Raw genomic sequence first — 144,179 nt, forward strand, 5'->3', positions numbered from 1 at the left:
TGATCCTAAAACTGGGTCTGCACAGGTATCTGATAAATGACCTTTTGATGTCAGAGGGCTGAAAAGTCCACCCTTAAATCAGGCTAAGCACGTCCATTTTTGAGTATGTATCCTATGAAGAAGCATGTAACGCAGATACACCTGCCCAGAATGCTTGTTACCTCACATTTTCCCTACCTCCAATCTCCTTTCCCCACACCTAAGACCACCTTGCTTCTTTATCCCATCAATATCTCAAGCCCCTTGCCTTCAGGGAGGTGGATCTGAGACTTGTTCTCCTATCTCTTCTCTTGGCTGCCTTTTGAATAAACCCTTTTTCTGCTACAAACCTTGGCATCTCAGCATTTGGCTTGCTACAAGTTGGGCAAGTAAGCCTGGTTTGGTAACAAATTCTGGGTATACATGATGCCATTTCTTTTAACTAGGCCTTTGGGTTTTGTGTAGCCAAACTATACCTAAGAGAGATATGCCTGTCGTTGGAAATTGTGGGGTGTTTCACAGTGTAACTTGTTGCACAGAAATTTCCTTGAGGCTGGTGGGAGACTTAGCATCAAAGCAACCTATTCCATAACCAACTTATCCTATCATGGAAGTCTTCTTGAGGTGGCAAGTACTGTAACAGTTTTTAAATGCTCAACCCATACCCACCAATGTTTTAGGTTTTCTGGCTTCCAAGATCCCCGTTAGCAGTAGCTCTTACTGGACCCAGTCCAGTTTTTAAATCAACTCAGTATGATCCCAGCTGGTAACCAACAACAATTCTCATGGATCTTTGGACTGGGGAAAAGGATTAAACTAGCAAAGGAGCCCCATACTGAGAGCCCCCAACCCCCCCACAAGGGCTGTGAGCCTGCAAGTCGAGGCCACCACTGCCCAAAGCCCACGCAGGCTGAGGTCAAGCACAGAAACCCTTGGACTCTAAAACTCACATAATTTCCAAAATCCTTCTGTTACCTCAAAATTCTTAACGAAATGTACCATGACTCCATTGGGGGCCTGTTGTTTTTAACGGGGCTGTAACATAACTGCTTGAGCCAGAGTTTAACGGGCACCAGGAGCATCCCCTGGAAGCCAGCATGTGGACAGTAGGTATAATTAGAGAGGGCTCCTAAGAGGAAGATGACTTTGGAGGTGTGGGTCACCCAAAAATTGAAGGCCAAATTGTTTAGGGGCCCCTTCCCAACAGATGATTTCCTGCAAGAGACAATCTTGAATATTATTATTTCAATTTTATTTTATTTTTATTACAAAAGGTAGCTTATCCTTTAAGAAGTATACTCAAGCCCTCCCCAAATTCTTTTGAAAATATTTAATGTGAGAAAATTAAATCAAGTAGAACTTAAATAATGACATTTTTATAAGATCTAGCACCAATTAAAAATATGAGTTATTAAGAGAAGAATGGAATATTGAATAGCCAAAGTCCATCCACCCTGACATTCTGATAGGGTCAGTCATTCATCCATTCTTGCACTGAACAGTTACTGAGTGACTATTAAGCGCTAGGTATTATAGACAGTGAGTGAGTGGAATACTGTTGTTACCTATGTACGTTTTCAATAATTTCAGAATGTGTTTGGATAAGCAAGGCCTAAGCATCTGGGGCACAAATACTTTAAGGCATATGAATGAGACTACTGGCTTAGGGCCTTATCTGCACTCTGCATCCTTGGAAAGCTCACTTGAGAGGTCAGAATGTGGCTAATACCATCCCCATTCTTCTACTACACCATTTTGTTTGAAGATTAGTCACCTTAATCACTACTATGAAGTCCCACAATTTAAATACCAGGCAATTACAGCATATGATGTTTTGACCCTGACGAACCTTGTAAATACCCGAAATATACAGAAGATTTATCTTCATGGCAGGCCTGCGTCTAATATTTATGGGACCAGAGGTAAGAGTACGAAATGGAAGTCAGTGTACCTTGTGCAACTATTTTAATACTGTGCAAAACTTTCAGTGTTGGAACCACAAATTGGAGCACTAAAGCAAGGAAAATCTCTGCTAGACACTATTTTCTTATGCAAAAAAAATACTTTGTTATGCAAGAATTTACTGCACTCAAGCTGAGAGGAAGGCTTCATAAGTTAACTAAGTTGTCTTCTCTCTTATCTAAGCACTTCTGCTCAGATTCTGCCTGAATTCCAAAGCAGTCTATTTCTAATACGGACAGCTATAGCAGCCACAAATTTTCACTGCATTTGGGATTCCACCTTTTGTTTTGAAGGTATAGGCAAGAGATAAATGTTTCCTCGGAGCCTGAATAGTGTTGGTCATGGGAGAGGGTATTGATAAGTTATGCGTCAAGTGTTCAGCATCTGTAGCAAGGCACTCATGAGTTTTTAAATAAATTAATGTGTGTATTTGTGATCTGTAAGGTCCTTTAAAGCATGGGGTGCAGGATAGGGGCCTCTCCTGCCCAGGTCTACGTGCAGTAGTGCTTAGTGATGCTGGGAATTTAATGCCAAGCTCATCGGCCGGGTGATCTAGATGGTTGTATTTTTCTTAGAATTTCTACAGCATCAAGAAAGATAATGCTGGGGCTTCCCTGGTGGCGCAGTGGTTAAGAATCCGCCTGCCAATGCAGGGAACATGGGTTCGAGTTCTGGTCGGGGAAGATCCCACGTGCTGCTGAACAACTAAGCCCGTGCGCCACAACTACTGAGCCTGTGCTCTAGAGCCCATGTGCCACAACTACTGAAGCCGGCTCACCTAGAGCCTGTGCTCCGCAAAAAAAAGAAGCCACCACGAGAAGTCTGCGCCCCACAAGGAAGAGTAGCCCCCGCTCACCACAACTAGAGAGAGCCCACACGCAGCAACGAAGACCCAACGCAGCCAAAAATAAATAAAAAGAAAAAACCCCAAAAGACAATGCTAGACTAATGGCTTAGACAATTGTAGAAAATTTCTAAGTTTGACTTACCCCAAAACTAGTGTAAATGATAGCATTATGAAGACTTTTTAAAGAAAGGAAAAAGCAGACATATACCAAAAAGAGGGTAATACTGTGAACCACGTTTCCATTGCCTAGCTCCTAGAATGACCAACTCATGGTCAATCTTGTTTCATTTTTACCCCTACCCATTCCTCCTCCCTCAATGACTCATTTTAAAGCAAATCCTAGATGTCGTATTATTACAGCCTATATATTCCTAAAAGATATTCTTAAAAAGATATAATCACAATACCATTATCCAATGATTCCTATTAAACAAACACTTTACAGCTTCATCCATGTGAAAGGCACTGTCTGGTTTTTACTTTTGAGGATGGAAATAATCTGCCATGAAGAAACAGTGGTATAGTGTTCACCGCGTTTGAAGTCACAAGACCCGAGGAGGTGTGATGTGCATGGACAGTTAAAGCTACACTAAATCTATTTGTCGGGCTTGGCTTCAAGAACTGCATATTTTGGACCTAGTTGATCTGGTTTAATTTTTGCCCCTTAACCTCTGGAAAGTAAGGCGTGGGAAGGGGATTTAGTGTCTCTGTTATGCCGAGGCGTGTTTGAACTTGTTTCTTTTTCCAAAATGTACAAGTTGCTAGGAGAACCATGGATTTATATGAACAAGTCCTGCAAGAGACTTTACAACAACAAAAAAAAGGCAAAACTGGCTGAGTTAGGGAAATTCGTTGGTTTCGGGTCACGTTCCTGCTGTCGGCAGTCCCGGCTGGTTTGCTCCGGGCGTGCTAGAGGTCAGCGGCCTCGGCCGAGGACTTGGTGCTTGGGTCTCGCGCAGCTCCCAGGGCTCTCAGGCGACAGGGCGTTTCCTCCTTTTCCGGCCTCGGAAAGTTTTGTTTTGGTTCTTAATTCCCTATCAAGGAAAGGCACCCTGTTGACCATTTCTCAGCGTCTCCTCCTGTTGGCCAGAGGCCAAGTTTCCCCCATTCCAGCTTGCACCGACTTGGGAACCTTCGAGATACTCGAAAGCTTAGGAAGCGAGTCCTGAGAGGAGGAAGAGAGAGGGCAGCCTGGCTGTGGGTTCCACTGTTCCTGGCCGGCCCCTCTCTTCGCTCCGTCCCTGAGCCAGTACCCATCGCACCGCGAAGGGCGCGAACAGTCTCCCGGGTGACTGCTCCGGTACCAGATTCTCCACCGTTCCCAAGAAAATACTCTTTCTCAGACGTGCCCGGGCTGGAGCGGGAAGGAGCGGACTAAGACCCGGCAACGGGGCCCGAGGCGCATGCGCAAGCCAGCCTAGGCGTTTGAGTGTTCGCTCCGCAGCGGCGGCCGCTAGGTGGCGCATGCGTCCTGGAGGGTGCGGGCCGGCCTCCGGGAAGAAGGCGGCGGCGGCGGCGGCGGCGGCGGCAGCGGCGGTAGCCGCGGCGGCGAAAGGCGGGGGCGCCGTGGGGGCCGGGCCAGTGTTTACGGAGCGGCGGGAGGGCGCGGACGCGGGACCCAGCGCGGCGGCGGCAGGATGGTCATGGCGCATTTCGTTGAGAATTTTTGGGTAAGAGAAGGATTTTGGACATTGTGTGGGTTTCGGAGTCCGAGGGTTTCTGCGCCTGACCTCGGCCTGCGTGCGCTTCGGGCGGCGGCGGCGGCGGCGGCGGCGGCGGCTCCACGGGCAGGGCCGGCGTCCTCCGACCGCCGCCTGCTGCGTCCCGCCTGGATGAAACCCGTCGGGCGATTCGCTGGCTTGCCGCCCTAGCGGGGGGCGGGGGCTGTCAGCTCGGCCCCTCAGCCCGCGGTGGGGACGCCGAGGGGCCGCCCGCCGCCCGCGCTGGGACAAAGCGCCGGATGGGGCGGGAGACGGCACCCGGCCCCGCCGGAGACTCCGGGCGCCGGGCGCGCTCCGCGGCTCGGACGCGGACGACGGGCCCGCGGCGCGGCCGCCCCCAGCTGCGTGCTGCCGGCGAGCGCGGGCTGGAGCCGGGCGGAGGGGCTCCCCTCATTCCCGCTTCGCAGGCCCCCATCTTAGCCCTTTGGCCCCCCACCATTTCCCCACAAATTCCCGGGCGGGCTTGGGCTGGATCAGCACTTCCTCTCGGCCTCGCAGCTCGGCTCGTTGGTCTGCGCCCAGGACTTTGCCTCTGGGCCTGTTCACAAAGCGTATAAAAGTTGAATTTAATGGAACTGGATTCCTTGGGCTTAAATGCGCCGATACGTCTCCCTCTTCCCCGTTCTCCTTCCCCTTCCTCATTCTTTCCACACCCTCCTTTTAACTCGGTATTAGCGTTAGGTGGTTCTCTGAGAATGAGTTCCCAGTCTCCCTGTGGAGTGTTTTTCTGCAGTTATTGTTTGCTGTAATGGGAAGCACAGTTCAGCCATGTACAGGAAAGTAGTATGTGTACTCAGGTATCTCAGGAATCCCATTTTATGGCTTGACAGTTGCGAGTGCCACAATTCCATTTTAGTTAAGACGTAGAAATATTTAAAGTGGTACTCTTAAAGTGAATAAGGTATGTCTTAAGTTCTTAATTTCTGAGTGTTTCAAGCATGGTCTTGCTTAGTAATGAAATCAGTTCATAGTTATTTGTTTTGAATGTACCTTGTTTTCCACAATCGACATAAATACTAGACGTTAGGGTGTTTTTTTTTTTGTTTTTTGTTTTTTGTTTTTTTTTGCGGTACGCGGGCCTCTCACTGTTGTGGCCTCTCCCGTTGCGGAGCACAGGCTCCGGACGCGCAGGCTCAGCGGCCATGGCGCACGGGCCCAGCCGCTCTGCGGCATGTGGGATCTTCCCGGACCGGGGCACGAACCCGCGTCCCCTGCATCGGCAGGCGGACTCTCAACCACTGCGCCACCAGGGAAGCCCTTTTTTTCCTTTTTTAAAAAAACAGATTTATTGAGGTACAATTCACCTGCCGTATAATAGACCCATTTAAGTTAACAATTCAAGGATTTTTCGTCTGTTCATAGAATTCTGCAAATGTCACTACTCTTTTAGAACAATTTCATCATCTCAGGAAGAATACCAGTGTTCATTAGCAGTCACTCTACATTTCCTTTTTGCCTCAGTCCTAGGCAACTAATCTATAGATTTCTGCCTATGTAGATTTGTCTGTTCTGGACATAATCATATAAATGGGTTCATACATGTGGTCCTTTGTGACTGGCTTCTTTCACTTAGCATGTTCCCAAGGTTCATCCAGGGTGTAGCATGCAGTACTTATTTCCATTTTATGGCCAAATAGTGTTCTATTGCATTGTGTGGTCGTGTGGGTGTCTCTCTCTCTCTCTATCTGTCTATCTCACATTGTATTTATCCATACATCAGTGGTAGACATTTGGCTGGTTGTGCTTTTTGGCTATTATGAATAATGCTGCTATGAACATTTCCGTACAAGTTTTTCTGTGGATATATGTCTTAAATTCTTCTGGGAATGGAATTGCTGGGTCATGTGGTAACTCTCTGTTGAACGTTTTGAGGAAGGGCCAAACATTTTCCAAAGTGGTTGCACCATTTTACAATCCCACTAGCAATGTCTGAGGTTTCCAGTTTTTCCACGTGCTGGACAACACTTGTTGTTATCTTTTTTATTGTAGTGGTTGGGTGTGAAGTAATATCTCATTGTGGTTTTGATTTACAATACATGATTTTATAAGTATTTTCTCCCATTCTATGGGTTGTCTTTTTCACTCTTTTGATGGTATTCTTTGAAGCACAGAAGTTTTTAATTTTGATGAAGTCCAATTTGTCTAATTTTTCTGTTATCACGTATGCTTTTGTTGTCATGTCTAAGAAGTCTTTCCTAACCCAGGATTACAAAGGTTTACTTCTATGGATTTTATATGTAGTTTTAGTTCTTACATTTAGGCTTATGATCCATTTGAAGTTAATTTTTGTGTACGGTGCTGGAAGAGGTACAGCTTCATTTTTTGCATGTGGGTCTAGTTGTCCCAGCACTATTTGTTGAAAAGGCTCTTCTTTTTCCATTGGATAGTCTTGGCACTCTTTTCAAAAATCAGTTGACGATAGACGTATGAGTTTATTTCCGGATTTTCATTGGTATCCCATCATCTGTCCTTATGCTAATACCACACTTTCGATTACTGTAGCTTTGTAGTAAGTTTGGAGTGGGGAAGTGCAAGTGCTCCAACTTCGTTCTTCTTTTTCAGAGATTATTTTGACTCTCCTGGGTCCCTTGATTTTCCATATGGATTTTAGATTTAGCCTATTGATTTTAGACTTCAGGTTTTACAATGGCAATTTGTAAAACCTCTATAAGGATTACTTAAAATTTGGCGTTGTTATAATGTTTTGTATTTTTTAAATTAATTAATTTATGGCTGTGTTAGGTCTTAGTTGCTGCACGCGGGCTTTCTCTAGTTGCGTGGGGGCTACTCTTTGTTGCAGTGCGCAGGCTCTAGGCTTCAGTAGTTGTGGCACGTGGGCTCCGTAGTTGTGGCTCACAGGCTCTAGGGCGCAGGCTCAGTAGTTGTGGCACACGAGCTTAGTTGCTCCGTGGCACGTGGGATCTTCCAGGACCAGGGCTTGAACCCATGTCGCCTGCATTGGCAGGTGGATTCTTAACCACTGCACCACCAGGGAAGTCCTGTTTTGTATTTTTGGATGCATGAATGTGTTTTTGAAGTTTGCTAACTTAATTCAAAATTGCATATTAACATTTTAAGGTTATCTTTTGTGTTCATTGAGTTTTGAACATAGCCTTTTTTTATGTTTTGGCTATTTTATGAATAATGCTTTATGAACATTTTTTGCAGGTTTTTGTGTGCCCTTTGTTTTCCCTCTTAGTAGAGGCATGGAAATAAATTTGGTTATCTGAAATCTAGAGAGAATCCCAAGTCTAGTTTGTGTTTTAGTGTTTGCCTTCACTTCCAATATTGAGTACAAATAGTTAAAATATACTGCATTTTATTTTACTTCCTGGTTGGGGGTGAAAGCTCTAAATTGGATCTTAAAAAGCTCCAAAGGAGGGCTAAATGAATTAGGAAACCCTGGGAACTAAATAACTTATCAGAATTTGTTAGCTATCTATTTAAGACAACTTAAAAATTTACCTATTTCTGAATCATTTATAAAAAATTTCTTAAAATAGAGAATTTGTAATATTAATTTCACTTTTCTCCCCTAATGTTTAAAGTGGCACTGTCAAAACAAAATAAAACTTGTCAAAGTGAGGTAAGGGGAACCTTTAAAGTTTTAGGTTTCTAACCAAACAAGCTGTTAATTGTTTTTTTCCCTACATATAAAAAGACAGATTTTCTTGTTGTGGCATTTTGTTAGAGGAAAATTTGAATCATTCAAACTCTCTTCAAGTTCTTTTGAAAGCAGCACATCCTGCCTATTTCTTTATAGTTTTTCTTAAAATAAAACTATATGCTACATTACAAATTCCTTTACCTAATATGATACTTTGAAGAATAAAAATATCCCAAACTTCCTACACAGCAGGTGTTTTGTTGCTGATAAGTCAGTTTTTGCCACAAAGTATAGTGTCACAAAGATAATCAAGTTGAAAATGTTTTTCTTTCTATTAAAATTGGACAGCAAAAATAATGTTGATGACAGAAATCCACAGTTACCTTTAATATATAAAAACAGTCCTTCAAAAGATTATTTAACTTCAAAAAGGTATTGACAAATATTGCACTGAAGAAGTTTCTCCATCTGCTGCTTCTTAAAGAGTCAAGTACTAGTTTATAATACTCTTGATTATATATGTCAGTCTTACAGTATAGTGATTAAAATGGCTTTATATATTTTTATATAAGTCCAAATTATTTAATTCAAGAGTTAAAAAGTTTTTTTTAAGGAATGGATTTCATAGCGATAATTACTTAAGGGGAAAAAACAAGAGAGCACAGCATACCTGATTTAAACACCTTATAAACTTCACTTTACATAGTAATCCCAATCTATATAAGATATAAAGTATTTCCCCAAAGACACCAGGTATTCTTTAGCATACATCACATTGTAATGAAGTGACATTTTTAGTTAGGTGACTTTTTCCAAAGATCTCCATTCAGCACATCAAGAAAGAATGAATAACAATTATCTTTGGTATTTTTGTTCTGAATTTTTCCTTATTTCTTAAAAAAATTTTTTTTTCCTGATTAACCAGTACAGAAGTCTCTTACCATTTATCTATTGATTTCACTGGTATTGTCATGCTTTACTTTTAAATAAATTCTGAGCACTAGGTTATACAGTTCTCTTTTGGTATCCTTGGGAGATTGGTTCCAGGACCAATACCAAAATCTACATGATGCCCAAGTCCCTTATGTAAGAGGCATAATACTGTATATCCAAAATTTGATCTGTCATTACATAGATAAACTGGGAGGATTAAAATGTTTTTAAAAATCTGGAGTTGCTATTAATAGGACTTTGGAATGCAAAATGTTATTATATTTTTGCTTGGTTATTTAGTCAAAATTTAGTATCCTACATGAGAGACTAACAGCGCCCCCCCCCACATATTCTTTGGGGTTATTTATCCATATGAAAATTTTAAAATATACATCTTTAAAAAATTAGTTGAGGCGACCATAGAAACCCAGAATATAGACTTTTTATTACTTGAAATTTCCAAATATTGTAGTTTGGGGTACCTGCTTAGGATCTGATCCCATCAGATAATATACTGAAAATTTTAAAGTGTGTAGGTTTGTATATTTACATATATACAGTAATTAACAAATTTGCAAAATTTACGTGGTTTAGTATTTAAAAGGTACAAAAGGGAATGTAGTATAAAATCTCCCTTTTATCCACCCACCAAGATCTCTGAAAAGGTAATCACTGTTACCAATTTCTTATGTAGCTTTCCAGAAGTAACCTCTGTATATACAAGCAAATAACATACATGTTAAAATGTGTTATTGTATAACTGTTAGCCAGTTAGCCATGCCCAAACTATTTTCAACTGCAATAAGCTATGAAAATTCAAACTACAGATTCATCTAACTTGGTTCAAATAGACTTGACAGGTAGATATTATAAAACTATAGTATTTTATTTAATTTACTTTTATTATTTTAAAATTTTATTTTTGGCTGCGTTGGGTCTTCATTGCTGCGTGCAGGCTTTCTCTAGTTGTGGAGAGCGGGGGCTACTATTCGTTGCGGCGCGCAGGCTTCTCATTGTGGTGGCTTCTCTTGTTGCGGAGCACGGGCTCCAGGCACGCGGGCTTCAGTAGTTGTGGCTCGTGGGCTCAGTAGTTGTGGTTCGCAAGCTCTAGAGCGCAGGCTCAGTAGATGTGGCACACGGGCTTCGTTGCTCCGCGGCATATGGGATCTTCCCAGACCAGGGCTTGAACCTGTGTCCCCTGCATTGACAGGTGGATTCTTAACCACTGCGCCACCAGGGAAGCCCCAAATTATAGTATTTTAGATGGAACTAAATATTATTGTCAGGCCGTTAGGTTTTTTTGGGGGGGGGCGGTGGAAGGGTGTTTTTGTTTGTTTGTTTTTGCCTTAATCATTGAAATTGAGAAATTGATGCTGATTTAGTGTGCATAAGTTTAATTTAGGGGAAGGATTTTAGAGGACTGATATGGAGTGATAAAAATTTGCTGTCTGGGTTCTTTTCCAGCCCTACAGACTAAATCCTAAAGGTTCAAATCCTTTCAGAACTACTGAAATTATTTTGGCAAACGCATGGGAGAAGAGTATGCTTTGTGTCATCCTGCACTTTTGATTACCATAAGCCCTTTGGAAATACATATTTTATACACACATACACACATATATTTTGGAAGTAATTTTTTGAGTCTTGGGATATCTCCTGAGATTATCCACATCTTGATTTTATAATTCTCGAACAATTAACAGAAGCACCCTAAGAAGTCTGTATATAAATATAATGGCATGGAGACATACAGAAAAAGGAATAAAGGCTTGGCTTTCAATTTATCTAGTGTGGAAAAATGAAAAGATATTTGAATTGGAAGAATTTTAGTAGGAATCTGGTCCAGAGAGATAAGCAAAAATTGGTCAGATGTGAGGGAAAACGAAAGCAAAACAGTAATGGAGACCTGTAATTACAGTTGACCCTTGAACAATGTGAGGGTTAGGGGTGCTGACCCCTGTGCAGTTGAAGATCAGAGTATAACTTATAGTTATTACAGTTGGCCCTTCCTATCCATGGTTCCCCCGTAACCACGATTCCACATCCGCGGATTCAAGTAGTACTGTAGTATTTACTGTTTAAAAAAATCCACATGTAAGTGGACCTGCGCAGTTCAAACCTATGTTGCTCAAGGGTCAGCTAGCTGTCTTTCTACTGGTAAAGAGGCTAGAGAATGTTGCTGGAATGGCCAGAGACAGAGAGGATTAAATTGGGAAGTGATTAGTGAACTGTGTGCTGAAGTTGAGGTACACAATTCCCTCATTTCCATCATGCACATGCTCCTTAGTGGAATTGCAGGAGTAAAATTATGGAAGATACGACAAGCATGTTTGCTTGACTTTAGGGAAAAGATAGGAAGGTATAATGTAAGTAAAGCAAATTGGTGGTGCTGGGGCCGTAAATAAGAAGTGTTAGTTTTTAGTTGGTTGAAATAACAGCCAGTGAAGATGTTTTTCTTTTTTATTTATAACTTATTATGTAATAGTTAAAACACATAAGAAAATAAAAATTACCTAAAGCCTTTTACTCTGTCCTCTAAGATTTTCTTTGGAAATATAAAATTCAAAACAGGTTCTACTATATAGTTCTGTATCTTGGTAATTTCAAATGATATTAACATCAAAGCATTTTTCTCATGTGATTAAGTATTCTTTGAAAATATTTTCAGTATAGGTTTCATGGAATGGATAAGATGTAATTTTTTTATAGCATTCCCCTTTTGGACATTTAGGTTACTTGCAGTTTTTGTTTTTTTCCATTTATGAATTATGAGGACTGGAGATTTTTTTGAGTGTTGTTTTTTTTTTAAACGGCTACAAATGCTTGGCTTTTTATTTATTTATTTATTTATTTATGTCTGTGTTGGGTCTTAATTTCCGCGCGAGGGCTTTCTCTAGTTGTGGCAAGCGGGGGCCACTCCTCATCGCGGTGCGCGGGCCTCTCACCATCGCGGCCTCTCCCGTTGCGGAGCACAGGCTCCAGACGCGCAGGCTCAGCAGTTGTGGCTCACGGGCCCAGTTGCCCCGCAGCATGTGGGATCCTCCCAGACCAGGGCTCGAACCCGTGTCCCCTGCATTAGCAGGCAGACTCTCAACCACTGCGCCACCAGGGAAGCCCAGGACTGGAGATTTAAGTGTTAACATGAACAGAATGTCAGATTAATAAAGTAGCCTTGTGTGTCTTTCCAAGCATAGATTGAAAAGTTTTTGAGAAAGCTGAAATTGTTTTATTTTTCATTTTGAAAGTAATGAAAACTACATTTATTTACAGAATATTACAGAAAATTTGCAAGATAAAAGAATTAAAAAATTAGCTCAAAACTATTTGCTTCTGCTATTTTTGTTGTGTCTATATGGTATCTTTTTTTTTTTTTTTTGCAGTACGTGGGCCTCTCACCGCTGTGGCCTCTCCCATTGCGGAGCACAGGCTCCGGAAGCGCAGGCTCAGCGGCCATGGCCCACGGGCCCAGCCGCTCCACGGCATGTGGGATCTTCCCGCACCGGGGCACGAACCCGTGTCCCCTGCATCGGCAGGCGGACTCTCAACCACTGCGCCACCAGGGAAGCCCTATATGGTATCTTTTTAGATGGCTTGAAGGGTTTAACTAATTGGAAGAGCTGAGTTGTAATTTAAAAGATTAGGGAGGAGTATTTGAGGGGTGAGAAAATGATTTTTTTTAAGTAATAAGATTTGTTTCCTTCACTCAGTCAACAGATGTGTTTGAGGAACTTTTGTTCTGACTTATGAGCAATGTTCAGTCTATGTTTTTTTTTTTTTTTTTTTTTTTTTTTTTTTCTTTTTGCGGTATGCGGGCCTCTCACTGTTGTGGCCTCTCCCGTTGCGGAGCACAGGCTCCGGATGCGCAGGCCCAGCGGCCATGGCTCACGGGCCCAGCCGCTCCGCGGCATATGGGATCCTCCCAGACCGGGGCACGAACCCGTGTCCCCTGCATCGGCAGGCGGACTCTCAACCACTGCGCCACCAGGGAGGCCCCAGTCTATGTTTTAATCACTGTTTTCTGCTTTAGCAATATCTTGCCAAGAGCTCTGAAGAATAGTTTTAGTGATCTTGTGTGAAAATTTTAATACATAAATAGAACATTGATTAGAAGAGATTATAACTTGTGGTTGAATGTCCTGTTTGCCTGTAGAAAAACTGTGTGCATGTATTTTATTCTTTTCTTCCTAGCAGTTTTCAAGGTAGAAATAGACCTGGAGGGCTGTCATTGCATATTTGTTGAATTCCTATCAAAAATGTCTAGAAGATTCTTCACTAGAGGGGCCATTCTTCAAAGCAAAAAAATATCTCCAGAATTAGTTAAATGTTTCATCATGTTTTTCAGAGAAGGCAGGATAAAGTGAGATTACATCAAACACACATTAATGGTATATTTTACAGCGACTTGTCCAAGGTTACCTAATAAATGTTAGTAAGAGCTAGAGTAAAAGGAAAATGTAGAGAGGTAGGAAATGATGATATTTATTTATTTATGTTTGAGGCAGTTTAGAGTTGAGAGGAAGCTTAGGCATGTTACTGCTGTTCACATGATAGTACCTCCTGACCCTTCTTTTCACCTTCCAAAAAAATTTTTTTTTGATTAAAAAGGAAACGAGGTAAAATTAACGTTTTAATGAATAGCCTGATTATACAGTGTACACACTTAATCTTTTGCCTATTTTTCTAGTTCTCGGACTTATCAAAAGTGAAGAATTTCCATGTTTTTAATTTTAGTGTTGGATTTACTGTTGCCCTTAAAAGTTCTTTGAAGGAGAAGTTTCAAAGCCTTAATTAAAATCTATGGGATTTATAGCTTTGTGCTTTTACACTATTACTTTCCGTGACTCTCTAAAACCCAGATATGTTTAACAGTTCCATTTTCATTAAAATAGGAATTTCATAGCATTGTTAATAGAGGAGTGCATTTTTTTCTTCAAGTGGAAATATTTTGTATTTTGATTGTATTTTATGTCTATTAAAATTTTTTTAAAGTATAAAGTTATAAGATCAACCAGAAAAAGATGTTTTGAGTTACCAAAATAGATTTGATGACTTAAACTTTTTAACTTGAAATTTCAAGGGTATCTCACTTGTAGACTCTGTATTAGACCAGAAAAAAATCTGTACATTATTAGTGACTTGGTGACCTTACTTATAACTTAGTTATCTTTTCAGATAAATTTCACTTTAATTGATAATTTAGATGCAAAACAATATGCATAACATGATCTCATTTTCATATTAAGCAGTAACATTTCTATATGTATGCAAAAAGGAATCTAGACTGATATACATCAAAATGTTAATTGCAGTCATCTTACTTCAATTAGAGTATTTAGGGGACACAATAGGTACTAAGTTTGTGTTCTCTTAAAGGACCTGTATGATTCTGTATTTCCATCTTTAAAGGATGATAAGCTTTTTTTTCCCACTTTATATTAGGAATTATTAAAAAGATTTTTACACCTGTTTATATTGGGTTATAACAGGATTTTATTTAGCTCAAGTCACCTTCGGGAAACTTTCTATGGAAATGCTACCTCTTTGCAAAGTGCATTGAGATTGGCAGAGAAAAGATCCTGTCTTGGCGTAAACCTTCATTGTAATTGTCCTCCTTGGGTCAGCAATGGTGTTAATAGCTGTTTTTGTCAGTTAGTACTGAAAATTTCCCTGCTAGAATTTATTGATTAAAAAGGATAAAGTATTATTTATTTAACTTTTTTGACAACTTTATTGAAATATATTTTGTGAACCATACAGTTCATCATTTAAAGTGTATAGTTTAGTGGTTTTGGTAATGTTCACAGATACGTGCAAACCATCATCACAGTCTTAAATTACCTCAAAAATTTTCATTACCTCAAAAAGAAATCCCGTACCTTTTATCACCCCATGTCTCACCTTCACCCCACCTCAAGCAATACAGTAATCTACTTTCTGTTTCTATAGATTTCTCTATTCTGGACTTGAATAGGAGGGGAATCATATAGTATGTGGTCTTTTGTGACTGGCTTCTTTCTCTTAGCGTAATGTTTTCAGGCTTCATCAATATTATAGCATGTATCAATATTTCATTTTTTTTCTTTTTTATAAATTTATTTTATTTTATTTTTGGCTGCGTTGGTTCTTCATTGCTGCGCGCGGGCTTTCTCTAGTTGCGGTGAGCAGGGGCTACTCTTCGTTGTGGTGCGCTGGCTTCTCATTGCGGTGGTTTCTCTTGTTGCGGAGCACGGGCTCTAGGCACGCGGGCTTCAGTAGTTGTGGCACACGGGCTCTAGAGCGCAGTCTCAGTAGTTGTGGCGCATAGGCTTAGTTGCTCCGTGGCATGTGAGATCTTCCTGGACCAGGCTCAAACCCAAATGTTTCATTTCTTTTATGGCTGAATAAATTCCAGTGCATGGGTATATCACATTGCTTATCCATGTGTTAGTTGATGGACATTTGGGTTGTTTTCACCTTTATTATGAGTAATGCTGCTATAAACATTAGTGTACTGATATTTTTGTGGACATACGTAATTTCTTACATGTTGATTAATGAATAAGCTAGCTGAAAATAAGCTCATCACTGATGAGTAAATACTTACTCTTAAAAATCTAGCTATTCAGGTTTAGATTTCTTTTTGGTGTTCTAAAATTGATTGCAGTGATGGTGGCACAAGTCTGTAAATATACTAACATTTTTTGCATTGTACGCTTTACATGGCCAAATTATTTGGTGTGTGAATTATATCTCAATAAAATTGTTATTAAAAAGAATAAAAATTTGATCAGAAGAAGAAAAAATATTGGCCATTGATAATCAAGATTTTATATCAATTGTAGTGTACTTGGGAGAAAATCGCATTTTACAGCTGCTTGTCAGTATAGCTTTTAGCTCTGTTACTCCTGTATTAAGGACTTGACCTGTTTATTATTTTTTTATTAGAAAGTTAACCTATGCTCATTATTCCATTTTCCAGAAATAATTTGCTGTTAATAGTTTGCTGTATATGCCTTCAGATTCTGTTTGTATGCATATATGCAACCTGTTATTTTTTCAATGGAAATGAAATTTTATGTATACTGTTTCATACCATGCTTTAAAACAAAATTTATTGAAGCACATTTTACATATCATAAAATCTACCCAATTTAAGTGTACAATTCGTTGATTTTTAGTAACTTTACTGAGTGGTGTAGCCATCATTAATTTTAGAACATGATCATCCTCCCAATAATTAGATCCCTCATGCCCATTGACAGTTAATGCTCTTTTCTACCCTCAGCTCTAGGTGGCCACTAATCCACTTTCTTTCTCTATAGATGTGCCTATTCTGAATATTTCATATAAATGGAATCATACAATATACGGTCTCTTGTGTCTGGCTTCTTTCATTTAGTAAAGTTTTTATGAGGTTAATCCATAAAGTCATATGTGTCAGTGTTTTTTCCTGTTTATTGCTGATTTGTATTCCATTGTGTGGATCTACCTCATTTTGTTTCTCCATTCATCAGTTTGGGACATTTAGTTTGCTCCCAACATTAGGTTATTTTTGGCTTTTATGAATAATTACAACTTCCTTTTTTTCTCACTGACATTATGTATATCTGGGCAGATTTAAGAAATTAATACTTTAAAATGTACTGCAATTAAAAAACACTTTATGTATTTCATTGTAGGGTATACTATCATTTGTTTAACCAGTAATGTTAATGGATTTTTTTTTTTTTTGCGGTATGCGGGCCTCTCACTGTTGTGGCCTCTTCCGTTGCGGAGCACAGGCTCTGGACGTGCAGGCTCAGCGGCCATGGCTCACGGGCCCAGCCGCTCCGCGGCATGTGGGATCATCCCGTATCGGGGCACGAACCCGTGTACCCCGCATCGGCAGGCGGACTCTCAACCACTGCGCCACCAGGGAAGCCCCTAATGGATGTTTTTGAGTTCTCTTTTCTCACAGTTATAAACAGTACTGCAGTGCATATTTTTCCACATTTATCTTTGTATGTGTGTTTTTGTGGTATAGATTTCTAAAAGTGGAATTGCTGGATTTAAGGGCGTGCACATTTACAGTTTTAGTAAAATATTGAAGACCAGAAAACATCTTTAGCTGTAATTCTTTTTGATATTAAAACTCTGTCGTCAACTTACTTGTACATTTGTGGATTTTAGTTAGCCAAGAAAAAGCAAGTTCTACTTGCTTGAGTTAACAGAATATGTTAAGAAAAAAAAATTTTTGTATCGAAAATGATAAACTTGTGGTTACCAAAGGGGAAAGGTGTGTGTGTGGGGGGATAACTTAGGAGGTTGGGATTAACATACACACACTACTGTATATAAAATAGATAATCAACAGGGACCTACTGTATAGCCCAGAGAACTCTACTCAGTATTCTCTAATAATCTATACGGGAAAAGAATCTGAAAAAGAATGGTATAGGTATATGTATAACTGAACCACTTTTCTTTACACCTGAAATGAACACAACATTGTAAATCAACTATACCCCAATATAAAATAAAAATTGAATTTAAAAAAATGATAGGAACATATCCACTTCAAGGTCTAGCGTGATAAAATGGGTATGTAATTCAGAAATATTTCCTGTTATTTTACTTGTCTTTGAATTAGACTAAAAACATTGATGGCTATTAAAAAATTAATAGAACCTACATGGGGGTACTTTTAGTTAAAAAAACTGGGTAATCTCAAATGGTGACAGAAATATGAGTTACGATTGCCAGTTTCAAGAGTGGTCTTCCCCATTTCCCCAGAAGTTCCAGTTTTTTTTCAGGTGAAGACACTGAAGCCAAATAGGTCTAGATCTGAGCTCCAATGCTCTTGTCTCCTACTGTATTTTTTCACATATGTGTAGATATGTGTATATTTAATACACTGTCATCTCTTATCAAAAGCTGTAAAGTAAGTTTTTGACAAGGTGACAATATGCCTGGGTTCTTGGTTGGTACTTGACTTTGAAGTTTTTTCTTTTTAAAGATACATGTATATTTGTGTGAGACTGTGTGTGTGTGTGTGTATGTGGAGAGAGAGAGAGAGCCATTTGAAGTATTACAATTTTTGTTTAGTTTGTGCCAGAGAAAAAGTTAATGATCAGTAAATGTTTGTGTTAATAGATTTATGAGATTAAGAAAACTGCCTACAATCAGGCTTATTACATTTTTTAGAACTCAGTAAATGAATGAATACCCAAATAAGAAGAAATGACACATGGATTTGTAATCATGCAGCGTGTTTATGTGTAGTCGTTAGTGCCTCTTGAAGCAGACCTTTTCAGCTTCACATCCTCATTGGTATTTTTCCTTCTCTTTCCGAGTGAAGACCTGAGGGATGGAATAGCTAGTACTGTTTCCTAAGATATATTATATTACTGTTACTGTAATAATATTATTATATTGAATGGTAAAGAAATTAATAAATCTCATTTCCTCTATTGGTAATTTCACGTAATATGCTATTTGCATATCTGAACTTCCCAAATAAAGAGCTTACTTTTTGAGACCTTCTTAATAAGAACCTAGATTTCTGAATGTAATTTAACCTTTGTTTTTTGGCTGTGGTTGCACGGCTTGTGGGATCTTAGTTCCCCAACCAGGGATCCAGCCTGGGCCCCTGGCAGTGGAAACGTGGAGTCCTAACCACTGAACCACCAGGGAATTCCCCCCCACACACTTTTTTTGTTAACCTTTCCTTGACTGGTTAATGTTTACAGTACTGTAACAGTGGAACAAAATGCTCAGGACCTTATTGCCCCAGTTACTAGATGATCTCCAAGTTTTCTTGTTTTCTTTAAAAAAAGAGAGATGGTAAATATTATTTCTTCTAATAGTCTGTGTGCTTGTGTGAATAGTCCTTCAGTACCAGCTCATTTCTAATTTGAATATGCATGATGAATATGCATAATACACATTGGGAACCCAGGTAACCTGACTTGTTAGAGTTATGTGCAAATGAAAACTGGTAGTTGTCAGGGGAGAACTTTGGGGACTGAGAGCTCCAGACTTTGGATTTTATAGTTTTAGATTTCAGATTTGTTTTTTTCAGGGTTCACGACTATGTTATGGGAGTTGGTGGATAGTTTATCTGTAGTTTCTTTATTATATTCAAGTAATGGAATAGATCCCTTGGAGGATTCAGGCCCTTGATTATTTTGTCTATAAATTTACTAATCTGCATGATGATGTTAGTTTTGCTTGCTATAGACTAGTGTTAATGGTTATTTCAGAGAATATTATTTTGACTGGAATAAATTTGCATGAAAAACCCAGAGAAAGTAAAAAACTAAAGTTAGATCACAGATTTTTTCTTTATTTTAAACATGAAAAATTGTAGAAGCCAAATGGATGTGTTTAGATTTATAGGAGACTATAGTTTTATTTTATATTCTTTTTTTTTTTTTTTAATTTATTTTTAGCTGTGTTGGGTCTTCGTTGCTGCATGTGGGCTTTCTCTAGTTGCGGCGAGCGGGGGCTACTCTTTGTTGCGGTGCACGGGCTTCTCATTGCAGTGGCTTCTCTCCTTGTGGAGCACGGGCTCTAGGCGCGCAGGCTTCAGTAGCTGTGGTGTGCAGGCTCAGTAGTTGTGGCTCACGGGCTCTAGAGCACAGGCTCAGTAGTTGTGGCACACGAGCTTAGTTGCTCCATGGCATGTGGGATCTTCCCGGAACCGGGATCGAACCCGTGTCCCTTGCATTGGCAGGCAGATTCTCAACCACTGCGCCGCCAGGGAAGCCCCATTTTATATTCTTGATAAATGGAAATGGATGTTCAAAATGCTAGGGATATTATTTGTATTATCTTATTACAAATATGATGTTTTAATTCATTGTATGTATAACAGTCTAATTACTTGCTATATTAGTTGACAGGTTTATTAGGGATCACTTCAACTTAGCGGGAAGTTCCTATAATATGTTTCCTGTTTTTGGTGGACTGTGGAAAATTAAGTTTCAGTTTGCATAACACTTGCTTACGGCATTGCTTCCTATTTCCAACAAATATATTCAATTCTTCATTATTGTCATTGAAGAAAAATAAAAACTGCTAACTGCAAAAAGAGTTATTGAGCTTAGTTTCTAAATAGTCTTTCATTTCACCTATAAAATTGATATTTCTGATGTTTTCTTTGTTATGACTTGCTAATTTAGCTTTATATTGGATTAAATGGCATTAGGATTTTCTAGGGTTGTGTAGTAGTCTAGTTCTGTTAATTTCCCATTAGTTGAGGACTAGCCAATGACTGTTATTGCTCTTTTATTAAAATTTTATCTCCTTTCTCACATCTCAAGTTGTTTAAGTTTATTGAGAGACTTAGATTAGTGATTATAAAGTGTTTTGTGGTATTTAGTGCTTATGTTATTAGTAAATTCTGTCTTGACTCAGAAGTCAGGATTCGGTTATTTTAAAGTACAGACTCTGAGTTAAATAATCAGGAATCCCTCAATGCAGGTTAAAGGAATTGACATGGGATTTGGTAATGTATTTTAAAAGGTCCGTGTTTATCTTTCCTAAATTATGTTGCATTTATTTATTAAAATTTCATTAATATATCTTTATGAGTGATTATAGAGTGTGTATGTGTGTGTATATGTGTATATAATATATTGTAAACTGTATCAAAGCATATAGTATTCCTTTGATACAGTTTAAAGTTATACAGTTAGAGCAACAATGGTTAAATTAAGGAAAAACAGCTCATTTGAGCATTAGAATTGCATGGTAGTTATTCTTAAGTCATTTTGATCTCTTTGTTAAACTAAAAATCTTTTTAAATTTTAGGGGGAAAAAAATAGTGGCTTTGATGTCCTTTACCATAATATGAAATATGGACAGATATCGACAAAAGAACTAGCAGATTTTGTAAGAGAAAGGTATGTATTTTTTAATAAGTCATTTAACAATTCATTATCAAGATAAATTTCAGAATATAAATAATGGAGAAAATTTTAGTTGGATTTAGATAAAAGTAATCAGTTACACTTTTAAAAAGTACACTATAGTTATACTTTAAAGTAGTGGTTCTCTGTCATCTACACACTGAGGGCTAAATAGTGGCTGTCAGTGGCATTGATAAACTCCTGATTTGCAAATCACTGCTTGAAAATATTATCTATATATTTTTCATTGAATAGGCTAGCAAGGTGATACAGTAGAAAAACTGAGGAATTTTGTAGGATAAGATATTACCATTTCTCTAAACAAATATGTCACTAAACAAACATTAAAATAATTTGAAAAGACTTTTCTGAACTTGTAGTTTAATTATGTATTATTATAACTTTTATTTTTAAAAAGTCCTAAGTATATGTTTTTAAATTGTGCAAATTTAGAAACATAATTTTTTATTACTCTTAGAATATAATAGTCAATTAACAACTATTAAAATCAGTATAACTTTTTTTGCATTTTATTTTTTTTATACAGCAGGTTCTTATTAGTTATTATTTTATATATATTAGTGTATATATGTCAGTCCTAATCTCCCAATTCATCCCACCACCACCACCCCGCTTTCCCCCCTTGGTGTCCATACGTTTGTTCTCTACATCTGTGTCTCTATTTCTGCCTTGCAAAGCAGTTCATCTGTACAGTTTTTTCTAGATTCCACATACATGCATTAATATATGATAAAATCAGTATAATTTGATTTGATTAAGGCTATTTTGTGGCTGGACCCACTTGGTAATTTTTATGTGAACACATTTAAAATCTTTACCTTGCTAATATAGGGATACTTTGCCTTTCGATACAATACTTCATTCATTTATTCTTGCAATATATATCCCATGTCTGCTTTGTGCTAGGCACTTGTCTGGATTTTGGGGATAAAGAGGCAGCTTCTGCTTCATGGAGTTTGTCAACTGGTAGGAATTGGGGAACAAACTACTCCATGTTAGACAAATCCTCTTTGACTTCCATCTTTCTACTGGAGTTAAAAGGGGGACCATAAAGCCCTAAGTGTTATGGATAAAGTTGTCCCTCACTGGCTCATTTTTCATTACTGGAAAGAGTAAAAGGAGAGACTCTAGAACTCTGCATCTCCTGGCACAGCACATCCCCTAGCTTCCTTCTCCCCCAATACTTACATCACTACTATAATTATCTACGTTGAGACCAACAGAGCAGTGGTAATTATGCTTTTTCGCCCTATTTATGTCAGTTAAGAAGTCCAGGACTCCTGGGTCATCCCTTCTTTGCTCAGAATCTGACCCCTTAATGATTCTGTGGGCAGTGAGACAACACCTCCTTTCACTCCCCCTTCCCTACTTTATTTTTCTTCATAGCACTTAACAACCACCAGATATAAGTGATATTTTACTTATTTTTTTGTCTGTCTGTTTCTCCCCACTAGACTATAAACCCCACAAGGTCAGGGATTTTCTTTTTTTTGTCTTTTTTGCTTATTGTTCATTTTCCTGCACTTAGGATAGAGCTCGGCCCTCAGTAGGCCCTCAGTAAAGATTTTTTGATAGAATGAATTTCTAACATCACTGTCCTGATCCAAGCTATCATTATTGTTGCCTGGACTGCAGCAGTAGCACCTAACTGGCCTATCTCCATTCATTCTTGTTCTCCTGCAACTTATTCTCTGTACTGTAATTGGAGTGGTTTTTTTTTTTCAAACTACAGATCAGTTTGTTACTCCTCCTTGTTTAAACCATTTCAGAGGTTTCCTATTGCTCTTAAGACAGAACTGTGTGGTCTGACCCCAAATTGCCTTTCAAGCTTTAGCTCACACTAGACTCCTCTTTATTCAGACTCCTTTTTCCTCTCCAGAGACATTGGCTATTTTATTGACAGGCTTTTTTTCAGTCCAGATTTTGTACATGCTCAGTCCTTGTTTGTACATGCTGACCTTAAGAGGTCAGCAGTGTGCTCACTTCTCCAGGGATGCCTTTCCTAATCTCTCTGACTAGGTCAAAGTCACTTATTGTAATCTCTCTCAACATCATATATCTCTTTGTAGTATTTATAAAATGTTGTAATTACTCATTTTTATTTGTTATTGTTTCTGTTCCTTATAGGGGAACAGTATACAATATTCTGTTGTATCCAGTGCCTAGCACAGAGCCTGGCACAATTGGATACTCATATTTCTTGAAGGAGTGAATGATAAAGAAAGGAAGAAAAGACAGACATAAACATATGCTATGCACTAAGGACTTTGCATACATTATGTCATTAAACTGTCAAAACTCTTAAGTCCTGTTTTATAGATAAGAAAATTGGGACCCAGAAAGGTTAAATAACTTCTTAACTTAGTCATTCAGACTTTCTTTCTCTCATATCCTCATCCTCTCCTCCCCACTTCCATGCTCCCTTCATTTCTCCTCCCTTTCTCCTTTGCTCCTTTCTTTCTTCCCTCCCTACAGCTTTATTGAGGTGTAATTGACACACAATATGCTGCACATATTTAAAGTGTACAATTTCATACATTTTGACATATGCATGCACTCATGACCATCACCACAATCAAGATAGTGAACATATTCATCTCTCCTTTGTAATTCCTTCCTTCTGTCCGCCCCCATCCATAAGCAACTACTTATCTGCTTTTGACACTTAGGTTAGTCTGCATTTTCTAGAATTTTATGTAAATGGAATCATATAGGATATACTTGGTTGTCCAGTGCTTTCAATCAGTATAATTATTTTGAGATTGGTCCATGTTGTTGCATGTATCAGTAATTCATTCTTTTTTGTTATTGAGTAATATTCCATTTATGGATATATTGTAATTTATTTATCTGTTGAAGGAAGTTAGTTGTACCTATCTTTTGAACTTTGTAATGAGTGTATCAATTTAATCATAGAGTAGATATTTTTTCTGACTCCTGTTACTCAGCACTTTTGTGAGATTCGTGTTGAATTTAGTATAATTTATTTACAATGCTATTTAATATTAAATTATGTAAATTTACTAAATGTATTTATCTACTACTGTTGACAGACATTTGGGATGTTACCAGTTTTTTACTGTTAACAAGTAATACTACTTTGAATATTCTTGCACACGTGTCTCAGTATACACATATTTAGATTAGTGATTTACCCTGGAGTAGAATTGCCAGGTCTTAGAGCATGTGTATGTTCAACTCTAGTAGTTAATGCCAAAGAATTTTCCAAGGTGGTTGTACCAATTTACACCAACAGCAGCCTTGTTGGAGAGTTCCAGTTGCTGCATGTCCTCAGCAACACTTGGTTTTGTCTGTCCTTTAATTTGAGCCATTCTGATAAGTAGTACTCTCTCATTGTGGGTTTTTTTTTTTTTTTTTTTTTTAATTTGCGGTACGCAGGCCTCTCACTGCTGTGGCCTCCCCCGCTGCGGAGCACAGGCTCCGGACGCGCAGGCTCAGCGGCCATGGTGCACGGGCCCAGCCGCTCCGCGGCATGTGGGATCCTCCCGGACCGGGACACGAACCCGTGTCCCCTGCATCGGCAGGCGGACTCTCAACCACTGCGCCACCAGGGAAGCCCTCTCATTGTGGTTTTAATTTGTGTTTCCCTGATGAATAATGAGATTGAACATCCTTTCATATGTTTATTGGCCATTTGCATCTTTTCTTTGATGAAGCATCTCTTCATCTTTTGCCTATTTTTCTGGTTTTTTTCTTCCTTTAAAAAAATAAATTGAAGGAATTCTTTATATATTCTAGATAAGAGCAGTTTGTCAGTTATGTGTTACAAATTTATGTAAATGCGTTTGAGTTTTATATGTCGTCCAGCAGCCTGGTGATTCTTGTTTATTCTGGTAATTTTATTTATCTGTACATTCTTTTGGATTTTCTGTGTGTGCAATCATCTTGTGAAAATGACAGTTTTATCTCTCTCTTTTTAATACCTTTTTATGCCTTTTATTTCTTTTTCTTATTGCCCTGGCAAATACCTCCAGTGTAATGCTGAATAGAAATGGTGATGATAGGCATTCTTATCTTGTTCCCAGTCTCACATTTCACTCTTAAATATTTATTCTGGTTTTTCCCCTGCTATTTATCAGATTATGGAAATTCTACATACTATTTTGGTAAGGCTTTTGTTTTCCTTTCTAAAAAAATCATGAATGGATGTTTTCTTTCTTTTTTGTTAGTCTGAATTACGTTGAATTTTGAATGTTAAACTAACTTCCCTTTCCTGGTATAAACCAAACTTTGTGGAGATGTATTATTGATTTTATACATTAGTAGAACAGTTTGCTACTATTTTATTTCTTATGTTTGCATCTGTATTTATCAGTGAGATTGGCCTGAAAATTTCCTTTCTCTAAATATCCTTCTTACATTTTACTAATCAAGGTTTGTTGGCTTCATTAAAAGGGGTTGGAGAGTATACCCTATTTTTGTATTCTCTGGAAAAATTTGTGGGAGATTAAAGTTTCTTCCTTATGTGTTTTATAGAATTTGCTGTTAAATCCATCTGGGCTTGAAACTGTCTTTGTAGGAAGGTTTTATATCACATATTTAATTTTTTAAATAGTTACAGGACTATTCAGATATTGCAGCTCTTCTGAGTTTTCCTATCTCATGTAAATTTTCAAATTTATTGGCAAAAAGTTATTCTTAATATTCTTCAATGAACTTTTTTTGTTTGTTTGTTTGTTTTTTGCGGTACACGGGCCTCTCACTGTTGTGGCCTCTCCCACTGCAGAGCACAGCCTCCGGACGCGCAGGCTCAGCGGCCATGGCTCACGGGCCTAGCTGCTCTGCAGCATGTGGGATCTTCCCGGACCGGGGCACGAACCTGTGTCCCCTGCATCGGCAGGCGGATTGTCAACCACTGTGCCACCAGGGAAGCCCTTCAATGAACTTTTTAAAATGTCTACAGGATCTGTACTGATATCCCACTTTTTTCCCCTGATGTTGGTTATTTGTGCCTTCTCCCTTTTTTCATGATCAGTCTCATTTGATGTTTGTTGTTTTTAATAGTGTGTACAAAGAACCAATTATGGACTTTGTCTCTTTTTATATATTTATATTCTGTTTCATTAACTTCTTTATTTCCTTCCACTTTATGTTCAGTTTTCTGTTCTTTAAATTTTGGGGGATGGATGCTTAACTTAATGATTTGCAACTTTTTTTCTTTTCTGACATATTCATTTAAGTCTATAGATTTCTCTCAAGCATAGCTCTTGTTCTACTTCACTAGTTTTGAGAAATAGGATTTTCATTATACTTTGTTAAAATTTTTAAAGTTTCATTGTGTTTTCTTTCTTGCCTCTGTGGGTTATTTAGAAGTGCATTTCTTTTTTTTTTTTTTTTTTTTTTTTTTTTAAAGAAGATGTTGGGGGTAGGAGTTTTTATTAATTAATTTATTTATTTTTGCTGTGTTGCGTCTTCATTTCTGTGCGAGGGCTTTCTCTAGTTGTGGCAAGCGGGGGCCACTCTTCATCACGGTGCGCGGGCCTCTCACTATCGCGGCCTCTTGTTGCGGAGCACAGGCTCCAGACGCGCAGGCTCAGTAGTCGTGGCTCACGGGCCCAGTCGCTCCGCGGCATGTGGGATCCTCCCAGACCAGGGCTCGAACCCGTGTCCCCTGCATTAGCAGGCAGATTCTCAACCACTGCGCCACCAGGGAAGCCCAGAAGTGCATTTCTTAATTTCCAAATATGTGTTGATTTTTAGAGGTATATTCTTCCTGTTGATTTCAAGCTTAATTGCATTGTGATTAGAGAACATACCTGTATGATTTCAGTGTTTTGAAATTTGTTGACACTTTGTTTATGAACCAGGGTAGAGTCAGTTTACTAACTATCTCTATGTACCTGAAAATATTTTGTATCTGTTGGGTATTGAGTTCTATATGTATTTATTATGGTAAGTTTGTGAATTCTGTTGTTTAATTCTAATATATCCTCACTGGTTTTTGTTTTTTAATCCTGCTCATTTTATCAGTTCCTGAAAGAGCTGTTCTGAAAATCTTTCATATTGATTGTGAATGTTCATCCATGTAGTTCTGCCAATTTTTGCTTTATATATCTGGGGCCATGTTAGTAGATGGATAGAAATTTAGAACTATGACATCTTCAGGTGATTTGAACTTTTTTTTTTCATTCATTATGCAGTGTCCTTTTATGTCTCTAGCAGTGTTTTTGCCTTGAAGTCTTCTTTGTTGTTATTAAAGTGTCATCTGTTTGCTTTTGGTTAGTATTTGCATAGTGTTTGCATTTTTTTCCTTAGCTGTGTTCTTGTGGTGTAGATACGTTTCTCTCTTGTTTTTAAAGCCATTTTCACAATCTTTATTCTTTAATTGGAGCATTTAGTCCTTTACATACAGTATATTTGCAGATATATTTGGCTTCAACTTTGTGGTGTCAGAGGTTGTCAAACTTTTTGTGTAAAGGCTTTGTGTGTGGTCTGGTCTCTGTTGCAACTATTCAGCTCTGTTCTTTTAGTACAAAAGCAGCTGTAACCAACATGTAAATAAATGAGCATGGATGTATTCTAATCTTTATTTATGAAGACAAACAATTGGCTAGATTTGCTGATGGTGCTGCAGTTTGCTAACCCCTTTAGTATTTTTTTTTCTATTTATCCTACTTGTTTTATATTTTGTCCTCCTCTTTCTTGCCTTTTGGCCTTAAAAAGTTTTTTTTTATTCTATTAATTTTTTTTCTTCTATCACCTTAGAAGTAATAGCCTCATTCTTTTAGTGGTTATCCTAGAGATTATAACATATTTCCTTGATGTATTAATTTCTAATAATAATTGGTACTTTTATCATCTTCCTGAAGATGCAGGAACCTGAGAACACTACCACCTCCTGACTTACATGCTTTATATGCCATTTGTGTGTGTGTGTTTAACTTTTTACTCTGGAAATTAAAAGTTTTCTATTTTTAAAACACTTTTTATTGTGGAAATATACACTTATATGCCATTTTTGTTGTGTGTTTCTTTAGCTTTTTATTTGAAAAATTTCAAACTTAGCCAAAAAAATAGAGAAGGTATTACAAACCACTAAGTAATGAACTATAATATGGTTTCAACAGTTTTTAGTATTTTGACAGTCTTGTTTGAAACAGTTCCCTGACATCAAATTATTGCATCCATAGATACTTATGTATGTGTTTCTTTTTTTTTTTTTTTTTTAATGTGCAGCTTGATCCTATGGACAGGTCTGTAGGCCAGATAATTTTTTTTTTTTTCTTTTTTGGCTGTGTTGGGTCTTCATTGCTGCACACAGGCTTTCTCCAGTTGCGGCAAGTGGGAGCTACTCTTCATTGCAGTGCGTGGGCTTCTCTTGTTGCAGAGCACGGACTCTAGGTGCACGGGCTTCAGTAGTTGCAGTGCGTGGACTCAGTAGTTGTGGCTCGGCTCTAGACCACAGGCTCAGTAGTTGTGGCGCACGGGCTTCGTTGCTCCGCGGCCTGTGGGATCCTCCTGGACCAGGGATCGAACCTGTGTACCCTGCATTGGCAGGTGGATTCTTAACCACTGCGCCACCAGGGAAGTCCCTATGTATGTATTTCTAACAGCTAATGACTTAGAAGACAGTAATATTACCCATCTACTAAAATTAATGGTAATTAAAAAATTTTTAATATCTAGAACCTAGTTGATCTTTTTAAAATTAATTAATTTTTTTTGGCTGTGTTGGATGTTCATTGCTCTGCATGGGCTCTCTCTAGTTGTGGTGAGCAGGGGCTACTCTTTGTTGCAGTGTGCAGCCTTCTCATTGCAGTGGCTTCTCTTGTTGTGGAGCACATGCTCTAGGTACACGGGCTTCAGTGGCACGCAGGCTCAGTGGTTGTGGCTTGTGGGCTCTAGAGCGCAGGCTCAGTAGTTGTGGTGCAAGGGCTTAGTTGCTCCGCAGCATGTTGAATCTTCTCGGAGCAGGGATCAAACCCACGTCCCCTGCACTGGCAGGCGGATTCTTAACCACTGTGCCACCAGGCAAGTCCCTATATAGTCATTTTTTAGATTTATTAAAATTACTTACTTTTTCTCTGATATTTTGTCCTGGATCATTTTTCTTCTCTTTAAAAAACATCTTTTAATATTCCTTAATGTGGATTTTCTGGTGATGAATTCTCAATTTTTGTTAGTTTGATCATATCTTTATCTTTATTTTTAAAACTTTTTATTATGGACACTTTCAAACATATATAAAACGTACTCAGAAGTTAGGAACTTAATATAATGAACTTCCACGTTGCAATCACTGAGCTTCAACATTGTCAAATCATGGCCAGGCTTGTTTCGTCTATTCCATACCACTACTCTTTTTTTTTTTAATCATTTTTAAAAAAATTTATTTATTTTTGGCTGCATTGGGTCTTCGTTGCCGCTCACGGGCTTTCTCTAGTTACGGCAAGCGGGGGCTACTCTTCATTGCAGTGCGCAGGCTTCTCATTGCAGTGGCTTCTCTTGTTGCGGAGCATGGGCTCTAGGTGCGCAGGCTTCAGCAGTTGGCGGCGCGTGGGCTCAGTAGCTGTGGCTCGCAGGCTCTAGAGCGCAGGCTGGTAGTTGTGGCGCACAGGCTTAGTTTCTCCGTGGCTTGTGGGATCTTCCCGAACCAGGGCTCAAACCCGTGTCCCCTGCATCGGCAGGCGGATTCTTAACCACTGCGCCACCAGGGAAGTCCCATACCACTACTCTTGAATTGTTATAAAGTGGATCTCAGATTCAGAAACATTGCATTTCATCCATTAGCATTTCATTTGTGTCTGTGAAAGATAAGGGCTGTTTAAAAAACATAACTACAGTATGTTACCTTATCTAAAAATGTAGTATTAATTCCTAATATCACCAGATATCCAGTCAGTGCTCTCTTTTTCTCGATTGCCATATACACACAACGATACACATAATTGATTTCCTGTAATCAAGATCCCAGCAAGAGTTATACATTATGTTTGATTGATGTGATTTTTGAGCCTCTTAATCTGTAGTTCTCCTCACTCCTTCCTTACTTTTTTTTTTTGTTTAAGAAACCAAATTATTTGTTCTATAGAGGGTCCCAAATCCTGGAATATGCTAATTGCATATTCATTGTTTTATTTAACATTTTCCTTTACTCCTATATTTCTTATATATTTGAATGTAGCAACTAGATCAAATTCAGTTCAATATTTTGACAAGAATACTTCATCGGCGGTGGTGTGTACTTCCATCAGAGGCGTATAATATCTGGTTATATCTCTTTTGTGATGTTAGCCATTGATGCTCATCACTTAGATCTGTTATTTTATTAGGGGTTTACTTTCATTTATATTTTTGCTGGGTATGGAATACTAGTTGGTAGGTTTTTTTTTAAGTCATTTTTTTGGAGCAGTTTTAGGTTTACAACAAAATTGAGAGGAAGGTACAGAGATTTTCCATATGTCCCCTGCCCCCAGACATGCATAGCCTCCCCCATTATCAACATTACTCACCAGAATGGTACCTTTTTTTTTTTTAACCAAGGATGAACCTGCAATGATACATCCTAATCACCCAAAATCCATCGTTTACCTTGGGGTTCACTCTTGGTGTTATACATTGTATGGGTTGGTCAAACGTATGATGACATATATCCATCATTATAATATTTTGCAGAGTATTTTCACTGCCCTGGAATCGCCTGTGCTCTGTTTTAATGTCTCCATAGTTTTGCCTTTTCCAGAATGTCATATGTAGTTGACTCTTAAATAGCACAGGGGTTAGGGGTGCCAACCCTCTGTGCAGTCGAATATCTGTATATAACTTTACAGTGGGCATTTCATATCTGCAGTTCTATATCCGTGGATTCAACCAACTGTGGACCATTTAGTACTATAGTATGTATTTGTTGAAAAAAAATCTGTGTATAAGTGGACCCGCACAGTTCAAACCCATGTTATTCAAAGGTCAGCCGTAGTTGGAATCATACAGTGTGTAATAGCATTTTCAGGTTGGCTTTTTTCACTTAGTAATATGCTGAATAATATTCTATTGTCTGGATATGAATTATTTATCCATCATCTATCCATTCATCTACTGAAGGACATCTTGGTTGCTTTTGAGTTTTGGCAGTTATGAATAAAGCTATAAACATACTTGTGCGTGTTTTTGTGTGAACGTAAGTTTTCAACTCCTCTGAGTATATAGGAAAGAACACAATTCCTAGATTGTAGGGTACGAATAAGTTTAGTTTTGTAAGAAACTGCCAAACTGTCTTCCAAAGTGGCTGTATCACTTTGCATTCTCACCAGTAATGAATGAGAATTTCTGTTGCTCCACTCCTTGCTGGTATTTGGTGTTGTCAGTGTTCCAGACTTCGGCCATTCTAATAGGTATGTAGTGGTATCTGGTTTTAATTTACATTTCCCTGATGACATATGATGTGGAGCATCTTTTCATATGCTTATCTGTCATCTGTATATCGATTTTGGCGAGGTGTCAGAGTTTTTGGCCCATTTTAAAATCAGGTTGTTTGTTTTCTTATTGTTGAGTTTTAAGAGTTCTGTGTATATTTGGGATAACATTTCTTTTTCTCTTTTGTCTTTTGCAAATAATTTCTCCCAGTCTGTGGCTTGTCCTCTTATTTTCTTGACATCATCTTTCACAGAGCAGAAGTTTTTAATTTTAATGAAGTCCAGCTTATCAATGAGTTCTTTCATAGGTCATGTCTATAGTGTTCTATGTAAAAAGACATCACCATACCCAAGGTCATCTAAGTTTTCTCCCTATGTTATTTTCTAGGAGTTTTATAGTTTTGCATTTTACTAGATTAAAAAACAATTCTTTGAAGACCATTGCATTATCTACTGTTGAGACGTTAGCTATCAGGCTAATTATTGTTCCTTTGAAGGTAACGTTTGATGGTGGGAAAAGTTTAGCTGCTTTTAAGATTTTCCTTTTGTCTTTGACTTTCAGCAGTTTTACTATGATGTGACTAGATGTACATACCTTTTTATTTATCCTCTTAGGGTTTGTTGGGCTATTTGAACCTGTCGTTTGATATCTGTGGTCAGTTTTGGAAAATTCTCTGTCATTATCTCTGCAAATATATATTTCTTCTGACCCATTCTTACTTTCTTTACACATATGTTAGACCTTTTTGTTGTCCTTTGTCTTTTATTTCTCTTCTCTGTTTTCCATTCTTTTGTTTCACTGAGCTTTTTTTCTTTTTTTAATTAATTTTTATTGGAATATAGTTGATTTACCATGTTCTGTTAGTTTATGTTTCACTGAGCTTTAATCCAGAGTACATCTTCTCACCTCTCTCTAGTTTATGTCTCACTACAGTGTATTGAATCTACAGTTAAACTGCATCCATTGAGATACTAATTTTGGTTATTGTATTTTTCAGGTATAGAATTTATATCTTTTTCAAATTTGCTGTGCTTTCCCCCACTTTTGAAAAATGATTTCTAGCTCTCTAGTGAAATTCTTGATTTAATTGACTGGCTCCTTGAACATAATGCATAAACTCATAAAGTCTAAGCTTTATAATCTTAGCGTGTGGAACATTGTTAAATTTGCTTCCTCTGGTGGTTCATCTTGTCTTGTTTCCTTATGTACCTGGGGGTTGTATGAATGTATATAAGACAACCATGCAGGATCCAATATCAGTTTGAAAATATAATATTTACAGTCCCTTTGAGAGCTTGCCTACTTACGGTTCATCCTTAACTCCTTATATCGTTACTCTTTGAGTCTCAGTTTAAAGGGTATGGGATTTTCCATGCTTCCCACCTCTGGCAAGTGTGAAGCTAGTTTTGTCTCCCTTACCTTGTGAGGCTTTGCTCCGCTTCTCAGGATCAGCTGCCGCTTGTAGATGCCCCAAGGGGAAAGCTGCCCTACCTCTCTGTCTCTCTTCTCTGGATAGCCTTCTCTTGGGTCTTGGCCTGCTGATTCTTAACTGCCTCTTTAGTTCTCTGATGCCTTTTAGGCACACCCACCACCTCTCCAGCTTTTTCTCGTTTTCTCATTGGAAGGTTTTGGGATCAATTTACTAGTACTGGAAATGAACCATTTTTTCTTTGCTGTTAAAGTTATTCATTGAGATACTATTTCTGTATTAACTTTCTAAAAAGTGTCAAAGTACTACCCTTGTAATATAGTATATTAAAAAGACACACGAAAGTTTAAAGGAGCAGAAAAAAATCACAGTGCCCTCAGTGAGAGGCAGTTACTGTTAATAGTTGCTTTTTGTTAAAGCGCTAGCTTTTGTGGGGCTGGGGAAGAGTCTGGAGATAAGCTTAGTTTGGATATTCTGAGCTTGAGATGATTAAGATGTCTAGCTAGAGTTATGCTTGAGGCATTTAGTTATTAAACAGATGATTTGCTTCAAGAGCAGGGTGGAGATCTGGATTTGTTGATCTCAGAATGTTAGTTGAAGCTATCAAAGTAACTGGAAGGCAGTGGTGGTTGTAGACTGTTTCTTTGTTAAGGGTAGCACAGATTGAGAAGGGACAGGGTAATTATGGGAGAGGTAAGATAGAACTTAATTTTTGTAGTGTTGTGAAGGCCAAGACAACGTCATATTTTTCATTTGTAAGTTATGTGCCTCTAGGAAAATTTTTTCTATTCTATATTTAATGGTTTAATTTTTTTAGCCTAAAATTCTGTATGCTGAATTGAATAACAGTTATATAAAGCACAGTATCCTAGTGTGAAATACTTGTTAGTGTTTTAGATCTAATCGCAGACTAGATTAAGTACTGAAGTTCAGGATCTCAGACTTGCTAATAATTCATACTTAGTTTTTTTTTTTTCATACTTAGTTTTGTGCAAATGACTGTCCTCAATCTCTTGTTCCATTAAATGTGCATAATAATGAATTCACAATGTTAAAGAATAATAAAACTATATTAACTACACCAAGGAAATATTAAACACAAATGACTTTCATACTGAATCAGTTTGTATATAGAGAGAATGCAAGAAACAGTACTTTTGTACATCCTGTTCCGATAACCATTGATACTAAAGGTAAGAAGAGGAGTGACTTCACTAAAGGTTTTTTGGTGGTATATCAATACATTATTTTAGTTCTATACCAGACTAGTTCTTTAAGTAGATGTGCACAAAGGACATTTAAAGATAAGCCAGAAATTCATGACCACATACCTACTTATTTTTAACATATATTTTGAGTTATCTTTTTGTTTCTACAGTTGTGACTGTATTTTAATAATTTTGCTATGTGTTTGGTCATTAAACAAGAGCTATTATAATATGGAAATTTGATTTAACAGAGCTACAATAGAAGAGGCGTACTCCAGGTCAATGACAAAACTAGCAAAATCTGCAAGCAATTATTCACAACTTGGGTGAGTTAATTTCTTTGAAGAACTCTTTCAATGTTGATTTAGGCAAGTTTATGAGAATAGTAGGTTCCCGTTAAGGATAAAATAGTTCATAAATATAATAATATATAATGTGTTTATTCAAAATGCGTCTGTATGTGAATATATTCTCGACTTGATAGAAAGTATAATTGAATTTACTGAATCAGTTAACACAAAGAAAATGAAACTTACTTTTTTCCCTTTATTAAACTATACAATACAACTTCATTCTTCCTTCTTTTTTCCATATCTCTCCTCATTTTTCTGGCAGCCTCCTGTTTCTAACTCCTCCATGTAGATGCGCCTCTTCGAAAACATAATTTCTTCTTTATTGACCACAGTAGAAGGGCCAGAAAGTAACTGGAATAACAGAAGCTAGCTTTAACCAATTGACCATGGGTTGTTTTTTTTTAACAAATAATTTATTTTTCTTTCATATACTCATTCTTTTAGGTTTCCAGTATGATATTGTAGAAATATTTATTATTTTTAAAAACTTTTTATTGGAATAGAGTTGATTTACAATGTTATATTAGTTTCAAGTGTACAGCAAAGTGAGTCAGTTATACATATACAAATATCCACTCTTTTTTTAGATTCTTTTCCCAAGTATGCCATTACAGAGTATTGAGTAGAGTTCCCTGTGCTATACAATAGGTTCTTATTAGTTATCTATTTTAGATATACTAGTATGTATACGTCGATCCCAATCTCCCAGTTCTCCCCCTCTAACCCCATCCCCTGGTAACCATAAGTTTGTTTTCTACATCTGTGACTCTACTTCTGTTTTTTTGTTTTTTTTAAGATTCTTTTCCCATGTAGGCCGTTACAAAGTAGTGAGTAGAGTTCCCTGTGCTATTCAGCAGGCTATTGTTAGTTATCTGTTTTATATATAGTCGAGTGTATATGTCAGCCCCAGTCTCCCAATTTATCCCTCCCCCCCATCCCTTGGGAACCGTAAGTTTGTTTTCTACATCTGTGACCCCATTTCTGTTTTGTAAATAAGTTCATTTTTACCCCCCCTTTTTTTTTAGATTTCACATATAAGCAATATCATATGATATTTGTCTTTCTGTGTCTGACTTACTTCACTCAGTATGAGGCCATAGTTTTAATATAGGAAATTCTTATTTTTAGTTACCAGGTGGGAGGTAGAAAAAAACATGTGTTTTCTAATAAAGTTACTGAAAATATTTCTGTCTTTGGAATATGTGCCTTTCATGAATAATAGGTGATATTTTATTTTTTGTGTTAGTGTTGTTACTTAAGATTATAAAGATTTTAAATATTAATGTTTTTGTTTACTGATGCATATTTAGGCAAGAATTAAATTTTATCTTTCTGTATTTAGTTGCGTTTAAACATATTTTGGATTGGTCAATTTCCTTTCTTAGTGCTCATTGTACATTAACTTGTATTACCTGACCAGAAAAAAGTTGTGTATGTCAAACTTTAAAAAATGGAATGATACTTGAAATTCCTTAAAGAAACCTGTATTTAAAGAAATCTTATGTTGAACCTCCTTTCAGTGTAAATAATCCTTGGGTAAAGTAAAGGGACACTCTCATCTTACCTGTTTTGTAAAGTCTAGACTATCATGTATCAGGTTTACCTGAAGTGATGTACATGTATTTTGGTGCTGTAGTGAGTGGATAGTTTTCAGGTGTCCTTTTTTCTCTCAAAATTTTCCATCTAACTGCTTGCCACATTTAGTGCTGATTAGATTTAAAAGTGTGAGGTAAAGATCTAATCAGAACAGTCCTATTTAAGTATTTTAATTATTCTCTTTGAACTTTTTGTTATTGCTTAAAATGATTGTTGTCAGTTAGCTTTCCTACTGGGTAGGAAATGCAGTAATTGGCACAGAGTACATATTAGGATAAGTAATTTCTTTCCCTACCCTCTTGCATTAGTGATCATTGTTGCTATTTGTTTTTGTTTTATCATAGAGCAAAGCAAGTGCTGTTGAAAATCTCTGAGGAAGTACCTGAGGAAAGCATAGGATAAAATTTTTCTTATATCATTCCCTACTGACCAAATTAGTTTAAACTAACCTTTGACATCCTAAGTATTATTCAAAATATTATAATGTAGTAACTCTTGGAAGTACTTGAACCTGTTGAAAATATTAAATTCTCAATGTTGAGAAGAAGTGGTAGGAAAGTATGTCATACGTCCTATGCCAAGTGTAGTAGAAAAGGGACTCTCTTAGTGTTTGTTGAAGTACATGGGTAAAATCTGAAACAAAGTTTCAGATAACAGTTTTAAAATAATTCTTAAATAAATTTTAATCATGAAGGCACTTAAAAAATCATGTGCAAATTTGACTTCTGCATGTTTAAATTCAGAGGAGCTTTTATTTTCTTAATTTTATTTATTTGTGTTTTTTTGGCCGCACTGCAGGCACGAGGGATCTTAGTTCCCCGACCAGGGATCAAACCTGTGACCCTGCATTGGAAGCACGGAGTCCTAACCACTGGACTGCCAGGGAATTTGCAGGAGCTTTTATTTTTGATGAAGCATTTTAAATGGAGCACTGAAGAGTCTAAAATTTAGATTTGATAATAAGTTAGTTTTAAACAGTAGACAGTGATTAGAAAGGCTTCTGATACAAATCTAAATAACCAGATCAACTCAGAAAATGACACGTTATAATTAAGGGAGGGTCATGGCCAGACCTGTGATATGAGTTAACTCATTTCTCTGTATCTGAGGTATAAAAATATTTTAAGTAATTAACCAAGGATTAAAAAAAAATCAAGGTCAGGCTGTCAGTCGTTTAATTTGTGATTTAATTTAATCTCATCTTTTGACTAATTAAAATTACTGAATATAACATTATTTCCATTGGTTCTATTTTGGAGCCTTAAACTTTTTTTTCCTGTTAGTAAATTATTCCCATGTTTTCTTTGCTTTAGAACATTTGCACCAGTGTGGGATGTGTTCAAAACATCTACAGAGAAATTAGCAAATTGTCACTTGGATCTTGTTAGAAAATTACAAGAATTAATAAAAGAAGTTCAGAAGTATGGAGAAGAACAAGTAAAATCGCATAAAAAGGTATCAGTTTTGTTAAAGGATTGATTGATCAGATATTGAATGCTTTGTAGTTCTGCATTTTGATGAATCATTTCATACCAAACAGACTAAAGAAGAAGTTGCAGGAACTCTGGAAGCTGTTCAAACCATTCAGAGCATAACTCAGGCCCTCCAGAAATCCAAGGAAAATTACAATGCCAAATGTGTAGAACAGGAACGTTTGAAAAAGGAAGGAGCTACACAAAGAGAAATAGAAAAGGTAATTGTAATAAAAATAATACCTCTGTGGTTTCAAAGCATTTTCAAATACAAGACTGCATTTAATCTTTAAACACTCAAGAATGATCTCATATTAAAGATGAAGTCACTGTGCCTCTGAGTGTTAGTGATTCACCTAAGTGAAACAGAAGTAGGTTTACAAAATAAGTTGTATATGGTAGATAAATTAGCAAATACATAAAAAGGAATGATTTCTTTATATCGGTGACACATTTGCAGGATATTTTTATAAGATAATTGATGAGATGCTGCTTGGTGTAAGATTTAATAATGAGGTAAAAAATTTTTTGAAGCAAGACTTTGGTAGATATAGCAAGGCAATAGTTACTTGAGATAAACTTTAAATATATGTTGTGGGTGATTTATTGCTGACTTTGAGCCCATGTATGTAGTATTGTGGTAAACCACAACCCTTTCCCCCACTCTCATTTTGATTGAAAGTAAATTTTTTTCCCCTTTCAAAACAGTTTAACCATCCACTTGTTTGATGTGGTATATATCATTTAGGAATCAGCCATAGGGAGTGATAATTTTGAAAGCTTTGTAGAATATTTGAAATAGCCAGTAAAAAAAACCTGTAATTATGTTGCAATTATAATAATTATAAAAGTGCATATACATGGGCAAAAACTAGAAGAGCATCTGGAAAAATCAAAACAGTCGATGGAATTTGGGGTAATATGTTTCCTTTAGTGTTTTGTGCAATAAATAAAAATTGGGAGGGGGTAAAAAATGAGGCACAGTAAGTTCATGATTTTAAAACGCTCTTCATTCCAGGCATAGCAGTTAAGAATAAAATATAAAAAGGGAAAATAAAGCAAAATCACATGCTCCAAAAAGAAGAATATTTTCTTCATAATGAACCAGAAATGGAACAGAAACTCAAAAGGGCATGTAGAGATTGATTATGCAGGGTTGTTGGACCCAAAGTCCTAAGTTAGGCAGTGGAATTTAACTCTTGTGTGGTAAAGGGGACTAAATATTCCCCACTTGAGATGAAGCCCAAGGAGCCCCACTCACTTGGTGAAACTATAAGTAGTGAAAAAAGACTGTTGAGCTGCTGAAGGGCTAAAGCATTATTGGAAGTTGGGGCTTAAGGATGCAGTTCTGACTGGCAGTCAGGCCAAGGAACCAGTTCATGACTGTTTCGATCATATCCCCTATATTCTTCCAGGGAATTAATTAAAAGCTACCTTTATAAGACTGATACTAAATTGGGGCCTTGGAGGGCTGGCAGGAGATAACCTGAAACTGCTAAATGGGGATGGGTGAGCATAAATGATAAAATATAACACAATTCTAGGAGGTGGTGTTTACCTTGTATTCCATAGAGTTTTCCAGCATCACTGGTGGAGGGAGAGAGAGAAGAGAGAGGGGAAAAAACAAGAAACCTCCCACCTGAAATGAACAAAATAACATCTTAAGAAATCTAATATAGCTAATATAGCTTTCCCTGCTATACAACAGTAGAGTGTTCCTATGAAACCTTTCATAAGCCAAAATGGCGTAAGCAGAGAAGCAAGTACCTTAGAACACATCTTGCTAATGCACGCACAAAATAAATTGAGATAAAGCACAGATGCTTACAGACACAGTTCAAAGCTTTGGAGACCGATGCTGAGTGTAGATCGTGGGAAGGAGCTTGGTGGTGCCACTCTCACTGCTTCTCAGGGTGTGCGCTGCCTCTGTAATGACTCCTGCAAAACAAACGCTGAATGCTATTTTTCTTTTCACCTGTTTTTGTAAAAGTGAAAATCCTCTTTGAATGTTTTTCAGTTCGTGATAACAGGAACTAATATAATTCTTTTGTAAAAGCAAAGTAAACAAACTTGTAAGACAAACTTTTGAAAAGCAGGGGATACCTCTGCTAAGACAGATGGCAATAAATTTAACAATTAGAATAAGAATTCACTCCACATAAAATTTAGATTTATAAAATAGATGATCAGAAATGTTCGTGTATGTTGAGGATGTTCAGATATGCAAATGAATATAAATTTATATTAAAGAAATTAAGCGAGATAATGAAATAAGATCTAGTAGATGGGAAAACAGCTAACTAGAAAATTTGGCAATGAAATATGTGGTTATTGAAATTTTAAAAAAAGTAACAGAGGAGACAAACGTTAGAGCTAATATAGTGAAAGATTGAATTTGGGCACTCACCCATAACATAGTACAGAGAATAAAGGTTACCAACATTCATCTGATATGGATTTCAGAAGAAAAAAAAATGGAGAGGATGGTAGACAGGTAATATTTGAAGAGTTAACAGATCAGAATATTTCAGAATTAAAAAAACTCAAGAGTTCTTAGATCAAAAGTACATTCTGGTATTAAGCAGGTTAAATAAAGATAAATTCAGAACGAGCCACCAGAGAAAAAGAGAATATTAAAAGCTACCGGTTATATCTTTTTCCTCACATCTCTGAAATCAGAGTGCATCGTCAAATGATAGTATCATATAATCACTGTTGGCATGGTGGCATTTGTGGTGTAGTTTCACTGCCTCTGTGAACTTGGTTGTTATATACCTGGTGGCATGATTGGACAACTGCAACACGTTGATGTTTCAATTAACACACCACTTTAAGAGCATTGAGGAAGGATTAATTCTGACTGTTGTCTGAAAACCTTTTGTTGAGACCTGGTAAGATCAAGAAAATGTGAGCACCAATGTTTGGAAGAAAACCTGGAGATGATAGTGGAACACTTTTAAGAAATGCTCTGTCAGTAATGCTTTTGGTGACATTGAAGATAACACTATGTGGGGAAAAAAACAGACCTCAGCAGTCCCTGAATTGGAAGTAACTGAGAAGGGTCAGAACCTGACTGTGAAAAAAGATTCAGGAATATCTCGAAAGTTCATTTTGCTTTCTTTTTAATTCTGTATCACACAAGAGTAAAAATCTACTTCTAAGTAAGTCTAGAAGAGCTCTTTTAATAAATCTAAAATAAAAATTTTAAGTGATAAGAAAGGATTATTTCATGGTTTGACAGTATTTTTCTGTTTTAGTGGTACACAAGATAATGGTGTGTGTTACAATTAATGGTATATTAGAATTAGTAGTAGTCAAGCATGAACATTAAGCATAACTACTGAGAGAATAGAAGTATAGTCTAAATCTTCTAAATCAGCAAAAAGAAAAGAAGAGGAAGGGGTGCTTTTTTTTAATTGTTCTGCTCAGAGGTGATATCTTTGCTTGTGATACTAGATGTGTTAATGGGTCTCTGATTTATATATATTCAAATCCAAGCCTAAGTAAATTTATTTTGGCCTGTAATAAATAAGCTCTTTATTAACATGAATGTAGATTTTTTTAAGACATAGATCTTTGAACTGTTTTTCCTTTGGTGAACTTGAAAACATAAACACTTATTGGCTATTATGACATAGTATGCTTCTCATCTTCATTCACAAACCCTTATTTTTATAAAGCACCATTCAGAAGTTACTCATATTTGTGGACTATGACAAAGTACTTATTTTATATGTATATATTTAATTCATAGGAGTTTACTATAAAAATTCTAGACACTTAAACAGAAATATTTCTGGTAGTACATCAGTAAAGTTATTTATAATGCTAAGGAAATGAATAAAATATAGGATTTATTTCATTATCAGTAGGTAATCTATTAAGGCCAATCTTTTGTTTATGAGAAGAAATGTAGCTATTGCTTTTAAAGCATAAGTTGCTATGCTCCAACATCCCTTTTAATAATCACTTTACAAAAGTGGTCAAGTTTGTTCCTACTGGGACATTTAGTTTCAATGAGTCTACCCTAAGAATTTACAGTTTTACTAAGCAAAGATACTATTTAGAAAGTCATTTTGACTTAACTGAGTGTTGCTGTATAGTCATTTCCTATGAGAGATGTTTCTTGCTTTCAAAAAATATATATATTCCCAATAAGATTACATTCTTTTTTTTTTTTTTTTTTTCCGGTACACGGGCCTCTCACTGTTGTGGCCTCTCCCGTTGCGGAGCACAGGCTCCGGACGCACAGGCCCAGCGGCCATGGCTCACGGGTCCAGCTGCTCCGCGGCACGTGGGATCCTCCCAGACCGGGGCACGAACCCGTCACCCCTGCATCAGCAGGCGGACCCTCAACCACTGCGCTACCAGGGAAGCCCACAATTACATTCTTTTAAAAAATAAATTAATTAATTTTTTAATTTAATTTTTGGCTGCGTTGGGTCTTTGTTGCCGTGCACGGGCTTTCTCTGTTTGCAGCGAGCGGGGTCTACTCTTCGTTGCGGTGCACAGGCTTCTCACTGCGGTGGCTTCTCTTGTTGTGGAGCACGGGCTCTAGGCTCGTGGGCTTCAGTAGTTGCAGCACGCAGGCTCAGTAGTTGTGGCTTGTGGACTCTAGAGCGCAGGCTCAGTAGTTGTGGCGCACGGGCTTAGTTGCTCCGCGGCATGTGGGATCTTCCTGGACCAGGGCTCGAACCCATGTCTCCTGCATTGGCAGGCGGATTCTTAACTGCTCTGCCACCAGGGAAGTCCAGAATACGATTACATTCTAAAGTGGCCTCTATATTCTTTTATAGGATACCCTTAGTTTTCTTTAAATTTTTTTGTCATTACTTAAAATACCTTGTTAATCAATAAACTCTTTTAAAAAATGTATTCATTACTAAGTACTGCTTTTGCCAGTTTTCTAAGATGCTTCTTTAAGTTGGTATGTAATTTCCTTATTCTGACATATGATGTTTACCTTTGAAGAGTGAAAGCTGATGTAAAAAATATATTAGAACTTATAAAGGGTATCTTCTTTCTTTTTTTGTAAGTGAGAAACCATTATGTTGTCTACAGTGCAACATATGTGTCTACTAGGAAAAATAATCATTATAGCAAAATATTATTTGAACTTTTCCTGTTTATTAATATAATAAAAATTAAGAGTTTACTTTAAATATAGGCTATAGACTCAATTCTTCCCCTTTTAAATGGTTCATTCACATATTTTCTGATTGTTGGATTATGAATTTGTATGCCATAGTAAATAAGTGTTTTAGTTTCTACCATGTGCCTGTCATCATGCTAGATGTTATAAGGTTCTTAAAGGCTGAGTACATATTATCCCCTCTGTCTTCAAGAAGCTTCCTTCTTTTTGAGGAGCTAAGACTTATTGAATAGTACAGAACAAGAGGCTACTAGAGAAAGGTTTTAATGGTAAGTTTAGAAAGGGAGGTGTCTTATTTTGTGTAGAACCTGTAATGGAGTAAATTACTTAAAAAAGGATGGACACAATCATTATAGTTATATTTTGAGGGACTTTTCCATTGTTTATGAATTTCCTTTCAAATTTCAAATACTTCTAGGAGTGATCACAGCTCATGTATTTATCAGTAGCCAACACATAAATTATAAGGCAATAACTTAATAGGCAGCAGAGAAAAAAGAGTAGTGTTAGGATGAAGAAGAAGCAAAGAAGGGGCTCCCAGTGGGAATATATCATTTTGCCAGACTGTGTCATTAAAAATCACTCCATGGACTGTGGGTTGCTTGTTACTCTTGTATAGACTGAAAATTTAGGTAGCTGGAAGAAATTCTCTTCTTCCAAGACTCTTGGCATAACAGAATCCAAAAGGAAACCCAGATAACCATGGCATTAAAATTGTTTTTAAAATAAATTCTAGCAAACTTGGGTATCTGGACTTCCCGTGAAGGTAGTTTGTAAACTCTAAATATCCATCTCATCTAATTGTTAACTGTTTGAAAGGGCAAGGATGTTAGAGGAAGTATATTAACGGTAGTATAAAATAATGTCATACGGCTAGACAATGGGAAGAGAGTTTAAAAAAGGCCCATAGGAGCAAACTAGAAAATCATTGTAGGTTTTAGACACTTACTCTAGGGGTAGAGCTTAGAACAACTCTTAGATATAATAACAGCAAAATGTAACACCAAAATATAATGATGTATGTTCCTGTTGATGTTTAATAGTAGATACTATTTATTCTGTAGTCCCTGTCCCAAGCATTTACATAAATTACATTTCATCTGTGCCAAAGCTCTAAAAAAATATGTGGTATTTCCATTTTAGGAATGAGAGAACTGTATAAAACTCAAAGTCAACTGGGTAGTAAATGGTAGAGCTAGAAGTTGAATCCAGTTTCTTTTGGATCCGAAACCAGTTCTGATACAAGATACCGTTCTGATACACTACAAGATAAAGTGGCATCCTGTATTTATTTAAGAAGGCCCACAAGCGTAAAGCATATATGTTTAATATAATATATGCAATTATATTTTAGAGAGAGTACAGAGTTGCCTTTTTATTTTTTTATTTATTTTTTATTTTATTTTTTTTTTTACAAAGCAGGCCTGTGTGCTCAGGTACCCGCACTTTTTATTTTTTTTTTATTTTTATTTTTTTTAATTTTTATTTTTTATTTTTTATTTATTTTTATTTTTTTGCGGTACGCGGGCCTCTCACTGCTGTGGCCTCTCCCGTTGTGGAGCACAGGCTCCGGACGCGCAGGCTCAGCAGCCATGGCTCACGGGCCCAGCCGCTCCGCGGCATATGGGATCCTCCCGGACCGGGGCACGAACCCGCATCCCCTGCATCGGCAGGCGGACTCTCAACCACTGCGCCACCAGGGAGGCCCGAGAGTTGCCTTTTTAGAGAATAAGACTGTATGCATCTCTTGCCAACCCCAAACCTCCAGGTAAACCCAACTTTCTGTTTCTAATACTTATTCTTAGACTCCTGAACATAGCTGGAGATAATTACCTACTGGCTCTGATTGGCTCTGCACAAATTCCAAGTTTTGCAGCTTAGCCCTCAGTGGCTCTTTGCAAGACTTTTACTCCTGTAGTTATTACCAGTTGCATCCTCCACAACCATGGTTTGAAACTCTTTATTCTCCTGAAGTTCCCAACCCTACACTACTCTTCTTCACTCGTAGCAGACTCCCTCTTACCTCATCAAGAAAGTGGAGATCTTTTATCTTGAAATCCTATAGCTTTTCTTTTTTTGGTCTTCTTTAAACTCTTATTTACTTCAACACCCCTTCCCTTCAAACTTCCTGTATCCAAATTGATCAATCCTTTGAGAATAATCAAATTTCTTGATAGCCACATGTCAGCCCCAACCTACAGGTGACACATAGTTTTTCTTCTTCCTTAATGTCCATCTTCCATAAAATTTGTTTTTACTTCTTTGTTACTTTCCACCAATTTCTAGCTGTTTATGTATATGGGTTATACTTCTTCTATGAAGTCCCTGAAGAAAAGATCCCTATATAATTTGTATTCATTTTCGTCACTGCCTAATATTTAACGTATTATTAAGTTTTTATTGAATAAGTAACTTTGATAAAATTAGAACTATAATAATGCAGTAACAATTACTTGAAAAATAGGCAATGATTAAAAACAAATTTATAGATTTTCCGGAGCACAATGGAAACTGAGAAACCTCAAGGAAAATTGATTTTTTTTTTCAACTTTTGAGCTAGCTTTATAGCCACTGATCAGACATTAAATGGAATATCTGTTGTGGAGGGAAGGAAGAATCATAGGTGTGTAAAGGAGTGTCAAGCACATTCTGAGGGTATTGTCACAGTTTTGTTTGTTGAATTTTTAGTAACATTGTACTATTTTGTGGTTGTGTGATCTTACTCTGGGTTATAAAATGAGAGTATTTTAACTTTTTAAAGCACGTTCCATCAGACAAGAGAATTAGCATTTAATTTCTGCATTACTGTGTGACTGTAACAAAAAATACTACTAAGGAGGGCTTGAAAAAAAGGTATTAGTTTTTGTCATCTTGAACTCAACATAGGCCTCATTTCTTAAAATGCACTTAAATTATTATTTCATATAAACTTATGTCAGGAAATAAAAAATATTTTGTATAGTTCAAAATGATTCTGTTTTGTTACAGGCAGCTGTTAAATCTAAGAAAGCTACAGATACCTATAAACTCTATGTGGAAAAATATGCATTAGCAAAAGCTGATTTTGAACAGAAAATGACAGAAACAGCTCAGGTTGGTATTTTTAAGGCTTTAAATCTAAAACAGGATATTTGTGTTTATTGCTTATAAATTATAATAAATTATATTAGTGATAAAAAATAATACAATTTTTCTGTCATAAAATTTTTTAGTATTAGAAAATGTTAAAATGCACAATCTCAGTGTTTTAATAATGCTGTTTTTAAAATACACATCTTGTTTTGGAGATTGAAGACCAAGAATCAATAGTTACAATATCATAAGGGATTATTCAGATTGACTAGAATGTTTAAAGAGCATTGGAGAAAATGAGGACATTGGTAGATGATGAAGACAGTAATGATTATGTATGGGTTTTAAAATTGACTTATACTTAAGAAGAAAACTGGAAATGACTCAGTGCTGAGGATATAGTGGTTAACAAAACCGTCAAGAATCCCTGCTCTCATAGGACTTCCATTTTAGTAAGGGAAGACAGACAATCAGTTAAAAACAGTCTGTCTCGGGCTTCCCTGGTGGCGCAGTGGTTGAGAGTCCACTTGCCGATGCAGGGGACACGGGTTTGTGCCCCGGTCCGGGAAGATCCCACATGCCGCGGAGCGGCTGGGCCTGTGAGCCATGGCCGCTGAGCCTGTGCGTCCGGAGCCTGTACTCCGTCCGCAACGGGAGAGGCCTCAGCAGTGAGAGGCCCGCGTACCTCAAAAACAAAAACAAAAACAAAAAACAACAGTCCAATTTGGAAGGCAGTATCATAGACCAGTGAGAAGGATGAGGGTCAGTGTGGTGGCCTTGGAGAAGGAGACAAGTGAATGCATTTGGAGATGACAGGGGTAGGGAGAATGGGAGAATTCTAAAGGGATTCAAGATCTCTTCCAGGTTTTGGCTTGTAAGCCTATGTGTATAGAGATGAATGACAAAGGCTAGATGAAGAGTGGTTAGTTTGAGGGGTCGGAAGAGCATGAGATGCTCAGTTTTGAACATGTCATTTTGAGCTGCATATACCTAAGTGGAGACATCAAATGGGCAGTTTTGGAGGCTGTAAGTAATCTTGCCTGGACATAATATTCACATCCCTTATCCACAATTCTGAATTCCAAAAGCTCTGAAAACCAAAAATTTTTTCCTGGAACTCATTTGGCAGCAAAACTTGAACCAATGTGAGGCTGATTTGTAGTCTCTTTATCCTACTTAGACTGAATATGCATGTTTTCCTTTAGTGTTTGATAAACAGATGCCACTGCAGATCCTGTTGGTAGTATTATGAGATACATGGTAACACCATGTTATCTTTATTTTTAAAAATCCAAAATATTTAAATTCCAAAACAACTGGTCCCAAAGGTTTTGAATAAAGGGTTGGGCCTTTATAAAATAGGGGCTGGACAGTACACACAGCCATAATGACATCACCTTTGGATAGAGTGTGGGGAAATAATGGCCAAGCTCTGAGAGGTTCATCATTGTCAGTTTGGGAGAGGAAGAGATGCTGAAACCCAAGTAGGAGAAGCCAGAGAAGGAAGAAAACTGGGAAATGGAATGTCATGGCAGCTGGGAAATGATAATGTTTCAAGAAGGGTTTACTTGTGTTAAATGAGGCTCCATCTCTAGTGAGATAAAAAGTTTCAACTTCTATAGCAACTGAGGTCATTGTAGACTTCATCAAGTTCTCTTTTATCTTTTAAATCATTAGGAACACTCATTTATAAGGCAGTTATTTTTGATTTGTTAATTTCCTATCAAAATGATTAGTTTCTATCAGTGAAAATGTTTGCCTTTCAGTTATTTAATTTGAAAAAACAAATTAGAATTTGTTAGAGTCAGTGTTTTTTTTCTTTCTTTCTGTGGTACGCGGGCCTCTCACTGTTGTGGCCTCTCCCGTTGCGGAGCACAGGCTCCAGACGCGCAGGCTCAGCGGCCATGGCTCACGGGCGCAGCCGCTCCGCGGCATCTGGGATCTTCCCGGACCGGGGCCTGAACCTGTGTCCCCTGCATCGGCAGGCGGACTCTCAACCACTGCGCCACCAGGGAAGCCTAGAGTCAGTGTTTTTTGTTTGTATATATTACCTTATAAAGAATCTTCAGCACTCATCTTTCCCTCTCCTTATCTCTTTCTGCTTCCTCATTACATTTTCTCAACTTGCATTTTAACTGTTTATCTTGCCAATTCCAAGATGGAAACATTAATTTGTTTGAGCAGATGTTCAACCATGGTTCTTTTAAATAAAGATGATGGTATACTGTGCTGATGTGTATATGTGTTCTCTCTCGTGTTCCCTCTTTGTCTCTCTCTGTCTCTGTCACACACGCACAACTGCAGGACAGGTTAACTTTTGTTTCTTAATAGACAGTAGACTTTATTTTGGGTTATTTAGAAGGGAAAAGAATTCTTTTGCTTCTCTACTTTCCTTTTGTTCCAGGCCAAGCGGGTTGACTTAATCCTAGTGGGAAGGGGCCTGTCAATCTAGTGAGAATGAAATTTGGGTGGCAGGACATATATTTACCTGGGGTGAAAGAAGTTAGAATTTACTTGGAGTACTTGTGATGTAAGTTTTTGCATTTGAGTTGAGAATAAGCATGATTAAAATTGTGACTCTGTGCTTATGCTTTTCACCACTGTCAGTTAATGACACTTAAAAAACTTGAAACGGTAGGGAGATTTTGTTTACTTTGAACAGTTAGATGGCTAGTTCAAGGAAATTTGAGATTTGCTTGAGCAACACCCTCAGATTAAGGAGTTTTAGTATTAGAGTGCTTTTCTATATCTCTCATGGCTGACAAAATTGTACTTTAAAAAAAAACTAATATGACAATACATGTGAACACAGTGAATATGAAATTGCAAGGAGGAAAAACTCTGATTTGTTCAAGAAGATTTATTCATTTATATTCACACACTTGATACTATATTCCCATTGCTGAATAAACTCTGAGCTTATTTCGTAGTCACTAATTTTGAGGAATTCTGATATTTAGCAGTCCTCCCACCAAAAATAAAGCACAGTTTCAAGATTGTAGCTGAATCCTGCTTTTAGTTCCTGTTTGGCTTCATGCTTCAAGATACTTCTAAATTATTGAGGATCTGACTTATTCAATGTAGGTGTTTCAAGAGAATGAGAAGAAGGCACAAGTTTCCTTGGAATTAGGGATCATCCATTTGAAATTAGTGCCTGTTTGACCAAGCTTTCCTGGATTTGGGACTACCTGTCTATGAGAAAATATCTTGTTCATTAAATTGCAGAAATTTAAGCAGAAGGTGAATTCTTATAACATGAACGTAAAATAGGATCATGCTCCTCCTGAATGTTCCTCAGTTCTTAAGAGTAATTCAGGATCTTGCAGTATTGGTATTCTCACTGGACTTGGTCAAAATTAGTCAAGACAAGCACTCTATTTTAACTCTTGTCATCTCTCATGAATAAAATGCATTTAAGTTTTTGGACGTCGTTGCATTACTGCCAAAACTAATTTCACCATAATTGATTTTTTTAGAAGTTCAGACCCTTTACACAAATATAGACATGATTATTTGGCTTAGTGATTTCTGATCACGTAACTCAGTGCTGAAGAAAATTGGACATTAAATATGGGGTGAGGGAATTTAATTTGATAAATTAGGGAAAAATAGCAAACATTTAGGCCTGCTCCTTAGAACTGATGTAATTTGTCAAGAAAGTGGGTAATCAGGTTTGTGCACTGGAAATGACAAATGTATTTTTGTTTGAAAATGACTAGTTCAGCATTTCCCAAATCCTATTATGAGGAATATTATTGTTCTGTGAGATATTAATAGATATTCAGAGAAGAAGAAAAAAAGGGTTGTATGGTCAAAGAAATTTGGAAGACACCGGGTTAAGCAGAGTGAAACAGGTTTTGTTACTTTAGTATTTCTCAGTTACTTCAGTTTTTAATACGTTTATTGTGAAGCCAAGTCTAGCAGTGGTTTTCTTCCTAGGGAGTAAATATCAGAATAACCTGGGATTTTTTTTCCAAACAACATTCTTACCTCTTTCCAGCCCATTGCCTAAGGAGTCGTGGAGGATCTATTTGCCTTATAGTTTGAAAACATTCTCCAGGTCATCTGAATCATCTCTACCTTCAGTTGAGAACTGCTGAGACAGAGTATATATACATACAAGCTTTCCCAGATTTCTTTGACCATAGACTGTCTCTTTTGGAGACTATGTATTAACATTTCAAGAATTAGACCTTTTTGAAAGTCTATGGGCTAGATTGTAAAGTCTTAAGAAGTAAACTGTAGTTTTAGCTCTGCAAACTAATTGTTTTTCAGTTTTTGAAATACTTCTCCCTTGTTTTTTTTTTTTTTTGCGGTATGTGGGCCTCTCACTGTTGTGGCCTCTCCCGTTGTGGAGCACAGGCTCCGGACGCGCAGGCTCAGCGGCCGTGGCTCACGGGCCTAGCCGCTCTGTGGCATGTGGGACCTTCCCGGACCGGGGCACGAACCCGTGTCCCCTGCATCGGCAGGCGGACTCTCAACCATTGCGCTACCAGGGAAGCCCTCTCCCTTGGTTTTTTGACACTGTTCTCTTCTGGGTCTCCTTCTAATTTTCTGACCATGATTACAGATTTTAATTTGTGGTATCTTCTAATTCTGAAAAAGTCATATTTGCCCGAGAAATGATGTAACAAAAAGTTAACTTTTTTTCGATGCTGTATTTTTTTATGCATTGTTAAATATTAAATAATAATGATAACTTGATAAATTTGGTTAGCTGTATTAAGATGACTTCTAAAAAGTGTTTTGATTTCAGAATATATCTATGTGTGTGTAATTTTTTATATTCGCTACCCAGAAATTTCAAGATATTGAAGAAACTCATCTCATTCATATAAAAGAAATTATAGGATCCTTGTCAAATGCTATAAAGGAAATTCATTTACAAATAGGCCAGGTACGTTTTTACTTTTATTGAACTGATTCATGAGAATTTTATGTTCACTTCTGACTCTAAAAATCATAACTCATAACATGATACTGAATTATTTCAGGTAAAGAATATGTATTTACATGTATTAAATACAAAATAACCTGGATTTTACCATCCTATCAAGGATGATAATTTAAATTAATTATGGAGTTAAAATTCTGAAGTTAACAATTTTTGAATATTTCTTTATTACAAAGTTTTACTATTTTAAAACTTAGAATAGCAACTTCAGTAAGTTATAGAGCTTGTGCTTAGAAATTTTCAAAAAATATAAAAGTGCCTTAATGATGACATTTGGGGTGCATTGAAATATAGTAGAGAAAGATGAAGTCTATTATTCTTGGTTACTAAAGTTCTAATACTATTTTCATTGCTGTATAAGTTTTATTTATCGTAAGATTTATGTCCCTAAAACACTCAAAGATAGGAACAGGACACTGCCTTGACTTCTAAGGCTGTGAGAACATATGTTAAGGGGTTCATGTAAAAAGTGGTTTGTATCCATAGATCTACTAACAGTGTTAGTGAGGTAACAGAGCATGTTAGGCAAATCAAAGTTCTCAAAGGCTCTGGGTCAAAAAATATATATTTTGGTATAATGAATTTTAATTGTTTTGTGGAAGTTTTGTCTGAAATACAGTAAGAATATTTATGGAAAGTGAAAAAAAACTTATCTTTATTTCATTTTAATAGGTCCATGAAGAATTTATAAATAACATGGCTAACACTACAGTTGAAAGCTTGATACAAAAATTTGCTGAGTCAAAAGGCACTGGGAAGGAAAGACCTGGTAAGATGACAAACTTTGCAAGGAAACATATTCACATTTCCCATCAAGTAACAAATGTGTTTGCCTTTAAATTCCAAAATTGCAAAATGGAGCTTGGGAGATACCTAAAAATCTGTGTGAAATCTCAGATATCATTTACTTTGTGTCTGATGGTATGTTAGGTTTTTGTTTTGACCTTCAGTAGTTAATAATTTAGTATTACTTAAAGTGGTTATCATACCTTTACTAAATTAATATATTACAGTTTATTTATATTTTCAAAAGTAGAGTTAGCAACAGAAGGCCATTTTAATGAGACAAAGAGTGGGAGAGAATATTAAGCCCTCAGAGCATTGAGGCCAGTGGAGAACATTTCTTAAAATTTAATAACTTTTTTCTTTCCTCATTCACATATATATTCAACAGATTTATTTATTGGGTGCTAATAGTATTCTGGGTACTGTTTTAGACACTGGGGAATATACCAGTGAGTACAGGCATCCTGGTTCCTATTTTATGAACAAATGATTACGGGTTTCCTTAATCTTACTTTTAATAAGCATGTTATATTATATCAAATATAATAAGCACCATTCTCTTCTCCTGCTCAACATACTTACAGTCTTCTAGATTTCTTTTGTTTTGTTTTGTTTTGTTTTGTTTATTTCTGGCTGTGCTGGGTCTTCATTGCTGCGCACAGGCTTTTCTCTAGTTGTGGTGAGTGAGGTCTACTCTTTGTGGTGCGCGGGCTTCTCACTGCGGTGGCTTCTTGTTGCTGAACATGGACTCTAGGCGTGTGGGCTTCAGTAGTTGCAGCACGCGGGCTCAGTAGTTACAACACACGGGCCGTAGAGTGCACGGGCTTCAGTAGTTGCGGCACGTGGGCTCAGTAGTTGCAGCGCGCAGGCTCTAGGGTGTGCAGGCTTCAGTAGTTGTGGTACGTGGGCTCAGTAGTTGTGGCGCACAGGCTTAGTTACTCCACGGCATGTGGGATTTTCCCGGACCAGGGATCGAACCCAGGTCCTCTGTATTAGCAGGTGGGTTCTCAACCACTGTGCCACCAGGGAAGTCCCAAGTCTTATAGATTTCTTGAATCTATTAGTTACTCTACCATATTCTTGCAAGATACTTGTTTTCACGCCACAGGTAAAAACTATTCAGTCCAGTAAAGAAGTTAAAGTGTAGTTTAGAATTCAGGAAGATGAATAAGTGATTTGTAGAGAAGTCTGGGAGCCATTTTTCTTCAGCGCAGTTCACAGCTAAGGCTTGAAACCTAAATCATCTGCACTTTCTTTTTCCCATGTTTCGTCAAGTTTCAAATTGTATTGATTCAATTCCATTAGTATTTTTCCCTTCAGACCTTCCTTCTTACCTATCTCATTGAATACAGCAGCAGGTTTCTAAATACTGGCACAATAGAGATTTCTCTAGTCTGTTTTACATGTTGTAGCACATTAATGTTTTGGGTATATAATTATGAACTCATACTGCATTACTCATAAATCTTTGACTTTTCATTATAGACAGAATGAAATTTAGATTCTGGACTTAGATTCAAAGCTTTTCGGGATCTGCCCTTGCCCAATCTTTTTTTTTTTTAATAGATTTATTTATTTATTTATCTATTTATTTTTGGCTGTGTTGGGTCTTCATTGCTGCACACAGGCTTTCTCTAGTTGTGGCGAGCCGGGGCTACTCCTGGTTGCAGTGCATGGGCTTCTCATTGCAGTGGCTTCTCTTGTTGCGGAGCACGGACTCTAGGCGTGCATGCTTTAGTTGCTGTGGCTCAAAGGCTCTAGAGCGCAGCCTTAGTAGTTGTGGCACACAGGCTTAGTTGCTCTGCGGCATGTGGGATCTTCCTGGACCAGGGCTCGAACCCATGTCTCCTGCATTGGCAGGCGGATTTTTAACCACTGCGCCACCAGGGAAGCCCCTGCCCTTGTCCAATCTTTAGTCTTACTTTCCATTTTTCTTTTCTGGCACCCTCCATTGCAGCCAACCTGAATTGCTTGCTGTTTCCTATCCATACCCCGCTTTTGCCCTTGGTACCTTAGTTGCCCTTATGTCTACTCCAGAAAATGCTATATCCCACTCATTTTTCAAATGAATAAACTCTTAAAAAGCCGGGTTATGTGTTACTTCCACCATCAAACAGAGAACTTTGTACTTTTTTTTTGCATTGTTGTTGTCTACCTTAAATTTTAGTAATTGTGCTTTTATGAAGAAAAGTTCTGTTTTTGATTCTTCTGTTTATCTTTATTATGTGTAAACAGTACATTTGTGTTGAATGAATGAACAGATGAGCATATATGGTAAGGTTAGGATGTTAAAGAGGTTGGAATGGATGGATTTGCTATTAGATAAGTCTTGGTGAAGGAATAGTAAATAATTATGGTTAAATTTAGTGAATACTTACTTTGTGCCATGTACTATGTCAACTGCTTTGCAGGCAAACTTTGATCTTCAGGAACTCTTTGAAGTAGGTACTGTTATTCCCATTTTACAGATGATGGAAATATTGAGAGGTTAAATTACTTGCCAAAGCTAAGTACATGCCAGAATACTGGGATTAAATTTCAGGATCCTTGACCTCAAGGCCCATGCTTTGGAGAAATTAGAGTAGAACTACCTAAGTTTACATATGTAGGAGAATGAGGATGCTGAGATACATAACTACAAAATAGTGTGAAACCCTAAAACTCATTGTAAAGATTAAAATGTAAGTGAAAACCAGTTAAGAGAGGTAAAAACAATTGAAGAATTTTTATATAGAGCATTTAGAAGTATTGATAGAATAAAAGCAAATGTGTATTGGCTGGTTAAAAATGCCTTAGACAGAACTGAATAAGGTTGATAGATTGTATCATTATCAGTATCCTGTTTGTGATATTGTATTGTAGTTTTGCAAAATGTTATCATTGCAGGAAACTGGGCAAAGTATACAAGCAATCTTGCTGTATTTCTTTTCTTTTTTCTTTTTTTAGAACTGTACCATGAATCTACAATTATCTCAAGAAAAAGTTCAGTTACTTTCTTATCTGTGGTATAGCACACTGCTTAGTCCTGTGGTTTGTGGTCTATACTTTACTACCAGTGAGACCTATAAGCCTCAGTGCCCTCATCTATAAAGTGAGGATAATAATAGTACCTACTTCATGGGGTGGTTGTGAGGTTTTTATTGAGTACTTAATAAATGGTATTTTCTAAAAATTAATACATACCTGATTAATAGTTAACTACTATTGGTTATTGTTTATAAATTTAAATTTAATGGCCTCTGGCTTCCCTGGTGGCACAGTGGTTGAGAGTCCGCCTGCCGATGCAGGGGACACGGGTTCATGCCCCGGTCCAGGAGGATCCCACATGCCGCGGAGCGGCTGGGCCCGTGAGCCATGGCCACTGAGCCTGTGCGTCTGGAGCCTGTGCTCCGCAACGGGAGAGGCCACAACAGTGAGAGGCCCGCGTACCACAAAAAATAAATAAATAAATAAAAATAAAAAAATTTTAATGGCCTCAAGATATATGGCATGTAGAAAATTTCTGTAACTAAATGGTAAGAGGGAAGCCAAGATTGGTGGTGATGTGGGCTTTCCTAGAATTACTGAACCCAGAATTACGTGACTGTTTCAGGCTGACTGTTGACATTGTGTATATAGGTGACTGATTTTCAAAATAAGTGATCCTAGAACTAATTTAAGGGGAAAAAAGGGAGTGGTGTGGGTGTGGAATGGAAAGAGTAAGTACTGCTTCTCCTGTTGACTTGCTGTGGGTGAAGAGTTACAGCTCTTTCGTACATATTTGTTCTATTTATGTCTCTAGAGGGAGTCCATTACAGTGATGGAAATTTTGTGTTTCTCAGAAAAATAACACGTGATTGTGGATTTTGTTTTGTAAGAAGTATTCTAACCTTGAGTTGTATATACTATTTTACTGTTAACATTTTTTTCTCCTGTTTTGTAAGGGCTCCCTCTTCTGGATGAGTTCCTCTGTAAACTGGTTTTAGGCCTACGGGATACACATTTTAAAAAGAAAACAAGAGGCCCAGTTCTTTAAAAACTTTGTATAACTGAAAGTTAACCTATTTCTCTTGCACTGAAAAATTTCTTCAGTCAGTTATCTGTTGAGCTATATAACCTCTAACTTTATGTCTCCAATTCTCCTATGTAAATCAAACACTTTGAGAGCATTAAATTTTTTTCCTATTCATTGAGACTATTTTATACTAATTATGTGTAGTGTCATTTTTGTCATTACTTTTTTTTATTGAGATATAAGTGACGTATAACATTGTATTAGCTTTAAGGTATGTAACATAATGATTTGATATATGTATGTAATGCAAAATGATTACCAAAGTAAGTTTAGTTATTAACATCTATTCCCACACATAGTTAAAAATTTTTTTTTCTTGTGATAAGAACTTTTAAGGACTACAGTTGGCCCTGTCTGTCCAAGGATTCCACATCCACGGATATGGAGGGCTAACTGCATTATGCCATGTAAGGGACTTGAGCATCTTGGAAACTTAGTATCTGCAGGGATCCTAGAACCAATTGCCTTTGGATACTGAGGGATGACTGTACTCTTTTAGCGGCTTTCAAATACATAATATAGTATTGTTAACTAAAGTCACCATGCTGTGCATTACATCTGCAGGACTTACTTTGTCTTATAACTGGAAGTGTGTATGTTTTGACCACCTTTACCCATTTTGCCTAGGGGGGGACACCCCCATCTGTTCTCTGTATCTATAAGTCCAGGTTTTTTTTAGATTCCACATGTAAGTGAGATCATACAGTATTTGTCTTTCTCTGACTTATTTCACTTAGCATAATGTGTTGTCACAAACGGCAGGATTTCCTTCCTTTTTATGGCTGAATATTTAGTTTGTATGTTTGTGTGTATATATATACACACACACATATATATATGTATATATAGATACACACACACCATATTTTCTTTATCCATTCATCTGTCAGTAGACAGGTTGTTTCCATGCCTTTGCTATTATAAATAATGCCACACTGAACATGGTAGTGTAGATATTTTTTTGAGACGGTGATTGAATTTTCTTCAGATAAATATGCAGAAGTGGAATTGCTAGAACATATGGTAGCTCTATTTTTAATTTTTTGAGGAACCTCCAGACTGTTTTTGTCATTACTTTTTCAGTGTTGTAGTGCCTTGCCTTCTGGAATTTGAGTCACTTTAAGTGTATGCTTTGAGTATCAAAGCACCTGTGGTCTGAAAGAGTCATGAATAAACAGGTGTTTTCTAATTTTGAATGTCTTGTTATGTTCTAACGACATTATCCGAGGATTTCTACCCATTCTCATATGTTTTAGTTGTAAAAGAAGATTAAAATCCATATTTTTGAAATTTCCTGTTTTACAGTCATTCTGCTAATTTCACTGTACTTTTCAGAAAAGTTAAGCAAGTTTCCATTTATAAGAAACAAGGATAGATAACTTAAAAAGTTGGTAGGCCATTGTCTAATATGTTTAAATAAAAGATTTTTTTGCAGAGTTTATTTATATTTTCATTATATGATAATATAGGTTTATAGCTTCCATTTGAGGACTTCCAGGGACTATAATGTGTTTAAAGATACAAATAGAAAAAGCCCCAGAAAGGTAGACATAAAATATTGAAACAGCAAGCCACAAAGAGAAAGAGAAAAATGAGATTATTGTGGTCAGACTGGCTAAATGTGAAATTAATTTATTAGTTTAGATATTTGGAATATTCTAGCTTCTACATTAGGTATATTATTTTAAAGTATGGAGGTGGTGGTGGCAGTGGGATGAATTGGGAGATTGGGGTTGGCATATATACACGTAATATGTATAAAATAGATAACCAATAAGAACCTGCTATATAAAAAAAATAAAATAAAATTCAAAAAAAGTGAAAAGAGATTAGATCAGTGGTTACCAGTGTCATGGGGATACGGGGTGTGGGACTGGGGAACTGAATGAAAGTGGTCAAAAGGTACGAACTTTCAGTTATAAGATAAATAAGTCTTGGGGATGTAATGCACAAGATGATGACTGGCTTACACTGCAGCATGGTGTATCTGAAAGTTGCTAAGGGAGTAATCCCTAAAAGGTCTCACCACAAGGGAAACAATTGGGGGGATTAACTGTATGAGGAGATGAATGTTAACTAAATTTATCGTGGCAGTCATTTCACAGTATACGTATGTCAGGTCATTATGTGGTATATAACAGACTTATACAGAGCTGTATGTCAATTACATCTCAATAAAAACGGGAAATAAAAGAAAAACAATAAAGTATAGGGTACAAGTATATAGATTAAAAAAAAAAAAAAACAAACTAGTGATCTTTCCAGACCCCTCAAGGATTAAGAATAATGCCAAACCTATAAATGGAACCTCCTTCCACTCCCTCCATGAAAGTTTTTTTTTTTAATTCAGAGAAGTAGAAACCCTTTCGTAGAAAGCAAAATTAAAAATAGCCAAGAAGACCAAAGACGCACAAACCACACCAGATATTTTGTGATTACTTGGTTTTTCTATTTGATAGCAAGTGGGGATGACTAGAGAAAGAGAAAAGAAGAATGGATGATGATTAGTGAAGAGGATAAGGTAGATTAGCACAAATAGGAGAGTAAAAGAGGAGAACTCCCAAAGAAAAGAACACAGAGAAGCTTCACTTTATGAAGGAGTACACCTTCACCTGTTGTGTCCTAACCACCTAGGACAGAGGCATAGGACTCTGCCCTGTGGGACGCATATGCCTCCTGATAGCGATTATCTTTTAGAGCAGGAGTCTGCAGACTGTGGCCACTGAGCCACATTGAGCTTTGCCTCTTTTTTGAGGCCTACAGCAAAGAATGATTGGCCGGGGTGGGGGTGGGGGGTGCGGCGGGGACGGGACGGTATTTTGTGATACATAAAATGGTAAAATTCAGATATCAGTGTCCATGAAAGTTTTTTTGAACACAGTCACACTTGTTTATGTACTGTCTGTGACTGCTTTCACACTACAACAGCAGAGGTCACTAGTGACAGACTTGATGACCTACAATGTCTAAAATATTTACCATCTTGACTTTTTACAGAAGACCTTTGCCTAACTCTTTGTTAGGGAATGTACTTCTTGTGTAGTATAGTAGCAGGTATGTCATAATACATTAGAATTGTGTAGCTCATAACAATATGTAATCTTTTTTCAAAAGTTGATTCTGCTGTTCTTCTTGGATTCAGAAATCATTTAATCTGATATCCTGCACTAACTACATCTGCAGTTGTGTCACAGCACAGTAACTGATCATCATAATAAGAATCCTAAATTGTGAAGTAAAGATTAAACTGTTTTGAGCAGGCTTTAAGGAAAGCTTAGTTCTTAAGGAAAGCTTAGTTCATTAATTTGAAGTATAAACACTGACAAAAAAATAGAAGTAAAAAAGTAAGCTGATTACAGTTTTTACATATGCATAAGAATTAGGACAGAGTTTTAGTTTTTTGCAGTATGTAAAAGAAGTTAAATCAATCTGAACTTAAAAGGAAGTTTATGGGAAAGAAACTGAGGTATGCCAAGGATTCAAAATCAGGGATATAGCCAGGCTGCAGAAGGAAACCCAAACCAGTAGGAAGACTAGGTATCATTTTTCCTTTATTGAGTCTCTGCATTTTACTGCTTTATTTTTTTCTTTGCAGAATAGCTTTCTTTGCTTCTCCAGGTACACGATGTAAGGTGATCTCCTAGTAATTTCTAGGTATTTTCACTTGTTCCTTAATTGTAGCCACAGCTCAGAATTAACCCAGGTTTTTATCCCTTTTCTAGACCAGAAAGAATCTGGTCTAGGTATTCTTGGATTGGGGTAACCTTCTTTCTAGTCCAGTCAGTTCTGACTAGATCGTGGCTTCTGTACCACTCGTGAAGAAGGGGGAAGTTCCCAGAGAAAAGAGATTATAGTGAGCAGAGTATAAGCCTTAAAGGTTTCATCAGGATCACAGAAAGTGAAAACATGACTCAGTCTGGGGGTATGGAGGCAGTGTCAGATTTTGGATGTAGGAGGAGATTATATTTCACTGCCAGGATGCTGTGTTTGGAGAACTAGATGAAAATTTAGAAGGTTTTACAGTGGCTGAAATTCCATGGTTAAAAACCCATTCCTTTGATTTAAGACCATGGTTCCTAAGTTTGCCTCATCACTGCTTCTCAAGCCTTGGGTACCTGTGAGAATCATTCGTTGAAAATATTTTCCCTTTCCTTTTAATTTCTCTTTTTTAGAGAAATTAAAAGGAAAGGGAATTCCCTGGTGGCGCAGTGGTTAAGAATCCTCCTGCCAAAGCAGGGGACACGGGTTTGAGCCCTGGTCTGGGAAGATCCCACATGCCACGGAGCAACTAAGCCTGTGTGCCACAACTACTGAGCCTGCGCTCTAGAGCCCATGAGCCACAACTGCTGAGGCCGTGTGCCACAACTACTGCAGCCCGTGTGCCTAGAGCCCGTGCTCCGCAACAAGTGAAGCCACCGCAGTGAGAAGCCCGCGCACCGCAACGAAGAGTAGCCCCTGCTTACAGCAACTAGAGAAAGCCCACGCACAGCAATGAAGACCCAACACAACCAATATAATAAATAAATAAATAAATATTTAAAATGCTTTATAAAAAAATAATAATAAGAATTAAAAAATGAACAGCCACTGCACTATCCCAGAAATTTTGACGTCATTAGTGTAGGGTGGATCCTTGGTATCACTATATTTTAAAACTCTGATTCTAACATGCAGCCATTGTTGAGAACCTGCAGCATTACATCACTGGATGCTTGTTATAAATGTAGACTCTCAAGCCCTACCCCAGACCTACTGAAATAGAAGCTGCACTTCAGTGAGATCCCTAGGCAGTTTGTATGTGCAGTAAAATTGGAAAAGCACTGTCTAGACTTACTGAATATCTGGCAGTGGACCCAGGGAATCCCTAGGACTGTAGTTCTCGAAGTGTGATCCTAGGACCATCCGCATCACCTGGGAGTTTGTTTAAAATGCAAATTCCTGAGCACCAACCTAGACCTTCTGTATAGGACACTCTGCAGGTGGGGCCCAACAATTCATGGTTTAACAAGCCCTCCTGGTGTTTCTGATACAGGAAGCATTGCTCTAGAAGATTCAGCTAGGACTTGGGATTTGGAACCACTGGATTGAGGAAATTGTTGTTACAAGCCCGCTATTAAAATAAATACTCCTGAAATGAAGTAGCATTGATGTTGCAGCTTACTTTCAAATGATTTAACAAGTGAAGGAAAAAAAAATACTACATGTATGAGTATGTGTAGAGGGAGAAAGAGAAAGCAAATATAACAAAAGGTATTATTATCACCCCCCCATATCATTCATAAAAATGATAAGACCTAGGTTCAAAAGGGTAAGTAACTAGTCCAAGGTAATCAGCTAAAAAGCAAGTGGCAAAACCAGGACTTGAGCTTCCGTGCCCTTTGCACACCACCACAAGTTAGACTTTGATGTTCTTTTTTGTGTTAGCTTGCCCAGTTCATCATCCCAGGTACCTAGCAATGTGCCTGTGTTGTGCTCCATAGGCCCAGGAGCAAGCTTGAAAATGTCACTGACTCTCATTGTTTGAGTCACCCTCCCCCCACCCTCTTTCTCTTTGTCCCTTCCTCTCCCTCCTCTCTCCCCCCCCTCCCCCATTATCATCACTTTTTGTTAGACTTTGGGATCTGGCCATGTTTGTATGTTTTACTTTGGCTTTTAATTAGAACCGGTGTTCTGTGGTTTTAGTTAGGTATATGCAGAAATATACTTGATTTGGGTAGCCCAGACTTCTTATTTGAGTTCTGAGGCCAGTTTATAGCTAGACAAAGTTGCAGATTTTATTGATGACCTGAGATTTGGAATTGATTCCAAAACAATGGAAACTATTAATTAAATATTTAACATTTTTTAATACTCTACCTCATTCCACAAAATACATGTAGTGATTAAAGATTACTGTTAAATAAATTCTTTCCTTCTGTAACATTTCTTAAAAGTTTTGATCCAAATTAGGTTTGGATGAATTGTTTAGGTTATTGACTTTCTCTTTTTCTTTTGCTAGCAATAATTTATTCCTACATATGATTAAAGCATCATATATAAGAATTGTCTTGCTTTGGATCGTTGCCCTCTTTGAGGTCTGCTTTTAATTTCTTCTGCTTCTAATTGAACTCATCATGGCTTTTTTGTTGTTGTTGTTTTGCGGTACGCGGGCCTCTCACTGCCATGGCCTCTCCCGCCGCAGAGCACAGGCTCCGGATGCGCAGGCTCAGCGGCCATGGCTCACGGGCCCAGCTGCTCCGCGGCATGTGGGATCTTCCCGGACTGGGGCACGAACCCGTGTCCCCCGCATCAGCAGGTGGACCCTCAACCACTGCGCCACCAGGGAAGCCCTACATTTTTAGATAATGTATAAAAGAGCATCAGGAGACAGAGCCAAAATGGTCTTATTTGCTTTTGTACAAACTAAATTGCCCTTGCAGCCCAGCATAAAATCTAAGCACTAAGAGCACTTATTTATTTTGACAACAGGATTAATTGAGCCTAAAACAGTTGAAATTCCAGTGGTAGCAAACTGTTCTTTCTGACTCTCACTCTGGCTTTGGTACTGTCAAAAAAAGTAACTTGTCTTACGATTAAATAGCAGAATGATGGGCAGTGGACTGCATTTGGGGGAGATGGTGAATAAACTTTCTACTTGTGAAACAGTTCAGAAGTGACATGCTACAAGGGGGGTCAGAATGTGCATTGATATCCAGCTGAGCTGTCAACTGGCACTGAGCCAGGCACGCAAAGCTTTGCCATGTGAAGCAGCATGTGGAGTGTATGCCATTTGAAAAACAAAATCTTTTTCATGCATGATTTAATGGTTTTTTTAAGAGTATATATTTAGTTTTATATTATTCTAGAAACTTAGTGTTTCTGTTTTTAATAGAAAAGCTTATGTGTGGATGGAACTCAGTTAAAATTTTTTAATATATATTTTACAATTTGAAAGGATTTGGCATCTTATATTTCAAAAATGTCATTTTGAATAGCTTATTTTTATTGGATATTTTTCTATTTCAAATGGATTTTAAGAGGATGTTTTTAAAAGATAAAGAGAACAGTGATCAAGATATCTGGTATAGGAGAGATGTTTTGTGAAGAAAAAATGTAGAATTTTGTTTGAAGGGACTGATGTTTATAGAATTAATGGATGCCTTTACTATTTTCATATATATGATGACATCCAAAGATCTTCATATATACTATATGTTTTTTTGATGGGTGGTTATAGTCTCTCAAGCTTTGTTAGTAAGTGATAAAACGAATAACACATAATAAGCTGTTGGTAATTTAGGTAGAAATTTTTCATTCTTAATCATTCTTACACCAAGCAAAAAGTTGCTGTTTATCGGATGCACATACTACTAAAATTCTTTATCTTTATTGATCTTTCAGTTCTCATCTCTTTGTAAACTGTTAATATAGGCCTTTAAAGGATTCTAAGAACAAGCTCATTACCCTTTCATTTAATGAATTCTTAGCTTGCAGATTTACAGAGTGGACTTGAAGTCCTTGAAATTTTAATTGGGCTGTTTTCTGACTCTAAGAATTATTTGGATGGAAGTAGTGAGTTTTTTTTTTTTTTTAGTCATATGATATATGTCATAAGAATGCCCCAGTAGGGAAGGTATTGCCACTTAATTGATTAAGACCTTGTTTATCAACTCACATTTATGACTGTTTTATTCTGTTTATCACTAAATGTTAATCTACTCTTTTTGAATAAAAACTGGAACTGAGGAAGTAAATCTTTGATTTGGGGGTAAGAAGCAGGACATTTTAGCCAATACTTTAAATGCTCCTACTTATAGAGAAATTTTTCATGTTCATTAGTGGTTTTCTTTCGTAATGGAATGATCAATGAGAACTCTGATCATGAATTTGCACATAGTTATAGTTAAGCTTAACATCTCAGAAGGACCAGTAGTGAAATCCTCTATTATCCACTGTTTGGTGTTTTTTTTTTTTTAATAAATTTATTTATTTATTATTTTTGGCTGCACTGGGTCTTCGTTGCTGTGCGCAGATTTTCTCTAGTTGTGGCGAGCGGGGGCTACTCTTTGTTGCTGTGAACGGTCTTCTCATCGCGGTGGCTTCTCTTGCTGCGGAGCACAGGCTCTAGGCACGCAGGCTTCAGTAGTTTTGGCTCGTGGGCTCTAGAGCGCAGGCTCAGTAGTTGTGGCGCACGGGCTTAGTTGCTCCTCAGCACGTGGGATCTTCCCGGACCAGGGCTCAAACCCGTGTCCCCTGCGTTGGCAGGCGGATTCTTAACCACTGCACCACCAGGGAAGTCCCTATTATCCACTCGTTACTTCAGGCTCTATTTTATTATTATTTTTTTCTTTTTTTTTTTTTTGCGGTACGCGGACCTCTCACTGCCGTGGCCTCTGCTGTTGCGGAGCACAGGCTCCGGACGCGCAGGCTCAGCGGCCATGGCTCACGGGCCCAGCCGCTCCGTGGCATGTGGGATCCTCCCGGACCGGGACACGAACCTGTGTCCCCTGCATCGGCAGACGGACTCTCAACCACTGCGCCACCAGGGAAGCCCCCAGGCTCTATTTTAAAATTCCTTGATGTAGCAGGTTGTACCAGTTACCATTAATAAGGCAGGGCTAAAGTGACCATTTAGTGGAACATAAATTTTTAGTCTGATATTTATTGAAAACAGAAACTACATGTTAAATCTCTGTGTCTCCAGTTCTCTGGTATCATATATAAAGGGTTGTCAGTAAATTGTGTTCATGATATAGGCTAGTCTCAGTTTTTTTCAGTGTTAGGCTTATTCGATTTTTAAATTATTGCTGATATTTTAATTAACACTATCAGGTAACACTGGAACACGTTTCAGAACAATTAAAAAGATGTAATGGGATCTGATGTGATTGTTTTCTACCAGCTTTTTTTTTTTTTTTTTTAACCAGTACTTGTTCATGTTTTTTTCTTTTTAGGCCTTATTGAATTTGAAGAATGTGACCCTGCTAGTGCAGTTGAAGGTAAGTTGACTAGTTGTAATGTGTGACAGCTAGCTAATAGCTTCTGTTTACTGAATAGAGGGGCTGCTATCCATTGGTGTTAGCATGCCTATGGAGTGATGTAAAAAATGTGAATGTGGTTTGAAGGCCTGTAGATATTAACGTTTACTTAATAAAAATAGGTTTGCCCAAAGGAATATTAGTGTGTTAGAATATAGATTTTTTAAAAGATTAAATATAACATGTATTTGTTTTCAGATATACATTGAGATTGTTTTCTCCACTGATATCCATCTTTAAACATTCTAAGGTCATAAATATGAAACTCATCACTACATATTGATGTATACTGCTTATTCTACAATGGGTAACATTTCAGTAATTAATAAGGTTATGTATTAATGCTCATGTTACTGTCATTCAAAATAGGTGATGATTTGACTTGGAGAAAGGATCCACAACCCTTCCTATTTAAATTGATGTTTTTCATAGTATGAAACCCAAGAGATGTCTGCAATTTTTGTCATGTTTTATAATCTCACTTTGTGAGCTGCTAGAAATAACTTGAAAGCAGTCTTCTATTTTTTTCCAAGACCTGTGTGAGAATATGGAGAAATGGTTTGCTGTTGTGTGTAAGGTTATTAACTGAGCAGTCAATGAGCTCTGGGGCCTAGACTTTTTATAGTTACCATCTGTTTGACTAAGAGCAGTACTTATTTAAGTTCTCTGTACTTAAACTTTAAAAGTTCTTCAGAAGTTTAAAAGAATTTTTAAAGTTCTTTAAAAATGTTTATAATAAATAATACCTACTCTGTGAGAATAAATATGTATTTATTTTTAAAATATTATAACACGCTATGCAAATAAATGGTTCAGGGAGTTAGTTTTGCATGAAAGCAAGTACATTATTCTAAGACACCTGGATAATAATCCTGGCTGTAGTGTTAACTAGTTGTATAACACTGAGTTAAAAAAACAAAAATAATACTCTGAGTTTCCTCATCTATAAGGTGAGAAGTTAGCTTAGGTGTACTCTAGTTCTCAAAGAGTTAAGTAGCTAAGCTTTAAGTGCTGAATTCTGTTAACGATTGATAGCATGACTGACATTTAAAAAACAATTTGTCATGCAAGAAGAAGAGGAAGAACTGCCATATTTGGCAAAATAGAGATGGTATTTGTTCCTCATTTATGGTTGGATCCATTTATAACATTATTTGTATTAGAGATAATATATGGACAAAAGAATGCCGTATTATAAGTTTCCCATGTCGTACTGTTAATGGATCTGTTGTCAACTTTTCATTTAAAACAACACATTTATATTTTGTGACCCTTTATACTGGGAACATGATTTGACCTGCATTTATAACAAAATCTAATACAGTGAATAATGTACTTTCTTTGAAGTCTTAAGATATCTGCAAATGCTTATTTTGCCTGAGGTGATTTAGGGGAAGAGAGAATTTCACTGATCAAATGAATGTTCTATGTATAACCTTTTGGTGAATAAAATGCTATATTATATCAACATAAGAAAAATTTAAACAGACTATGACTGATTTAAATATTAGGGTTTAGCAGTTGATACTTTCATTTCTTTAATCCAAATTTAGTATCAACAGTTATGAGCAAATTGTGTGTCAAGATACAAGATGCATTCATAAGTTTAATATATTTATCAGGAACAGTTATGTTTCTGTAACAATATACATTTATTTTAAGGTATAAGACCAAGGAAAAGAAAGACTTTTGGTTTACCAGGAATAATTAAAAAGGAAAAGGATGCAGAGTCTGTGTAAGTATATTAAATATTGTCAAAATCCTTTCTATGCTTATAAATAATTAAGAATAAGACTATTGTTATGAATTTGAAAAGAAAAAAATTCTTTTGGAAATAACCCAAAGCACATATGGCTAAGATGTGAAAAACACAAACTTTTCTAAGAACATTTGCCAGCTCCTCTAGTTTTAGTTAAAAGTGTTAACTTTTCTTATTATTTTAAAATTTCAGGATGAACGCTTTAGCGTTTTGAAATTGAAACTTTAAAGATATTCTTATTTTATAAAGTGATACATGCATATTTTAAAAAATCAAACAAAAGTACAGACAGAACTAAAAATTGTCCTAAGTCTTAATAACCTAAGAAAAATGCCATGGTCAGCAATTTGATGAAAATCTTTCAAGACAACTCTAACCATAGAGTAAATTAGTGATATATGTGTACATAAATGGAAAATGTTAAATGGGGGAGAAAAAAGTCCTAACATATTTTAAACATTTATACTAATTCATCATTTTTAGATGGAAGATGGAGTATAAATGTCATTTACCTTTTTTAAAAAATAAATTGGTATACAAAGAAATATAATTAGCATATAAGAAATTAAACTAGTATTAGCTAAGTCAAGTTTTCTGCCTTGGCTATCATTAGAACTACCTGAGAAATTAAATATATCTATGCCAGACCCTGCTTCAGACCCATTAAATCAGATTCTTGGGGCATGAGGCCCCAGCATAGTTTTTGTTTTGTTCTAAGCAGCCTGTGTGATTCTTAATATACACCTGGGGTTGAGAATCATTGAACTCTGATTAACTGGAGACAAATTGGAAATAAAGGAACTTTTCTTTGCTTAATTATTCAACCCATTTAGACTGAAGGGACACTAATCAGAAGTCTTGAGTGATTTGTTGACCCAGTAACATTGACTGAAAATTTGTTTCAAATCCCTACTTCTCTATCATAATCAGCAGAACTCTCATGAGGTTTAATATTTTGATGGCCATTCATACTTTCAATATAAGAGAACAATTTGTGCTTTGGGTGGTCTTGCCTCCTCCCTGGTTATACGCTTATCATCTGAGTTTCTTGGAGTTTCTGCCATTCTGAATGTCTGTTTCTTTCCTCCTCCCTATTTGTATTGATACTTGGTTTAACAAATTAAGACTATTTGCAAAGTGATTTATGCCTATAGCTACTGTCTCTTCTGCAGATGTCTTTTTTGAGCATTGCGAAGGGAGGTATTTTGCTAAGGGAATGGAACCTAATCTCTTTTATAACATTGGAAATTGAAGTCTGAACAATTGATTTGCAAGTAAATTTTTAAAATGTAGCCAGTTTATCTGTTAGTGGCTACATTATAAAGAGTTAAGATGTTTTTATAATTGATGGTTTTCACAGCTGTTCATTTAGGGAGCTTATAATATTTTTGTATATTCCATGTTTTTAAAATAGTTTTTCATGATCAGTAATTTCCCTGTATGATCATTAGGGCACTTGGATATTGGAATATTTTAACCAATAAGAATACTAGGTCAGAAAACTAATGCCTAAAGCACTGCATCATTATTGCCTTCTTTCAACACTCCCTGGCAGGAAAAATGTTAGAGTTCACTTTGCTTGAAATGTCCCAGGCTCTTGCCATGCTTCTTCTCATAGCCTGAAGGTTTTTGAAATGCCAGCAGTTGTGGACAAGGGGTCCTGCTCAGAGCTTGGTCTTCCTGGGGCTTCATCTGCAGGTCTCATACTGCGCACTGTGAAGGCAAACAGATGAGTGCTTTACCACAAAGACTGGAGAGTTCTGGCTTAAAGCCAGAGAATAAATGGTTTGGAACTCTTATACTTACTTTTATATTTAAACTTTATCTTTTTAAAAAAGAAGAAAGAAATGTTCAAACATCTTAATTGATTTGATTCTGTACAGGGATTGAATATTATTACAGTAGCTTTTCTGGATCATTTCCTCAGAGTATGCATAGGTTTTTTGATATAATATTCCTTATAAGGAAGCTCTTTTTCAAAATCTGCAATTTTAAGTAGATATAAAGACATGTGGGGTTTGCATTTACCCTGGTGCTCCCATTTGAATTAAGGGCAGAATAGTCATCTCCCTCTTTTTTCATTTTTTCAGTCTATTCCATCCTATATTTAACAAAGTTCTTTAATTTATAGATTTCCCTGGTTTGTGCTTAGTCTTTGGATTGATACAGATTACCTGTTTATCTTATATATTAATTTAGTATTTTTTATTTTGTTCATTTGGCTCTTAAGGTGTACCTAATATGTGTTTTCAGACTGTTATTAAAGTGGCAGAATCTGATACTATATGCAATAACTGTCTCAAGCCAAAGAGTATACCTAATCCAATGCCTTTTAAATATGCTCTCTCATTTTTGTTTGTGAACTTGTTTTAGAATGTATACATATATATTCTTCTAAGCTTGTTCCTCATGGCTTCAATGCCTTTAATTTTATATATCTAGTGCTTTATTTGGTTAGTTCAGAAGGTTGGTCTTCTTTATGTTTTAGTTTTACATTTAAAATAATAGTTTTCAATAGATTATGTCCAAATTTATATTTGCTTATCAGTTAAATGATAAAATATCAGTGCTCAACTGCATATTACATTAGACTAGAAACTATTCCAGCTGGAAGTCTAGCTACTCACCTAACATATTTGGAAAAAAGTGGTTTCACTTCTATATATACTAGCTTATGGAAAGTACCTCAAAGGAAATACGTTAAAAATTTTTTTTAACTTTCTCTACCTGAAGGATTAAAAGCCACTAGAAATCGTTGTAGGACTGACAGCTTCCTTGACATGACACGTGTATATTCATGGAAAAGAACTATTTTTGAAAGTAGTTTTACAAATATTTATAAGCTGTTTTATTTTGTCTTGCAGTATCAGTATAGGGGAATGTCTTTGTTTGAATTTTTAAATCATTTGGTATATTTTAATATTCATGATTTGATTTCTCTAAATATTTTTATAGAGTTTAAATGAAAGTTATGTTTAAATACCAAGGCAAACACTTTCGATATAGTATACTTATCACATAGTTCTAATAGTTGAATATGTCTGATATTTTGTTTGTTTTAATAGGGAATGCCCTGATGCAGATTCACTTGTAAGTAGATTTTACTTTGGTATAAACAATTTAGCTATTTTCATTAGGAAATACCCAGCATATTTGGGTTGAGTTTGTTTACAAATCTTTCCAAGAAAAATACTAACCATGTTATTAGAAATTCCCTATTAAAATTATTTTACAAATGTATTTTTGGCTTTACATTGCCAGATGCTTTCCTATTAAATAGAAGGTATTTCTAACTACTTTTGAAAAGTGGACATTTTACTTTTAAAATTGGAGTGGAGCCATAGCATATTGCTTTTTCTTGGGAAATATGTCAGATTTCAAACCTGCCTACTTTATTTTAAAATGTGCTCTTACTAATTGATTCTTAGATCTATTAAAATACTACTGTAACTGTTCATGTGTTTAAGGTTTGTTTAGGGGTCTGTCATTTTAGAAAAAGTAGCAACAACCATGGTTAGTACTTTTCTGTGCTTTTTATTTTGTTTTAAAGAAAGTTTGTTTATATTTCTTGTTTAAATATATTTCTTCATATATAATTAAAGAAGACATCAAATGGAGCTCCCTGTGGTTACAGTGAGAGAGTAGATTTACCAAATGATGGAAGTAGTGTGTAGACAGATAGGTTTTACAGATTGGTCATTAAACACTGATCATGTTGGTAAGTGTAGTAGAGTCAGGCTGTCTCTTCTATTGTTCTTGCTTGTGTAACTGTTGTTTCTTTTGGCTCCAAAACATTATGGTCTTTTACAGCATATTGGTGTACCAAAATAAAGAACTACATATTTTGTAAAACATTATGTTTTATGTTAATTAAGATAAAACTAGTATTTCTTTCATATTTCAGCTTTAAAGTAAGAAAATTACTATTTATTAATAAATTTATAGTGAAAATAAGGAAATAGACTTCTGATGAGTTCTAGGCTTAAAATCATCAGTGTTTTTGTAGTTGTAACGTTTACCTTACCACTTGCATGTTTTGATACCCTCGGTTTACTAATTAATGAAAAAGTCAGCAGATGTGTTTGGCATTTACTTTAGTGTTCATCATGCATTTTATTTCTGAATTATTTATAGCATTTGATTGCAACATTGAATAAAAATTTTAATACTTCATGTTTTATATGCACTCCTTTAAATAAAATATTTAAAATTTTCTGTTAATTGATACTATTCTATGATGATCAATATTAAACAGTTTTGAACTTCAGCCAGTATTTATCTGGAAATAGAAAAGGACTTTTAAAGAGGACATGAAATTCTACTGCTATATAAGAAATGATTGATAAATTTGACTGTATAGAAATGAAAAACTTACAGAATTAGAAAAAATACAGCATAGAAGGAGTTGAATAACTAAAGATAGTTGGGCAGAGTGTATTTGCAAGATGTTTAACAAGGGGCTAATTATTTTCCTTTGTAAAGTTTTGATACAAATTAGTTTAAAAGGTAAGCAAGCGTCCCAGTAGGAAAAGGGCATTAGGACAAAAACAGGCAATTTTCATAAGAAGAAATAAAAGGTTGTAGTGAATAATCATAAATGTTGTTCAAAATAGTAGCCTAATTCTGATGCAGATTAGAATGAAATTACTATATTCACCTATCATATTGGCAAAAGTTTTGATACACTCATACTGTTGGTAGGAATGTAAGTTGGTATAATCTGTCTTGTGGATAGTTGGCAGTATCTCCCAAATAAGAAATGTATATTCTTTTTGATTCTGCAATCCTGCTGCTAGGGCTTTACTGTTACTGCTATATTCACAAACTTTATGTGTGTGTGTGTATGCTTGACCAAGATATATGCTTATATAGAGGGGGAGAGAGAAAAGGTGGATAGGGATAGATGTTCATTTCAACATTGTCTATGTTAGCAAAAAATTGGAAACACTAAAGCATCCATTAAAATGGGAATTGGTTAAATTATTAAACATTCACTTGATGAAGAAATAGTCAGATGTTATAGATCTAGGTTGTTCATGTCTGTTGAAATGGGAAGAACTTACTAAATAAAAGCAAGTGTGATCTTTTAATTAGTTGTTTTTTAAGATAAATGTGTGTCTTATATGTATTCTCTTTTTTTAAAAGAATGAGTTACAAGACACTGAATTGTGGTTACCTTTGAGGAGAAGGATTACAGTGGTGGTCCACAGGGAAAGGAGGCTTTCATTTTTTGTTGTTTCCTTTTATTTATGGCCTGTTTATGGCTAGTCTTACTATTACTTAAACATCAACAGGCTACTTTGGTAGGGAAATTATCCATCATTTTCTGTTCCTTTTTTAAAAGGTCTATGTATGTAATTAAAAAAAATTTATTTTGAGTGACTACATCTTTTGAAAGTTGACCAAGGAAGTGTAAATCGCTCTCTTAGTTTTAACCAATTTCCTCTCTCCAAACTGAGATTGAGAAACATACCATTGGTTTGCAAGCTCTATCCCAATATTTTGTTAAAGTTACTACCACCACTATCCACCAAAACTGCCTTTAAGATTGTTGGCTGAAGTTACTTGCTCTTTTCTTCTTCTTGTACTGCTTTTGACTTAATGCTTTGCTCCAGCAGTATGGGGCCCTAATATAGAAACCATGGATTGAATGGACAAAGATGTAAACAGGTAATGTGTAAGTTTTTATTAATATCATGAATAGTTCTAGCGTTGAAAACCTGGTACAGTGAGAATCATTGCCCTTTTTTTTAAACACACACAACAAAAAAGCGTTTTATTTTGAAATAATTGTCAATTTACAGAACATTGCAGAGATAGTACAGAGCAGTCCCGTATACCTTTCATCTTGTTTCTCTTGATGGTAACATCTTGCAAAACTTTAGTACTGTATTGTACTAAAACTTTAGTACTGTATTGTAACTAGGATATTGATACTCATACAGTCAAAATAGAACATTTCCATTAACCAAGGATCTTTTTTTTTCTTTCCTTTCACCTATTTAACCCTCTCCCAGTGCTCAAATCCCTGGAAGTCACTGATCTGTTTATCACCTCTATATTTTTGCCCTTTCCAGAATGTCATATGAATGGGATCATACAGGATATAGTCTTTTCAGACTGGATTCCTTTAGCAAGAATATTAAATATGCATTTAAGATTTATTCATATTGTTGCATGACTTGATTGTTCATTCCTTTTTTTATCACTGAAGAGTATCCCATTGTATAGATGTATCATAGTTTACTTATCCATTCACTTATTGAAGGATGTTGGTTGCTTCTTCTTTTAGGTGATTATGAATAAAGCAGCTTAATAACATTTGTGTGCAGGTTTTTGTGCGAAAATAAGTTTTCAGATCAACTGGGTAAATACCTAGGACTGTGATTGCTGGAAGGATCTTTCATTTTGATTGCTCCTTTTCAATTTTGTTCTGTCTCCCCCCCCACACACACACCTCTGGCAACCACTAATCTTTTCTCGATTTCTATATATTTGTCATTTCAGGAATGTTATTTAAGTGGAATCATACTGTATGTAACCTTTTGAGATTGGCTTTTTTCGCTCAGCACCCTTTTCTAGAGATTATTCCAGGTTGTTGCATCCATGAATAGTTCATTCCTTTTTATTGCTGAATAGTATTCCATGATGTAGGTATACCAAAGTTTGTTCACCTATTGTGGGATATTTAGTTGTTTCCAATTTTTGGCTGTTAGAAATAAGTTACTTTGAACAGTTGTGTACAGGTTTTTGTGTGGGCATAATGTCACTCTCGACACTGGTCACTTTCTTTCTGAAGTCTGTTTTATCTAATAGTAAGGTAGTCACTGTCTTTTTTGTTTTTTAAATTAATGTTTGCATGGTGTATTTTTTCTATCATTTTCCTTTCAACCTACCTATGTTTTTATGTTTGAAATGAGTTTCTCATGGGTAGCATATGGCCAGGTTATGTTTTTTTAATTCATTCTGCCAATCTGTCTTTTGTTATACATAGACCATTTATATTTAATGTAATTATTGACATGTTGGGGTTTGTCTGCCATTTAATTTTTTGTTCTCTATTTGTTCCTTTCTCTTTCCGTCTCAGAATATTGTTTTATTTTTCCTGCCTTTCTGTGGGTTATTTGAACCTTTTTTAGAATTTGATTTATTTATAGGTTTTTTTTTGTTATTTTGATATAACTTGATATAACTTTGTATATCTTTTTAGATAGTCGCTGTGGGTCATTCTCCAGTAACTTCAGATAGTTGTTTGTTTATTTTGACCAGAGTTTATAGATGTAATCTGCAGGAGGTTGATTCAAAAGCAGTTTATTTGGTCTTACAGAAAGCAGCTCAGTATTACTTTAAATTAGTACATCATATAGTATAGTGTACTGTAAACAAATTTAAAAATAGTGTCAGTAGCAGATCCCAGATAGAATCTCTAGGAGAGGGACTTCCCTAGAGGTCCAGTGGTTAAGACACCATGCTTCCACTGCACAGGGCATGGGTTCGATCCCTGGTCAGGGAACTAATATCCTGCATGCTGCTCAGCGTGGCCAAAATAAAAAGAACCTCTAGGAGATTAAATATCTGGTATGTTCTAGGGTACCAGGAATAGGAAGAAAGTATTTTGAAAAAAACTTTTTTTATTCTGATTTCTAATGGTTTCTTTATTTTATTTTATAATTAATTAATTAATTAATTTTTGTCTGCATTGGGTCTTCGTTGCTGTGCGCAGGCTTTCTCTAGTTGTGGTGAGCAGGGGCTACTCTTTGTTGCGGTGCGAGGGCCTCTCACTGAGGTGGCTTCTCTTGTTGTGCAGCACGGGCTCTAGGAGCATGGGCTCAGTAGTTGTGGCACGTGGGCTCAGTAGTTGTGGCTCACGGGCTCTAGAGCACAGGCTCAGTAGTTGTGGCACACGGGCTAGGTTGCTCCGCGGCATGTGGGCTCTTCCCAGACCAGGGCTCAAACCCGTGTCCCCAGCATTGGCAGGCAGATTCTTAAGCACTGCACCACCAGGGAAGTCCCCAGTTTCTTTATTTTTTAAGTATTTTAAAGTGTTCTTTGCATATTAGTAAGCAGCATATAGAACTCAAAGAAAGTGCTCTACTTCTAGGGTCATAACTACATCACTTGTCATCTTTTTATCTATGGAATCTGCTCTTTACCCTATATTAGATATTTCACTTCTAAACTTTAACCCAGTCTGTTAACTCACTGCTAGCTACGTTAGACTGTTTATTCAGCTTGGAAACTGTAACTATATAAACCTTGTGCTGTGCCTGTCAGGTTAGCAATCCTTCATATTTCTCTTGCTGAGCTTTAGCAAGTGATTGTAGGAAGAATGGGAAACTCTACCAGTAGAATGATACCAGCTGCCCAGTTATATCCAACTGGTACACCCTGGCATTTCTTGGCAGTTTTTTCCCCCATTAAAAAAAAGTTTTTATTTAGAAATATATTGTAACCTACAAACAAATACAAGAATAAAATAGTATAAAGAATACTTGTATACCTTTCACTTTTTACTACATTTGCTTTAACAGCAATCTCCCTACATATGTGTGTGTGTTTATGTGTGTATATTTTTTTCTGATCCATTTGAGCATAAATTTTTTATTCTCTTACTTAACCACAAAAGCATTTTTAGAGAAGTGTCCCTTCTGTATCCCTTCTGCTCCACCGCCCTTCCTTCTTAGGTATCCAGCTTTATTGTGTTCTGATTTATCTTTGCAGTGTTTTTTTGTTTTTTAATTTTTTTCATAAAGATAGCAGATATCTATATGGTTTTTAAATTTCCCCTTCTTTCTTACTTAAAAGGTAGTATACTATATATGTTCTTTTGTACTTGGCTTTTTTCAGTTAGCAGTATTTCCTGGAAGTCACTCCATATCAGTTCATGGAAACTTTTCTCATTTTTTTCTTTAAATAGCTGCATAGTACTTCACTTTGTTTATGCACCATAGTTTATTCAGCTATGCTTGGACATTTAGTACTTTCCAATAATTTTGAGTTACAAATAATCTCTGGTGAATAACCTTGTTGAATATGTATTTTTTAATTCTTGGGGGTATATCTTCAGAGTAAATTCCAGGAATTTACTGGGTAGAAGGGTAAACACGTATATTTTTTGTTAGATATTGCTAAATTTCTCTCTGTAGGAATTGTACTATTTTGTATGTATACCAACACAGTATAAGAGTACATTTCCTCACAGCTTTGCCAACAGAGTATATTTTTTAACTTGAGTGTTTGCCAGTCTCATGGAAAAGAGGTGGTATTTTAGTGTAAATTTTCTTGGTAGTCTTTTTTTTGTTTTTTTGTTCTCCCTATATATGTATATTTTTAATTTTATTTATTTATTTTTGGCTGTGTTGGGTCTTTGTTCCTGCATGTGGGCTTTCTCTAGTTGCGGCAAGCAGGGCTACCCTTTCTCACTGCGGTGGCTTCTCTTGCTGCGGAGGACGGGCTCTAGGCGTGTGGGCTTCAGTAGTTGCAGCATGTGGGCTCGGTAGTTGTGGCATGCAGGCTCTAGAGCGCAGGCTTAATAGTTGTGGCGCACGGGCTTAGTTGCTCCACAGCATGTGGGATCTTCCAGGACCAGGGCTTGAACCCATGTCCCCTGCATTGGCAGGCGGATTCTTAACCATTGCATCACCAGGGAAGTCCCTGTTCTATATTTTTGATATGTATTTCCATTTACTTAAGCTGTCAGTCCTCTGATTTTACCACCTCTCTTCCATGGATGCATACAATCTTTTGCTTTTATTTCTTCACTTTGAAGATTTGGGTGAAAATTTGGTTATTCACAAAACTGCTGGCATGCCTAGCCAAACACCTATTCTCTTCCTTTCAGTGTTTATCCTGTTTGTTTTGCAGTGCTTTTCTCTTTCAGACGTCTGAAGCGTGGAGTGTCATTTGAAGCTAATTATCTAAAAACACATAATTTTCCAGTCTTAATAATTTTGTAAATCTGTGATATTTGATAAATGATAAAGCTCCTCGGTAATAGTTAAGGCTGCTTTGCTAACCTTTAATGTTTTTGCAGTTGGAGGCATTGTTACAGTAAAGTTTTTCTTCTTCTTTTCCCCATAGAACATTCCTGATGTGGATGAAGAAGGCTATAGTATAAAACCAGAAGCAAATCAGAATGATATCCTTTCATCATCTGGATATTCTTATGGATTGTGTTGGCATATATAAGTAGACAGTTAAAACAAAATAATCTATTATTTAATACAGACTCTTCAAATTTTTAATTAATTGTAATAAAATGTGCCTCTATGATCTTTATTTGACATGCTGTGAATAAAAGTTGGTAGTTACATTTCTGATAAAGTCCATCTTATCTCAGTTTTTTTTGTTCCTTTTTATAAATGTGTGAAAAACTGGTTGTGCATTAAGATAATTTAAAAACTCAATTCTTTAACTGATACTCACATACCAAAGAGAACCATTTCTACTCATCTAGTGATTCTGATTCTGAAGATGAAGAACCAAAGAAGTATCGGATAGAAATCAAACCTATGCATCCGAATAACTCACATCACACAATGGCTTCCTTGGATGAATTAAAAGTATCTATAGGAAATATAACGCTCTCCCCAGCAATATCTGTAAGAAAATAAGCAAGTTTGCACTCATTATACAGAAGCTTTTGGGGTTGGTTTTTTGGTTTTTTTTAAGCTCATCTACCTGCATCTGATTAGTTTTAGGACTAACGAAAATTAAAACATCACATAGTAAATAGTTAAGCATGTTGGATGAGGAAATATTTATAATTTTTTCAGCTTTATTGAGGTATACAGTTTATAATTTTTATACAGGCAAATGAACTTTTGAGTTTGGTTTAGTTTTGCTTTCTTTTGAATGTATTTTAAACAAAAATGTGGAAAATGCACTATTTCTGGCATTTGATGTATTTTATAAATAGTGCTATATGTCTCAGGCAGAGTTTTGTGAACTACAGTATTAACCTTTTCCTCATCTAATGTTAAAGTTTTTCATCCATTTTTTTTTGGTGAACTTTATGTAAAAGGAATTCCATAAAAATCAATATCAAGTGAAATTAAATTATATCTTTGCTTTTTTTTCTTCTGTCGCTGTAATTAATGGTTGTTTTTCCATACTTTTCATTCAGGAAAAGGCAAATAAGAATTCTTAGTGATAGTGGTTAATTCCTCAATTCTGAGATACTAAACTTGATAGCTTTTGAGGGAGAAAAAAAATCACCGTAATCTTTCTATCGATGTCATACTCTTAAATTTAGAAATGTTAAATTATGGGAAATAAGCATGTCTTAGAATGTCAGTTTAGTTTATCTGCACATACTTATTGTAGCTGATGGAGAATAAAAGTTCTCACCATTTTGTATTTTATTTAATTACATTAATTACATTATTTATTTAATTACATATTTTAAGTAGACTTTATATATTTGTTTAGAAAAAGTGTTTTTCTCCCAGTCATACACTTCTAGAATTTGAGAACTTTTTTCCACCAAATTTCTGAAGTGAGGTTTTATTCTACCATTACTGTTTAACATTAATGCCAACATTAAATTATGGTTTATATTTGAAGTAGGAAGTTGTGAAGCCATTAAACATTTTTGTGTAAGAGCATAACTAATTTTAAATATATATATAAATAAATAAAAGCCTAGAGGATATATATATATCAAAATGTTAAGCATCTGTCTTTGGGTAGTAAGGTAATTGATGCTCTGTGCTCTTTTCTATTTTTTTAAAAAAAGTAAACGTGTTACCTTCATACTCAGAAAATAAATAATAATCAGAAAATTTTTAATTGTTAATATTTGAAAAGAGGGGTCTTGAGAGTATATTTTATTGCCCAGTTTGCTTATCTAGCTTAAGTTGTTATTCCCTTCAACATTGTATGTGTTTTAAGGTATATAGATTTTATCAGTAGACATGATTAAGAAGAGAATAGACAGATTATTAGAGCAAGGAAATATATTTTAAATTCTAAAGCAAATACTATGTTTTTCTTTTTCCTTTTTTATAAACACTATGTTTTTCTTTTTCCTTCCATGTACTACTAGAGACACAGCCCAGTAAGTGCAAGATTTTATATTTTTACCTATTGACTTAAAAAGAAAGTGTATATTTGAACGTTGATTTTCAAAATATTTGTGTTTTTAAATTAGCAAGTCATAGTATGTTGCTGTAGATACTGGTATTTTAAAGCATTTTATTGAATGATTTAAAGGTACACGTGTTATTTTTTGACTACAAAAAAGTTTTTTCTGTAATCTTTTTATGTAAATACAGTTTATAATTGAGCAGGTGTATTAAAAACAACTTAAAATTATGTTCCCAGTATTAACATTTTATCAAATATTTTATTACTGCATTACATTATTTGTTTAATGGTACTTAGTTTTTGCATTTCTATTTTAGGTGCAGATGAATCGGAATTCATCTAGTAAGTTTGACATTTAAGTTGGCTATTTAAGTCTATTAAAATTTATCAGGGAATTTGCTAAGCTTGTAGCCTAACATATGTAGTTGTAGAAATGGTCCTTTTTCATCATGAGCCATAATTACAAACTAGAAGGATACTTGTTTTGCAACAGAAGGCAACTTATCTATACTATTTCTTTTAGTTTTGTGATATGCTTTAAACTTGAATACGTGGCTACAACGTTTTTCAGAAATCAACAAAGCCAAAGAGCACCTTCTGTATAAGCATATAAAACTGTTTAACTAGCATAACTCATCCTCATGAGCCAGAAGGCACTTTAAAAAAAAATTTATTTATTTGGCTGCGCCAGGTCTTAGTTGCGGCATGCAGTGTCTTCGTTGTGTCGTGCGGGATCTTTAGTTGTGGCATACAAACCCTTAGTTGCGGCATGTGGGATATAGTTCCCTGACCAGGGATTGACCCCGGGCCCCCCACATTGGGAGCACAGAGTCTTAGCCACTGGACCACCAGAGAAGTCCCCAGAAAGATGAGTTTTAGCTTGATCTATTTTTAAGTCGTATCACAATTGCAACTTCTAACATAAGATTTTTAGTACAGTAACTCAAATTACACTAAAAATGTTTTGGGGGTGTTAACACCATTTGCAGAATCATGTATTAAACATAACAAGAGTTGTGGGGAAAATAGAGTTGAGGCAGCCCACACAAAAGCTATGCAATATTGTGAACACGGTGCTTAATAAAAACCATGACATCAATTGTAATTAAAAATTCTAGCACAATTTAAAAGACCTATTAAATTCATAATAAATACCAAACTAAAAGTAGGCTTTTACTTTCAAAACATAAACGGTAAGTAGCTTGATGATAAGGGGATGTGAGGAAAATGAGTATAAAAGGGGGCTACTGAGTTATCAAGATGAGGGCAGGGCTTCCCTGGTGGCGCAGTGGTTGAGAGTCCGCCTGCCGATGCAGGGGACACGGGTTCGTGCCCTGGTCCGGGAAGATCCCACATGCCGTGGAGTGGCTGGGCCCGTGAGCCGTGGCCACTGAGCCCGCGCGTCCGGAGTCTGTGCTCCGCAACGGGAGAGGCCACAACAGTGAGAGGCCCGCGTACCATTTAAAAAAAAAAAAAAAAAAAAGATGAGGACAAAATGCAAAAAGATGACAAACACCACAGTAAGCACCATGAGGCAAAACAAACAGCTGAAATGAGCCAAATGGGAGAATGTGGTATGAATGGGCATTATGTACACTGTTGTATTACTCATAGTTTGCTGTAATTACGCGTGTTGATGTATTTTGCATTCATCAGCTATTGCTTGGTGATGCAAAACATTAAGGTGCAATGAAAATTGCTTACGAACCAGCAGGACTTTTGTACTACTGATGCTGTTCCTCCATGTACCAATTGCTTATGAAATGATTCATGTTATAAATGCAGAAGGTAGCAAAATAGACTACCTTATAAAGAGACTATTGTTTTATAAGAATTTTATTTTTCAAAATAGGGTGTTCTTCAAGAATTAATAACTACTTTTGGTCAATAAAATAATCATTAATAATATCATCAGAACTTGAAAAATGCTTTCATGGTTCATCAGTTAAAATTCTTGAGTTATTACATACATTATTTAAATACATAAGTATTTAAACATTTGTTCTGATTTTTAAAGTTGTAGCCCTTTTTTTTATGAACAGCAGTTTAATGAATAGTTGACTATTCATTAGTTTAGTTGACTTAAGTTGTTTCTTATCAAAGATATTAGAAGAAATGAATATTTAGCAGAAATTCAGCTATTATTTTTATATTTTTAAGCATGGTAGAAAACCTGTTAAAGGCTTATTTTCCTTTTCTTCATAATTGTTTATATATGTTATTAATGCCAGAATTTAAAAATTGATGTATGTGTAGTAGTTCTCTTTACATTAAAATATTTTATTACTCGGATTATTAATTTTTTCATAATATTTCAACTTTTTAATTAGGTGAAGAGTTAACAAAATCAAAGCCATCTGCTGCATCCAGTGAGTAAGTTCCATGTTAAAAAATTTTTTTAAATAGACTTTATTTTTTGGAGAAATTTAAGTTCACAGCAAAACTGAGTGGAAGGTATGGAGATTTTTACATATACATTTTGCCTCTACATATGCCAAACCTTCCCCACAATCAGAATCCTCCACCAGAGTAGCACATTTGCTACACTGACACATCATTGTCACCCAAAGTCCATGGTTTACATTAGGATTAACTCTTGGTGTTGTATATCCTATGAGTTTTGACAAACGGATATTGATATGTGTTCACCATTATAGTATCATACAGAATAATTTCACTGCCCTAAAAATCCTATGTCCTCCACCTATTTATTATTCCCTCCCCACTACATTTAAATTTTAAGTATCCTTCATTTTATTATCTCTGTAGTTTTAATTCCAGTAGACTGTTTTTAATCATCCTGTTTCCTAAGCTGTGAAACGTCATATAGAGTTTTTAGAAGTTTTAAATTATTTTCTCATTTGACAGTATTTCTTTCTATGATAATTTGTAAAAAATCCATTCAACTGTATTTGGCCTTGGTGTCCTCACTGCTTCTAAATAAATGATAGTATCCCAAATTCATACATGTCTATATTTCAACTAGTTATTCACGTGGAAATTCTCTCACTGTTTTCCTTCAATTTTGTCTGTGACCTTGTAAAATAGACTGTATACTTTATGAACCTCAAAATGAAGAAGTGTCTCAATTAAGTTGAAAAAGGAGAGGTCTAGAAGACATGTTGCCAGTTCTTCTTAAAAAGAGAAAAATATTTTAAGCCAGTGTTGCATGGGTCCTTTTTCACTTCTGTATTTATCAACAAGAATACCTTCTTTTAATGTTTTTTGTATGAGTAAAAGTAGGCTTAACTAAATGAATAGTTTAAAATGGAAAGTTTCAAAGCTAAGCACTAATTGAGCAGAGGGGAGGTATTCATTTGATTTATCATTTTTAGAGATAAGTTTAGTGTTTTAAGACTTTGTTTTTAGGAATCATTTATACAGTTGTGATTCTATACTTTATCATAAGTGTGCTTCCATGTGGGTGCATGTTGAGATACTAGATATGTGCTTATAGGTAATTGTAATATTTTCATTATAGTGGGCCTGTTTTCTAGGATTTCTAAAAAATATTTTAAATAATGGTAGTTTGATACATTAGATTATTTTTAAATGGGGATTTTCTTTTTTTATACCATAAATATATACAATTTTTATTTGTCAAACATACCTCAATAAAGTTGGGGAAATTAATTTGAAAAAAGATGGGGTGGCAAAGTTCAGGTGCTCAAGATCCTAGAGATTAAGCATCTTAAAAGGGTATGACTCAAATGAAAAAGAGAAACATTTATGTTCGTATTAAAGTAAAGAGCCAAGAGTTGAATCCTGAGAGTAACTAGTTTGAAGGATTCCAAGAGGTCAGTGGAAGAAAATCTTTGGTTATGCAGCACATTGAGTTTTTTGAAACGAGAATGTTCATGCTCTTGATATTGTCCATAGTCTTGGTAACCTCTCATAAAGAGACATGTATGACCCATACATTTTGCTAGACCACCTTAGTGGCCCAGGTAGTGGATTACCTAGGGAGAATTCCTCCTATGCATGATCTACTGCAGTGATCAGACCTTTGAAAGTTTGTATAGAGTCGTTTATATACATGGAGCTTAAGCCACCATCCAAAGTACTTAAAAAGTACTTTGAAAAAAATCCTTTACCCTTTTTCTTCATCTTTGATAGTAAGTATGGCCTTATAAAAATTCTGTCTGATTTCATATCACTTAAGAAATTTTCTGTCCAAGACTGGGCTCCAGATGTGAATTAGCACATCTGATGGTGCCATAGAATTAATTAGCTCTGTGTCCTTAGGCAGCTCATATAGACTCTCCATGCTGCTTTTCATTTGTAAAACTGAAATTATTTCTATTCTGACAGCCCCTATGTTTATTAGAATATAACAAGATTTAATCAGTGGGGGTTAATCTACTCTCCTTTGCAAACTTAATGTTATTGTGGGTTCTGCTTATAGCAGTTGACAAATATCAGTTTATTAAACCTGCTAATTAAGTTCTTCACATATTCAATCATATGTGAAGCACAATGTCCAACTCTTTAATCATATATATTGAGCTTTCTATGAGATAAAGATAAGTTACTATATTTTATACTAATAAAATACTCATTTGCTAAAATCCTTATTTTTAAAATGTTATGGTAGGAAAGGGACCAGTGATTTACTTGCTTGGGACCCCCTGTTTGGACCATCTCTTGATTCATCTTCTTCAACTTCACTAACTTCATCATCATCATCAGGTAAACATATATATAGATATATATTATTTTTTTTTGTAACTGTAAAGGAATGCAGTAGTTACTTTTTTCTAATTGATTTATCCATTACTTGTATGTTGTACTTAATGATCAAAAATTTAACTTGTCCTCTGATCATATTGCCATATAAAAGTGATTTTATACTGATTTTGTTAACTTACCTTAAAGACCATACGGCTTTAACAATAAAAATTCATCAAACACCAACTTTTTTTCCCTTAATATATTTATTTCTAGGCATCATTCCTATGTCAATGCCCAAATAATAACTTTTATTATTCAACTTCATAGATGTGCATTAATACAACCAGTCCATTCTTGATGGACATTCAGGTTGCATCTAGTTTTTAGTATTATGGACATCCGTAAATACAGCAGATTTTGTGCACATCTCATATCCTTATAAAAATTTATTAATACAAGATTTATGAGTCACAAGATATGCCCATTGTTACTTTTTGCCAAACTGCTTTCCAGAAAGGCTTTAGCACTTCCCAACATGAAAGAACTTTATGAATCTGTTTTAGTTGTTCTTTTGGCAAGAATATATTAAATTTTTCTTTTCTTCAAAATATGAAATCCCACTAGTCAACCATCAAAGCATGTTTAATAAAACTGCTTGTTCAAAAAAGGAAAATAAAATCACTTTAAGTTGATCTTCAGCCTTCTTGGGGATTTCAGAAATGCCGTGCAGTACTTGGGGTTAAGGGAATGCTGGAATGGTGGGGAGAGAACTTGAATTGAGTTCTTGCTGTGTCTTTGCTGGGATCTATGCACGTTCTGTTTGATTTCATCTCATTAACTGCTGCATGAAGTCCTTTTTATTGTCCCTGTTTTATAAATGGAAAAAGTAAAGATGAGAGAGATCAGGAACTTCTCTAACACCACATAACTAGGAAATGAAGCATGGATTCAAACCTGGATCTTACTAATTCCAAAATCTTTGTTCAATTCATCATACTCTGGCAGATTAACAAAACAATAAGCCATGTTGAAACATTTTACTGTTAACAATAAAATAAACACTAGTATTTAAAATTGGACTGTTTAGAAACTAATGTTTTAAAAAGAAATTATAAATGGATTTTAGGCAACCTTAACCTGAAACAATTGGGAGTTTTGAACAGCAAGAAGCAGTCATTAGGTAATTGCACGTATTCTGAAGTGGCATTATAGCCTTTTTCAATTGGCATTTGTTTACTATTTAGTTTTAGGAAACTAATCTTACTAATAGATTTTATAAGTAAAATAATTGTATAGGAAAAACTGAAGTCATATTAAGGTCTCTTTTTTGGTTTAGTAAAAATGTCAGAATACTGTTTTGTTCTGTTTTTAGAATGGAGAAGGTCCTAATTTTAATTTTGTTAATATTTTATGAATTGGTTTTATTAATCTTTAATAAAAATTTTCACATTGTTATCACAGAGGTTTTAGTTACATAGAAATTTCTTCATAACTCCACCCTTTGTTTCTATTTTCTTCAGCACAATCTCCTTCTTTTCAAAAAAGTGCTGTCTTTTCCTCTTGCTACCTATCTAAAGAATGTTTTGCCCATATCACTTTCAACTTCAGGTAAAAAAATGATAGTTTCATTTAGTTGTCTTTTGATGTTTAGTAGGTAGGGAGTGATAAAACTTTTTTTTTTTTTGCTTACTTTAAAATTTATTTTGGTATGCCTTTTAAAAACTTCCTATTAAGTCTAAAAAATGTCAGATTATTTTGCCCTTCAAAGAATGTTAGTGACGTTGAAAAGAGACATTCTGCTGTGTGGTAATTATTATTAAGTCTTCACTTGGACAGACTATAATTATTGATTAAAATGATGAATACATTAAGATGATTCTCCTGTTTTGTAAGACTGACCCTAAGTGAAATTGTGAAATAGTCATTTTCTCTTACATTTTCTTTAATAATTTTCACCGCTGTTTACGGTGCGTGTCTCCCTTAACATCGTCTACACTGGTACCATTTTCACATTTTAGAAATGGCCAGGTTGTCAGATCATTCCCTGCTCTCCTTTGGCCCTTGCAGAATCTTAATTCATTAATCACTCCATCTCAGCTAAACCAGTCTAAGAAAATAATTCCTATCAGTAACTAATATGTTAAACCTTTCAGTGTTGTTATATGTTTAAGAAGCATGCTTCAAGTTTGGTACAGAAGTATTTTCAGTTGCTTCTTCAAATAAACATATATGTACAATTTACATATACATAAATTATATATGATAAAGTATATGTATGTAAACTTTAATGTAAATAGCTCATATCTTCCTTCCCTTCGAGAAGCGCTAGTATAGACCATTTCTTCTCCACCCATATGGGTTAATTGAGCACTTGTGCTCCGTAAAACCCCTGTAAAATGATCTTTTGAAAAATACTAGGCGGGTTTTTTATATTGACTCCAACACTGATTTAGTCTATCTTCCTATGACAGTTTTAAGTTTTATCACTAGTCAGGCACTTTGTTGAGGAACACATGTACCCAGCAGCATCACTTTGACACCTGGTCAAACCTCTTTAGACTTTTACTGACTGTTAGCATTACCTTTTGCTACTCTGAAAATCAGGAATAATTCTGGCTTTATATATTTTGGGACCTTAAATTTTACTCATACATATTTTAAGTTTCTTATTCTCATAATTATTTTCCTCAGTTAATATAAAGTTTGAGCTCATGCTCTTGTTCCATGTATTATTAAATCTTTCTAGTTTTGAGTAATTAAAATAATATTAACCTGAAATAAGAACTATTTGGCTCTGCAGATTGATATTTTAGTTTTAGAATTTTCCTGTTGCTTCTAGTTTTCAGTTTCTGTCTTCTTCTTCCGCTGACCTTAGTGAACAGAATAGGAACTCTGCTTTTCTCTCCCAAACTGATTTGTCTGAGGGTGTGATAATTGGTTCTTTACTTGAAACCAGGTCAGATTTGGGGTCTAGAAAACCCATTACCAGGCTTTTCCACCAACCCTCTCTGCTATCCTGCTGTAACGACACCACCAGCGAGCACAATAAGTTTCCTTTTTCTTCATGGTTGCAGAGTCAGTGGGTTTCCTTTACTGATGAACTTGTTAAAATTACTGACTCCAGTGGAGCTCAGACGGCATTCCAGAGATTGCATTATAAAGCTGAAAATACCTTTGGGTTCCCTGGTGCTTTGGATGAGAGATTTTTCCAACAGCTGCATCTCTGAGGATCAGCGTGACCTTTGCCATGTTAAATGTTCTGAAAAGCTACTGACAGAAGAAGCTAGCAATGCTGCTGGTTTTTCTTCTGCATCATCATCATTGCCACTGTATCCTAGATTAGTCTGTGCCTTTATTCAGATGAAGGGTGGTATGGGAAACATGCTTTATCTGTTCCCCTTAGGTAGTGTCAGAGAGCAGATGTAGGTTAGCTCTTTTTGCCTGTGTTTTATACTTTACAAGTCACTTCATGTTCTTGAAATACTGCATCTAGTGGACATTTATTTGAAGTGAGCACCACCACCACCACAAAACACAATTAAGATACTTAAACCTGTGAACAGTTGTAGTCATCTCCTTCAGAGGCTTCTAGAAGCAGTATCTAATTGGCATGTGGAGATAGATTTGTTTATAATTTATAAATTTATTACTGTAATTAATGGATTCATTTATAAACAGTGATATTAATGAGCATTGTTATTACTTTTTCTCAAAAAGCAAATTCTGATTATTTGAAGAAGGTGAACTTAACACTTCTACCAGGCTTGGATTGAGTCAATCTAAATGCCATTTGGACAGGCCACTTGATTAGTAATGAAGCTTCAGGTATAAGTCTCTACCATGTTAAGCCCCCTCACAAGCTTGAAATAACTTGAGTATTGGTCAGTGCTGCTTTCATTGATAATGAACTATCGTTAAAGTAAATATGTCATAGCACAGGGAAGTGTAACAGTCTTCAGGTTAGTGTGCATTTCTTCCAATGTACAGCTTAAAGTAGGGGCGCAGCATGAAAGAACTGGTGCTGACTGGAAGAAGGCAGCAGCCTTAGAATCTAAACTTGATTTCTTATCAGGTTTTTACTGTTTTCTTCAAGCAACCTGAACGGTGCTTGCATCTTTTATCTCTTCATATGATCTGCTTTCTAGATGATTCCATACCCCCATGCATTTGCTTTCACTCCGGTGTGACTACCTTTTACTTTAGGTCTCTTCCTACCATCTCCATGCTCCTTCCTTTCACTCCTCCATTGCTGACCAAGGATCCTCAGCTTTACTGTTTGTTTCCCCATGTACATACTTAGGCCCATTCTTATATTTTTAACTTTGCACATCTGTAAACTTATAGAACTTACTGAAACATATTTCTTCACACCCATATTATATTCTTCAATCTGAATTATAGACATCTTTTAGAATGGACCAAAAGAATTTGAGGATCATTTTAATTAAAGATCATTTAAATGTATTTGCTTCTACACTCTTGCTTTGATTATGTTAATACATGTGTGACTTTTCATGATATACACTTGAATTTCACTCATTAATTTCTACCATGCTGAGAGGTTTTTTTTGTTTGTTTTTATTTATTTTTGGTGGCGTTGGGTATCTTGCTGCGCGTGGGCTTTCTCTAGTTGTGGCAGGCAGGGGCTACTCTTCGTTGCAGCGTGCGGGCTTCTCATTGCAGTGGCTTCTCTTGTTGCGGAGCATGGGCCCTAGGCGCGTGGGCATCAGTAGTTGTGGCATGCGGGCTCAGTAGTTGTGGCTCGCAGGCCTTGTTGCACCGTGGCATGTGGGCTCTTCCTGGACCAGGGCTTGAACCCGTGTCCCCTGTATTGGCAGGCGGATTCCTAACCACTGCACCACCAGGGAAGTCCCTGGAGAGTTATTTTTAATTAGGAATACTGAGGTTAGTATTTCTGGTTTTTAAAATTGCAACATTTGCAAATAGTGTTAAAAAACATTGAACACTAAATTTATGTAGGAATTACGAAGTCAATATATGATTTTCTATATTTACCAAAAATTAATTATAGTGATTTGTGGAAATTTTTTTTGTAAGCTATAAAAATATGTTTGATTGTCACTAAAAAATGGCACAGTGTGTTTCAACTTAACAGTGAGATTACAAGTTTAATTAAGGTAAATGTTTTTATTTAGAGTTCATGTTATTATTTTGAAGATGTTGCTTCAAAGGCTTGGTCTTGTAAATAACTGTAAAGTAGAAGTATTGGCAATAAACTAAAGACCTTAGGCCTTAAACTGGTTTATTTTCACCAGCTTACTTATTAGATTTAATTTTTATATGTATAAATAATTGAAACAGGAATACAATTTATATTATGTCAGTTTTATTGAAAAGTTAATATTTTTTTCAGGAATATTATTGGTAGCTTTGAAAAAAGCATGCTTGATACATTCATAGCATTTCACAAATAGCTATAATTACATTTTAAAGAAAAAGAACTTCTGAAAAATGAGCTTTGAATCCTAATAGTTTCTCTGTAATAGAATGTTTTTATCTAGGGATTGGTACATACTAATGATTTTCTTCAAATTCTCTTTTTCCACCCACCAGCCAGGCCCACAACTCCTCTTTCTGTAGGCACCATTGTCCCACCTCCAAGGCCTGCTTCCAGACCAAAGCTTACTTCAGGAAAACTCAGTGGGATTAATGAAATAGTATGTACTCAGGTGTTTTTTTTAAAATTATAACTGTTTTGATTTAAGATGCAAATGATATTTCTCTGTATGTCCCTTTACTGCTAAATGCTCGGAATTTTCTACTCAAGTCTTTAAAGTACAGAAGAGTTTTCCCTGCTGATACTTCCTTCACTTCCCCATATTATCTCAGTGATCATACCTGTGGAGCAAGACGGTTGTTCAGGAGGAAAGAGATTTCCTGAGAAAGTTAGCACATTATAAAAATACAATTCAGTACCCATTGTTTCATAATTAAGAAGCAATTTTCATATAATTTTGCTTAAAGTCAAATATTAAGGAAAAAATGGTGGCCTGTTCTTAGACCTAGAAGTATAATGCCAGGGGAGTCCTGGTGGGCATCTAGTCCAGCTTTCTTTATTTTATACATAAGCAATCTGGAGTTCACATCACTTAATTGACTTGTAAAAGTACACATTGCTTAAAAAAAGAAAAAGGCATTGGTCTTCGAAAGTTGTCAGATAATGAAAGAAAATATATGGGTTCTATTCAGAGTCAGGCTCTCCCAAACCAGTCTTCTTTCCTTCAATCTGTTCTGGTTTACTTTCGTCTTTCACTTGCCAGTTTAATTGCCAGAATTAAAATTCTAAATGTCAAGCTTAATCTTTTTCCCCTGATATACATCTACAGTGGTACACCTATAATCCACGTGGTTGAATGTTTTAGCTGAATCTACAAGACTCTTCATAAAGTTGACTCAACAACCTGCATTACCATACTAACTGTCCAGTTTTCTCCTCTTTGCAACCTAGGTTCCAGCCACTTGAAACTTTCCACTGTTCCCCAAACACATCATGCTCTTTTACGTGTCCGTGTCTCTTTCGTACTCCCTCTTGTCTGAAATGCCCCTCAATTTTCTATGTAGGAAACTGCTCTCTTTAAGCCCCTGCTACATATCACCACCTAGGTGAAGCCCTCTGTGATGGTTACTCCTCCTCTCCACCCCACAGTGGACTTAATCATCCTCTGTCATTCTCTTCCTTTACCCGTACACTTGCTCATGTTTCTTTTAGTACATCGATCACATTGTATATAAAGTTGACCCACAGTCAGTTTTCCGTATCTGTGGGTTCCACATCCACAGATTAAAAATATTGGGGAGGTGACATCCAGAAAGTTCCAAAAAGCAAAACTTGAATTTGCCACACACTAGCAACTGTTTACATAGCGTTTGCATTGCATGTACAACTTTTTACATAGAATTTACGTTGTATTAGGTATTGTAAGTAATCTAGAGATGATTTAAAGTGTAAGGGATGACTGTACTTTTTTTTTTTTTTTTTAACGACTGTACCTTTTTTGTGTGTGCTTCCTTCACTGGACTATGCTTTAGCCAATTTCATATCCTTACTACTTTGCTAATGCCTTAATACTTTACATAATGCCTGTCACCTCATGTCCTTTACCACCTCCATCTGTATATTTCCACAGCCACATTTTACACCTTGCTGTGTTTTTCAACCTGCTGTCCATAATAATGAGTCATCCAAAAGCCATTCTCTGGAACTAATACTTTAAAAATAATTAATTGGGGGCACAAGGGTTTACTAAGTGTAAAATATTTTGGGCAGTATAACCTAATTTTTTTATAAAAGTGTATATCTATAAATTTATATTCATGCGATGTAGAGTTGAATAATTTTAGTGTATGAATGCTTATAGGGTTTTGTTGGTTGTTTTTCACCTTCTGTTTTTCATGTTCCTCAAATAGATGGGGACAGAAACAGTGTCTAATTCACTGCTTTGTATCTAGTACCCATGACCTGACACAGTATAGGCACTAAATAAATATTGCATTTACTTATAACTCTTGGAAAAGGTTGTCTTTAATTAGGCTCAATATTCCATATTTTAAAAATGAAACACCTCAGGAAGTGTTGCTAATGTATTATTGGAACAATTAGGAATTTGGAAGGAAAAAACCATTCACCAAAGTAAAAGATAAATGAATTGGAATCATATTTTTCATATTTGTTTTTATTTTTAACCAGAAAAGTGGGAAGACAGTAGAATTAAGATTTTCTCAAACCTCTGAATGGGGTAAACTTTCTCAGTGAGGAAGCATTACAATGAATTATAAGGAAAATGTGCACAGATTTGTAAATGCCAAAAGTAAAGCAATATTTAGGAAGAAAATATTTGCATCAAATAAAGAAAAGGGTTAGGGAAAGCTCAGATAATACTAAGACCTCCCCAAACTAAATCAGGCAAAGCTAACAGACAACTCATAAAAGAGAAATGCCAATTTTATTTTTATCTACGGAATTAGCTAAAAGTTTTTAAATTTTATTATTTTTCCTTCTTCTAAGGCTCATCTATTCATTGCTGGCAAGAGTGCAGAGAAATATTCTCATATATTTATAGGCAGTAGGGTAAAGTGAATTACCCAAATGGGAAGCAGTTTGGCGCTATGTATGAAAAGCCTTCATAATGTTTAACAGTTTAACTTCTGAGAATCTATCTTAAGCATACTTTTTGAAATACAGAAAAAGTTTTATATACAAAGATTCTCTTGACGGCATTATTTAAAAATAGCCTTTTCAGCTTTTAATATATTCTTGAAAATGATTTGACCTAGGCATCTCTAACTGTGAGTTTTAAGAAACACAATAAATTTGGTTTAGTATTTTAAAATTAATGTTCCTGATACCTAAAAATCTTTTCTGATAACTGGGGAATTGTTTTAGCATTTTGGTAAATGACATTTTGTTTTTAAGCCCAGGCCATTCAGCCCACCTATAACTTCAAATACCAGCCCACCTCCTGCTGCTCCGTTAGCCCGGGCAGAAAGTTCTTCCTCTATCTCATCTTCTGCGTCACTGAGTGCTGCCAATACTCCAGTAGGTAAGTGATTATCATAAATTACATGCAAAATTTAACATCCAGAATATGATCAGGCTGAGGGTAGTGAAGAATTAAGCATTAGACATTTTGGTTTTCTGGAAACACACCTGGCATTATCAAACTAGCCACATTTCCCTTTTCTCTTTCACATTTTATATGATCTGAATAGAGAATTTTAACCATGATTAGCACTGTTAAGAATGCATCAAATGTATAAACTACTGACCAATATAAATAGTTGAAGGCAGAATATGATGCAGTACTTTCTACTGTGAACTGGTACTTACATTCCTAAGAAAATTTCTTTTAAAAACAACTGATTCAGTGAAAGGAAGGGGTTTTGTGCTTGCAGTGTGGTCCTGGGAACTGCAGCATCTGTCTGTATCACCTGGGAACTTACTAGAAATGCAGACCTTTTAAATCAGAAACTCTGGAGTGGGGCTAGCAATCTTTGAACAGGCTTTCTAGGCAATTCTGATGCATGTTGAGTTTAAGAATCCCAGCCCTAATTAAGCTGATTTAATTATACCAAATTTGATTTGTCAAAACTCATGGAGAAATGGGTCTTTTGTATGTAGCCATTGTAAAAACGGCATGAGTGGTATAGGCTAAAATGAGATAAATGATTTGATTTCTAAATGTCTGAACATGATGTTACCATCTTATTTTATATACTTTTGTGAACATACTGTTTTTTCCATCTTCTGACTTTACGTAAACAATATATTCAATAAGTCTTTTTGTTTGCTGTAACAAGCACCTTATTCTTACATTTTGTTTGTATATGTGGTTTTGTTACCTTTTGTTTCCACAGAATCTGTATTTTAATCATAAAGAACATAGATGGGTCCTGTTAGAAATCAGGCAGGTCTGGGTAACCAAAATTGCTTTAGTTGTTTCCCATTATCTCCAGATTATTCAGAACGTTTTCTATTTGTGATGGAAACTTTAATTTTGATTAAGTTAGTACATATTTGTTTGTAGTTTGGGCCAGTGCTGGCAATAGGAGAACAACAAGTAGGTGACAGTGATGATGCAGGCAGGATGTGATGTAATGTGGATTTTATGCGACAAAGTTTCTTTAAATCTTCCTAAAAATTTCTTTCTTTATTGTGATGTTTATTCAGTTCCCTGTTTAGATTTAAGTTTTTGATTCTTCTTGTTCTTGAAAGTATTTTCTTTTCCTGCAATATTTTGTTTTATTTAAATATGATAGAAGATGATAATTTGATTGGGACACTCTCTGAAATTGAAAAGCACTGTGAGACTTCACAAGGTATTGTATCGAAAGCAGATGTATGTGTTAACTAATGACCCTAAAGTGTATCTAAAATAGTCTGTTATCTAATTTTTCCTTTTCCAGCAATTTATGGTGTCTCAGAAATCAAGAATAACTCTAAGGTTTAACTATCTCAATTTTGTACTAATTATGTCCAGTTTCTATACAGGATCCATTGATAGCAGTGGATAAATTATAAAAACATACATTATTTTTGCATTATCTTCCATCTCCCTCCTGCTCTTCTCTCCTTAACATTAAGAAATATCAACAAATCTTACCTCTAAAGCTATTAGAAGCAGAGAAAAAGTGATTAGGAAAGAACCAGAAAGAATATGTCAGTTAAAAAAAAAGAAACTATAATATAAAAACCACAAAGCAAAGGCTGTCAATCATACGAAAACCATTCATACAGTGAGCTGAAGTTAGAAGCAAAGAGGTAGGAAATAGTTGGGAGTGAGTCCCTGTTTTTTACTCCTAAGCTGAAAGGAATTCCACAAAAATATTCACTGATTGTTACAAAGGTAGGTACCCTTTATTTCAGCTTTATGTCTCTGCATTTTCAAAACATACACAATTGTAAATATGCAACAATTAAACCAAAATTAGAGTGCATACTATCCTTATAAAGAAGAACATCCAAGGAATTTATTATTTCCAAAAAATGAGTTATTCTGAATAATATAGTATACATTTAGACTGTTTTAGGGACTTAAGCACATATTTCCTGTGTCAAACATTTTTTTGAAGGATGCATATACAACATGATCTTGGAAACAAAAATGGAATATACAAAAGGGGATATGCCAAAATGTTAAGTGGATTTTGAGTTTTTTTCCTAACTCTCCAATACTTTTTTCTTCTTGCCAATATTTCAGTAACAGGCTTAACAATTTACAGGGAAACTATTACAAGAATTCTCATTTTATATGCCCAAATTGGATAATTGAAAAGAATAACTTTGTAGGTTTCTTTTGATTTTTAATGTCAAAGTACTAGCAGACATTAATGTTACCCATGACTGTGTGTAGATATCCACTTGTGTAGGTTACCTAAGGGAAAAGATTAATTTCAGATTTAAGAGCATAGAATTTTCTCTAATAAAAGATTATTATAGCCTTCATCTTTCTCTGAAAATATGCTTTCCTGAATTTCTAGTGACCCTAGTATAGAATATATTTTTTAAAAAATTGAACTAATTTAGATTTACAGTGAAACTTTCCCACTGCACAAACATGTGTTTGCATAGTTGTAATCACATATCCTAGAAACTACTGCCTCTTGATCAAGCCCTTAGCTTTCATTTAATTATCTCTCACCTGATCCAAACTTGAATCCCTGCCAAGTCATTTTTCTTTTCAATCCAGGATTCACTCTGTGTTCAGTGATCTTACAAAATGAAAAACACAATCATGTTTCTTTTAAACATTTTCAGTGGCTTTTAGTGCCAATAGGATAAAATTAAAGGCCTTCCGTGTCCTGATCTGGGTTATAAACACTTCTCCAGACACATTTTCATGTCCTTTCATTGTTGCAGCCCATCACCCACAAAGTATGTTCACGCTTTGCAGAAAAAACTACTTGTGGTTCAAAAAGGCACCATTTCTTTCATGCCTCTTTGGCAAAGTGTCTGGCATATATTGGTGGTTAGTAGATACTAGCTGTTGTGATTTTGTGAATACATTTTATTATTGAGTTTATTTTCATATGAAATTTTAAGTTGTCTTGTTTGGGAGAGTTTACTTTTCCCAGTGGCCTAGAAACAGCAGTTCCTGTTTCCGTGTATTTTTAATCACTGAGTCATTTTTTTTTTTTTAACTATGAAGAACCTTCTAAATCAGAATTCTTCAAAATCTTGAACAGTACAGAATCTCCTGGCCTCTAAATGTAACAAAGGCTCTTTCTCACTATTTGTAGGAGCCCAGGTTTAGTTGTGAGGCAAAGAAAGCTAGTACTGATTTTTGTTAGAATTAATAATACTCTAGGTATCTCAAAAGTAACTCACATCTGAAATAAAAATATCTGATGGCTATGAACATGGTGTAACATTTATGTAACAAAAAACATACATTCAAATTTCAGAGATAAATGAATAACCTAGGTCAACATATTTTTCTTTAAATAAGAATGAATAATCATAACTACCCAATTGATTTATTTTTACAAAATTTCATCATATATTGTATGTTAAATGAAATGCTCCACTTTCCAATCGATAACAATAATGGTAAGGCATAAATGGAGAGAGTACATTTGTAAAGAAAAAAAAGGCAATGCACTCTTTTAAGGGATTTGTCTGTTATGAAATAAACCAGATACTTTTAGGTTTTAAAAAACACCTGAACATATACAGTAAATTTGTTAACATTTTATTACGCTTTTAAAACACTGCTCTTTCTATGATTTAATTCTAAAGGTATCATACTGAGTTAACTTTATGTCAGGAATGTTACCTCAAAATGATGTTATTAGTCATATTTATCTAGGAAGGGTAATATGGGAATATAATACAAGCATAAGACAAAGAAGAGGTAAAGGAGAATTACAGTAATAATGAGTAGTGCATGATTACATTACACTGGTCATTTAGAAATAGCTAATGTATAGAAATACCTTAAATAGAAAAATCCAGTTTAATGACCTTACGTATGTGAATTAGCAGAACCTGAAAGAATTTAATATCTGAATGGTTTTGAAGCCATATTTTAGTAATTTTAGCTCTTCAGGTGAAGGGCTTTTTCCTTCTGACATTCCTTAACCCAACCCTTCTTTGTCATTCTGTTTAAAATTGAAGTCACTGTGACATATTTTCCTGATTTGTTTTTATTTGTCCAACTTGTTTTATGCTCCATTTTTAAACCAGATTTATACTTGGGGCATCTTTGAAACCAGTAATAGAGTCACTTGTGACAAGCTAATATTTTGAGTCTACTCTGTCTTGGTATTTAATAAATATCTTTCTATAGGATTTAACAAATGAATTGTATTTATTCTAGGTGTGTCACGAGGTCCCAGTCCTGTCAGCCTTGGAAATCAGGACACCTTACCTGTGGCAGTCGCCCTTACAGAATCTGTTAATGCCTACTTTAAAGGGGCAGATCCCACCAAGTTAGTTTTTAAAAGATACGTGTGTATGTGTGTGTGTGTTTCAGAGGCAGGGGGCTTGGTGGTAAATTTTAAGAGTTACATTTTGATTCTCTATTAGAGTTTTCTATTACTTGTTTACCTGCTTTTTGCTATCAATTATAGTCATTTAGATATTGTCTTTCAAATTTAAGAAGTCACTGTTATCAGTAGTGATGGCTTTTTTCTAAGTTTATGTACGTTTTTGCCCAGACTTTATGACCAATATGACACATCTGTTGTTTGACATGTCCGTAGAACAGGATTGTGGCAGCTGACGTAGATGGGGATAGAACTCTGAATCTTGGCCTAATGTTTATCTTTGGTGAAAGTGTGATGTTTGCAAGAGAGACCTAGAGTGCATGTCTATTACAGGAGACTCTTGAAGGGTTGGTTTAACCTCCTTCTATTAAGAAAATGATCTTTGGGTGAATGACCACCCTTACTTTTCTTACTTTTTTTTGAATTTTATTTTATTTTTTCATACAGCAGGTTCTTATTAGTTATTTATCTTATACATATTAGTGTATATATGTCAATCCCAATCTCCCAATTCATCCCACCACCACCACCCCACCCTTACTTTTCATGTATAACATTATTCATTCATTAAATATTTGAGTGCTTAATATGTGTAAGACTGTTATAAGCTTGCATTGTTGTGAAAGTTTCTTAGTTTTCACTTGAGGTAATGCAAGCTCTGTAGAGAAGAACTTCTGTTTACTAAAGTACCTTCAGCACTTACAACAGAGTCTTACACATAGTAAGCGCTCAGATATTTGATGAATGAATAATGTTACTTAGGAAAAGGAGAGGTATTGATATATGCTATGAAGAAAAATAAACCAGGGTAAGGGGATAGACAGTTACAACAGAGGGCTACTATTTTAGATAGAATGATCAGTGAAAGCCTTTTTGAGGTTGTTTTTGAAAGACATTGTGGGAGGAGCAAGCCATGCAGATAGGTGAGTGAAGAGCATTCCAGTAAGTGTAAGGGACTGAGGTAGAAGCATGCTTGGCATAGTCAAGAAACAGCAAAGAGAACCATGTCACTGAGTAGGAGTAAACAAGGAAGAAAGTAGTCAAAGATAAGTCCACAGAGGGAACAGATCAGGCTGGGCATTGTGGACCATGATAAGGAGTTTGGAATTTATTGTGGGTGAGGTGGGAAGCAAGTAGAGGCTTTTGAGTAGAGGAGTGATGAGGTTACTTATGTTTTTGAAGTAGCACTCTGCCTGCTATATGGAGAATAAACTAGAAGGAGCCAGAGTAGATGCAGAGAGAAAGGGTTAACCACTGAAGTCCAGGTGAGAGCTGATGGTGACTTGTGTAAGGGTATTAGCAGAAGAGATCATGAGTAGTAATGAGATTCTGAATGTATTTTGAAAACAGAGTTGTCAAGATTTGTTGAGGGAGTAGATTGTTAAATTTGAAGTACTTACTAAGACAATTTAGTGGGGATGTTGAGTTGATGATAGTTGAATACATGATTCTGGAGTTCAGAGATAGATAGATAGGTCCAGGCTAAAATATTTGGTAGTCATTAATTTGTACATGATACTTAAAGCCTGGGGCATTAGGGTGTAGAGAAGAGATCTGATGAGAACTTAAGTCCTGGCCCCCTTCAGTGTTTAAAAACAGGAGGATGAGAATCATCCAGCAATGGAGTTTGGGACAGCAAGCAACAAGAGAGGTGAGAAGAGAGCCAGTAGAGCAGAGTCCCAGAAACTAAGTGAATAAACCCTTTCATGAAAGAAGGTGTGAAGCTGTATCTGATGCTGTCGTCAGGTCAAGAAAAATGGATCGTTAACCACATGAAGGTCATTAATGACCTTCACAAGAGTAGCTCTAGTAGACTGCTTCGAGGGCGCTCAGGAGCAGGAGATGATGCAAATATAGACAACTGTATTTGGAGAGCGCAAATGTTAGGCAATTCTTTTAGGGTATTTTGCTCTAAGTAGAAGCAGAGAAACAGGGTGGTAGCAGGAGAGAGATGGGAGAATGAGAGGAGGCCTTTATTAATTTTAGTTTTGGGGTTTTTTAAAGATGATATACATTTCAATACGCTAATGGGAAAAATCCAATATTTATGGAAAAAAACTGAATGTGCAGGAAAGGGGACAATTGCATGAGTGAAGTCCTTCAGTATGTAAGAGGAGATGTGCTTCAGTACAGTTAACCTTAGGGGCATAGACTGGTTATCTGTTGAAACAGGAGGGAAGGCAGAAGGTATGGATGTCTTTAGAGTCAGGGAGATTAGGATTTTAGTAGTGAGAGTATGAGGAAGTTCTTTTCTGATTTCATTTCATCTGTAAAATTTAAAGGAAAGTCGTTGACTTCAGGTGGGGGAGGGAATTTTGCAGGTTAGAGTTAGAGGAGAAAGGAGAAGGTATGAAAAGAGCTAGGGAATGTAGTAGAATTTCCAGGTAATACTAAGGGGGCCCAACTGAGAGTTTTGGCTATATCATTATATGTTTTTCTCTAGTCATGTTCAGCCATATAGATGTAGGTGAGGAGCTGGATTTAGCTAAGACTGTGTTTTGCCAAACAAGCATAGTCAAGTGAGAGAGAACCAAGGGGAGGGTTTATGCAAAGGAGTATGTATATTGATGGACCATGAAGTCCCAAGATAGGGGGAAATGAGGATATGAAGGAAGAGTGAAGATTAGTGAAAAAGGTGGTAGGAACAATGGATTGTGGAGGTTTTTGATGAGATTGGAGATGCAGTACTAGACAGAATGAGTTGGAGAAGTAGGAAGAGACTATCCAATGAGTGGGGAATCTGAGATGATGGAGGGACTGAAGTATGGCTGAGGTAGGCTGGAAGGCAGGATCATTGAAGGCAAGGGGCTGAAGAACTAGGTGACCAAGGTGTTGAAAGGATTATCTGTGTGGATATTGAAATCAGTAAAAATTTATGATAGAGGAGTAGTTGGGCAGAGACAAACTGACAGTGGGCCAGGAGCTCTAATTTTCAGAAAATGAAAGGGAATGTTGAAGATGACTTGGAGGGTTGGGATAGCGAGTAGTATAATCTGATGGTGTGAGTTTCAGATGAAGCTGGTGGTTTTTCAGAAGGAAGAAGGAATATAGAGTTGTAAGAGGCAATGAGAAGCAAGGAGGACATCTACCACTGCCACCATCAGGCCCAGTGCTTTGTGGTGTTTGGAGGAAAAATAGCTACAGCTGGGGTCAGTGTTACCAGGGAAACAATGTCCTTATGAGACAGCCAGGGATGGTTTTGGCAAACAAGTGAAGGAGTATTATCAGTGTGCTTCCATTTGTGTTTGGAATTTAATTCTAGGAAAAACTGGTGTTAGATGAATATATCATTTCACATAGAATCATTTTTTATAATTGAAAAAATAATTCATGGTAATTATGATAAAAGGTTATATATATAAATAAAGCCCTTTTAAAACTAAATATGCTTTAAGTGGAGGTTAAAATGCCTTATTTAAACTATTTAAATTTTTCAAAATGCCTACTTTCAGGTGTATTGTGAAGATCACTGGTGACATGACAATATCATTTCCAAGCGGAGTTATTAAAGTCTTCACTAGTAATCCATCCCCAGCTGTGCTCTGCTTCAGGGTGAAAAATATCAACAGACTAGAACAAATTCTTCCAAATGCACAACTTGTGTTCAGGTTTGTGTACTTTTCAGTTTTTTTAAAAATTTTTTGGCCACACTGGGGGGCAATATGGAGTCGTAGTTCCCTGACTAGGGATCGAACCTGTACCCCTGTGGTGGAAGTTCACAGTCTTAACCATTCGACCACCAGGGAAATCCCCAGGTTTGTATACTTTTGTTTTGAAGGTGAAATTTCTTTTTAAGAAATTTTTTCTTTCTTCTTCAAAGCAACAGAAATTCAATTTGAAGACAATATCACAATTACTTATTATGATTAAATAGGATTCTGCTGTCTTTGTTGTTTGTGCTAGTGGTGGTAGTAGCCATTGTTAAATCCTTCTCTACTGTACATCTTCTCATGTTTTAGGCAGCTTTCTGCTATGCTGCATTCTTTATCGCCTAAGTTTAGTTTTACTTCATCCCATCTTTTGGTTCATTTCTACTGGTCTTTGCCAGGTCACCAAATTACTACAGAGAGGCATAGGATAAAGATAAATAAATAAATATGAAATAATAAATAATAATGAAACTATTTCTTATACATACAGTGATCCATCACAATGTGATTCTAACACAAAAGATTTTTGGATGAACATGCAAGCTCTTACTATCTACCTCAAGAAGTTATCAGAGCAAAATCCAGCTGCTTCTTATTATAATGTAGATGTATTAAAGTATCAGGTGAGTGTCATTATAAAAATCCTTAATTAAAATATTAACAAACAGAATCTTGCATATCATTAAATGAGTAATATGTCATGGCCAAATGAAGTTCATTCGAGCAATGCAAGGATGTTTCAAAATCAAAAAATCTGTTAATAAGCCTATGGAGATTTTGGCCAATTTGATCAAATCCACCATCTATCTATTACCAATTAAAATACTGAGCAAATATAAATATATGAATGCCCTTCGCCTGAAAAGACCAGCATATCAGTCTTAATAATGAAATACCTAAAGCATCGAAAGTCAGGAAAGTCATTATTCCTGTTAGTGTATAAGGTTTTTCTGGATGTGTTAGTACAGTTAGACAGGAGAATAAAATAAGTGGTGATAAATATTGGAAAGGAAGATATAAAAATAATATTAATTACAGGTGACATTTCTGGAAAACTCAAGAGAATCAACTGAAAAACTGATGCAGGAGAATTTAGCAAAGTGGTCATTTAAAAAATTAATACAAAAATTAATGGCTTTCAAAACAACCAGTTAGGAAAACTAATGGAGAAAGATATTCACAATAAAAAAAACTAATTAGAGCTGGAGAGGTAGTCCAAGATGGTATAGGAAGATCCTGATCTCACCTTCTCCCATGGATACACCAACATGGCGTATATACAGATACATGTGGAACAATTCCCTCTGAAAGGGACCTGAAAGATAGCTAAACAGCTCCTTCACATCAGCCAATGAGAAAAGGGCCACACTGAGGCAAGTAGGAGGCTGAGACACGGTCTCACCATAAGCCTCAACCCCATCATGGCAACCCACCATCTGGATGGAGCTCACAAATCTGGAGCTTCTCCCTGAGGAACAAAGAGTTTGTAACCCGCATGGACACCCCAGCTTTTGAGACCTACACTTGATAGACGAGTCCCTAAAACATCTGGCTTTGAAAACCAGTGGAGCTCCTATCCACAAGAACCAAAGGACTGTAGGGATCTGAGAAACGGCTTTAAAGGGCTTGCATGCAAACTCAAGCACCCTAGGTCCTAGCATACAAGCGGCCATTTGAGAAGTGCACAGGCTATATGTGAAAGAGATTCATTTGCTGATCTTAAATCATTGGCTTGAGGGGCCAGGGCGTGTTGAGATACTCACCAGGGAATGAGGTGCTGGAGGGCACCTCTTTTACTTGCTCCATCTACTTTGCTAAAGCCAACAGGCACCACTTTATTTATTTATTTTTTTTACTATAGACTTTTTCTCTTGGTGGGTGCCATCTTTACACTCCAACCAGTGGGCTCTCCCTCTCTCATGCTAAAGCTGGCTTTTTATTCAAGACCTCTTTCCCCCTTCCTCAGTGGGTGTCATCTTTGCACTCTCTTCTGTGACACCAGTATCTCCAAGAAGGGAGTTTTTGTAGATGGTTGGTGCCCCAGTTTTTGAAGCTGCAGCCCAGGGACACCCTTGATCTCCTGGCTCTGGAGGCCAGGAGAGCTTGCATTTCTGGGTCCCACAGGACTATAACAATCAGTGAGACAGTTTTTGGCAGGCTGCTGCCCCCAGGGCAATGCACAGAAAGCAGACTGAAAAACACCCATAGTGTTTCTGTGAAAGAGACCCATGTGCTTGGCCTGGAGCAGCAGCCTAAGGGGCAGGCTTCAGGTCTGACACACATCTAGGGGTCTACAGATATGCTTTTAGGGAACATAGGCTAGGGGAATGCAGTCAATTCACTCTCCCTCTGCCTTGCTACAGCTCACCAGTATCTCCCAGAAAGGAACTTATACACTCGTCTAGAGCCCTGATTTTTATGACTGTCACCCAGGGGACACCTCCAGATCATCTGGTCTGGTGGCCAGCAGGGCTAACATTTGTATTCAATCCCACAGAACTATATGTATTTGCATACTTTAAAAGCTGCTGCTGGGCTTCCCTGGTGACGCAGTGGTTGAGAGTCCGCCTGCCGATGCAGGGGACACAGGCTCGTGCCCCGGTCCGGGAAGATCCCACATGCCACGGAGCGGCTGGGCCCGTGAGCCATGGCCGCTGAGCCTGCGCGTCTGGAGCCTGTGCTCCGCAATGGAAGAGGCCACAACAGTGAGAGGCCCGCGTACCGCAAAAAAAAAAAAAAAGAAAGAAAAAAAAGCTGCTGCCTGAGGGTCTAGCTTCCTAGTCAGTCTGAATCTATGTGCTGGCAGATTTCCTGCTTTGAAACACTGACAGGTCTAGGCACACCCTTGACAATTAGGAGTTATTAAATATAAAATAGGCTGCTTGGACAATCAGAGAGGTTTGAGAGGCAACCAAGAGCTAAGGCGAGGTTGAACAATAAGGTTCATCTCCTACACGAGGTTACTCTTTCAAGACTGGAAGGGGTGGCTATTTCATCTAATACAAAGAAGCGCAGAAAATCAAGTAAAATGAGGAAACGAATATATTCTAAAAGAACAAGATAAAACCTTAGAAAAGCACCTTAACGAAACAGAGATAAGTAATTTACCTTATAAAGAGTTCTAAGTAATGGTCATAAAATGCTCACCTCACTGGGGAGAAGAATGGATAAACACAGTGAGAACGTCAACAAAGAAATAGAAAACATAAGAAAGTAACAAATAGAAGTCACTGGGCTGAAGAATACAATAACTGATCTGAAATATATACTGGAGGGGTTCAACAGCAGACTAGATGAAGCAAAGAAAGGATCAGTGAACTCAAAGACAGGGCAGTGGAACTCACCTAATCAGAACAGCAGAAAGAAAAAAGAATTTTAAAAAGCGGAGATAGCTTACAGGACTTAATGGGACAACATCAAGCAAACTAACATACACATTATAATGGTCCCAGAAGGAGAATAGAGGTAAAGGGACTGAAAACTTACTTGAAGAAATAATGGCTGAGAACTTCCCTAACCTGGGGAAGGAAACAGACATCCAGATCCAGGAAGCCCAGAGAGACCCACACAAAGACACATTATAATTAAAATGTCAAACGTTTAAAAAAAGAATCTTAAAAGCAGCAAGAGAAAAACCAAGGGAGCTCTCATAAGACCATCAGCAGACTTTTCAGCAGAAACTTTGCAAGCCAGAAGGGATATATTCAAAGTAAACTTCTAACCAAGGATACTCTACCTGGCAGAGTTATTGCTCAGAATTGAAAGAAAGATAAGGAGTTTCCCAGGCAAGCAAAACCTAAAGGAGTTCATCACCAATAAACCAGCCTTACAAGAAATGTTAAAGGGACTTCTTTGCTGAAAAGGGTGCCAATTAGTAACAAAAGTATGAAAGTATAAATCTCACTGGTAAAGGTAAATATATAGTAGAGATAGTGGATTAATCACAGAGTGAAAATAGTAAAAGGATAAAAGACAAAAATAGTAAAAATAACTCCAATAATTAGTGAAGGGATACACAAGATAAAAAGGTGTAAAATGTGACATCAAAAACAGAAAATAGAGGGGGAGTAAAAATGCAGACCTCTAGAATGCATTCAAACTTACATTGTTTGCAGCTTAAAATGGACTGTTATGTAGGTTGTTATATGTAAGCCTCATGGTAACAACCAAGCAAAAACCTATAGCAGATACACAAAAGATAATGACAAAGAAATTAACCATTCCACTAAAGAAAGTTATCAAACCACAAAGAAAGAGAGTAAGAGAACAGAACAGCTAGAAAATAGTTAACAATATGCAGTGAATACATACCTGTCAATAATTATTTTAATTGTAAATGGACTAAATTCTTCAATCAATAGAGTGGCTGAATGGATTAAAAAAATAAGACCTATTTATATGCTGCCTATAAGGTGCTCCCTTCAGATGTAAGGACACACACAGAATGAAAGTTGAAGGGATGGAAAAAGATGTTCTGTGCAAACAGAAACCAAATGAAAGCTTGGGTAGCTATACTTATATAAGAAAAACATAGACTAAAACAGAGACTGTAATAAGAGACAAAGAAGGGCATTACATATTGATAAAGGTGTCAATCCAACAAGAAGATGTTTAACATTTGTTAATAATTATGCACCCCAAAAATAATAATAATTATGCACCCAACATAGGAGCACCTAAATACATAGAGCAAATATTAAGAGACCTACCTAAAGGGAGAAATAGACAGCAATACAGTAATAGTAGGGGACCTTAATACCCACTTTTATTAATAGATAAGTTATCCCAACAGAAATCAATAAGGAAACATCAACCTTATATGACATGTTAGACCAGATGGACTTAACAGATATACAGAAAACATTCCATTCAAAAGCAGCAGAGTGCACATTCTTCTCAACTGCATATGGAACATTTTCCATGATCATATATTAGGTTAAAAAACAAGTCATAATAAATTTAACATTGGAGTCATATCAAGCATCTCTTTTAGGACCACAGTGGTATGAAACTAGATATCAGTTACAAGAAGAAGACTGGAAAAATCACAAATATGGATAGATTAAACAGTATGCTACTGAGTAACCAATGGGTCAATGAAGAAATCAAAGGAGAAATCAAAAAATACTTTGAAAAAAATGAAAATGGAAATACAACATACCAAAAATTCATGGGATGCAGCAGAAGCATTTCTAAGAGGGAAGTTCATAGTGATACATGCCTACCTCAAGAAACAAGAATAATCTCAAACAACTTAACTTTACACCTCAAGTAACTAGAAAAAGAAGAGCAAACGGAGCCCAAAGTTAGTTGAAGGAAAGTAATAACAAAGATCAGAGCAGAAATAGAGACTAAAAAGATCAATGAAACTAAGAGCTGGTTCTTTGAAAAGGTAAACAAAATTGACAAACCTTTATCTAGACTCACCAAGAAAAAAGGAGGGCTCAAATAAAACCAGAAATGAAGGAGGAGCTGTTATAACTGATACCACTGAAATACAGAGATTCATAAGATACTACTATGAACAATTATATGCCAACAAATTGCCAACAACCTACAAGAAATGGATACATTTCTAGGAACATACAGTCGGCTTTCCAATACTGAATCATGAAGAAGTAGAAAATATGAATAGATTACTAGTAAGGAGATATGAATCCGTAATCAGGAACCTTCCAACAAACAAAAGTCCGGGATCAAATGGTTTCACTACCAAAGTCTACCAGACACTAAAAGAATTATAGCAATTCTTCTCAAACTCTTCCCAAAAAATAGAAAAGGAAGGAACACTTCCAAACTCATTTTATGAGGCCAGCATTACCCTGATACCAAAACCAGACAAGGACACTACAAGAAAAAATTACGGGCTGATATCCCTGATGAACATAGATGCAAAAATCCTCAACAAAATATTAGCAAACAAACTGCAACAATACATTAAAAGGGTCATACACCATGATCAAGTGGGATTTAGTCCAGGGATGAAAGGATGGTTTGACATCCAGAAATCAAGCAACGTGATACACCACATTAACAAATGAAGATGGAAATCGTATGATCATCTCAGTGGATTACAGAAAAAACATTTGACAAAATTTAAACATCCATTTATGATGAAAATTCCCAACACAGTGGGTATAGAGGGAACATACCTCAACATAATAAATGCCATATATGACAAGCCTATAGCTAATATGCTCAGTGGTGAAAATCTGAAAGATTTTCTTCTAAGATCAGGAACAAGACAAGGATGCCTACTCTCACCACTTTTATTCAACATAGTATTAAAGTTCTAGCCAGATAAATTAGGCAAGAAAAAGAAAAGGCATCCAAATTAGAAAGGAAGAAGTAAAATAGTCACTCTTTGCAGATGACATATGTAGAATACCTTTAGACTCCATAAGAAAAAAAACTCAGAATACTGAGTAATAAATGAATAAACTGAATAATAAATGAATTCAGTAATGTTGCAAAATACAAAATATATAAAAATCTGTTGTGTTTCTATATACTAATAATGAACTAGCAGAGGAAATTAAGAAAATGATCCCATTTACAATTGCATCAAAAAGAATAAAATACTTAGGAATAAATTCAACCACAGAGGTGAAAGACCTGTACACTGAAAACTATAAGACAGTGATGAAAGAAATTAAAGACAAAACTAAATGAAAAGATACTCCATGCTCATCGATAGAATTAAAATTGTTAAGATATCCATACCACCCAAAGCAATCACAGGTTTAATGCAAAAACTGTTAAAATTCCACTGGCAGTTTTTCACAGGAGTAGAATAAACTATCCTAAAATTTGTATGGAATCACAAAAGACCCCAAATAGCCAAAGCAATCTTGAGAAAGAACAAAAAGCTAGAGGCATCACGCTCCCTGATTTCAAACCATATGACATAGGTATAGTAATCAAAAGATGGTATTGGCAAAAAAAAGACACATAGATCAATGGAACAGAATAGAGAGTTCAGAAATAAACCCACACATACATGATCAATTAATTTATGACAAAAGGAGCCAAGAATAAATAAACATTGGGGAAAGGACAGTCTCTTCAATAAACAGTATTGGGAAGATGTTAAAAAAAAATAGTATTGGGAAAACTAAATAGCCACATGCAAAAGAATGAAACTAGACTACTGTATTACACAAAAATTGACTCAAAGTGGATTAAAGACTTGAATGCAAGACCTGAAACCCTGAAACTCATAGAAGAAAACAGGTGGTAAGGTTCTTAACATCAGCCTTGGTGATCATTTTCTGGATTTGACTCCAGAAGCAAAGGCAACAAAAGCAAAATTAAACAAGCAGGACTACATTAAACTAAAAAGCTTCTGCACGACAAAGAACATCAACAAAACGGAAAGGCAATGTACTGAATGGGAGAAGATTATTTGCAAACAATATATCTGACAAGGGGTTAATATCCAAAATATATAAAGAACATACAACTCAATAGCAAAACAAACAATCTGATTTTAAAAGTGGACAGAGGATCTTTATAGACATTTTTCCAAAGAAAACATACAGATGGCCAAAAGATACATGAAAAGTTGCTCACCATCACTGATGGTCAGGAAATGCAAACCAAAACCACAATAAGCTGTCATCTCACACCTGTGAGAATCGCTGTCATCAAAAAGACAAGGATGTAGAGAAAAGGGAGCCCTTGTGCACTGTTGGTGGGAATGTAAATTGATGTAGCCACTATGGAGGACACTTTGGAGGTTCCTCAAAAAATTAAAAATAGAACTACCATATGATCCAGCAATTCCGCTTCTGGGTATTTATCCGAGGAAAATGAAAATACTAACTTGAAAAGATTTTTGGACCCCAGTGTTCATTGCAGTGTTATTTACAGTAGCCAAGATATGGAAAAACCCAAATGTTCACCAATAAATGAATGGATAAAGAAGATTTGCTGCATATATACAATGGAATACTATTCAGCCATTAAAAAAGAAGGAAACCTTGCCATTTGCAACCACATGGATGGACCTCGAGGGCATTATGCTAAATGAAATGAGTCAGAAAGGGAAGACAGAGATCGTATGATCTCACTTATGTGTGGAATCTAAAAAACAAACAAACCAGACCAAGTTCATAGGTACAGAGAACAGATTGGTGGTTGCTAGAGGCGCAGGGGGTTAGGAGTGGGTGAAATGGATGAAGGGGGTCAAAAGTTACAGACTAATTGGTTATAAAATAAATAAGTGATGGGGATGTAATGTACAGCATGGTGTCCAAAGTTAATAATACTGTATTGCGTATTTCAAAGTTGCTAAGAGTATATTTTAAAAGTTCTCACCACAGGAAAAAAAATACTTTGTATGTATGGTGACAGAGGGTAACTAGACTTACTGTGGTGATCATTTCACAATGTATATAAATATCAAATTACTACACTGTACACCTGAAACTAATATAGTGTTACATGTCAATTATACTTCAATTAAAAACATTTTTTTAAAGATCTGTTACAGCATCCTTTCCTGTAGCTACAATGAAGACACAAAAATTTTTCTTAAACTAGTTAAGAAACATAACATCATCTCTGCTGCCTTGAATATAGTTAGAATGGTATACTTTACTTAAAGGAAGACTCGTATTCTAGAAAGCGTAGCTGTTCTAACTTAGCTTATAAATTTAATGTGATCCTGATCAGAAACTCAGTGGAGGTGTTTATATATTTGTGTCTGGAGACTTGACAGTATTTTCAAGTTCTCAGAAGAATAAAGCTCGGAAAATTAAGTTAAGAAACGTTTTAAACAGCAATGTGGAGTAATGTTTTAGTTTTAATGGGAAAACTTTGTAAGCCAACAGTATTTAAAATAGTTTGGAACTGGCACAACAATAGATGGCCAGATGAATGAAACAGATTAGAGTATCCAGAAATAGATCTAAGAATAAATGGAAAATTCTTTCTATGACAAAGTAGCATTTCAAGACAATGTGGAAATGATGAATTTTTCAGTAAATGATACTGGGGCAGCAGGCTGGAGATTTGGGGAAAAAAATTCAGCTGAATCCCTAGCTCATACCTTTAACCAGAATAAAATCTGCATGTATCAAAGGTTTAATAATAATAAATGAAGCCATAAAGATATGAAAATAAAGCATGGATGAATATATATGTATGTATGTGGGTATGTATGCATGTGTGTTGTGTATGTGTTGTAAATGTTTATTACATATTTTAATCTTGAAGTGTGGAAGACCTTTCTGAATACAATAACAAAACCCAGGAGTCATGCAATAAGAGAATGAGATACTTGAGACAAAAAGAAAGAAATACGTGTGTTTATAAGATGTTTGGTTAAAACACACAAACCCTTAAACAGAATCAGTATTTAATCTGAAGGAAAAGCATGTGTAATATTGTAAGACAGACCAAAAGGTTTACTCCAAAGAGCCCTTATAAATTAGAAATAAAAGATGAATAACTCAGTATCTAACTTATGGAAAGATGCTCCATGTCAGTAGTAATCAGAACAATGAATATTAAGACAACAGTGAGATAGCAGTTTTAGTCCTCATTAGATTGACAAAAATGAAAAAGACTGCTCCATTAGGAGAGGTGTGACCACTTGTTGATAGGAGTACAAATTAATAGAACCTCTTAGAAGGTAACTCTGTTAGATCATTGAGTATATGTAACCTTTAACTCAACAATTCCAGTTCCAGAAATCTGTTCTTTGGAAATCACACAAATTAGACGGTGGGGGTGGTGGGGGGAAGGTAGAAAGGATATTCACTGCAGCATTGCTTGGAAACCACCTAAGTACACATCCACAGAGGAAGAGATTGATTAAATTAATTATTGTGGCCATTTAAAAGAATGAGACAGATCTACGTTTGCATCCCTAGAAAATTTGGAAGTATATGTACCATGATGTTAACAGTGGGGAGTAAGACTAACACCACACACAAAAATTAACTCAAAATGGATTCGAGACCTAAATGTAAGACCAGACACTATAAAACTCTTAGAGGAAAACATAGGAAGAACACTCTGACACAAATCACAGCAAGATCTTTTTTGATTCACCTCCTAGAGTAATGGAAATAAAAACAAAAATAAACAAATGGGACCTAATGAAACTTAAATGCTTTTGCACAGCAAAGGAAACCATAAACAAGGTGAAAAGACAACGCTCAAAATGGGAGAAAACATTTGCAAACGAATCAACGTACAAAGGATTAATCTCCAAAATATATAAATAGCTCATGCAGCTCAATATTAAAAAAACAAACAACCCAATCCAAAAATGGGCAGAAGACCTCAATAGACATTTCTCCAAAGAAGACATACAGCTGGCCAAGAAGCACATGAAAAGCTGCTCAACATCACTAATTATTAGAGAAATACAAATCAAAGCTACAATGAGGTATCTATCACCTCACACCAGTTAGAATGGGCATCCTCAGAAAATCTACAAACAACAAATGCTGGAGAGGGTGTGGAGAAAAGGGAACCCTCTTGCACTGCCTGTGGGAATGTAAATTGATACAGCCACTATGGAGAACGGTATGGAGGTTCCTTAAAAAACTAAAAATAGAATTACCATATGACCCAGCAATCCCACTACTGGGCGTATACCCAGAGAAACCATAATTCAAAAAGACACATGTACCCCAATGTTCATTGCAGTACTATTTACAATAGCCAGGTCATGGAAGCAACCTAAATGCCCATCAACAGACAAATGGATAAAGAAGATGTGGTACATATATACAATGGAATATTACTCAGCCATAAAAAGGAACGAAATTTAGTCATTTGTTGAGACATGGATGGATCTAGAGACTGTCATACAGAGTGAAGTAAGTCAGAAAGAGAAAAATACCGTATATTAACACACATATGTGGAACCTAGAAAAATGGTACAGATGAACCAGTTTGCAGGGCAGAAATTGAGACACAGATGTAGAGAACAAACGTATGGACACCAAGGAGGAGAAGTGGTGGTGGTGGGATGAATTGGGAGATTGGGATTGACATGTATACACTGATGTGCATAAAATGGATGACTAATAAGAACCTGCTGTATAAAAAAAAATTTTTTAATTAAAAAAAGTGGGGAGTAAGAATGCCAAGAGATAAATTTCCTATTTCATATATTTATGTCTTATTTGAATTTTTAATAGGATAATTGTATTAAAATGGCTTATGTTTCTAGTAAATAAATACTTTAAAGAATAAAAAGTGCTGCCACTTAACGTTGGCTTAAAGTTTATTCCAAGTATTTATCATTCATTCAGCAAATATTTATTATTCAGTGCTTGCTAATTGCTGTGAGTAGCACAGGGAAATAGACAGTAAACATAGTAAGTAAATAATGTATGTTGTGCTATGGAGAAAGGAAAGTCTGCAGAGTAAGGTAAGGAAGAGTGAAAATACAGTTTTCAATGTAATAGATCTCATTGAAAAGGAGTAAGTCATTTGAGCAGGGAACTGAAGAATTGGAAGGAATTGCACCATTTACTGTAGTTCATGTGATTAAAATTAAACATTTCAAGATGGAAGTATTCTAACTCCAGGCTTGCAGAACTGCGTGGCGATCCAGTTTTTCTAACTGTTTTAAGTCTGAATTCTTAAAAAGAATCTCAGAATTCTATGTTGAATGTTGAGAGGTTCTCAAACATTACATGCATAAATAAGAATCACGTAACACGCTGATTTCTGTGCCCTGTACCTAAGCAGTTGAATCAGATCTTCTGCATTTGGAAGGCAGCTATACTAATCCCTATACCACCAGTGCCTCCAGATTTTCTGCATTTGGAGCCAGTGGAATGTGCATTTTAAACAAGCACCACAGAAATTTTGATGTAAATAGTCCCAGGTCCACACTTACGCCTTTGAGATGAGCCTGCTTCACTCCGCCTAGCAAAAGACAGCTCCCTCATTATTTTTGAATGTGTGAGCTCTTGTGTTCAAGTATATGTCGTTAACATGACTTGTTTACTTTTTTAGGTCAAAGGCAATTGTTTGTTTTTTTCTCTCTTTAAAGGTATCATCAAATGGTATCCAGTCCACTCCTCTAAATCTTGCAACATATTGGAAATGTAGTGCTGGCACCACAGATCTTAGAGTGGATTATAAGTACAACCCAGAAGCTATGGCGGCACCAAGTGTGCTTTCCAATGTACAGGTGGTCGTACCAGTGGATGGAGGAGTCACAAACATGCAGTCCCTTCCCCCTGCAATATGGTAAATTAAGTAGATTTCTGAATTCCCACTAAGTTTCTGTTGCAATCCCTGAGTCTTAGAACCTAAGTTCTGAAAGTTGTCTTACAAGGTAGTGTATTTTCCCAAAGAAACCATGCTATAAAAGGTACTGTACATTTTACTAGTCAAGCTACAGTAGCCGCAACCCAAAATAAACAAACTAGTCTTGCTGTCCCCACCCAGACTCGAATGATTCAATACAACCTTACCCTTAGGCAAAGTATGTCATTTCTCTAAACTTTCTTTTTTTTCGTTTTAAAAATAAAGATATTATTTTATAGGATTAAATATAGCATCTAGCATATCTATAGGAATACCTATCTGGTTAGTCTTTAGTATTAGTTTTTACATCTCTTAACTACCTCTCTTGTTCCCTCCATTAATATTAGTATAGACTCTAACCACTCTTCGTTTATATTTGCTTCACCGTTTAGTAATAAAACTGTGTTTTCCTTGAGTAATGAAGATACTGGGTCACCTATGCATTGTTTTCCTTTCTCTGATCAGTAGAAATGAAAAGAATTTACATAATTTGGTAAATATCCATTTATAAAGATAATAGTATTATATTTATATTACTCATAAACACATTTTCACCAGGTGATACTATTCAAAGTAAATCTAGCACCATAGTTCTAGTGAAATATTTAAAATGTATTTATTGACTGTTAACTTATGTACAAGGTACTATTCTAGACACATTATCTGAAAACATTTGTTCTTACAGGAATGCAGAACAGATGAAAGCCTTTTGGAAACTCTCTGGTATTTCAGAAAAATCAGAAAATAGAGGTAAGTGTGTGCATGTTTTTTTCGTTGTTTATAATGTGATGTCACATGGATTTTTTCGGCATGTTTATGGAAAATTTTCTCCTGGAATTTCATGCCTTCAATTCTAAAACTGACCACTAGGTGGAAGTTAATACCTTATAATAAGAGTGGACCAGTTGAGATTCAGAACACATTTTTTTCTTCTAGATTGAATATGCTTTCTCTGAGAAAAATAATATTTTGCTATAGCTTTATAAATATTATATAAATGCTTATGTTCACATGCTACCATTAATAGAAGATACCTAATAAATTAAATTTATAGAACTCTAGGTAACCTGATAATTGAAACTGAAAACTAATTGATACTAATTAACACACTCTTTAGCTCATTCTTGGGGTCCTCCTGGCCTCCCAGAAATCATGCAGAAGCTTCCCGGCCTTAAAAAGCCCCTCTGTCTTTTCTCTGTCAGGAGAACCTTACCTTGGTCATTTCCCCTTATTAAAACTAACCATCAACAGCCTTTAATTCTGTGACCATTATTTTAAGGAGAAGCAAGTTAATTGCCTCCTCCCACCATGTCCGCATCTGTGTTCCCAATGCAAAGAAAAAGTCTCTGCGAGTTGGTTGATCACTCCTAGTATATCCCCTAACTCAATTTAGAATACAATTCCCAGGACAGTCAAGACTAACTTTTTTTTTTAATTTATTTATTTTTGGCTGTGTTGGGTCTTTGTTGCTGCGCACGGGCTTTCTCTGGTTGTGGCGAGAGGGGGCTACTCTTCATTGCGGTGTGCGGGCTTCTCATTGCGGTGGCTTCTCTTGTTGTGGAACACGGGCTCTAGGCGCGCAGGCTTCAGTAGTTGCAGCATGCGGGCTTAGTAGTTGTGGCTTGTGGGCTCTAGAGCACAGGCTCAGTAGTTGTGGCACACGGGCTTAGTTGCTCCACAGCATGTGGGATCTCCCCGGACCAGGGCTTGTCCCCTGCATTGGCAGGCAGATTCTTAACCAGTGTGCCACCGGGGAAGCCCAAGTCTTTAACATTTTATTTGTAGTTTCTCTTAATCAAAGGAGAGTTCTCCTGCCCTCTTTTGAATGCCTAATTAATCTCCAGTTACTTTTCCTATTCAGTAGCGTTTTTTGGCATTTCAAGTTTTGCTCAGCTTTTTCCTTTTAAACATTTTAAGCATAATGTGATCAAAATGTAAAACATATCATCAGTAGTTTTTCTCATAGGTATTTCTGCATAAAAGTCCAGGAACATACCTCGTATTGTCTGTTCATTCAGACCTGCTGTGCTGAACCAGACTTTTACTACTAGAGAACAACACATTGTATGAAATAACCTAGCTAATCTCTAGTTCCTTTGTTCCTGTTTGGTACTTAAAGGTTGCCTATTTTCAAGGGTAAACTGTACTGATTTTTTACTCTAACTGTATGGCTATGGGAGACAAAACTGAAATTCCTAGTTGAAACTGGAAGTAAACCAGAAATGCTACTTGAATTGAGAGTTTACAACCAGTTAGCCAGGAAGAAAGGGTATATTTTCCCCATATTTAATGAAACAGTATTACTGTAAATATTTACCAAGAAGGGAGTTTGTTCTCTTAAAAATAAGACACAAATTTTCTAACCAGATATATTAATAGTTTCCCTCTGCTGTTCAGGTATCAGAGTGTCTATGTGAGGAAATGGAAACATCTTATAAATGTGGTTCTGAGTTGGTTAGTCAGCCTTTAAAAAAAAAATCTCCAAATTAGAATACTGTAAAACAGAAATCTATTTCTATTTTGCCTTTATGCCCAGAAGAGGGACAGGAAATAATTCTAAAGTTTAAGGATTGCCAAAGTGGCTGCTCTTGGCCTGTGGTGGAACTTTCACAGAATTGAATTTTGCATATCAAGAACTGTAAAAGTTTAAGGAGGGCTTGGGCAAGCGTTAAGAATTATACAGCAGTTCATCTTCCCAATTGATCTGTGCCACCAGGTACAATAGTATAGGATGGGTCATAGTTATATTTTCTTCCAGATTTCTCTCTGTAGTGTTCAGCTTCTGTGCGGGGAATCACAGAATGTCACTCCTACTGTCCAGCAGTTCTTTCCCCAGCCAGAAACCCGGGAATCCTCCTAGGCTCCTCCTCCTTTTCACCCCTTGATTTCAACTCTTAAATATCGTTCAAATTCATTCCTTTCTTTCCTTTCCCTTAGCCTAGTTCAGATCCCCTTTTCCTGTCACCTAGAATCCTAGACTATTTTATTGACCTTCAGGTGGTTTCCCTACATTGCATCTTGTACCTTTCTGCCCTTCTAAGAGACTTACCTGAAATGTTTGTCTTCCATATCTTAGGTGGTTCCTTATGGTTATTTCTTCTGGTGGTTTGTAAAGATATTTAGAGCTCGTTCCTTGCTGCCAGTCTAGTCTCCTCTTCTGCCACTCTCTTCCACCTGTACCCTCTTCTCCAGCTCTTCTGATGTAGGTGTAACTCTCTTAAATGCGTCATGCTCTGTCAGGTCTCCCATCTCTACCTGTAGTCACCTTTGCCTGAGATACAGGCCTGTCATCCCCACACCATTTTATGTGCCCATAGCTTTTTTTTTTTCTTAACATTTAGCATGTTAAGAAAATAGCATTTTCTTAGCATTTATAATATTCATAATTATTTACTATTTATGCCACAGTTAGACTGAGTTATGCTGAATAAATGGTTATATTGAAAAGAAAGCCCCTCAGACATAATTGGCATGATGTTAGACCAGTTAAATTTCAAAACAAAGGGTGTTAGCATATGGTATTTGTTTTTCTCTTTCTGACTTACTTCACTCTGTATGACAGACTCTAGGTCCATCCACCTCACTACAAATAACTCAATTTCGTTTCTTTTTATGACTGAGTAATATTCCATTGTATATATGTGCCACATCTTCTTTATCCATTTATACACTACCAAACGTAAAATAGATAGCTAGTGGGAAGCAGCTGCATAGAACAGGGAGATCAGCTCCGTGCTTTGTGTCCACCTAGAGGGGTGAGATAGGGAGGGTGGGAGGGAGACGCAAGAAGAAGGAGATATGGGGATATATGTATATGTATAGCTGATTCACTTTGTTATAAAGCAGAAACTAACACACCATTGTAAAGCAATTATACTCCAATAAAGATGTTAATATATATATATATATATATATATATATATATATATATATATATATATATATATATATATATATATGCGGGGGGAAAAAAAGAAGGGTGGATACAAAATAGTAATGTTGATACAGCTCTTCCCAGTCTTAGCTGTCTTAGCTTCTTTACCTCTCCCGCCCATGATATGGTAGTCAGCAGTCCTTTTCTTTTGACTTTATTCCCACTCATCCCTTCTAGGGCTTCCTTCTGAGCGGCCCTCAGACTTGTCTTTTGACTCATTTCAACATGCATATAGCATAGGAATCTCAATAGTAAATGCCTCTGAAGATTATTATTAATTAAGTCAAAGAGAAGCATGGATGAAGATTACTTAATGAAAATTCAGATTCACTGAATAAAGTCTGATTTGGAAACAGGACATTGATTTGTTTGCTGTACACATTTCACGAATTTGGCATAGGACAGACACAGTTCAGCTTACTTGCTCATTTGCCTTTTTTGGTGTGAAATATATTATCCTGTATAAGTTCTTTGTTCTTTTCCTTGTAGGTTCTGGGTCCCTCAGAGCAAAATTTGATCTTTCAGAAGGACCCAGTAAACCCACAACACTTGCAGTGCAATTCCTCAGCGAGGGAAGTACCCTCTCAGGAGTAGATATTGAACTTGTAGGCACTGGCTATAGGCTTTCCTTAGTAAAGAAGCGGTTTGCCACTGGTAAGTTGGGAGATTTCAAGCTTTATAATGTACATGGGAAACATTTGTATTCTAACATTTACTAAATGACTGTCAAGTAGTTTATAGTCTAAAGGCATGGAAATTTTTTCTTTGACCTTTGGTACAAGGTGCCAGATAGAGACAGACACACCTGGGAGAGAGAGTACTCATGGTCAGTTTAGCTGAACACCTGTGATCTGATTCTAATGTATTGTAAACAGCAGATGGGAACTGGGGTTTGTATCTGTAACCACAGTGAAAATATTCTCCTTCGAGTTCATTTGAAATTATAATTGCAAAGGTCTGCTTGGTGTTTTTCAGGACGATACTTGGCAGATTGTTGATGGACCTGGGAAGGTGGTTGGCTCAAGGGAGTAGTACAAACCTGCCATTCTGCATTATCTGTTCTTTCCAAACACTATTCTAACTTGTATTATGTCTTTAAGAGCTGACTACAAACATTAAATTGCACTTTTGAAGTGAGTCATCGAAAGAAATAGCACTGAAATGATTTTCAACGCTGTAAATGATAAACTGCAATATTCAGGAAACACATTTATTCAGATTGTCAGTAAAATGAAGTTTTTATAGGCTGAAATTTTAAATTATCTTCAGTGTCTGTGGTTATAGTGTAATATCAGGCCTGAAATTTCAGGAGAGCAAGCACAAAATAATTTAGCTTTCCATAAGTTTTTAGAGTCAGAGATAATTTTGAAATTTTATAAGTTTTGATATTGAATGGATACAGACAGAACGTGAATTCTGAGTTTTGGATAATGTTCATTTATAACACTCAATCAAATTGAGTTTTGTGCCATAATCAGACCAGAGTCCAAGGTGTTTGCAAAATCTATAATTTGATTCTCATATAAACATATTAATAAAGTGTAAATGGTGTTTTATATGATTTTTTTTAATCCTCAAGTGCAATGTGTTTTAAAATAAGCTTGCAAAAGACAGCAGAGAAATTTACTTCTGCAGTTAACTTTATAGAAGTTGTGATTGTTTTGATGAATTAATGCTGTAGATTTAATTTATTTTTATATGGATTGCATAATGTGTGCCTTGTAAAACAATAACAAAACCCAGAAATGTGCCTATCTAGTTTGTGTTCATTAATGTGCCTCACTTTTTTCCTAACAGTCTGGATCTTCTATTCGGAATCTTAAAGTAGTCAAGGATTTTTACAAGATAATTGCAATTTTCATAAATACCTTTGGCCGCAATTGGGAAGGGAGTTCAGAATAACTAAAGGACAATTTATACTTAAGAACCCTGGCTCGCTTCTTTAGTGATACACTGTAGCCACTAGAGAAATAACTAATGGCATATGTTTACAGGGGAAAAAATTACCTTCAGATATTCCACCTTAACCTCATCAGAAAGTTCTGCAAAGCTGTAATGATAAATTGGTAACTGGTATTTTAACTCTCCATTTAACATTTCCCTTCACTCTGTTATTGGAAATCTGTACATTTCCTGAATGTGTTGTGAGCATGAATTTTGTAGTAGTTTGTGAGGAACACTTTAGAAAAGATTAGTTTTGGCATTTTCAACAATTGGAAAAATTACCGATTTGTATGTTCTTGTTCTTACTTAATTGCCACCTGCTAAAAATAGGGAAATTATTTGAAATGATGGATTGGGTTAAGCATTTCTTAATATTACTAATATTAAATAGTAAAAATCCTAACTTTATAGCAAATCCTGATTAATTGAAGGAATTAAATATTTTGGACACAGTTTCATAATTTACAAATGGGAAATTTATTTGTAAGTACCAGTGTCCTGCATTTTGCATAGAAGTAATAAAATGTGTTATATATGATAATTTATATAAAACCACTAATTGTTCTGTTAAGCTTTACAGAAAATAAAACCCCTCCTACTAGACATTTATGTAACATCTTGCTATATTAAATACAGCAGAAAATCTACTCATTAGTAATATATGTAACACAATATGTGCTTTTTAATATATCCATGTTAGCCCAATTCTACATTTAGATTTGACTAAAGCAGTACATAAGAGAATTTGCTAAAATTTTCATCTTTACTAAATAGTGGACAAAATTAGAATTTCTAACTTATATTGTACTCTTTTAAATGCCAATTACAGTCCCTTACTGGAATCTTAACTGTAACTGCTTTGCAGTCAAACTGCTTTTATTGGGCAGTTAATGTTTTATTGTTGGAACTTAGACACCATTATACTCACCATGTTTGTTTTTAATCAAGTATTACCTTACAGTGTACAAACTAGTGAAATGGTTAAACTTCTGCACTTTCCTAATTACCACAGTCTTCATACCAAGTGCTGATACATAAATTTGTATTGGGTGCAGGTTACAATTTTGAAGCCATATGAGTTTATATTGATTTTTTCATTTAAAAATCCACTAATGGTGTAAAAAAGACCAATAGATTTTCAATCGGAAATGTATTTAGCAAGCTGGTTCTTGCTTATGTATAGGATAAACTTTGTAGCTGCCTCTTTAACCAAGAACTTGTAAACACAGAACTCTAACAAATGTGAGTTTTTAAGAATTGTTATTTACTACTTTGAGTTGTAATTAGAACAAGGCAAATCTTACAAAATTTTGTAAATATTTTTGATTTTTTCATAAAAATGTAAATTTTACATAAAAGTTGTGCCCTTAATAAACATGTAATATATAATTTATCAGTTGGTTTGTGTGTTCTTGTACTCTTGTTTATAGTAATAATAGCTATATCATAGACTTTAGGACAAGGCAAGCTAGGTAAGCAATGAATAATTGGTGTTGAACTTTGTATCACCATTTAGACAGGCATATAGATTGGTCTCTTATTTAGTTTTAACTGATCATATAGGAAAACTTCATTTGGACTATAACCCAAAAGTATAGAAATTGTTTAATAAGGATTATTTTTATTTGTTTCTAAATATACTTAAATTGATGTTAAGCTTTAGCAAAGACTTTCCTCCTGACAAGTTGCTTAGGAACACAGCGTTACTCAGTTTTAAAACCATACTCTTTCAAGGAGGTAATCAGGAACATCAAGCCTCTCAGAAACCAGCGCATTTAGAAAGGAGCAAAAAAAGGAATTGGAGGGCTTCCCTGGTGGCGCAGTGGTTGGGAGTCCGCCTGCCGATGCGGGGGACACGAGTTCGTGCCCCGGTCTGGGAGGATCCCGCATGCCGCGGAGCGGCTGGGCCCGTGAGCCATGGCCGCTGAGCCTGCGTGTCCGGAGGCTGTGCTCCACAACGGGAGAGGCCATGGCAGTGAGAGACCCACGTACAGCAAAAAAAAAAAAAAAAAAAAAAAGGAATTGGAAAAAAATTTCATCCTAAATATTGAAAATTTTGCTAAATCTATGTCATGAAAAGGAGCAGTTTAGTTCATCTAGGTCAGGTTGGGGAACCTGTGTACCAAACAGGTAGCACTCTTACCATTCATACCATAGGCTTATCTTTTTTCTTAATTATTCTCTTTTTCCACTTGCACTGCTCCCACCTGTTCAGAGTGAATGATGCTAGCTGCTGTGATAAATAAGATCCCGGGAACTTAACACTGTAAACTAGTATGTTGCTCACGTCATGGTTCTAAGGAGGTTGGAGGAGGAGCCCTGCTCCATACAGTAATTCAAGGACACAGGCTCCCTCCATTTTTGTGACTCTGCTCAAAATCCTCTCCATTTGGCCGGTGGTTGGGGAAGGAAGGAAACTGGGAGTTTATGGGCCAGGTGCAGAGCTGGCGTCATGACCTTTGTTCACATTCCTCTAGCCAGAACTTGATCTGTGCTTCCAACTAACTAACTGCAAGGAAAGATGGGAAATACATAGTGTGCTTGTGTGCCTAGGAGGAGGAGAAAGCGTATTTTGACAAACACAGTAATCCTCTGGCATGCATCCTGCCCTTTCTCCATTTGGTCATCTTTCGTTATTCCTTCTCCTAAATGTGTGTTTAATGGTGTCTGTGGCTTTCAGTACTAAAGGTTCATTCCATCCTCTCTTGCTATATGTACATATTTTACCCCTATTTAAAAATATATCTGATTATTTCCATATTTCTTCTAATCATATATGATATTTATGATTATTTATGATAACTCAGAAACCACTGCTTATCTTTAGCATGCAGTGTTTCATCTGCCAGTAATTTTTTAACTGCAGGTAACAGAAAACAAAACTAAGAATGGTTTAAACAGATAAAGACAAGTTTTTTCCCACATCACGAAGTCTGCAAGTTTGTCTGTTGCTGGTATTGGACAGAACAAGTGATTCTTTTGGCTTTTTCCTTATGGTTGCAATATGGCTGCCACAGCTTCCAACTACATATTTACATCCAAAGCTGGGAGGGGGGCAGTTCCAGGTATATCTGTCCTTTTTGTCAGGAGATGTAAAGCTTTTCCAGCACATTTCTGCTTACTTCCTATTGGCCAGAATTGTGTTAAGAGGCAGAGAAAGCAAGTAGCCTTTATTTTTAAGTGAGTAAAGGAGAGGGGGCTGGGAATGGCTGAAGGTGAATTGGCCAGCAGGTCAGCCCCCAGATTTCTGACTAGTACAGGTGTATAGCATATTTCCAATTAAATCTCTGCACTTAGCCCAATCAATTTATTTGACAATTTTAACCCAGCAATGAGCAGGGTGAACTTGAGAAAGTATTCTAAATCTTCTCCATCTTTAGAAGAGTGAATCAGTGTAACTTTCCTAGAGAGCAATTTGAATTCAAAACCTTTAAAAACCTTATTTATCATTTAAACTGTAGTTCATCACTGTTGGGAATTTGTCACAAGAAAATAATAAGAAAGCAAAGATGTGTTTATTATATGAAAAAATTGGAAGGATTAAATGAGTTGATAGCTCCCATATAGTGATATACTATGTAGGTATTTAAAATAATCATGAATAAACAACAAGGTCCTGCTGTACAGCACAGGGAATACCTGTAATTAACCATAATGGAAAAGAATATGAAAAAGTATATGTATATGTATAACTGAATCACTTTGCTGTACATGAGAAACTAACAACATTGTAAGTCAACTTCAATTAATTAAAATAATCATGAAGGTTTATAGTCATTGATACGGAATATTGCCATGACATTGTTAGATGATAAAAGGTAATTCTTTTTTGTTTTAAAGTGCATACACCTAATGCAAAAACCTTTGTAAAAAATATGCACCAAGTTGTAATTCCTGGGTGATGGGGTTTTTACTTTCCACAGGATGTTTAATGTCCAAATTTCACTTTATTTTTTATAATGGCTAGGTATTACATTTACAATAAAAACTTTCTATTTTGAAAAGTAGTTTTAGAAATAGAGTGCAAGATGAACTTTATGTTGATGTAAATAATGTACAAGGATCTCTTTACATGAGGGTCTTCCCATTTTGATCACTGCCTTAGCCTTCCACTTGGTTCTACCAATATAACTACTTTGTTCTACCAATGTTAACTACTTTGTTTTGTATTGCTTATTAATGTATGGAAGTAGATTTCTGCTCTACTTTTTTCCTTTTTTGGGGGGCTCAAAGCTCAATGCCCTGATTTCTTTCTCCTAAGTGAATATAGTATCAATTCTTTTTTCTGCCCAAATTAATCTCTTTTAAAAAGTATGATCCAGAAAAGGGACAGAGGAAATATGTAAGTATGATGTGGTTAAGGCTGTCTTCAGGGTAGCTTTTGGCAAAATTAAGAGCCTTTTAAATTTCAGAAACTTGGATGTTATTGCCTCAATATCATCCCAATAAATAAGGTGGCATATAAGCTCTAGTATTTTCTATCCGAATTCTAGCAATTATCTCAGTAGTTCATATATCAAAGCATAGTATTCTGACCCCTCGGCCAATGCTTATTCTGACTACTAGTAGCAGACCTACTAACATTAGCATGAGTTGGAGGACAACCATTTAAACACCCATTTATCATTGGTCAACTAGCATCAATCTTTTATTTTCTTATTCTTTACTTACGCTACTCACAACCTTAACTGGAAATAATCTTCTAAAATGAAGAGTGTTTGTAGTTTATCACTCTGGTCTTATAAACCAGAAAAGGAGAAAAACCTCCCTCCAACATTAAGGAAGAAGCTCCAACTCCGCCATCAGAAATTCCACATAAACTATTCCCTGAAAGTTGCACATAAACAGTAAAATATTATTGTTATGTACTATGTCAGTATTAAAAACAAATTCTAGAGGATCCCATTGCTGTGTACTTTGTATATTAAATGACCTGCCCCATTACAATGTATTAGTACATACATACTTGATTGTATGATACATTGTATATATAATCATACACTGTTTACTCCATGTGTATGAGTACAAACTATGAATATTATATGATTATGTAGAATAAAATATTGTACAAATTCCATTAAGTCAAATCAACTCTAATCACCATACTTATCACAACCAACGACTTTCCTTAATCCCAAGCTTTGAGAAATAGGCAGCTTATCCCACAAACATGCCCCTCTTCTTGCTCTGGGCCCATAACATGGGGGTTTCTAGAACTGAACTGTATGTGGCATCTGGTTCTTAACTTCAGGACCATCTCATCTAAAATCTCTCAAGGTTTCCTCTTAAATGAGACATCTTGATGGACTAATGACTAATCATCCCATGTGCACACATAACTGTGGTGTCATCCATTTGATATTTTTAAATTTGGGGGCATGCTGTGACCCAGCTATGGCCATCTGAGGCCTTAGCACAGTCAGTCAACATCTAGCTGAGCCTATACTGAATATTATTTTACAGCATCAACAACCATAAGGTATTAGTGCTTAAAATACATAAGAAAATTGATAAAACACGTGTACATTCACATGTCCAAATAAAAATTAGCAAACTCCCCTTAGCCCCTGTAGACCTCAAAGTGTATATATTTAATACCAATCTTGACATTTCCAAAACAAGATTAAAATATAACAGTACACAAAAGCCTACTTTCCCTCATTCTATAAGAAATATCTAAATCACAAATTAAGACATATTTTAGCCAAGATTTTTAACAAAATGAAAATTTCAAACACCAAAAATTCTGACTTTAAACCTATGGACTAGAAAAACTTACTCCCTCTCCAGTAGTTTAAAATACTTCCACTAAACACTAGCATGCTACTTAAATTCACAAAATTTTGATGGACAGGGATCCCCTTACATCTAGCTTGTTACTGTAACTTAATAAAGAAAGGCACTAAAAGTGCCTAGATGAGTTTACTAAGTCCATAAACACATGGGTTTGGTCCCAGTCTTTCTATTAATTCTTAATAAAATTACACATGCAAGTATTCCACATCCAAGTGAGAAAGCCCTCTGGATCAACAATGATTAAAAGAAGTGGGCATCAGGCACATTAAAAAGTAGCTCATGACACCTAGATTAACCACACCCTGCAGGAAACAGCAGTGATAAAAATTAAGCCAGAAACAAAAATTTGACTAATTTATACTAACTCACTAGAGTTGGGAAATTTCATGCCAGCCACCAAGGTCATATGATTAACTCAAATTAATAAAATTTTCAGTATAAAGTATGTTAAAGATATTCTTATAATGAAGTTAAATTTTAATTAGGCTGTAAAAAGCTGCAGCTAAAATAAACTACAAAAATGACTTTAATATTCCTGATTACACGATAGCTAAGACTCATACTGGGATCTAATACTCCATTATGCTTAGTCCTAAACCCAAACAATTAGAACAAAATTATATGCCAGAGTACTACTTGCAATAGCGTAAAACTCAAAGGACTTGGTGGTGTTTTTTATCCCTCTAGAGGAGCCTTTTCTATAATCTATCGATGTAAATCCTGATAAACCTCGCCATTCCTTGCTAATACAGACTATCGCCATCTTCAGCAAACCCTAAAAAGGAGGCATAGTAAGCACAAACATCAACATAAAACTATTAGTTCAAGGTGTAGGCAGCCTATGGGGTAGAAAGAAATGGGCTACATTTTCTACTTTAAGAACATTAAATTTTACACAAAAGTGTTTATAAAATTAAAAACTAAAGGAGGATTTAGCAGTAAATTTAAAAATAGGCTTAATTGAGTTAGGCCATGAAGCATGCACACATAGATGGTCACCCTCCTCAAATACCGAAACCTATGTATACAACTTATTTATAACCATTTAACATCTAAGAGGAGACAGGTCAGTCAGAGGTAAGCATACTGGAAAGTGCTTGGACAGATCTAAGTGTAGCTTAAAATCATGTAGTTTACACCCACTAGATTTTCATCTTAAATGACCACTTTGAACCAAAACTAGCCCAAACTAATCAAGTTCAATTATAGTATATAAATTAAACATTTATTTACGAACAAAAGTATAGCGATAGAGATTTTAACTAGTGCTACAGACAAAGTACCATAAGGGAATGGGGAAAGAAGCATTTAAATGATTAAATAGCAAAGTTTACACCTTCTACTTTTTTTTTTTTTTTTTTTTTTTTTTTTTTTTTTTTTTTGTGGTATGCGGGCCTCTCACTGTTGTGGCCTCTCCCGTTGCGGAGCACAGGCTCCGGACGCGCAGGCTCAACAGCCATGGCTCACGGGCCCAGCCGCTCCGCGGCATGTGGGATCCTCCCAGACCGGGGCACGAACCCGTGTCCCCTGCATCGGCAGGCGGACTCTCAACCACTGCGCCACCAGGGAAGCCCTACACCTTCTACTTTTTGCATAATGATTTAAGTAGAACAATTTAAGAAAAAGAAGTCAAATGCCCCGAAGTAAGATGAAACCTATGAACAGTTTTTAAAGAACAAACTCATCTATGTAGCAGAATTATGAGATTTGTAGACAGGGGCGAAGAGCCTAATGAGCCTGGTGATAGTTAGTTATCCAGTACAGAATTTTGGTTCAACTTTAGGTTTCCTTAAGAAACAATTCTAACATAAATTTAAATATTAATCTAAATAGGTAGAGCCCTTTACATACAGGATATAGACTTCCTCAGAAGGAAGTTACTATTATATTAATAATATTGTTATCATTACTAATATCATAGTTATTGTCATCATAATATCATAGTTGGCCTAAAAGCAGCCACCAAATAAGAAAGCATTCAAGTCCAACAGTTTACTTATCTTAATTCCACCAATAAAAACTAACTCCTAACGTAATACTGGATCAATGTATCAACAGAAGCAATACTGTTAATATGAATAACAAGAATTATTTCTCCTCACATAAGATGATATCAGAATGGATAATCACTGATAGTTAAATATAAATTTAACCTAATAGTTATTTATTAAATCAGTTGTTAACCCAACACAGGTATGCGCTTAAGGAAAGATTTTTTAAAGTAAAAGGAACTCGCAAACACAAACCTTGCCTGTTTACCAAAACTATCACCTCTAGCATTTCTAGTATGAGAGGCACTGACTGCTCTGTGACAAATGTTTAATAGCCACTATGGTATCCAGACCACGCGAAGGTAACTTAATCATTTGTTCTTTAAATACGGACTTGAATGAACGGCCACACGAGGGTTTTACTGTCTCTTACTTTTTTTTTTTAATTCAAGTATAGTTGATTTACAATATTGTGCCAATCTTTGCTGTAGAACAAAGGGACTCAGTTTTTCACATATACACATTTTTTTAAATATTCTTTTCCATTATGGTTTATCCCAGGAGATTGGAGATATTTCCCTGTGCTATACAGTAAGACCTTGTTTATCCATTCAAACAGAAATGAAAAGAAAGCGGGAGTTGCAATGTATTTTACTTTTTAATTAGAGAAATTGACTTTCCTGTGAAGAAGCGTAATGACAGAATAAGACGATAAGACCCTATGGAGCTCTAATTTAGTCCAACACCCCCTCCCCCAAAATTAATGAAATCAAGGGATAACAAAACTTTAAATGGACTAAAATTTTGGTTGGGGTGACCTCGGAGAGTAAAACAAGTGATTAAAACCTAGACCAACTAATCAAAATATTTTATCATTTATTGGTCCAAAAGCTTCATCGATGGAACGAGTTACCCTAGGGATAACAGCATAATCCTATTCTGGAGTTCATATCAACAGTAGGGTTTACAACCTCATTAAATCAGGACATCCCAATGGTGTAACCACTATTAATGGGTCATTTGTTCAATGATTAAAGTCCTATGTGATCTGAGTTCAGACCGAAGTAATCCAGATCAATTTCTATACATTTCATATTTCTCCCAGTATGAAAGGACAAGAGAAATCAGGCCTACTTTACAAAACTAATGGATGACATAATCTTAATCTTAATTAATTTACACCAGCCCTGCCCAAGAACAGGGTTTATTAGGTGGCAGAGCCTGGTAATTGCATAAAACTTAAACCTTTATAACCAGAGATTTAACTTCTTTCCTGAACAATTTGGTTATAATCAACATTCTTTTATTAATTATTCCCATTCTACTTGCTACAGCATTCCTTATCCTAATCCAGTGAAAAGTACTGGGCTATATACAAATCTATGAAGGACCAAACATTGTTGGATGTGATGGCCTGCTCCAACCCATTGCCAATGCTGGCCAGCTATTCATTAAAGAACCATTAACATCATCAATATCTATATTATTGCATCAGTCCTAGCCTCTACATTGGCCCTAACAATATGAATTCCATTACCCACACCATATCCATTAATCAATAGAAACCTAGGCATACTATTTATATTAGCTGTATTATAGTCTCTCATCAGGTTGAACCTCAAGTTCAAAATATGCAGTAATTGGGACCCTATGAGCAATAGCGCAAACAATTTCATATGAAGTAACACTAGCAATCATTCTATCATCAGTTGTATTAATTAATGGATCATTTACCCTCTCAACATTAATCACTACTCAAGAATACTTATGTCTAATTTTTCCATCTTGGCCACTGACCATGATATGATTTCTCTCAATCTTAGCAGAAACCAACCAAGCTCCATTCGACCTAACAGAAAGAGAATCAGAACTTGTCTCTGGCTTCAATGTTGAGTATGCAGCAGGCGCATTTGCCCTATTCTTCCTAGCAGAATATGCCAACATTATTATAATAAATATTTTTTACAACAATTCTATTCCTATGTACCAGAACTATACTCAATTTTATTATCAAAATCATCTTCCTATCCTTTTTTCCCTATGAATACAAGCATCCTATCCACGATTCCAATAGACCAACTTATACATCTTCTATGAAAAACTTCCTACTACTAACGCTAGCTCTTTGAATATGAAATATATCATTACTGATCATTATATCAAGCATCCCACTGAACATAATATGTCTGACAAAACAGTTACTTTGATGGAGTAAATCATAGAGGTTTAAATCCTCTTATTTCTAGTATTAAGGAATTGAACCTACTCCTAAGAATTCAAAAATTTCCATGCCACCATATTACACCATATTCTATAGTAAGGTCAGTTAAGTAAGCTATCAGGCCCATACCCTGAAAATGTTGGTTTATATCCTTCCCATACTAATAAATTCCCTATTTTTATTATCATTTCACTATCATGTCAGGAACTACAGTTGTTATGATAAGCTCACATGGATTAATAATCTGAATTGGCTTTGAAATAAACATATTAGCTATTATTCTAGTTTTAATTAAAAAATTCAACCCATGTGTCAAAGAAGCATCCACTAAATATTTTTTGACACAAGCCATCACATCTATACTTGTTAATCTAATATATTCTGGCCAATGAACAATTATAAAAGTGTTTAATCCAACAGCATCCTTTATCACAACAGCCCTTGTCATAAAACTTGGACTTTTCCCCATTCCACTTTTGAATGCCCGAAGCTCCACTAATGTCTGTCCTAATTTTATTAACATTACAGAAACTTGTACCACTATCAATTTTATATCGAGTTTCATATCCATTAATCTAAACATGTTACTAATTAGAGTTATATATATATTTTTAACATCTTTATTGGAGTATAATTGCTTTACAATGGTGTGTTAGTTTCTGCTTTATAACAAAGTGAATCAGTTATACAGATACATATGTTCCCATATCTCTTCCCTCTTGTGTCTCCCTCCCTCCCACCCTCCCTATCCCACCCCTCTAGGTGGTCACACAGCACCGAGCTGATCTCCCTGTGCTATGCGGCTGCTTCCCACTAGCTATTTTACGTTTGGTAGGGTATATATGTCCATGCCAGTCTCTCACTTTGTCACAGCTTACCCTTCCCCCTCCCCATATCCTCAAGTCCCTTCTCTAGTAGGTCTGTGTCTTTATTCCCATCTTGCCCCTAGGTTCTTCATGAATTTTTTTTCTTAGATTCCATATATATGTGTTAGCATACAGTATTTGTTTTTCTCTTTCTGATTTACTTCACTCTGTATGACAGACTCTAGGTCCATCCACCTCACTACAAATAACTCAATTTCATTTCTTTTTATGGCTGAGTAATATTCCATTGTATATATGTGCCACATCTTCTTTAGAGCTCTATTTTTTTAATCAATCATAGTAGGAGGATGAAGAAGTCTTAACCAAACCCCACTACAAAAAATCATAGCCTACTCATCAATTGGTTACATAGGTTGAATAACAGCTGTTATAGTTTATAATCCAACTATAATAATCCTATACTTATATAATAACACTCATTACATTATTTATATATAATTCATCCACCACAATGCTATCTTTCTCCTAATTTATTAAACACCCTTAATTGCTACAATTATTCTCACTATTATATTATCATTAGGAGGCCTCCCACCACTTTTCAGGGTTTTTAGCTATATGAATGGTTACTCAAGAAATAACAAAAAATAATATTTTACCAACATTAACAGCTATCATAGCACTACTCAATCTATATATGATTAAGCTGCTCTACATCACTAACCACATCCCCGTCAATAAATAACATGAAATAAAATGACAATATGGGGCTTCCCTGGTGGCGCAGTGGTTGAGAGTCCGCCTGCTGATGCAGGGGACGTGGGTTCGTGCCGCGGTCCGGGAAGATCCCACATGCCGCGGAGCGGCTGGGCCCGTGAGCCATGGCCGTTGAGCCTGCGCGTCCGGAGCCCGTGCTCCGCAACAGGAGAGGCCACAACAGTGAGAGGCCCGCGTACCGCAAAAAAAAAAAAAAAAAGAAAAAAAAAAATGACAATACGAAAACATGAAATGAATAATACTTTTACCACCACTAATCATAATATCAACAGTGTTTCTTCCCTTATCATCAATATTATCAGTACTGGGTTAGGAATTTAGGTTAGCACAGACCAAGAGCCTTCAAAGTCCTAAGCGAGTATTATTTACTGAATTCCTGAAAATAAGGATTGCAAGACTTTATCTTACATCAACTGGATGCAAATCACACTCTTTTATTAAACTAAATTCTTACTGGATTTGATGAGCTTTCATCCCACAGAATTTTATTTAACAGCTAAATACTTTAGTCAGTTGGTTTCAATCTACTCTCTCCATTCAGGGGAGAAATAGGGGAGAAGCCAGGCAGAATTAAAGCTGCTTCTTTGAATTTGCAATTCAATATGTCATTCACCACAGGGCTTGGCAAAAAGAGGCCTCAACCTGTCTTTAGATTTACAGTCTAACACTTGCTCAGCCATTTCACTATGTTCATAAACTGCTGATTATTCTCAACAAACCATAAAGTTATAGTCACTGAGCATCTGTTTCTTGGTGCCTGTGCCAGAATAGAAGTAGTCTTAAGCCTTTTAATCATGCCAAACCAAGCCCGAAGCTTTACTAGGAGATGATCAAATCTACAATGTAGCTGTACCACCCATGCATTTGTAATAATTTCATAGTTATACCTAATTTCATAGTTATACCTACTATAATTGGAGGATTCAGAAACTGACTAGTTCCACGAATAACTGGAGCACCTGATATAGCATTTCTCCCAATAAATAAGTTTTTTACCTCTTCCACCACCATTTTTAGAACAGGCTAACAGGCTGAACAGTATATCTATGTTTAGCTGGCAGTCTAGCCTACATGGGAGCTTCTGTTGACCTAACCATTTTTTCCCCTACATTTAGCAGGTGTATACTCAATTCTAGGTGCTATAAGTTTTATTACCTCAATTATTAGTATGAAAACTCCAGCTATATCTCATTACCAAACACCACTGTTTGTTTGATCCAGCCTACTTCTGGCCACACTAGTACTATTGTCACTCCCAGTTCTAGCATCCAGAATCACTTCATTGTTAATAACCACAATCTATCAATTTTTCTTTGACCCTGAAGGTGGAGGTGATCCAATTTTATATCAACATTTATTCTGATTTCTTTGGCCACCCAGATTTTTACATCCTTCTTTTACCTGACTTCAGGATAATATCACATACCATCAAATATTATTTGGGAAGAAAACAACCTTTGGGGTATATAGGAATAGTCTGAGCCATAACGTCTCCCCAGGCTTTCTCGTATGAGCTCAACACATGTTCAGAGTAGGAATAGATGTTGATATGAGCATGTATTACATCAGCTACTCTAATTACTGCCATCCCCATAAGAGTAAAAGTATGTAGTTGATTAGCAACTAATGGAGGTGATAATAAAATGATCACCAGCCATATTATGAGCCTTAGGTTTTATTTTCTTATTTACAGTAGGAGGTTTAACAGAAATTGTCCTAGCTAATTCATCCTTAGACAGTGTTTTTCATGATACATGCTATGCAGCAGGACACTTTCACTACATCTTATCAATAGAAGCAGTATTCACCATTATAAGAGGCTTTGTCCACTGATTTTCGTTATTTTAGGCTATAGACTCAACTCAACCTGAGCAAAGCTTCATTTTACAATTAAATTTGTAAGCATTAATATAAATCTCTTTCCACAACATTTTCTTGGCCTTCAGGACTACCGAGATGTTCCTCTGAACATACAGATGCATACACAACATGAAATACCATCTCATCCATAAGTTCATTTCATTAACAGCAGCAATACTAGTAATTTTTATAATACGACAAGCTTTCGCATCTAAACAAGAAGTATCAGTAGTGGAGTTAACAACTTCCAATCTTAAATGATTGCATGGATATTTCCCACCGTATCATACATTTGAAGAACCTACTTACATAAATTTAAGAAAGGAAGGAATCGAAACTTCTCCAACTGGTTTCAAGCCAACTTCATAACCACTGTCTTTCTCAATAAGTGAGATATTAGTAAAAATTACATAACTTTGTCAAATTAAATTATGGATTCAAACCTTTTACATCTCTATGCCATATCCATTCCAACTAAGCTTACAAGACTCAACATTGCCTATTATAGAAGAACTTTTACATTTTCATGATTATACACTTATAATTGCTTTCCCAGTTAGTTCTTTGGTTATTTACATCATTTCATCACTACTAACAACTAAACTAACTCACACAAGTACAATAGATGCACAAGAGGTAGAAACAGTTCGAGACTATTCTAGCTGCTATTGTTCTACTTTTAAGTGCTACACCATCATCACAAATTCTTTATATAATAGTTGGAATTAATAATCCTTCCCTAACTGTAAAAACTTTAGGTGACCAATGATAATGAAGCTGTGAATACACAAAATACGAAGTTCTAAATTTTGATTCTTACAACAGATCTAAAACCAGGAGAACTACAACTACTACAGGTATATAATGGAGCAGTCTCACCTACAGAAATAACAGTCCAAATACTAATTTCACCCGAAAACATCCTACACTCATGAGCTATTCCCTCCGTAGGCCTCAAGACAGATGCTATTGCAGGGCACCTTAAACAACCCTGATTCTACATGACCAGGCTCATACTGTGAACAACATTCAGAAATTTGGGGGTTATGTCATAGCCTCATGCCCATTGACCTCTAATTAATTCCACTAAAATATTTCAAAAATGATCGGCATCAAATTATAAAATCATTAAGAAGCTAAAGAGCATAAACCTTTTAAGTTAAAGACTGAGAATTTTAACCTTCCCTTAGGGATATTCCACAACTAGATACATTAACATGATTCATCACTATTATAATTATAGTACTATTTATTATATTTCAGTTAAAACTTTCAAAACATTCTTATCTTTCAACTCAGAATTGAAAACAAAACATCAAAACATTACACGCCTTGAGAAACAAAATGAATAAAGATTTATTCACCTCTTTCACTACCCAAACAATAACAGGATTACCTATTGTTATTCCAATAGTTTCCCAAGTGTTTTATTTCCCATACCTCACCAACTAATTAATAACCGCATAATTTCTATCCAACAATGACGAGTTCAACTTACATCAAAACAAATAATGGCCATCTGAAGCAGCACAACTTTCGCCATCGAGGCAGCTCTGCCACTGGGAAAAAAGCGCCGGGACCCTTCCAAATGAAGGTTCTTGTAAACGCAGGGCTCCTCTAAGTGGGCAGGGACTGCGATTCACTCACTACACGATAAGCATGAGTTTGGTGGGTCACTCTGCATTATCATGCAAATAGAGGTGATCCCCAATACATCACTTACCCATATTTTATTTATTGGCTCAAAAAATCTACTAAGCCTTCTACCACATTCATTTACACCTGCTACACAGCTCTCAATAAATCTAGGAATCGCTATTCCCTTATGAGCAGGAACAGTAATTACCGGCTCCCCCCACAAAACAGAAGCATCTTTATAGCCCATTTCCTGCCCCAAGGGACAACCAGCCCACTCAGTCCTATATAACTATCTGAACCATTAGGCTGTTTATGCAACCAACAGCCTTAGCTGTATACCTAACAGCCAGCACTACTGCTGGCCACCTCTTAATTCATTTAATTGGAGGAGCAAGCCTTAATAAGTGTTAGCCCCACTACGGCTTTTATCACATTTATTATTTTGATCTTGTTTACTTTTCTTGAATTCTCAATAGCTTTAATTCAAGTTTATGTATTTAACTACTAGGAAGCCTTTACTTGCATGATAATACTTAATGACCCACCAAACTCATGCATATCGTATAGTAAACTCCAGTCCCTGCAATTTCCAAGAGCCCCGCACTTAAAGGAACCCTCAGTTGGAAGAGTCCTGGAGCTTTTTCCCCAGTACAGAGCTGCCTTGATGGCAAAAGTTGTTTCCTGCCACCACCCCCTTTCAGGACTTGACCCCATTCCCAGGGCCCCCTTTTCCTGAGGGACCCGTCAAGTCACCTCTCTCCCTCAGGGCAAGGTTTCCCTCACTTTTTCTTACTCACCTCTAGCTGCCTCTTCAGTTCGTCTTCCCACTTCTCCTGGCTCGTCCTGAGATCTGTCTTCATCAACATGGAGACCTCTGGACTGTTTCTCTTTTGTTCTTTGTCATGAACCAGCTGTGTGATCTTAGGGAAGCATTGCCTTCTCTGGGTCCCAGTGTCCTTGTGTGTAGGAATAAAGGGCAGGTCAGATAGGACCAAGCTGTGTTCCAACGGAGTCCAGCCCAAGATCTGTTTTACACATTGGGCCTTCCTGGTAGTCCCTACTCAAGATTGAGCTTGAGTAAATGGTTTGGGGCTGAAAAAAGACCTTCCACTCCTGAGCTCCAGGGCCCTCCCTAACCCTCCGCCCTGTGAGCCAGCAGCAGAGTTGGGATTAGGAGTCCCCCTGAGCCTCTGCGCCTTTCTGTTCACTGTCTGCACGACTGGTGCCGTCTGTTTCTTTCCTGATACGAGTTCAAATTGTCAGCAGACGGGACTGAGGCCCAAGCCTGGATCATACCTGGCCCACCTTTCAAAGTCTCTGGACCAGTGAGGGTTTCTCTGCTGGGTGGGCTCCTGCCACCCCTCCCACGCCAGCAAGCGTTCTTCTCTTCCACAGCCTCAGGGTAGAGGCCGACAAGGAAAGTGATCATCTCTCCGCACTCTGCAGACGAGGAAAGTAAGGCACAGAAAGATGAAACAAACTCCCCGGCTCCTGCTCAGAGCCAGGATGAGACCTGGGGCTTCTGGGGCCCAGCCAATGTTCCTTTTATTAGCTCCAAAGAGAAACAAGTTTTACAAGTTTGGTTGATGCTCCCCAGCTGGTATCCCCCCTAAGGGTTTTCACATGGGAAAAGACAATGGCTCCTAAATCGAAAAGGCCAGAAAGAGCTAAGCAGGCTAAGATACAGCTGAGGCAAGCAGGCCCCACTGGATAAGTATCTACCAGCGGGGGTGGAGAGATAACGTCTGAAATGAAATTTATCTGTTTGCAGAAAAGACACAGAAATGGCTCCTTCTGCAGGCCAGGGCCAAGAAGAGAGGTGTTTTCCACCCCATCACCTTCAGTGTGTGCTACTCCCGGCTGAGCATGAGTTTCAGCGTCCCTAAGCCCACCTCCCCCTAAACTCAAACACCCGAGAGCAGCCTCCATGAGTCCAAGAGACATCCTCATGGAACGGCACCTGGAGATGCCGTGAGGCCTCCACTGCCCCATTTTCAAGTCCCTCCCAGGAAAGGGAGTCCACTGCCTCCCTCAGTGACTCCTTCGGTGGCCCTTGTTTGACCTGCTAAGTCCACTAAGGTCCATGCAGGAGACAGACGGCAGGCAGCTTTCTGTCAGGCTAGCCTCTCCCTTTCCTCGGTTCATTCTTACGCATCCTCCTCCCACAAGGGAGGAGAAAGACATACAAGACACATTGGTCTGGTCTTCAAGAACTCAAGTCAGGTGGAGGGGGATAGGGTGGACAGGATTCTATACTACAGCGTGGCATCTGTCATTTCACTTTATATGGTCGGATTATATGTCTTTTGTAAACCAGCTTAAATCTTTGTTGAACTATATAGTGTGAATAAATCAGTTAAACTCTTAAGTGTGTGTGTGTGTGTGTGTGGCGGACAGGAGGTTGGTTCCGCAGCACCTCTCTTCCAAGTGTCAGTGACAACTCATCACTGGTCTCTGCTGCCAGGTGCCCCCTCCACTTTCAATCTGTCTTACAAGCTATCACCTGCTAACGCACTATTTATAAACTTTCAATCGTTCTCCTTTGCCTACAGAATTGAGTAAAAAAAATCACATCTGGCAGGGAAGGATTTCCAAAGTATCATCCCTCTGACTTTTTCCAAGCAAATTTCTCTCACATTTCCCCGGACCTCATGCAATACTTCAGCCTAAACCAATCTGGTCATTGACTCCAAAGCGCTCTTCAAACCCCTGAACTTTGTCCAGCACGGTCTCTTGCTCCACCTGTGATGCCTGCCCCCCTCCTCTCTCACTCCCCACCTCCATCGCCGACATTCAAAACCCTACCCACCCAAGGAGATGCCTACTTTACAACAAATGCTGCCCTCTTCTCCCTTTCAAAACTGTCCCCAGACAGTGATGACAGTGAGAAACAGAAATGCAAATTACGCCCTTGACAAAGCTAGAGGACACGTATAACTCAAAAATCACAAAACATAATAAAGAGCTATCAGTGTAATTACAGCCAAACAGAGAATGAGGATATCCTGGATAGTCCTGCCTCTGAAGTGAGGGAAGGGGAGCTCCTCCCCCATCACCTCATTAGCAGGTGAAAGCAAATATCTCAAGTGGGAAGGGTGCTTTTTGGATTGTAAGGGCAACTCCCAAATAAAATTGATCACACGTGCTTCTCCAAAAGCAGGTGACGACCATTCGGAGGACAAAACTAAAGAACTCTTTAGCAATGAGAACAAGTCAGTACCTTGGCAGCAGGAGTTTCTCTGACCTGATTTGTCTCCAAGAATATGTGGACAAGAAGGGTCATATGTAGAATCACATGTACAAGCCGTATTTGCACAGAAGGCTCCATCTGAGCTCTATAGTTGCAATGTGGTTGGTTTGGGGGGAGTAAAGTATAAAAGAATGAACTCATACCCCTCACATCACGTCATAGGAGAATACTTGTTACAGTCTGGAGCGCAGGCCTGTCCTCCCTCCATACATAACTCCTAAAAATATCTTGCCCATGAAACACTCACCTTATCCAAATGAGAGTAATGATTTAAAATGTCTATGTTGGGACTTCCCTGGTGGCACAGTGGTTAAGAATCCACCTGCCAATGCAGGGGACACGGGTTTGAGCCCTGGTCCAGGAAGATCCCACATGCTGTGGAGCAACTAAGCCCGTGTGCCACAAGTACTGAGCCTGTGCTCTACAGCCCTTGAGCCACAACTACTGAGCCCACGTGCCACAACTACTGAAGCCTGTGCGCCTAGAGCCCATGCTCCGCAACAAGAGAAGCCACCACAATCAGAGCTTGTGCACCGTAAGGAAGAGTAGCCCCTGCTCACCACAACTAGAGAAAGCCCGTGCACAGCAATGAAGACCCAATGCAGTTAAAATTAAATAAATTAATTTTAAAAAATAAAAATAAAAATAGATAAAATGTCTCTGTAGTGATAGTTAAACAAAAAGGAGAGAGAACAAAATATTGAAAAGCATGACAGGAAAAACAAATAGCAGGTGAAGTATAGTCACCTGAAATAGGTTTCCATGAAGCACATTTGAGAAACATGAAAAATGAGACCAAATATAAAATTATGAATTAAAAAATTTGATGAAGCTATGACCTCCATAAAACAAGAGCAAAACGAAGACAAGCAGAAGCTCATGGTAAGGCTAAGAAAGCAGGAAATGAAAGATGAACTGTCCCAGCTAAAGACAGCAGTGGAGGAACACGGAAGCCCGGCAATGAGGGACCAGTAAGAAGGAATTATTATTTATGTCACAAGCCATTCAGCCATTCACGTAAATTCATATCTAGACTCAGCCTCATGAATTCCCAGGATTCTTGATCTGCTCTGCTTGGGTCCAGGACTGGCTGGCCTGTCTTCTGTCTTCCATCCTCAGAGGCTTCTTATCCAGTTTCCTTAGAACCACCAGATCTGGTTGGCTGACTGCTGGCCTAGCTCCTCCTCCATTGTCAGGTTTGACACAGGGCATCTCCTGGTTCTGTTTCATTTCCATCTCATCTCATCATCTCATCTCACCTCGTCTCATTCTTCATTCAGCAAATATTCATTGAGCACCTACCATGGTTCTACCCTGGGAATATGGTGGGAAGCAATTTGGACACATCCCACGGTGCTTATAGTCTAATAAGGCACACATATCTTTAAAACAAAACAAATACATGTAGAATTGCGTTGTGAAGGGGGCACTGGTAAAGTAAAACTTTTTTTTTTTTTTAAGAGAAAAGCTGCTATTTAAGTGACTGGTGCCACTCAGTTTAAGAGGAGGAAGCACACCACATAGGACAGATCTTCTTCACTCTGGAAGAATCTGCCAAGGAGCCTCTCTCAGGTGTGAACTGTAAGGCCAGAAGGCCCCCTCTGCTGGGAGAAGGTGTCCCAGGAGCTTGGCTGTGTTGTAAAGCCTGCTCCACCTGATTTTTGGAGCGCAGAGCTCTGAGCACTCCAGGAAGAGGGTGAACAAAGGACAAGAAGGCCAAGGAGACATCTTTGCCACCACCAAAGAGAGCCCTGCCTAGGGTCACCGTGAAGTCATTTTTAAAACTATGTACCCCCGGCTCATTTAAAGTTGGCATGCAAAATTTTCATCATAAATTTAAATAGACAGGATTTCTACTTATGTCATGTTGTAAATTATTGACATTTAAACATAAAAATATACCTCATTTTTGGGCTTCCTTGGTGGCACAGTGGTTGAGGGTCCGCCTGCCGATGCAGGGGATGCGGGTTCGTGCCCCGGTCCGGGGGGATCCCACATGCCGCGGAGCGGCTGGGCCCGTGAGCCATGGCCGCTGAGCCTGCGAGTACGGAGCCTGTGCTCTGCAACGGGAGAGGCCACAACAGTGAGAGGCCCGTGTACTGCAAAAACAAAACAAAAACAAAAACAAAAACCTCATTTTTAAAGATGCCTAAGAAGATACACATATCAGTAGTTTGACACTCACTGATAAATGTCTGTGATTTATTTTAAAATTCTGCAGTTAAGTGTGATACTGTGTATGTGCTACTCAGGTTAAACTCCAACAGGTCAGCTAGGGTACCAGAAAGACAGCTAAGATCAGAAAGGCCACAGGCCAGGAGGCTTCCATGAGTGTATCTGCATCCTCATCTCAATCGACACCTGGACTCAGCTAATTAGCATAAAGGTCCGAAGTGTGGTTTTATTGGTGAAAGTAGTGGCCTGTTAACTGGCACAATGAATGTTGATGATGGGCTTTTTCTTTGGGGAATTAGAGGTATGCAGGACTGTGGGTGGCTATGATTTTAGAGGAACCCCTTACCCTAGAGTGAACCCGGGCAAGGTCGATGTGCCCAGAGGGAAGGCACCAGAGGCTCATCCCCTGACAAGTCAGCCAGCGGCCGATGGATGAGGCTGGCTGATGGCCTGATGCTCATTGAGCACAGAAAATCCTGGCTCTGAGGTGCCACCTCCAGAGGTCAGTGTCCTCACGCTCATGGGTGGGCAGCTGCATAAGCTGCTTTGTGCCTGATTGTTAACAGTGTTTAATAAGCATCTGTATGTCTCATAGAACTCGATCCGACATGTTTGAGACCTTTGCTTTCACCTGTTAGTGGGATTGTGAGGGAGTAGCTAGCCTTCGGGTACCTCAGACATCTTTGGTAGCTAAACCTGAGAGGCGTATATGATTAAGTTGGTTTAGCTTATTAGTTCATGACATGATCATAATCTCTTAGTAAAAATTATCCAGGTTTCTTTTCTTAAATTTTTATTTTTTTGGCCGTGTTGGGCCTGCATTGCTGCTTGCGGGCTTTCTCTAGTTGCGGCGAGTGGGGGCTACTCTTCGCTGCGGTGCACAGGCTTCTCATTGCAGTGGCTTCTGTTGTTGCAGAGCGTGGGCTCTAGGCGCGCGGGCTTCAGTAGTTGCAGCACATGGGCTCAGTAGTTGTGGCGCACAGGCTTAATTGCTCCGTGGCATGTGGGATCTTCCCGGACCAGGGATTGAACCCATGTCCCCTGCCTTGGCAGGCAGATTCTTTAACCACTGCACCACTGGGAAGTCCCAGTTTTTCTTTAATAGTAATACATTTTACATGCTTTTTGTTATTGTAAACTTTTATTTCCATATACTTCCTCCCCACAGAATTTTATCCTAATGTAATATTTTTATACAAGATCATTTCTTATTAATCACCGTACTATATTTATTTGAAATAAATATATTTTGCTTTGCAAAAATATACACCATATGTATATATTTTTCCACATCCCAAAATATTCTCATTTCGAACATTTTTTCAACCACTTAAAGTGTAAAAAGCATTCTTAGTGCTGTAGGCACTTGAAAAACAGCAAATGCAGAAAGAGGCTTTCTCTGAACTCCCCTGGTCTACCTGAAGACAGATCTTCCAAACGAAACTCAGTTGTCATAAATCCCCTTTCCAGGAGTTTCATCAGTCAGGGAAGACTGACTCTTACCTTAGAAGAGAAGTTCCAGAAGTCAACACCACAACCCAACAAGCTTTGTCACAAACTATCACACCTCCCATCTATTCCTCTAAGGGCCCATTCACCCCCCCTAAAAACCATTTACTCTCCCCAAAGAAGCCACCATTCCCCCTCCCTTTTCCCTACTAAGATGGCATTTAAGCCTGAATTCTAGGCCACCTTGGGGACTTACTCATTTTCCCCTGGGTATCTCCCATGTATCCGTGAGGTATCCATGATAGTAAACGTCTGTTTGTTTTTCTCTTGTTAATATTCTTTTATTACAGGGTTTCAGCCAAGAACTCAGGAGAGTAGAGTGAAAATTATCTTTCCTCTCTTACATCTTGCTGTTGGATGGAGGTGCTTCTGACTTAGGCCTCGACAGGAAATATCTAGAGCCCTCAAGGAAGAACTCATCCAAGTGAGGGGAGCCTAGAATGGTGACGTGGGTCCAGGGTCAGGGCAAAGTCACTGTGAAGGGAGAACTGGCACTGGCACAGCAGGAGGCTAGGGCTGGAAGCCCCTGACTCGACCTAGAAGCCATCCTACTTTAGGAACCAAGCACTTGAGAACAAATTCAAGAGCTATAACCCTGGGACCCCACGCCAGGGGTGTCGTAGGTGGAGCCCATTTGGCCAAGGGTTTACCCGTGGTTGTCTTCTCTTGAAGAACCGTGCTGGCCAGGCAGGGATTTGGACCATCAGAGGCATCACTGGACGGGAGGAAAAGGCTCCCTGGGTCTTGGGCCACCTGTTGAAACCGTCGTCGGAAAGTGAGTCTAGGAGCAAAATGCGGTTGGGTCGCCAGGCACTGCCGAGGGCCCTTGGGTTTGGGGACACCGATAGCAATCGAGTCCAGAGCTATTCTTTCACCAGCAGCACTCATCTGCAGAGGTGCAGGCTCTGAGTAAAGCACACAAGTGAGCAAAGGCTGTGCTGGCAGACGGTGTATGAAAAGATGCAGGCCTGGAAATGTAGGGCAACAGAAAGAGCGCCACTGACCTCACAGGCCTTGGAATCTAACTACACAAGAAAGACACGAAGAAAGGAGAGGGGTCCGCTGGAGCAGGCGCAGGGTCTGGGCGCGCGTGCAGGACGGTAGTAGCAGGAATGGTCCAGTGCCTGCATTTGCAGGAGGAGCTGTTTCAGGTCAACCGTGGTCCAGTGTGAGCTGGCGGGAGGCATCCCCTGAGGTGGATGGACAGAAAGAACTGGAGAGGAGAAGGCCAGGTGTCATCCATGCGAGGGTAAAAGCATCCAGGATTAAGGCAGGATTTGAAATGGAGGGGAACTGAGTGCCAGGTGTCAAGACCCTAGCTAGACGACAGGAGATTTGGGAGATCAGCGATGACAGGGACAGGAAGGACGGAAGGTGACACAGTGGTTTAAACAGCAAAGGGTGGGGGAGAAGTGGTTTCAAAGGGATAGTAAATAACTACGCTTGTGATTAGTGCCCTGAATGAAAAATACCAGGTACTAGGAAAATAACAGACAGTGTGGGGAACCAGCGCTGCTTCAGATGACGAGGTCTCTCTGGGGAAATGACCTTTAATTGGAGACTTAAAGAATGAATGGGATTTTGTTAGCTTGCCCTTGAATGACTCTAAACTGACATTGAAAAATAGCCATTTTACCTCCCGTGCACAGCGAGGAAGGATGCTGTGGCAGCTCCTTGAGGCTCATCCATGAGAGGGGAGAAGCTTGATGCGTCAAGCCCAGCTCAACCATTTCCTGGCAAGGCGGGAGCTGCTCACCTCTTTGTGAGTCTGTAAAATGGGGCACAGCAATACCTACCTCATTGGCTTATCATGAAAGGCAAGTGGGTAAGACATGGACATCACTGAAAGCACAGAGCAGGTTTTATGGAGGGGTTCGCTGTTACCACTGTTCAGGAGGAAATATTTCTCCCCGAATTGCATCCAAGCACAAATTATAGTAGGTCTTTCTGTATTCATTTAATCCTTTCAATAACCCTGTGAGGTAGGTTAACAAGAAAAAAACCCAAAGAGCAGTTTTCTTTTCCTTCTTTTGGAATCAACAGTAGCTTTACCTGCACTCTGTGGCTGTGACTGACAAGGGACCAGGGCACTCAGGAGGTGGCTTCCTGCCAAACCACCTTGAATTTTTTAGATGCCTGGCTCTCAGGTGTCCAGATTCTTATTGCTTCACTTTCTGGGCCAGCAGTGGCTGCAGGAGAAGCCAGGGCTCAGGTGTGTGACTGTGAGGCGATGACCAGTGCCACCCAGGGAGGCTGCACCCTGCCTGCTGGACCCTCAGTGGTCAGATGGCCCGCTCCCAGGGGTCTAGGTTGGGCCATTTGGAGAGCTGTCTCTAAGTGTCTCAGACAAGTTTCCAGATCTCATCCTAAAATGGGTAAATGACTTGAATGCATAACATCGAAAGGCTTCCAGCCCGCCCTGCACATTAGCAGCGAGCTGTTTGAACGAGGCAGGAAATACACTTAACCTTTTCTTTCACTCTTCTTTTTCTCATTAATTTTCATATTTATTCCATCTGGCTATATTTTCCAAACACTGTAAACTGATTTGAATCCTTTTTGGAATCATAAGTGGCAGCCAGGAAGTGGAGGGTGGAACCAAGGGCGCAGTGATGGGGCTGAGACGTGCAGAGAGACCTGGGAGAGGTTAGGCAGTTAGAACCCCAAACTCCGGCCACAGGCTGGCTGGGGGAGCACCTGGCAGGGCCCCCATATCCCTCCAGGGACACCAGCAGCAAAGACGCCTTCCAGAAGCTTGGGTGGCTGCACAGTCGTGGAGCAGAGGCAGAACGACAGGGCAGATAACACAGGGTGACCCCCCGGATGGCTAGTTTTTGAGATCACGTGACACACACCCGCAAGAGGCTGAGAAATAACTAGGAGACAGGCTTCAGGAAGAAGTGAGCTGAGCTGGCAGTGACTCAAACCATTGCAAACTGAGCATTCGAAGTCAACACAACTCACTTTGCTCTCCCTGGGCATGCTGACCTCCCTCCTCTTCTATCTCTATACCTCCTCTGTAGATTCATCATCAGATCAACCTTCCTGAAGCTTATAGGGGAGGAACCGCAGATGGGAGACGAGGTGACTAGCTGCAATATGTCCACTGATGGCCCGCCATGTGCCAGAAACTTGCTCCTCCAGGCATCCTTTGAGGTAGGTCGGTTTATTCCCTTATTACAGAAGAGGACACTGAGGCACAGAAAAGTTGTTTACTTGCCTGAGGTCACACGAAAGTTGTTTACTTGCCTGAGGTCACACAGCTAGTAAATGGCAAAGCCGAGATCTAAACTGAGGTCCGACTCATCCCCTTTTTATAAGTGCCAGGAGGAATGATTCATTCTTTGGGACCCAGTGAGCTGTAGGTGTTTGCTGGAGCCAACAGTAGATGCCAGGAGACAGGAGACCACTACATTTCCATAGACTTCTTACTGTCAACACACTGGTCTCCTCTAGTCTGCTGCCCACATGCTGCCACCTCTGTTGAAGGGGCCTCCCTCCCTCAACAGTGTGGAGGCCTCCGCTGATAAGACCAAGTGGCAACTCCTCACTTTCAATCTGTCTCAAACAACTCCTTGTGCTCCACACCCTTGGCTCTGACTAGCCACACTCAAGCTGAGCTGTTATCAGCCACACAAAATCAACAGCAGCAATCCAGGCAATAAAATGACTGCAAAAAATTCATCTTTGCACTTGAGGTCAGCTAAGGGGCCAAATCGAAACTCTCAACTCAAGCTTGCTAAATCAGTCAATCCCACCCCAGACATAGCTCTCAGGCCCCAGGTCTACATCTAACATCAGCGTGGGGCAGATGAAAATGCCCCAGGAACCTCGGCCTCCCCTGACTGCAGCACCCTCTGCAGGGTTAGGCGGCTGGAGGGGGCCCAGCACGGTTCAAAGGCATCACTGGGAGTCCTGGGAATATTAGCTGAAACGTGGATCCAAGACCAAGCACTCGGGAGCAAGTTCCTGTACACCAGCCCCAGGGGAGGCTCAAGAAATGTCAGGAATTGGAAGAGAGGAATGCATGCCTCTGGGTGCCAAGGTTAATTGGGGACAGGATCAGAGAACAACCAAAAGAGAAACGAGAAACCAGAAGCTGGCAGACTCAACTGGTGAACTGTCTTTCTGCAATCTTGTGAATCCTGAAAAATGGCCATACTGAATTCTAGAACCCTGAGCCAATCACTTGTCCTGAGCTGCTTCTCCAGGTTGGCAGTGCCCTGGGGAGTGTCAGGCATCAGTCTGCCCCTTGCTTTATGCCTGCTTGGAGCCCTCAGTAGCCACATATGCATGTGTAAACTCTTCCAGACGATGGGCCCAGCCCCCTTGATTTTGTAATAAACGTCACTGGCAGACCACAGGAAATTGTTCCTTCCAGAATTCCTGAGCTCCA

General features: G+C 37.0%; 1 protein-coding gene across 1 annotated transcript; it reads left to right on the plus strand.

Moving 5' to 3' along the window:
• The first annotated feature begins 4,341 nt into the window (after positions 1-4,341).
• Positions 4,342-119,132, plus strand: FCHO2 (FCH and mu domain containing endocytic adaptor 2). The gene is made up of 26 exons (XM_081232420.1): positions 4,342-4,458; positions 20,822-20,913; positions 34,203-34,277; positions 37,214-37,355; positions 37,441-37,593; positions 45,513-45,617; positions 50,395-50,493; positions 51,223-51,319; positions 64,324-64,368; positions 66,070-66,142; positions 69,232-69,256; positions 76,247-76,304; positions 76,592-76,767; positions 78,213-78,224; positions 78,571-78,595; positions 80,584-80,626; positions 82,848-82,942; positions 88,499-88,602; positions 91,359-91,485; positions 95,761-95,872; positions 99,382-99,537; positions 100,070-100,202; positions 111,602-111,801; positions 112,547-112,611; positions 116,285-116,449; positions 116,771-119,132. The coding sequence occupies exons 1-26, from the start codon at positions 4,426-4,428 to the stop codon at positions 116,791-116,793; spliced, it is 2,433 nt and encodes an 810-aa protein (XP_081088546.1). The 5' UTR covers positions 4,342-4,425; the 3' UTR covers positions 116,794-119,132.
• Positions 119,133-144,179: the final 25,047 nt, after the last annotated feature.

Source organism: Mesoplodon bidens (assembly GCF_964165515.1).
Source record: "Mesoplodon bidens genome assembly, chromosome: 4".
In the NCBI taxonomy this organism is placed as follows: domain Eukaryota; kingdom Metazoa; phylum Chordata; class Mammalia; order Artiodactyla; family Ziphiidae; genus Mesoplodon; species Mesoplodon bidens.

Excerpts from the sequence above, each read along its gene's own strand:
- FCHO2 (XM_081232420.1), top strand. The coding sequence starts at position 4,426 with ATGGTCATGGCGCATTTCGTTGAGAATTTTTGG. Across the intron at positions 69,257-76,246 it reads GCCCTGATGCAGATTCACTT|AACATTCCTGATGTGGATGA; the intron begins GTAAGTAGATTT and ends TTTTCCCCATAG. Across the intron at positions 80,627-82,847 it reads CCATCTGCTGCATCCAGTGA|GAAAGGGACCAGTGATTTAC; the intron begins GTAAGTTCCATG and ends ATGTTATGGTAG.